The 129,122-nt window shown below is 37.7% G+C and overlaps 1 protein-coding gene across 1 annotated transcript; it reads right to left on the reverse strand.

The window, feature by feature from the left end:
* Positions 1-726: 726 nt before the first annotated feature.
* On the reverse strand, positions 727-102,998 carry LOC129733892 (calexcitin-1-like). The gene is made up of 7 exons (XM_055695473.1): positions 102,633-102,998; positions 53,342-53,505; positions 35,679-35,731; positions 35,483-35,602; positions 19,586-19,662; positions 6,284-6,419; positions 727-1,386 (listed from the first exon to the last, which is right to left on the reverse strand). Exons 2-7 carry the CDS (start codon positions 53,400-53,402, stop codon positions 1,276-1,278), a joined length of 558 nt encoding a protein of 185 aa, XP_055551448.1. The 5' UTR covers positions 53,403-53,505; positions 102,633-102,998; the 3' UTR covers positions 727-1,275.
* Positions 102,999-129,122: the final 26,124 nt, after the last annotated feature.

The following is a 129,122-nucleotide window of genomic DNA, read 5'->3' on the forward strand; positions in this document are numbered from 1 at the left end:
GAGGCAGGTAATAAAACTAAACTAGCTTGTGGATTCAAATACCAATTGCACTACGGTATGACATAGCAAAGTTTTAACGTCTGGCTCCGAAAGCAACTACCAGATATTAGCCGGACCTTACGAGAGAAAAGTTCCCCAAACCTACAAAAAAAGACAAAAAAACTACAATCAATCAGAAAAGTTCCTCTTCCACGGAGTAAACGATCCTTCGCTTATTCAACACGTTCAACCGTTCGCAAATTGGACCCTATGTAAATCATCCGAATCTGCTTGGGTTGCCAAATTTGACGCGAAAGTTTCATAAATCAAATTACTCAGAAATCAAGCGGAAATCGTACCCCGGATAATGTTGTCAACAAAGTAGCCACTCTCCTTGTTGCCACCCCCTGAACGCACGGTAGAACAGGGTAGGCGAAAATTCGCCTACTCAGCCGGTTAGAATTCAACAAGTTTTACTTTTCATCCTAGTCGAGGGCTACTGCGACCAAAAGCTGACTAATGGAAAACGATTCAAAAGTATCGTCGTACTGCCCTGGTAGTGTGCGATAGCGACGGCGAGATGCCAGATCCGGTCTGAGATTTTTGCCTAGCTGTGGGATGTTAATAAATTGAATTAATGATTTCTACTAGCAGTTCATCAAAAGTTCACCATCCTACTGGTGCTTTTATTTCAGTTTCATCCTCTTCCATTTTCGGATTTGCTTCATAAAAAAAAAACAACCACCGTACCATCACACACGATTTATTTAAGGTTTCTTTTATTTTGATTTTAGCGATGATATTCTCTATGTCTGTCGATTATGATAGTAAAATTTCATGAAAAGCCAACAAAAAACAAGCATTAGTATTAGTCGTGCGAAATTGAGTCAGCTTTGGAGTAAAAGTGTCGTTCCTCTTATTCTTACCGGTTCTCTTATGGGCTGACTCAGGATGACTGAATACTAGAAAAACTTAGACCGAAACAACTACCGACAGGCTACTACGTTATACTCTTTGATAAATCTAAAAATTTCTCTGGAAATTGGCAGGAAACGGGAAGCGGTTTCCCCATTGGATTGTTTCTATCGGATTCTGTCTACTCTACATAGAAAATTGAAGGTGCGTGTGAGAATCGCGGCCATTTGTTCGCTTGTTGCGTTGTTGTTGTTATAGTTGTTGTTCGTTGTTCTGTGATCGATCGATGATGAGCAAGCGGTGGGTGGCAGCGGCACCACCAGCACTAGCAGCATCCAACCGGCGAAGCGAGCAAACGCGCGAGGCCTCCGAACCAGCCAGTTAGAACGCAATCTTGCCGAAGATGAAATTTCCCGAAGCGGACGGTTCATCCGAAGAGAAGTACTCGCGCCACAGAATGGCAAATTGGTCCCGGTTTACCTCACCGGCGCCCTGTAATGGTGAAAGTTACAGTTTTAGTGTGATTTGAAGAGTTTTGTGCAAGATTGATATTACGGCATAGTGAGCTTGATTATAATTCAGTGAATAGGTAGACAAGAGCCGGTTGCAGACTGTTTGTTGTTATCGCAGACGGATCGGATGCTCAGTGATAAACGGTTATGTACCATGAAACTTTGTCACATTCTAAAAATGATAATCCATTTTTATTGAATTTTTATCAAATTCATCAAAATCAAAATTGCTCACTTCAAATATTTTACCTGATATATTTTCAAAAATTTCAAATTTCAATTTCTAAAATTAAACATATTCATCAACGTAACAAATTTTAAAGTGCACAAACAGTTTTATACCTTCTGCTGTAATTTGACCCAATAATCCGGCGAATGTCACGTAAAACGGTCTGATGGCGTATAGACTTTCTTGTCACCGACGTGCGCAACGGACCGCAATTGCTTGCAGTACAGTATTTTTATTTCAGGAAGGCTGCTTTTCTTAAAACAATCAACAGCATCGGTCACAACACCGTCGAACGGCAGTTTTGACTGCAGACCGTGTTTTTAGGTATAGGCTAATCGTTTTTAGGGATGGGCCAATCGACTTACGATAGTGAACCACAGTTTTTTGAGCGCCCTGAAAATGATCGTCTGCCTGAAACTAAAGTTTGCCGAAACATCACATATTCTGATTTCAATCTCTGTCAATGTATTCGTTGTACAATTCTTGCGTTATGCATTTCACACATTTTTTATGCGAAGCCAGAGCAATTGTTGTATATTTTGAAAGCACACACTGCACAATGGTCCAGAAACCGAATTTAGAGGAAAATTTGGATCTAGAGCTTAGTAGCAATATTTTAGAGAAAAACTTTCTCCTACAAAGTTGTTACACATGATAAAGCGTTCATTGAAAAATTATCGAAAATAAGAGTGACCGCTCAATGTTATAGATTCGTTAATTTTAAGTAACATTATAAAAGGAAGTTTTTTTCTATCTTTGAGAATAACCGATTTAGATTGAAACAACACATTTTTCGCTCCAACTTTTTCGTTACGATTTTCACACTGGAACTGCCTTTTTTTATTCTTGCTTATTTTCCGTCGATCTATTTTCGCCACTGTTGCTGTGCCAATCACCGACTCCCTGGGAGCCCATTTCCACCCAGGACCCTAACTTAGGACCCGTTGATTAACGGACCGGCGCCAGCGGCTTTAATTCCTCATGCGACGAAAGGCGCCCAGAGATTTTTCGCCTTAGAAATTCCCCGGTGTCGGCTTGGATTGAAACCAGACCAGTTTGGTTGATTGTGAGTGGATCACGCCACCCCACAACCATCGACACCTATGTCGGCGTTGGGATTCGAACCCAGGCCTCGAGCGTGGTTGGCGGAGACCACGCTAGGCCCCCGCCTTTGAAACTACCTTTGAATGACTTTTAGGGTTCATCAAGAGAACTAATTTGCAATGCTGGCATCTTGAATGTCTAGATTCTTCTCGAAGTTATTATGGTTTTTCATAAAAAATACGCGTTTTTCATTTGTTTGGTCTCAATTCGAACTATATATGTCAAAAAAATTTTGAAAATATGTTATTTTTTTATATAAGAGTTTTTTTTTCGAACCGATCGTTAAATACATACAAGCTATTTTACAGTGAGCAAAATTAGCAGTTTTTTTAACAAATTTTAAGAGAAAGTTTTCATCACAGTCGAACCATAAACCAAACAACAACACTTCAAGACTTTCGACAGTTGGAAAACAACCATTTTAACAAATACGACACAACTAATTTCCCTTGAAAAAGACCACCAAAACGACCGAAACGTCGGGCAAGTAACCTAGATTGTCGTGTAGTTCTTGTCAAAAAAAGACAAAATAAAAAACATCCGCATAATTACTACCAGCCGTTAAAATAACAATATAAGTAAATTTAAATAAAAAACATTACAAAAAATTTATCAACCCTCTGGTGCCCATGTTAGTGTTTAGACGGACTTCGATAAAATTACTATGAATCTTTATAAACATTTTTCAAGTGTTTATTGAAGCTTTTTAGAGTTTTAAATGAAGCCCGTCTGAAAGCGACATTGGGCACTACAGGGTAAATTTTATGTATTTTGCATGTAAAGCATCCAGATTTTTTGGTGTTTTTTTCTAAAGCTAGAAATAATTACCTATAATTTGTTCCAAAAAGATCGAAATTCGATCAACTAGTTCAAAAGTTATGAATTTTCGATATATTTTCGAATAAAATATATCGAATAAAGCCCCTCTTTTGGTCACCCTATTTCGGAACTGATCACGCAGAGTGCTTCAATTGTGCTCAAAATTGCAGAGATGAGTCTTTGTCAAAAATAATCAAACCCGTATTTCGTCATTGGGTCGTTAGGGCGACTAGCTCCGAAATAGGGTAACCATAAAAAAAGGTTTTATTCGATGTATTATATATTCAATAATTGGGTCAGAATTCGTGAAACGGATCACTCAAAATCGCGATGTCTAATTTTTTCAAAAAAGTATTAAAAACTTCAAGAGTTTCACTCGGGAAGTTGATTTTCCAATTTTTATTGAATTTGAGTAAGTTTACAAGTTGTTATTGTCATTTGAAATTTAGGTCAAAATTGTTTTTAAACAGACATAGCTTTAAAAATATTGCATCGAATTTGATGAAATTTTCACAGCAGATGCATTCTAAGTTTTAGTTTACGAAAATAATTTTTTTGGAGAAAAAAATATTTTTTCAATAGTAACTATTTAAAACAATATGTTGAAAATCTATGTTCTGGGGCACTGAAATATCTGACAAAAATCACAAGTATTTAAGACGAAATTTCGAAACTGCCCTGAAAATTTCGCGATGGTGATTATTTTAGATCAAAATATATGGGCCTTCATACTTGGTGCCAAGCGCATTTTCAAGTGAGAAGCGAGTGAGCAGTACTACTATTGACAATCCCAGTTTCAGTTATATGCAAAAATTCTGTTAGGTTTGTAAAATTAGTTTAATAGAAATGATTTTCAGTCGCAAAATAGTCAAAATATGCTTAGTCTGTTACCCAACTCAATGATGAAGACAGTATATTTTATGCCCCTTACAACTCGCAAGCCTACCTACACATTTCACTAAAAAAATAATGCAAAATTTAGTTAGGGGACAGCATCAGCGGGTTAAGATCGCCCGTGCTATTACCTTGAGCCATTATGGTGCACTTTTTGGTATGAGAACTGAAGAAAACTTGGTTTAGGAGCATTTCTCGCTTGAAAGATGCGTTGCGGCACCAACTTTGCAGGCCCATATCTTTTGATCTAAAAATATCACCACCGCGAGATTGTCAGGGCAGTTTCGACATTTTGTCAAAAATACTTGTGATTTTTTTCAGATTTCTCAGTGCCCCAGAACATAGATTTCCAACATATTGTTTTAAATAGTTACTATTGAAAAAATATTTTTTTCTCCAAAAAAAATATGTTCGTAAACTACAACTTAGGATGCATCTGCTGTGAAAATTTCATCAAATTCGATGCAATATTTTTAAAGCTATGTCTATTTAGAAACAATTTTGACCTAAATTTCAAATGACAATAACAACTTGTAAATTTACTCAAATTAAATAAAAATTGGAAAATCAACTTCCCGAGTTAAACTCTTGAAGTTTTTAATACTTATTTGAAAATATTAGACATCGCGATTTTTAGTGATCCATTTCACGAATTCTGACCCAGCAGTGAAATATGGAATTTCGTCTCATGAAACCTGAAAAAAGGTACCCGGGTACCCCGCCGAGCACATAACAGTTAAGAACAGCAGCCTTCCTGAGGTAAAAATACTGGATTGCAAGCAATTGCAGTTTGTATTGGACGTCGATGACAAAAAAGTATATGGGACATCAGACTCGTCGGATCGGCGTTGCCTTCCCCCGTCATACCTCATAGGGTTCGTCTATCTGTGTGGCTGTATTTACCCCGTGTAATAAATTTATCTTACGCTAGCATTCTGAAGGAGACCACAATCACTTCTACCATAACTTACTATGTCAATTCCGAGGCGCAATTGCACAAAAAACGGGCAACCAATTTAATCGACCATTTTTGATTTGGCTGAAACTTTGCATAAAAGTTTTTTTGGGCAAAAGATGTCATTTTGTGCTATTGGTTGAATTTTTGACAAACGAGTCGTTTTGAGAAGGTAATTAAAAAAGTTTTTTCAAAAAAATTTAACTTGTTTTTCCTGATTTCTCCATGATTGGATAGTCCTCAATGTTTAGATAATCGTTTACAGTTTTCATTAAAAATCAATTTTTGGAAAATGAGCTTTTTTAGATGAATAATTTTAAATTTTTCTTCTATTTTTTCTAAAAAAATTTTTTTAATGTATTTTTTTTTTCGGAAAGACAAAATTATTATCTACAACTTTGCCGTAGATGTCACACCGATCAAACAAATCGTTTTGACTTTAAAATATTTGGAATCATCAAGGCTCCTGGTCTTGGAAATGTAATGCAGTTTTCAGCACTTCAGAAACATCGAAAACCCCAGCTGTTCCTCGTGTACGTCCAGTTGATGAAACAAACTCTGGATTTATGAAACTTTCTGTTCTAGTTTATAAGATACTTCATGCAGTATATCACTAGATATAACTGGCTCTATTAAACATCAATTTGTATGGGGCCGTGTCAAATAAATGTTATCTGAACAAATAGAAAACATTTATTCGAGACAGTTTTGATGAGATTAAGTATGTTGATAAGTAGGATTTGATCCATATTTTTGTTTGAGGATACTTAACATACTTAACAAGCAAACAAACAGGCATCCCATGCTAAAAGCTTTGATGTAACGATTCTTTCGTCAACTACATTCCCATCGCTGCTCCATCTGTTGCTTACTTACCTTTGACATCTTCTTGAACGCCTCGAGGCACTCCTGCTTGTCGACGCCGTAGCTCGAGTAAACACTGGAAAACTCCTCCGAATCAATGGTGCCATCGTTGGAAGCATCTTCCAAGTCGAACATAAAGTTCATATATCTGAAACAGAAGAACACCAAAATGTGTGAGAGAGAGGGAAGAAACAAAAATAAATTTCCTATTAAAGTTTGTGCCTCGGAGCCACCGCAATAATGGTGCACTCTTAGATCAGATTGGAAACCCGATGGAACAACATTCTTTCCTCACACGTCCCGTCTAACCCATTCGATTGATTGAAGAAGAGAGGAGCTTCACACCTCTCTTGTGATCTTTGACCGTGCCCCCGCGGAAACTGATGAAATATTCGTGTTGCTACATTAGCGCCCTACGCTGTCACCCGGAAACTGATTAAACATTCATCGCCTAATTTCGCCACCGGCAACGCTAATAAAAACAGTCTCCGTCCGGCGCAAAGAGAGACAGGGCACCCCATTTTGAAGCTCCATCCTTTAGAGCGGGACAACATTACTCCATTTACGATACACATTGTGGTTCTGCCCGAACCGAAGGAAGACGACCACAGCTGGCCGGGTTCTCAGCGGGTCGCACGTTTGTTATTTTAATGTAGAAGAAATTTATATTCAAATATAGAAGTCTAATTCCGTTTCCAACGTCCGAGCTGGAGATCCATTCAACTAAATTTTATAGCGTAAGCTGGCGCGACGGCCGGTGAAACAGTGACAGCCGTAATTTACTGCCTAAGCAACGGCGAATGGAAGAAGTTGATTCTCCGCCGCCGTAGCTGACGTGAAAATCCGCTTCCGCTGCAAACAAATTGCTCCCTCGCACCTATCTATCCTGATCATAAATTCCCGTAAGTATATCTTCGCGAGGGATCTCGGCGGCCCGTGCGATCCAAAAGCCAGGACAAAGAATTTTCTGAACCGGTCGCGAACTTGTGTCTAATCTTAATGGGATCAGCTTGATAGCGCTTTCTTTCTTCCCCGGCTGTCGTCGGAACTGGCAAGGATAATACTTCCGCCTGCTGCTGTGTTGCTTCTCTTACTTGCTGTCCTACTAAACTGATTTACTAACCGGTTGATCGGATCGGATTAAATTTTCCATCCATTGCAAGAACGAGCGGCCGAAGCGCGAAGGATTTAATGCTCGAGCTTGGGGCGTACATCCAATATCTTGTAGCGTCCCTCCCATTGTTCGCCCCGCCTCGCCTGCCTGGTTCTAAAGCTCGTTTTATGACAGCCAGTCACGGAGACGGGATCTGCGGAAGCAATGAAGCGAGGATAATTCGACAATCCTTATCGAGGTGTAGAGTCTCCTCAGTATGCCTTCATATTCATACATTGCTGCTGCTGCGCTGCATGCAATTCAATATTCACGTGACAACGTTGTATTAACTGAAGATTACGTTTCATGAAAATTTTTGAATTCGTCTTGAATGCGGTGAGCACTTTATGGCCTATTTAAAATTGTGCTCAGCTGTTTATCTGACTTCAAAGTAGGAAATTTACTCGGACAAGTCTGTTACACTTATGAGCATGGAAGTGTGCTTGAGCTTGATATTGAAAATTGTACTAATAACACTGGTTAACACAGGTGTGGCCCTAAGGCTCAAACTTTAAGAAAAATGAAAAATTATAGGTTTTTAGCCATTCCCATGAATTTTGGTGCTCCCAGCCACCAACATTTTTTCAAGGACTTAAATGAGTTGAAACGACGAACCCGACAAGTAATTACTATGCGAACTCTTACGTAAGATGACGCGTTTGGGTAAAGGCTAGGGGCACCAAACTTCACAGGAATGATTAAAAAGTTATAACAGTGGTCGACACAGGTGCGTTCCTAAAGCTCAAACCGGAAAAAATTAAAGCTTAGAGCTATTCAATCATTCATGTGAATTTTTACGTCCCTAGCCACTAACTTCTCTTCAGAGACATAAAGAGTTTCCTCGTAAACATAACGTTAAAGCGACGAACCCGGCAAGCAATTTTTATACGACACTCTTGCGTAAGTTGACGCGTTTTGGTATTGCCTAGGGGCACCAAAATTCAACGGAATGGTTGAATAGCTACAATCGTTCATTTTTTTCACGGTTTGAGCTTAAGGAATGCACTTTTTTCATTTCGTCGACCAATGAATCGTAACCAAAATGTGTTAAAAATCATTTCAATGCTACAAACATTTTTTTTTCAGGCGAACGTGAAAACTGCATTTAAAAAGATAAGCAAAGATATCTAAAACCAAAAATCAAATGATATAAAACACTGTTTCAAGCATGTTTTATTGAAAAAAGAGTTGAAAATCAAATTCGAAAGTCTTCCGAAAGGCATTAGACAAATAAAACCACAACCTGTCTTGAAAAAAATATGCTGCCAAGGCATAAATTAGTCAAACCACAATTAGACATAAATTAGTATATTAATGGCATATTACCACACGAACAACACCGAAACACTGCATTAGGGGGGTCTTTTTATCGGGGGTTCTGAATAAAGGGGCGTTTTAAATGTAAAAAGCGATACAGTGTCAACAAAAACGGAGATATGTGGCCTTGAGCTCAAATTGAAAAACAAAACAGATTTGTAGGTTTGTAACCGTTCTTGAGAATATTGATGCCCCTAGCAAGCTCGGAAGAGCTTCAAAAGGCTGCAGAATAATTGCTCACCTTAAGGGGAAAACTTTATTTAAGCCTCTGAAGACTTTACACACTTTCGAGCTGGCTAAGGGCACTCAAATTCACAAGAATGGTTCAAAGCTACAATTTTTCTATTATTTTCTCGCATCCGAGTTTCCTTGGAGCACCAAAATTCATTTCATATATTTCCGTTTAAGCTCAAGGGGGAAAAATGTGTGTTGATCAGTGTTGTGCATTTATTTAATAGTAAATTTGGACAATGGTAAATAAATCGTGCGTTCTATATTGATGAACAAAATATCCAAAAAAAATAATTAAACAAATTAGAATAATGGTAATTAGAAAAAGAATACTTTTCTGAAACGGAGCTTTTCTAAAATTGAGTTGCTGGCTACTGAAGTTTTTTCTTTTTGAATACTCGCATGTTTATATAAATTTATTCTCAAATTTACTACAAAGTCAATCAGAAAACGTCAGAACAGTTGCCATGTTCTAAAAAATCCCAGAAGCGTTGTATGCAAAGCCACGACCGCAAGGTTGAAGTAGAATACTTTTACAAGAAAGATAACCAGGATGGTTGCGTGTCAGTCATTTTGAAATCGGATTTGTTTCGCATATACCGCTTGTTAAGCACAGTATCAACAAATCGTAATAAACATCACACTGCTGTGCATTTGCAGCAGCATCAAACCTCAGTTGCAGCTTATTAAAAACCATTCATTATGCTCTTCCAAACACATTTAGTAGTCCTGAAAAAGGCCGATTACTGCAATTGCAATTTTCATTCAGTTATTGCATAAATGCTTCTTGGTCAGATATACCCACTGCAACTGCTACGCTATCCCTAGCCATGCCACATGGGGCCGCTATACGCTGCTATTGGTATCCGCTGCCCCTGCATCAGCTGGCCCATCTTCTATCGATGCTTAGATCCGCGGCAACTGATGCGCTATCCATTGCTATTGCACAGCTGTGGCCGCTATCCGCTATCGCTGGTATCCACTGCACTGCTAGTACTGCTGCTAAGGAAGGACGACTGCTGTTGTCGCTGTCTAGAACTATTATAAGCGGCTTCGGCTGAAACAGACTCTTATATAGGCCAAATAGCATATTTTAAATTGCAAGGTATATGATTCTATCGACCGTGCTTGGGAAGCAATCATATAACGACCAATCAGAGGTCGAATTTTTCGTTTTGACAAGGCTTGACTATTTTCAATAGTACAATAGTTTGAAGAATAAAATTACAATTATCTTCATTTGAGAAGAATCTTAGAAGATTTTCCAATCTATTGCTACAAGGACGAAGGAAATCCTTCGAATACTAACCGATTTATTAGCATTTGAAATTGGACATATTTTTCACTTTTTTCGGTTTTAGATTTTCATTTCACATCCCTATGTAGCCGAACTTCCTGAGAGAAGTATTCTACTTCAAAATGTTTCAAAAGTAAAAATTCAAGTTACCAAAAAGAATTTGAAAATGGAAAATGGAAAATGAAAATTACCAAAGATAAATCGAGCAGAATTATAAGAAAATCGATGAAATGTCAACGAAAAACTGCGATGGTTCGTTAATTTTCATAACGGGTGGCAACCTGTTCAAAATGGCGTCGAAACAAAAAGCATTGCGCAAGGCTCTTACGTTCCGATGTCATTTAAGCAAGGACTTGTTAGGGGTTTTATTTAATGGCTGCTACCCGTTGCTGCTGAATTATGTCGATTGAGTGATTCGATTGAAAAGAATCAGGCTCTTATATAGCCCAAGGAGTGCTATTTCTGAGAGATATTGTAAAAACCCCACCTGTTTTGTAACTGGCTTTCCTTTTTCGTTACGTTTTGTCTTCTCCCAGTTTCGCTAGACGTAATGATTCGCATTCCATGTTAGTAACCAGCGAAATACTACAAGCTTTACAGCCCTAGGGGTTTTATGGAATGGTGACGTAGGACAAATATTTGTATATTGATTTCAATTCTTGTTTAATTCTTATTTCACTACACCTGCTATACACCGTGTATCTCCTTCTTATTTTTGTTAAGAACAAGAATGAAGTTGAATTTTCTACACGCTTTTGTATCGAGTTGAGCGTAGATTTTTGCAAGTAGGCGGAGCAACGCAGACTCGAGAATGAGAAACGAAACAAAATACCTTCGATACTACTAAGTGATTGTCACGAGCACCAAAAGAAAATTTGTGCTTTCCTGATGCGAAAATTACCCTGGTTCTAAGATTAATCAACTTGCGTTATCGATATTGGACCGATAACGGTATTCACCTGGGCACAAACGAACAATCGAACCGGAAAATCACTTAATTTTGCAGTGAAAAATTCTTAAATGAAGGTTATTCCTTGCTGCGTCAAACTGTTCATAGACAACACCGCCGTTCTCCTTTGATGCCCCAGTCGTTATTGAGAAATGATTATTGAGAAATACATGAAAATTTTACACTAGTAGTAGTTGCGAAAATTCTCACGACTCTCATCTTCAACCATTCATAGTTCTGAAAAGAACCAATTCCATAATTTTCAACTAGAAATGCGTGCTTCAGAACGCTGCTGATTGCACCAACGGTGGCAGTGAATATTTTCCTTGATCTAGTATAACATTCGCTCATACTAGAGATTTTTCAAACACCCCTACAATTTGAAGTAATGGTCAAAATAGCTTTTTTTGGACCTCAGCTCATACAACTTTCTTTAACCCGGTCATTTCTCAACCGAATTTTAATGTTCTAGCAATTTTGGAAAGGAAAAATAGAGAGTTTTTAAAATATATGCAGGTATGTACTAATTTCACTAAAACATGTTGAATTATTCGAGTTTGAATCTAAATTGTTTACACTTTTTAACGCGATTTCTGAACTTTACTTGAAGTTTGGCACTTGTTTTTCTAGAAAACGCACTGCAAATACACTAGCACTTTGAAAGTATATTCAATTATGAATCAAATAGAAGTAATTGTGTGAAAATCGGTTGAGGCGGCATCCACAGATTACGTAACGATCATAGGGGGGAATTTTTATGGAGGGTAGGTGTTGGCGTTACGTTTCGTTACATATGGGAGGTAGGGGTCGAAAAATTGGGTTTTTTGCATTACGTGATTTATGGATGTCGCCTAATAAATAGCCGAGGTGAAAATAACAATGTGAGCTGAAGTTCAAAAACGGGGTTTTGATCAAAACTTGAAAGCGCTAATAACAGGCGACTAGAGCTGCAATCTTCATTTGTAGCACCGTGAAATAATTTTGCATAATTTTGCATTCTGTTTTACTTAAAATATATATATCTCAGCCAAATATCAACCGATTTTCACTAAATCACTCTATTTGATTGGTAATTGAATATACTTTCAAAGTGCTAGTGTATTTGTAGTACTTTCCCCAGAAAAATATGTGGTGAATTTCAAGTAAAGTTGAAAAACTGCGTGAATTGCAATTAAATTAAAAACTCAAATACCTTAACATGCTTTGGTGAAATTAGTATATACCTATATAAAATTTAAAAGCTCTATCGGTTGAGAAACGACCGACTTGAAAAATTGTATGCGTTGACGCTCAAAAGCTCTGATTTGACCATAACTTAAAATTGTTGGGGAGTTTGGAAAATTTATAGTACACTTATCAAGACCTACAACTCAAACTAAGTCATTTTAGAAGTTCTAAATCGCTGTAGCACAGTGTATTTGATACATTTCATTCGAAATGAAATTCAAACTCTATCTTCATGTATGTCAGCACGAATAGAATCTTCTTGTTCTCCAGCCGCATAACTGCAATATGCAACACACAACAGCGTCATAAACTGTTGCGTAACTGAGAGCGTACTGCACTAAGTCACTTTAGAAGTTCTTTTTTTTTTCATTTGTAGCACAGTGATATTTTTTAAATTTTAAATTTTAAATTTAGTTCTAGCACAAAACCTATTGAAAAAAAAAAAAATTCTCAATCAATCTATCGTTATGTCCTCAAAAAGACAATTTGTTGTTTTATTCAAAAGGTGCTATCTCAACAGTAGGAAAAAGGCACTATGAGAACACATTGAAAAGCTATTTTTTCACACTGAAAATCAGTCGACTGGCACATTTTAGTTGCTAAAATTCAGAATGCCTGAATTATTGCAAAGCAAGGCAGAGTTTAAGCGTACAAAGTGGCCATCTATGTATCTGCTAGAATAATGACTTGAGCCGAAAGAGGACTCAAGTCTACCTTTATCGCTGGTATCCGCTGCTGTTATTGCTGCTACCGGCTACTAAGTTGGGACCGTCCTTCCTACCATCCAGTGGTGAAATGATTGGTTTACGCAATGGCGGGTTCTCATGTGGCCTAAAGTGTGCATCTCTGGTTAACTAGGTATAATACTCCGTCGGTTGTGTTAGGGAGGGCAAGCATTAGGTGACCAATCAGAAGGTGTAATCTGTGTTTCAACAAGGCTTGAAATTTTTCAGTAGTACAACACATTTCGCATAGTCAAGTTGTAGTTTTCTGCATTTGAACGTATGCGTAGATAATTTTTCAATCGCGTGCTACAAGAACGAAGGAAATCCGTTGGAAACAACCAAGCATTTGAAATCAGACATATATTTCACCTGTTCCGTTTTTGGATTTTCATTTTACATCCCTATGTAGTGGAAGTTCCGGAGTGACGTATTTCGTACGTAATGCAAAAAACAATATTTTCAAAAGGTTTTTTATTAAAAGAATAGCTGACCCGGCAAACTTCGTCCCACCCTTTTTTGTCTTTATTTAAATAATTTTAAACATTTCAAATTGATAGATTCTTTCCGATTTGTTTATAATCTGCAAATGCACGAAAAATCGGCCTTTGGATACGATCAAAGACAAATAACAAATCGTTTGAAATGATTGGTTTTAACGGAATGACAACATCCTTGCCTTTTGGCTTCTGTAATCACCTCGAAATTCGGTCATTTTAAGCTGTTTTTTGGCATCTGAGCATCATTCTGATTCCGGAAATTCTCATATTCGGTAGTATTTGGTAATTTTCTGTTGTTTTCCAGATACCGGAAGTTGCTATCTTACAATTCAAAATGGTGTCTGAGGTCGATTTGTGACTTGAATGCATCATCACGATTCCGGAAATATCGACATTTGGTCACCTTCCGCTGTCTTTCAGAAACCGGAATCTTGGATTTCAAAATGGCATTTGGAGACAATTTCTGGCCTTTGAGCGTCATTTTGGTTCCGGAATCACCCATATTCGGTGGTATTCAGTCATGTTCGGATGTTTCCCAGAAAGCGTAAGTTTCCATTTTAAAATCGAAAATGGCGTCAGGTGTTGATTTTTGGCTCCTGTGCATCATTCCGATCTTTCTGGCCTGTTTTCCGAAAAAAAAAACTTGTTGAAATATCTGTTAAATTTTTCTGGGAGACCTCTCCAACTTTCAGAGTACGGAGGAATGTCAAACCGCCTTAGAAATTGGTGTATGGTTTGTATAAGCGCTCTCCCATCCAGAAGAAGAAGGGGTGTCGAACCACCATGAAAATATGTTTTGCTTCCAAAAGCCTTAACCTTCACATGACAAAATGGGTTCCATTTACTCGATTAGTCCTTGAGTCGTGAAGAGATTTTAGTTTCATTTCTATGAGAGCCCTCTCTTCCAAAAGAGGGAGGGGTGTAGAATCATAATGGACATTTTTATTACCCTTAAAACATTATCATGCCAAATTTGGTTTCATTTACTTGATTGGTTCTTGAGTTATGCGGAGTTTGTGTTTCATTTCTATGGGATCCCTCCATCACGAAAGAGGGAGGGGTGTCGAACCATCATGAAGATATATTTGTTATGAACATTCACATACCAAATTTTGCTGTATTTGCTTGATTAGTTCTTGAGTTGTGCGAAATTTGTGTTTCATCTGTATGGGACCCATACCTTCCAGAAAAGGTAGGACATGGACATATTTGTTACTCCGAAAAACACTCACATGCCAAATTTGGATCCATTTATTTGATCAGTTCTTGAGATGTGCAGAAATTTGTGTTTTATTTGTATGGGACCCCTCCCTTCCAGAATATGTATATATATTCAGAGTAGGCTTCAGATTTGCCTAAAAAATCCTCGATGGTACGCAACTTGGAGACGATGGGCAGGTCCACCAGCTTGGGTATCACATCGATATTCAGCCGCTCCACCTCCTTTAACGATCGCTTCGAGTAATGAGCCTACGCCAGATCCTGCCATAACACCGCGTCTTCGGCCTTATAGTATTTTCTGATGAACGACACAACTTCCGGCAGGTACTTCGTACTATAAATTTTTCCGTTAACGGCCAATCTGGAGCGAAAGAAGAGTGGCTTTGACATCTCCTTCTTGGTGATTGTTAGCCACAGCCTCAACCTTCTTGGGGAAGTTGGTGTGTGAAATGAACTTAACCTCGGTGCTCACTTCCTTCGTGGGGAAGTGAAATACGAAGTGCCCTGCCAGTCGTTGCCATTCAGGGTGAGAGCGGTATCGTCGTCCATCACCACCGACATGTCGCGATTTGCCGGGAAAATAAACTTGACCATTTTATTCAAGCGCTGCCGCTGCGTCATTGCCTGCAGCTCTGAGACCAGTGGAAGGAACTGCCGCTCCCTGGCATGTATGTCCATGTTCGCCAGGTACTTTTTCACTGTTTAGCCGGTTGCACCGTCCTCCCGGCCAAGCGCACCCAGCGATATAGCCACTTTTTCCACGGTCTTCCTCTTCAGCATCCTTTGGAGCTTCTTGTCGCTTGTCAGCCGTGTAGAACCGAGCTTTCATTCGATATTGTCCAATAGTACCAAGATGTTGTAAATTCCTGAACGGGCGTATCCGGTGTCGACGAACTGTCGTACGTTGTCCATTTCTGATGCAACGGGGTTTAAACGCGCACACTTCAGAACGGAGTAGCTTCACTGTTATTGCCATCACGATTAGAGTTCGACTAATAGTGCTGTCAATTTTTTTCCGCTGACTCATGGGTTACTATGATTGATGCTGCATGGGTAGTTTCGTCAGCGCGTGTAAAGGTAAACCCCTAATAAACCTGCAATTTTTATCAATTTTTCTACCACAAACATTATAAATTATAAACTTATAGACGCCGCGGTTCACATGTTTTCATTAACTCCATGGTAAAATGATGCCATTTTTTCGAATTTCGTTTTTGGAAAAATGAACCATTAATTTTTGATGATTAATAATAACTCAACGCATTTGATTTAATTGGTTTTAAAAGACACTTTTACGACATTAAAATAAACTTTTTTTTTCAATATTATTCTTCTAACCCTAGAAATAAGTTTTTATCAATAATTGCACTGATCAACAAGTATTTCATCATACCCCTCGAAATAAAAAAAAGTAGGAGGGTGGTATTCAAGACACGACCGCATGACGTTGACTACCGTATTCTTAAAAAAAAAATATTCCATTGAAGCAAATAGTAGAGGGAATTGCAACGCTTCTTTTACAAAACTTCTGTAACAAAATTTCGAGGCTCCAAAAGGTACCAGTTTCCGGTTATTCTCGTCCAGAATTCCAGCCATTTTAGTATTTTGCAGTAGCCATTTATTACTAACAGCCACCAGCATAACGGGTGAAACCGGCACGAGATGACCGGTACTATTTTGTCTTTCCTCTTTTCAGCTGCTAACATCCCGGCGCTGTCGTGAAATTAACATCAACATAAACATGCATTTTTGCAAGGTTTTTTTCCGCTAGCAACAGCAATTGTAAAACATAAAATTCAACTAACCGCTTCTATTATAAAACTGCGAGGCACCAAAAGGTGCCAGTTGCCGATTTCTTGTTTACTGGTTTCCGTCCAGAATTCCAGCCATTTTAGTATTTTGCAGTAGCCACCAGCATCACGGGTCAAACCGGCACGAGATGACCGGTACTATTTTGTTTTTCCTTCTTCTAGCTGCTAACACCGAGCGTCCGTATGTATCCGGTACGGTTTAATAATGAAACTGATGGGTGAAATGTTCGAACGATACGTTTTATACCAAGGCTTCGTCAGATAATTAGAAAGAGGGAGGGGCTACATAGATGATGGAATGGTAGAGACAAATGTTTCTTGAAAGCTGCGCCGGCCGCTGTCATAATATCAACACCAACACAAACATGCATTTTTGCAAGGTTTTTTCCGCTAGCAGCAGCATTTGGTAAAACAGAAAATTCAATTTGCCGCTTCTGTAACAAAATTTCGAGGCACCAAAAGGTGACAGTTGCCGATTATATTGTTGTTTTCTGGTTAGTTCGTCCAGAATTCCAGCCATTTTAGTATTTTGCAGTGCCATTTATTACTAACAGCCACCAGCATAACGGGTGAAACCGGCACGAGATGACCGGTACTCTTTTGTCTTTCCTCCTTTCAGCTGCTATCACCTAGCGTCCGCATGTCACTGGTGCGGTTTTGGAATTAAAATGATGGGGCGCCGGCCGCTGTCGTAAAATTAACACCAACAAAAAGATGCATATTTGCAAGGTTTTTTCCGTTAGCAGCAGCATAAACATCGGAAACAGAAAGTGACAACAACAATAACAACAAAGTCAGATCGATTGTATCCGTTAGTGTCGACTATGCTTGGGAAGAGAGGTAGTGATTGGCTGCGCGGTATGATTTAGACAATCGATATTGATTACCAATTTTTCAATAGTGTATCTCAAAAAATAGTTTGTTTTTGTTACATAAATTTAACCGTAAAAGAATTTCTGATCGATTGATGCCAAAACCTCGAAAACCTGATAATAGATGACTGCAAAATAAGCGCTCAAAACCTGACCACTTTTCCCTGGTTTTCCCTGGTTGAATTACTAGATTTTCAAATTCAGGGGCCTAACTTCGATATAGACGTTAGTCAACGTCAAAAATGTAGGTAGTAGAAAAACATTACCACGATAGAAAGCTTAATTTTTTTTACACAGCGTCTCCGTCCATTTAACTAAAAGGTGACGCATGGTTAATATCAGTTTTAATACTCACATTATCCTCTAAAATATAAATCTTCGTATTAATTCGAGATCAAATGAAGGAAAGAAACTTTTTTAAGGTTGCCTAAAAATACTACTGAAATTTCTGCGGATCCGGATACTGAACTGACTGTGCGTTGACGAAAGCTGAGAGAATTTATATGTAAAGCACTATAATTATTAAACTTTGCCATAGTTGAATAAAGTTCTACAATACAAACAAATTTTGGCAGGACAAAACTAATCATAGACTCTTCTGCACCAACTTCATAAAACAATTCACAATTCATTTCAAACTACTTGCATAATTTAAATGCGCTAGTCAAACTCTGGCTGTAGCAGCACATCAAATTTTCCTCTGTACAATAATTCTTAACAAACCCACAGCATGGTTTCTTGAGGGGAAAAATAAATAAAGGCACGAAAGAAGAGGCCAGATAGCGTTGACAAAGAAGCGGTAGGGTTATCGTGCCCATTATCGCCACTTTTGACTTTACATAGTAGGTTAAAAATTCGCCAACATCAACCCAATGCGCAGCGCAGGGCTGGCAGTGAAATTGGAACGAAAAGGGGTGCACGGCAAGCATGCCGCTCCGATCCAATCAAATCTCGCAGCTCGTAAAATTCTCAACACTTGTCGTTATGAGGGCAGCATTAGCGAAAAACGATGAAAAAAATGCTGCGAACCATCGTACATAGTACATACTGCCATCAGCAGGCGATAAGGCAAGTGGCTCCTTACCGTCTCGGGACGAGAGAATGAGCCTTATCTTTGGTTTTTTTTTCTGCCTTTCACTCTCTCCCTTCTGCCATAGGCAGCGTGGGAAACCGAAGGAAAGAACGAGAACACGTGCATCAAATGCAATGTCGAAACGCCGCCGGCTGTAAGAAACCGAACTCGACGGAAAAATTTGCTTCCATTTGTCGGAGAAAATCATGTGGAAATGATGGCGATAGGTGCCAAGCAGGGAAGAACATGCATTATTCATGCCAGCAGCGGCAGCTTCAGCAGCATCCTTGCGCTGCGACCACGGAAAAGCGATTCTCAAGGCGGTAATTCTGGCATCCGGAGCGGGGCGATTGTTGAAGATTTTTTTTTCTCATTTCGTATAGCAAATTTGCTGGGCTAGCGTCTTGATTAAGCGATTTATGGAGCTGCCGATCTTTTCCAGTGATAGCGATAGAGAATAAAACGAATGAACTGGTGGTGGGTTTGAGGCTTGTAGTGAGTTTAGTCCAGTCGAGTGTAAAATTATTGCTAATTTAAATTGGTACCCAAAATACAATTCTACTAAGAAAACAAAAAATAATAATAAGTCAAGCAAACAAACTAAACCTCTCAGCCGGTCTCGATTCGTCCCGAGTGTTAAGACTCATCGGTACAGAACAAACATAACCTGGCTTGGGCGAACTTGCAAGTTCCCTTCTCGGTTTGCCTGCTTCCGTCACCGCGACAACACGTATCCTTCGTTAATGAATGTTAATTAAAAATTCACTTGCGAACCTTTCCTTCACAAGTCATAGCCCGGAAGAGCGCACGTGCCCGGAGTTACACTGTTTACTTAATGGCGACCTCTCATCCCATCATCCGCACCGGAAGTGAATGAGTTGAGTCGAATTGTAGCCTTTTCAGCGAAGCACGAAGCAGAAACGAGAGAGAGAAAATACTTACCTCACTTGCCAGTCAAGGACGGCATTCGGATTCTTGGCGTACGCTTCCCACATGTTGCACCATTCGTCAACCGAGACCTGCGCGCGTGAGAAGAGAAAAAACGAGAAAAAAATACAAAGTAATTAATGACGCCAGGGAAAGTTTCGAGCGTTAAAAAAAGCAAAGCATTTAGTCTACTGAAAAGAATTCCCCTTTTATTTAATGGAATACATTTTAATCACTCTATTATTTTCTTGTGCCAACGTAAGAACAATCACATACCGCGACGACGCGAGACAGGACATAACACTTATTATTCTTACAAAACATAAAAAGGAGTAAATTTACCTTTTTCGTCGACCGGTTTCGGGCTACGATCTTGCCCATCAGCTGGACGATGTCCGACTAGTTACTTGTGGTAGTTTCCGATCCTGATACGCAGAGAGTTGTACTGTATTTACAGCTTCGTTAGATGGAAGAGAGGGGACGATATTGGGGGGTCGTCCTCATTCATTAGTGGGTGGTCAGTGGTAGTGATGTACATGGATTCCCATGCATTTAAGTGTGCGGTTTTTTGTACATTTTTTATCAGTTTAACCTTTTCCCAATCAACCCATTTCCTTTCGTGTTTCCGGAGAATTTTGTCAACGAAAGTTTTATCGTATCCATTCAGTTCGGCAGCTTCATGTATTCTATTTCTTTCGGTTACAAAGTTTTCGCTCTCCATCGGTATGCTGAAGAGACGGTGTACCATCGAATGGAAGGCTGCTTGTTTTTGAACACCGTGATGACTAGTCGGACATCGTCCAGCTGATGGGCAAGATCGTAGCCCGAAACCGGTCGACGAAAAAGGTACATTTTAATCTGTCTGGAAAAACTAATTCTGACGTAAAAACCCGTATTCTTGTACAGTTCAGTTTGCAAAGATAATCCATTATCATGTAGATTTTAGTATCAAAAATTTAAATGTATTATTTTTTTACTATTTACTTTATTTTATTACTCGAATTATTTTCATGGCATTGACAAAAAGCTTAGTAAGAAAATAGAGACAAAATTTTGATGTTATTTATAGTGGTAAATTCCTGCTGGATAGTTAATGAGATCTTATTTATGAAGCAAGAAATGTGAACAATACATAAATACCGTGACACCAAAAATCGATGAAAGTAATAAAAAATTAGAATATATGTTCCGTTACGGATCCAATTATATTTTATAGATGTCATGATGCGATGTAGAAGAGAAACATCCATTGGATCGTCGTAAAATCAATAAAATTTTATCACCATAAATTCACATTCGTTACAATGGGAAAAAGAGGATCTAACAACGAAAAACCCCATAGAGTAACGTTAATCATCCTCCGGTAAATAAAGACACCATCCGTGTGATTTTAACGATGATGGCTACTGCTTGACGATTGTTGTCGTCGCTGTTCAGTAACCGCAATCCTACGCTCAACAAAGAAACGCCACCTACCGGTCATATTTGGCTCCAGGCAACAGTACTATTTCTTACTTTTACGACCACATAAAACTAGGGTTTCAAAAAACAAGCTAGACATTGTACGCCATCGAATTGCAGCGCCTTTACGGTTGTGTTATGGAAGTTCTCTCTATCTCTCTTTCCCACTCACTCTTCGCTAGCTCGGTCTAATAGTTTTGTAGTAAATATGGAACGGAGTGCCATTTGGCACGAACTGGATGAAAACTATTCGGCCCTTCATGAGCACACAGCTTCTGTCGCAGTGTTCCAATCATTCTGCGCTGCATTTCCGACGTCGTTCTAATGCATTCAATCTCCGATCCGTTAAATGATTATGGAGCCTGCTGAACAATGGCCAAGTACCTACACAATTCGCTTTGCTAGTGGAGGAGGGCAATGGGATTGTTATAGGGTGGTTTACCGGTAAAACAAAAACCGGTAAAACCGGTAAAACCGATATTTTTTTCAGTACCGAAATACCGGTATTGGAGAGGCGAAAAAACCGTGTTTTCGGTATTTTTCTTTATATTGAAAAAAAAAAAACTTATCACAATATTCATAAATCATTGTTAGGCTAATGAATGCTACTCACTTTGGTAGGTGTTACAAATCACATGATGATGTATACAGCGTGTTAGGTAGCTCATTTTTAATCAAATCCTTTAAGGGGTGATTGAGGACCCTATTTGATGATAACAATCCTTATGCGCATATGGTCAAAATTCAACTACTAAAGAGTTAAATATTTATTTCTATTTCAGTTACAAACTTGCTCATATGCCACATTTTTCGTTTCTCCATCAGAAGCTTAAGTTAATAAAATAATCATAATAATAAATAATTTGGACGAACAAAAGAGCATTGAACAGAATAAAGAAGTATTAACCTTCGATTCATTCGGATTCGTAAAAAGTAAATTCTGGTCTGATCGTGATTTCTTTATTTTTTTACTTTTTTTTGTTCACACAACATTTATTTGACACGGCACAATACTTTTTTTACTTCATTCATATACTCTTCTCAACAGTTTCAAATATTGTTTTTCTACGAATTTTAAAGTTATTCACTAATTTGAAACTAAGCTTTGCGATGTAAAAGAAAATTTAAATAAAAATCTGCATGTTTTTTTTTTGTTATTACATGAGTTTTGAAATTATGTTCTTCGTAATCATATCACTAGATTCATTAATTGAAGTTTTTCAAACACTGTTATCCAGTGTTGTATCTGGATCGTATACCACGAGTGATCGCGCACGGCCCTACGTTGTCGCTTGGGTGACAGTAATGCCCAGCTGTGGCGGGAGTTTTGGCGCGAACACAATGGTCGCAGAGGTCCTAATCTTACAAAAAAATCTGGATTGTAATGAAGCATAGATACTCAATGCGAAAGCATAATCATGCAGCGACACGTCCATACATATATGCAACCTGAGACGCTAAGCAAAAAATAAATTTCAAATCCAAATTTATTTAGGTAACGTCTTCGGCAGTGGCTTACTTCGGCAGTTTTTCACAGAGGACTGTGGCAGAAAACCGGCCGAAGAAAACCACTACCGGAGACGTTCGACACCCTTCAATTATTTTCCAGTTCTATTTTTAAATAGTACACTTGCGTTTTTTTTTTCGCAAACAATCATCATTACTTCCCCAAACTAAGATTTTAGGAATTTTGTAGTTGAAAAAATAGGTTTAAAGGCCACGAGTCGCCCCTGGTTTGTTTTAATCCGAAAAAAATAAAAATACCGGTTTTACCGGTTTTTATATTTTATGAATACCGCAATACCGGTTTTTCGAAAAGTCGGTAATACCGACCACCCTAGATTGTTACCATTAAAAGCCCTGCTAAAGGATGGGGCGTCGTTGGAAGGCGCACTGTCTGCCACTGAACGGCCACTTCCTGGACCTGGACTTTTTGCGTTTCCTTGTGCAACGTTGTTGGTGTCTCAGCGAGCAATAAATAGTGATAATGGCTATGAAAAATAGGTCTATAGGAAAATTACACATTTAGACAAAAGTTGACTTGCCGGAACAGAATTGTTTCCGTTGGGCGCTAGTATTTGCTAGTTTTCCACAATTGTAACGAAGTTTGGACAAAACATTAGTATAATAAATAATTCACAAAAATTACAATACAGTGCTCTTTCGATTTTATCACTACTCGCAAAATTTTCGCTCGATTTTCTCACGCTTTTTTTCGTTTTTGTCAGGCTTTTTCAAAACAACTTCTAAATTAGGAATAATGTACTTCCAGTTGTAGAAAGTGTATTTGAAACATCATTTTTTTTTTAATTTTCTGGGGCAACCAAGTGTCATAACCTAAATATCATAAATATTATAAATATCCAATACAAAAAATCCTTTTTTTATCATTTCGCTAAATTCACGGTTCCGACAAATTTACGGTGATTTTTTTTTACCGTAATAAAATCAAAAAAGCACTGTATTAAGAACAGACGTTGGAGTTGTTTTGCGATGAAACCAATTGAGGAAAAATCTTAACCTCACAATGTCAATCCAGGTCGTATATATATATATTGCAATATTGAGTTACATATTGTCATCAGTGTCTATAAATTAATTTGAGTCAACAATGAATACAATAAGTGACGATATATACTATTTTTGATTTAAACGATTTCAAGCTTCGAACAGTACTAGATGAAATTTGCTGATACGCATCATCGTAAAATGGTACTGAGGATCAACTCTAGGAGCATTCATCGGAACATTGAGGGCATTGTAAAATCACAACAAAACCGATAAACACGACAACCAATATGCAACCACAACCTAAAGTTTTAGCGTAGCTCTTCAACACACTCACAACAAACTGTCAAGAAATAGTAGACTACCGGAAAAGACGCAAAACCTATTGCTCTGAATAATACCGCTCGAAGTTATATACATAGTGCTAGAAAAAGCAGTGTTAGAAAATAGTGATAACTGTTATACAGTACAGTGCACACAAAAATAGAGACATATGCAGTGAGTACAGTTTGTTAAGAAACAGTCGAATTTGAATTTAAGAAAATCTATTTTCACAAATAGCCAAATTAAGACGCCATTTGCAATACACACCAGACAACCTATGTTGGACACCAACACACTTAACAACAAAACGATAATCTTTTCTGTAAGTACAAACACATACAAAAAACTCAAAACTGTAACAGAAAAAGGAAAACTACACGTATTGTATATTTTAAGACTCCTTGAAAAAGGTGAAATAAAGTCACCGAAACTGTCGGATTAAGAAACAAAAAATCGTTTTTGCTTCTATACACGGGCTGATTAAGCCGATAAATCTACAAAATTAACCGCTACAGTCGACAAACAAACAAGTATATTAAAAGAAAATGCCGCATCCAATCAATAATAATTATTATTACATTCCAAGAACTGTATTAGGTAAATAATACACGTACTTGTCATTGAAAAAAAGGATATCGTTGCTACTCAATTTAATGTTTTTAATTTATGGGAAACTTTAAGTTGTATCTAATGCAAAATTTGTTCGCCGTACATGTTACACACTACTGCGTTTTAGTTCGTGCAACATTGTGGTGGGATCATAATACGGGTGAAACATAATTGTGTTTATGCCTAAATTATGGCAATTGAAAATTGTACTAATTGGCAAACAGACTTGTTCATACATGAGATTTTATACATAAGAAAATTGTTTTAGAATTGTAAAAAATGCAATAAAAAGTTATATATCTTCAACTGCGCGAACCATTTTGGCACGTATGTCGCCTCCACTTTGTAACCTGTGCGGTTTCAATTTCAGCCTCGAGTGGAAAGTTTACCTAAATTTGAGTACTGCCGCGAGAGAGTGTATGAGTAAAAATTACCCTCATCTGGACACTCCCGCAAAAGCGTGTATCCAACATGACAACTGCACAACACTGTTTGCTGAATATCGTTCACTTGAATTTGTTTATTTTTACTCATTTTTCCGTTTGTGAACGATATAATCGCGACAGATAGGTGTAGTAATTTTTTTGTCGTAGTTGTGCATTAATGTTTAGGGTTAGATAGGCCGGACTTTCTTTCTAGCTGTGGCAAAGTGGTGTGCTGAGTGCTGACTTCGACGTCTCGGCAGGTTTGTTGCGCTCGGCAACAGAGGCAGCCATCGCGGGAATCAGATCAGTTGAACCTCGATCTCGGTACGGGATACACGTCTCGTTTTGTTTTGTTTTTTTTTTTTTGTGCGCGTTGTGTAACTGGGATTCTTTTGCAGTTGGTGTCCCGTTTTCCGTGTTGTGTACAGTAAAAGTTGTTCCACTGTAAAGGCCAGTGAGAGTTGTTCCGCTGGCCCGGGATTCGAGTGCTGTGGTTTGTATTGGCTCGCCGGTGTTAGGCAGTGTTCGCTACCCCGACCAAGTAACAAAGAGCGAAGAATGGTTTCCCCGCCGAAGTCTGCTGTAGGAGCAGTTAAGGACGCATCAGCCCCGCCGAAGCCTGCCACTGGAGCAGCACAGAAATAACTGCGATCCGGATAATTGCGGCAACCACCACAGATATATATTAGCTTTGTGCAATAAAAGCACATCTACTTATATTTCTAGAAATATTGTGAAACGGGTCTTTGTGAGATGAAACTTTATAGTATTTGGCATCGTTTGCCATCAATAACTCATAATTGCAAAATTTTGAGTTGTGCCAGTATTGAATTCAACTGACGATATCTCAACACCAATTGAAATATACAGACCAAATTCTTGACTAGGGAGTTTTAGTTTTGCGGAACATTCCACTCGCAGTGGTAGTGGCGGTGATGTGCTTCTACCCTTTGAACTCAGTTGACAGTTGTCGCGCGCCGTGCTGCCAAACAGCAGAGAGGCTGAAAATTTAATTTTTGCGGAATATGTCCAGTAGGTGTCGTACAAGTTGGTAGGAACCAGAATTTTCTTAGAATTTTGTTCGGAATGGTACGTCTGTTTGTCTGTGGTATAACTCCTACTGCAGCAAGAGGATAGTTTACTTTTACTGAAAACTGGTTTGACCCTCACCGCAGCAAACGGCTGACACCAGCACAGCAGAGATAAGCAAACAACGACTGCAAAAACATTTTGAATGTTGTTTGTACTTGTTCCCTTCATTCGATCACAGCCTTTCGCAGCAGGAAGAAATCGGTAACCGCACTGCAAAGCATTGCTAAACATGTCTGGACAGGTTATTGAAAATTATCACATCCCGCGTTACGTAATATACGAATCCCAAGTAACAATTTAAGTCGTATTGCATTCTTTTGGCGTTTTTCATGGCCAATTTCGCAAAACTGCTGTTAAAACTAAGAGTACTATAAGAATCTCCTGATAACCGCCATAAGTTTGCTTTACAGCCAGGAGGCCCGCCCTTGCCAAGCTTATTGTAGCAATCATAAGAATAGCAATAAAACTGCTTTTAAACCGCATGGAAAAAGCACCGCATACTATAAGCAGCTGGCATTACCTCTTCAAGAGCGCAATAAGTTTGGTTGCATTATGGCGCTCTTCTACTTGCCATAATGAGTCCAAATCATCTTTTCATTGCTTGACAGCAACCGTAATAAGTTAATTTGTTGTGCTGTTCCTGCACACACACCAGAACATCACGCCACTTTTTTTTTTTCAATAAATAAGCAAATCTCTCGTCGCGGGAAAAATGTTTCACTTGTGTTGGTTATCATTGTGCAGTCGATTTTATTTGATAGCGTTATTGTAAAAAGATAAGGGATAAAGAGAGATTTTTGGTAGGTTTTGTAGCTCTCAAGCATTTGCGCATGAAATTTTGTCGTGCATTTTGAAAACGTAGGCGCCTAAAATTTATGCGCCATCAAAATATTATGAGTTTACAAAAATGAAAAAAAAAATTCTTTCATTATTAGCAAAAATGAATCGGATTGCATCAGCTCAGTTTTTAAGAAAATAAATCTAACCATGTCCTTTAATACAGAGGTAGATCAAAATCAACTTTGTATGTTCGATTTATTTGTTAGTCCGAAGATGAGCAGGATTTTCGTTCCAAGGTCATAAAAAGTTTCAAAACTATCAATATGGCGCGGTTAGTAATTAGTTGGTATCAATCGTAGCCGCAATAAGTCTAGTTCAATGATATATATATGTTGTAAGGTGCGGCAAAGGTTGGATGCCTGTATTACTAGAGAAAAATAAAGTAAATGTCTAGGAGCTAGACATCTTTACTTTTATGAAAAATAGTTCGGTAATATTATTCGATATTGGTTGATGTATTTTGATATTTATCGTTTATCTGATATCACACCGACGATTAAGAGAAATCAACTAGCTTTAATATTATTAGAGAGGTGCACGAAAAATGCAACAATACATACTTAGTTATATTGAATATTCGATATATTTCGAAATATATCGATAGTGTCTTGCGCCTAGGTAAAACCTTATTTTTAAGGACGCATGCTTCAAAGGTACAAGAATAATCATCAACAGCAAAAGGTCAAAACTGGCGATAAAATCCTAAAAATAAACTAGTGAACAATACAGTATATCTGTATTGTTTGTCATGTTACTTCATCAGGTTTTGGAAGTTCTACGTCTATTACAATTTTATGAGAGATTTTTCATAGCCAACTAGCAGTTTTTTAGATTTCGAATGACCGCAATAAAACTGGTTTCTATGTTATATGACAGCAAGCTGAAGTGGTTTTATAGAGCAATAGATGGCAATAATAAAACCAATAATAAAGCAAAATCTTATTGACTTTTGCCGGTTTTATTGTAAGTTTTATTGGAGTTTTATTGACAGCCATCGGTATTCATTACGACCTGCTTTTTTGGCAACGGGTTTTACCGCCATAAAACCGTAGGTAATATTCATTGCTTAAATAAAACCGTTAGACAACCAAGGAGCTATAGAATTGTTACTTGGGATGTTCCCGTCTTACATATCGTCAGTTTCGTGCAACACTGACACATCCAAAAATTCACAGTTTAAAGAAAAACGTATCCAAAAATATGGCTTGAAAACCCATTTTTGACTTCCTATTCTCATGGAACATTTCTAGGTCTATTATGCACATATTACTTCGCGCTAGTGTATTTCGTAACAAATTTAGTTTAGCTACAGCTTTGGACCCAACGTGCTTGGGGCGGTTCGCTGTTCCAAATGCTCCGAGTCGATTTGAGGAGAAACGAGACGGAATCCAAGCAATATTTTATCATTGTTAACAGTACATGGGTAAATAATTTTCAATATTTTACTGCCATAATCACCAACACAATCATTACCGTGCTGGATCGAAACCCGTACAGTATCGAAACACCTTGACGTTTTTCTTCAATTTTAAGCATTATAAAAATAAAAATTCATATGATAGTTAAGGTATGTTTAGACTATTTGATTTTTTCATCAGATTCGAGCTGATTGCTCGAAAATGTATCGAATGCAATGTTGGTTTACGTTTACACCTATTCGATATTGTGATTCGACATGCCGTTCGATTTGTCGAAGGGAATAGGAACGTTTCTATTTTTCGTTCGACTCCAAGAACATAGCAACCTTTGAATTTTTTTTTAGTTTTTTGTTTTGGCTTTCCATAACAAACATCATTTTCGTTTTTTGTGTCCTGGTAAATATTCAAATGGAGGAAAAAATTCATTTGACATTCATTTGGCAGTTCTTTCTCTCGACTTGTGCAAGCAGTGTGAACACCGCCATACAAACGGGTTTGACAAAGTATGTCGAACGGTAAATCGAGCAGACTACCGATTTCTGCCGTAGTCAAAATCAGACCGACATGTCTAATAGTCTAAACGTACCTTTACATGTACATGTTCTTTGAGCTGTTGGCCTTCCGTTTAATTAAACTATGCGTCAGTAGGCCATGAATTAAAAATAATAAAAATAAAAAATCAATCGTGTATCGGTTTCAGTTGTCATTTCGTTGTATCGTTAGAGAATTTACTAAGAAAACGTTCTTCAGATGAAAACGTTTTTCAAGTGGGATATACGTGTTTTACTCTGTGAATCTTCTTTAAATTGATGGAAAAGGTAAGTCTTCGTCATTTTCGAGCTGTATATTGTCTGGTGAATAGTGTAAATTGTATTTATTCAACAAAAACTGTGCCGTACGGATTTTGATTCTTGTTAATTGCTTGAATCGAAATCCGTACAGCGTGTGTATCATGCATATATTGTTGAACTTTCTTCTTGTTTGCAGCTTTTAATGGAAGAAAACAAGTATAAATATACGGCAAACAATTCCGAAGGAGCTGTGACTGAGGTGCGCTAGGGAAAGTCGTATCGGGAAGCTTCGAAAGGTTCCGGCGTTCCGGTTGCTACAATAAGGGGTGCCGCAACGAAACGCTACGAAAAATTGCACCATTTCAGCTGATATAAAAAATTAAGAAAACCGTGTGAAACTTTAGGAACAAATTGATCCTCAAAATATTTATTATCCGTAAATTTAAAGATAAATTATAAATAAAAGATGTTCATTTATGTACTTCTATATCTATACGGATTTTGATTTATTTCTGTATGGACTCTAATCCAGTCTATATCGCGTGTGTGCGGATTTCGATTCAAAAGTGTACGGGTTTTGATTCAGAAAAAAAACTGTGTACGGATTTCGATTCAAAACATGTTCTATTGAAACATGATTTTTTCGAGTTTCAGAGTGATTTTAATCATTTTGCTTGAAAATAGTGATAAAATATAAGTAGACTTATAAGTGAATGTCTGTTAAAAGCAATATGTGATTTCTTGATTTTATATTGAGCTTCGAAGATTATCATGAGCTTAGGTGTACGGATTTCGGTCCAGCACGGTACCTGCAATTTGAACATTTCTATATGCTAGCGCAGCCTGCTACTCGAAGTGCTGACAACACGGGCGCTAAATTTGACACATGCAGTTCAAATCAACTAATGTAGAGAAATAATTATCGCTAACACATGATACAATCGTAAAAGGAAGACCTTCGCAATAATAGCATCATTAAGGTGAAACGGGACAGTATCCAAGCATTATTTTATCATATTTAACAGTACATGGTTACAAAATTTTTAATTTTTTTGATGCCACAAAATTCAACAGAGTCATAACAATTTGAAAATTTCTGTATGCTAGCGCAGCCTGCTGCTGGCAGTGCTGACAACACGGACGCAGTTGACTTGAAACTAGAAAAAAGCAAAACCCGGAATTTTGCGAGGCGCTACACTTTAGAGGCAAGTTTTAGCCCATTTCAGCCGAATTTTCACGAAAGTTAGATACAATCGCGCTATTTATTAGTGTAAAGAGAAAAGTATACTTAGTTTGAGTGGTTACGCGACCCTAAAGTGTCGGTATTTGTGAAAAATGAGAACACCGAGAGAGAAAAAATAGTGGTGTGAGAAATAGCATGACTGAAACGTTTTAAAGGTTTTACGGTGAAACCAAATGTGCAAACTGATTAAATTAGGTGCTCTGATACTGGTTTTGCAGTTTTGAAATAAATAATTGTAGGTTAGATGAAAAATTAATGATATTATATGAGGCATTCCCGGAATGCGGTAGTACGCAGGAGGAAGCCATCGGTCATTCCATGCTTGGATTTTGTTTCACGTAAATTCACGCTATTGTTTCCGATTGCTATACGGCGTATCGCCAGCAAAATCGTTTACGGTAGAGAAAAGTGCCACAACGTCGATCGCATTTTATTTAACCCTCGCGTGGTTTAATCGAAACTTTATTAAGAACAAAGGGTGGAAGAAAAGTTAATAAAAAATTAGACAGTTTCGTACTACCGGTGAAAGTGACGCCAATGTTAAAATCCGTGGAAGCAATGGCCAATTTAGATTAACACCTAATAATCATACCCAGTAACGGAGTGACTAATGAAGATGAAGAGTAACAGTGATTATGATGATTTGTTCGAGCTTGTGAATATTATAGCAAAAAAAAAAACAAAGTTTAGTGCAATCGTTTTTGTTTCTCTGATCTGTGATGGATCCTGAATGCAGCCATTTTTTCGATGGCGGAGAGCGCTCTTTGCAAGCGTTTACCATAACCTGTGTTAGTGAGCGCAAAGAAGGAAGTAGTTAGCCATGGTAGACGCGAAAAGCGGCGCGAACCGATTCTCCCGGCCGTAGTTTAATGTTCAGCTCCTACGGCCGGGCGAATCTCTACGATTTTTCTTTGATTTTTAAATTGAAAAGTTACATTTTTAAATTTTCTTTAGCAGGTAAGTAGAACACAAAGAGATATTTTTGCTTCTAGCCTGTGAAAAATATAACCCTGATAGAGCATAAAGTGACATTTCTGCTATTGGCCTGCGGGAAATATAACCATGGTTCACGTGTTAAGACAGGGATGCCATATGTGAAAATATGTCTTAATTTCGAAGAAGTGGAAGCCTAATAGCCTGGGATTTTTCCTAACTTTTACTGTGGACCGTGTTCACACATTTCTTATGTGTGAAGAAATTTTTTCAAGGAGTGTGAATACAGTTGAACAAGATGAATGGAACATTGTCTCTCCCTTTACTCCTTTGCCACGACATTGTAACTTGTAAATTCGATTGAACGGCTTAGCGATGTGAGATGAAAAAAGTCGTGTGACTGTCCTAAATATCTAAAACTACGCGGTACGATGTAGGCGGCAGAATGAAGGAATTTGAAAGCAGGATGCACTGCACTGAACAAGATGACACCCCGTTAAGCATACATACGCGAGGTATACGGACGCGAGGCATAGTACGCTATGCATAATGGACGCGAGACCGAATGGACGCGAGGCCGAATGGACGCGAGGCCGAATGGATGCGAGGCCGAATGGACACAAGGCCGAATGGATGCGAGCCGGAATACGGTATATCGTCATCATCATCACAGCCCTCTTTTAATAACATGTAATTCGCTTCAGAGTGACATTTGAAAACCCGATCAGTCAAAAATATCAAGATTATAACAAATCTTAATATTTTGTTACGAACTTTTTGTATCAACTTGTGTTCTAAACTTGGTCTCGTTAATAGTTAAAATTGCACAATTTCTATCAAAATTTCTTACTCATTATTACAAATTATAGCAACCTTTGTAAGGCTTTTGGCAGAAAAAGATCAGAATTAGTTGGAATATACAATATATTGTTAATTGAACAACAAATTTTGTTATAAATATACTTTAAAAATACACACTTTTAAACATTCAACTGTATGATAACAGATTTTGATATAATCCTGTACCTTTCATCATTCTGGTATATCAAGAATATTACCGGCTTTGTTACTTCTATCCAGCTGAGTTATATTTGTGTTATCCGTTTGTTATAATCATTTGATCGGGTATTTTGTCAATTGAATAACACATTTTGTTATATATATGCTTTAGAAAAACACACTTTTGAACATTCATGTGTATGATAACACAATTTGATATAATTCTGTACTTTTTATTATTCTGGTATATCAAGAATATTGCAGGCTTTGTTATTTCTATCAATTTCAGATATATTTGTGATACCCGTTTGTTATAATAGTTTGATCGGGAAGCAATACACTCGCGGCCTTCGGTCAACTCGCTGTCCGGGCGAATGCTGTCCTTACTCGCTACCACTCGTTTGTACTAAACTAAGGGAAAGTAACTCTGTTCGAGTAGACATAGCAAACCAGTAGATCAGTCGTTTGTGTGCGAGAAGCCGCCGCTTCCGACGGCGGGTCGGCGGCCGGCTCGGACTGCGGAAACCACGGCAGCTTAGTGCCCCCTCGTTTCCTTGCCCTCGATTATGCGTCTTCGCCGCATGATTTGAAAAATAATACTATGCACAACCTAAACTCTTTAAAAATATAGTTACACTTGAACTACATAAGTAGAGTAAAACATATCTGAGTTTAATATACAATTGGTTGGATGACGCTCTTTGTCAATCATCAAACGTGCAACATATTTTTCAATAGACATTCTGATGGATATTTTTCAATTCTGACATTATGATATGGATGTTGCAAATCCGGGACACGTAGTCACGATAATTGGATCTCATGCGATCGTGCAACATCGTAGTCGGCCTCGCGTCCATTCGGCCTTGCGTCCATTCGGCCTTGCGTCCATTCGGCCTTGCGTCCATTCGGCCTCGCGTCTGTTATGCCTTGTTGCAGTATGCCTCGTATCCATTATGCCTCACATCCATTATGCCTCGCGTCTGTATGCCTAGCATATTATGCCTAACATCCATATGCCTAGCGTCCATATGCCTCGTGTCCCGCCCCCCTGAACACTGTTTTTAGGTATACAGACAAATTTTGTGCACGAAGTACATTAGTTTTTCATCAACTGTATAACCGTCAACAAGCGTATCGTTAAGATGATACCGGAAAAAAGCTGCACAGGAACCAAGTCTTGGCTTCCGTGATTGATCTGAACTAGTGAAGTTGCACAAGGAACCACGTATGTTGTTGTGTACAGTGTACAACAGATTAGTAGCTACCGCTTTGTATGGATCGATAACTGCGCCACGTTCTCACGATCGTTTGGATAGGGAAGGATGTTGTAAGGGAGGAGTTGTAACAGACCGGATACCGAGTTTACCTCTGCATCTCCATGACTGCAACGGAAAGGAAGGGTTGTGTCACCGTGGTATGTGACTGACTCAGGCAGTGTTGCGCGCCAAGTGAACTCATTGCGAAGACGAACGATGAGTATCTTTCTTGTCAAAACCCGGTGGCTCTGCACGGACAGCGCGCGCAAATACAATTCATCACCAGAAACATCAGAGTGTCTAAATATTTTTCTATCAATATTTCCGAGTACTTTTGAAAAAGCAAATGTACATCGGACCGAGTTTATCTCTGCATCGCCGCGACCGCGGTGGAAAGGAAGGTTTGAATTTTATGTCAAACAGTGTTGACCCCAAAGCTCGCTTATTACGAGAACAAAAACGAACGATAAGTATCATATTTGCCAAACATCGCGACCCTTTGCCTAAGACGCGCGCGAAAAAGTATGTTTTCGATTATCATTTTGCTGAAATCAACATCAGTTGTGTTAAAATGGTTAGTTTTTGTTTTGAACATGTTTAATGAAGTAAACATAAGGGTTTTTTTTTTGCAATTCAGTTTAATATATTTCCTATCAGTGGAATAAAACGGACCACAAACTCCTGAATTTTCATCAATATCGACAACTTCAATGACGATAACGAAAACCCGAATATATAAAATACCGTTCATCCCAGAGAAATCTTCTTATAAGCGGCGCTATTTGGGTGCTAAGGAGAACAGATGCAGATTTTTTTTGCAGTTTTAATCTCAAATCTCAAAATAAAATATACTAAAAATGGGTAATATTCATTTGGCACAATCAACGATAGGCGGAAAGATGCAAGCCATAATGAACATTAAGCGTAATGGACGCTAGATACATTAGAAACAAGAATGTGTCCGAATCCAATTTTCCCACCAGAAAATATTTCTCAGGAAAATTATGTCGCCATCTTTATCAGCTGTTGAAAATGCCTGCAGCTACTGTAGGCGGTCAGGAGCAGTGCTTCAACGATTGCCTTTATCACCATTCTCGACTGACTGGATTTTGGCAGCTCGAAGACACACAAAAATATTTAAACGAGCCATTTTTCACCCAACCCAATTAACACTGTTCACTAATTAAGCCGGCAATAGATAAAACCTTCATCTCCAGTTACGATTGTGATTCAAAATAATTGCGGAAATGAAACTGGGTGGTTAATAATAAACCAACACTTTGCGGTGCAAGATGAAACCACCGGCTCTTTCTCGTTAAAGTCTTCATTATCTGCAGCGATTCACTGACACAGTACAGACCCTCCTCACCCAAGCAACAGGAGGCATGACAGTAATGACGGTTGTTTAACTTTAGCGGGTGCGGTCTGTCTGTCGAAACTCGTTCCAATGACGAACGATGTTTCCAGAGTGGGCCCGGGAAAATGACTAACGAATGCTCCGGTGTGTTGAAATTCAACCCTCCGAGGCAACATGGTTTGGTAGCAAACAACGTTGCTTGTCGGGACAAAGTTTATGAAGTTACAGTTCGCCAGCAGCAGGACAAACACAACTTCTTGACTTGTGTTTCGGTTCAAGCAGAACGAAACAGACGTGTACCCTTATTGAGGATTGTTGTTCGGTTCAAGTGGCACCGTTGGAAACCATTTCAAGTCGCTCGCAAATATCGAGATCAACCGAAACACTTGACCCTTTCACGGAGAAAGTGAACTCACTCAATCCATCATTGGAGAATAGAATATTGTTCGCCGTGTGCCCTTGTTGGCTGGTCAACCGCACTCAAGTGGCAGACGTGTTCGTTATTAGAATTGTTTTCCACAGACCATTTGGAACCTTAACAACGCAGGACGCGGCTCGGTCAAGTTGTGGGTACATATTTTTACAATTTAGCGGAACGACTTTTCAATTTTATTTGCTAGACCGATACAAATTGATAGAACCGTTCGACTTACCTGACCGTCATTATCCTCGTCGGCTTTTGTCCGCAGACCGTCCCATATTTTGAACATCGCGTCATGGGTTTCCTTGTTCTTGGCGTGGCCCGCCGGCCAACCGCGAAGGTTGCAAATTTTCTGCAAGACAAAAGGAATACGATTCATAAAATGTTTCGAATCTTTCCTGCAACAGTAAAAACAAAAATGTCCGTACATTGATTGCCAGCTCAAAATCCTTGCGGTCGATTTCACCACTCTGGTTTATATCTGCAAAAAGGAGAAGAAGAAAATTTCTATTAAAACAAGCTCATGCACAATGTAAATTGTAATATCAAGCAGACTCCGTCCGCAGGAAATTGGCTTCCGGGCTCACCCTTCGGATACCACTCTGTACCGTACTACCAAGACAAATGCAATTGTCCTAATGACTCGATCACTTTTGTATAAACTAGAAACCCATTTAGTGGCTCTCTCGGTAAAACGAGCGCCCCCTTTTGTTCAATCAGGATATGCGACAGCTTTCTTCTCCCCCCCCTCCCCGGGCTGCCACCAACCTGCCAACCGAGCAGAGAAAGAACGAGGCATCGGGCTGCATCTCCGCACACCGGAAGAGTGATGAAACAACATTATTTCAGAGGCAGTAGAGCAGCACTGCAGGCAGGAAGCTGAGAGACGATAATTCAACTTGTTCAACAGTTGCTGTTGCTCGTCCTCCACGTTTTACAAGCGTGTAAACGGCGAGACGTATTGTGGAGAGCTTGCAAATTGATGGTTGATTTTTTTCCCCTCTAAGCTAGGCTAATGTTGTACGTGTAGCATCGTTGTAGCGTTGTGGCCTTACTTATTCGAGCAGCTTGATTCGAGTTGGCCGGTTCCGGGCAGGACAAACGCTCGAGTGATAAGAAAAGACAACTCAACTTAGAGTGATTTGAATAATGGACGATGAGAAAACGGGAAAATACCTTATCGGTGATAGATTGTTTGTGGGGCCAGGGCTTTGTCTGTGATCGCTGCGATTTGTTCAATGTCGATTGTTGTAATCGATTTGTTTACTAGCACAAACTAAATTGGAAGACTCTGATTTATGTGCGCTTGGTGTGAGCTAGAAATTGGAGCTGTAAGGGGCCATCCACATACCACGTGGACAGCTTTGGGGGGGGGGTCTGTGTGATGTCTACGGTCCATACAAAATTTTTAGAATTTATATGGGCAGTTGTCCACGGAAGAGGGGGGTTTAAAATCGTTAAGCTGTCCACGTGGTATGTGGATGGCCCCTAAGTAACGTTTATTTTGTTGTCTTTTGTTGTTCAACTTTTATTTATCTTTTTGCTTCTTAGTCAGTTGTTCTGTTTGACGTTGGTTGTTTTTTTACTGTTTGCTTTTCGTCAAGTTATTCTGTACTTTTTTGACTTTGTTCCATTCACTCAAGTTTGGCACTCCTATTTTCAGCCTGCTGGCTCCAATTCACCCCTGTTATCTTGTTCATTTCCGTCTTTCGGTTTAGCGTTTTTATTTTTACGCTTGATGTTTCTGATTTTGTATTTCTAGTTAAGGTTTTCGACCAATTCTTTTAACAACCAACATTTGGCTCTTTTGTTTTTTCTACCCTCAGTTTTCTGATTTTAACTCGCAACTTTAAATTTTCTGCTGTAAACTTTAAATTTTTCTTCTTATCTTCTACTTTCTGATTCATACTTTCTCAATTTTTTTTAAGTTTTATATTTTTGGTATTCTACTACTGTTTTTTCTGCATTCTACGATTTTGTTCGAATTATTACTTTTTATGGTTGGCGAATGGTTGGACACGTGTCACTTGAGATCCTATTGTGGTCATTCACCTCTGTCCAGCAACTCCTATCCCAACCTCCACGTGGTGCCGACCGGGATACGAGTAACCTTAGCGGAGATCGGGTAACCAACCCCGGTGGAAACTTAGGTCGTATGTTGACTGGGAAGGGGGAACGTACGCGGCTGTTTCCCCATGTTAGGGGCGGCGTACAACAGCGTCTGATCCGGAGCGGGCGGCTGAATCATGTAACGCGGTGTCTCGCCAGCTATATCAAAGACGGCAGCCCCGTCGCGAGACTAGGTATCGCAGCCCTAGTAAGGCAGCATACTGAATATTGAATACTACGAACAATCCAGATATAAATACGGAACGGAATAATCGGCATGGACCTAGGCGAACGAAAATGGACAACGATTATTGGAAACTCGGTACTTGGAATGTAAGGACTCTACTCGAACCGGCACGCGCAAGTATCCTGGCTAGAGAGCTGCGGAAGGTGAATGTGGAGGTTGCAGCTATCCAAGAGGTGCGGTGGCCGAAATCGGAAGAACGCGAATTCCGAGCAATAGATCCTATTGCGGACACTTCATTTAAGTACCACATCTACTATAGTGGCGGCGTGAAAGCAAAAAGAGAAGTCGGTTTCGTCCTAATTGGAAAACAGATGAAGCGTGTCATTAGATGGAGGCCGATCAGTGACCGTATACGCGTGTTGAGAATTAAGGGCAAGTTCTTCAATTACAGCCTAATAAATGTGTACGCACCGACCAACGAGAAACCCGATGACGAAAAGGAGGAGTTCTATGAGCTCCTGGAAAAGACATACAATGAGTGCCCAGGACACGATATAAAGATTGTCATCTGAGATGCAAATGCATAGGTCGGGCAGGAAGACTTCTTCTGCCCCGTAACTGGTAGGGAAAGCTTCCACTCTACGACGAACGACAATGGCCTGAGGCTTGTTAATTTCGCTGCAGTTAGGGGGATGGCTATCTGTAGCACTTATATTGCACGCCGGAACATACGTAAGCACACCTGGATGCACCCGAATGGAGAGCTTTGCTCTCAATTCGACCACGTTCTGATTGATGGACGGCACTTTTCAGACGTTACAGATGTGAGGTCGTTCAGAGGACCGAACGTTGACTCGGATCACTATCTCGTAGTAGCCAAAATCCGCGCCAGGCTGTCCAACGTGCTGAAATCCAAGGCAACGAGGAGGATGCAGTTGAACATCCAGCGGCTATCAACTGAAGGAGTAGCTACAGAGTACTCGCAGAAAGTTGATGAACGGATTGAGGAAAGAGCTGAAGGGAACCTGAATGACCAGTGGAGGCACATCCACAGTTCGATCAGCACTACAGCGCGAGAAGTGTTGGGTACAACTGCGGCAGCTGTACCCAATGAGTGGTTTGACGCTGAGTGCCAGCGAGTGACGGAAGAGAAGAACCGCGCCAGGGGTCACATGTTGGCCACGGCTGTGACTCGTCAGAGCATGGGTAGATATCGAGATGCAAGAGCCGCTGAAAAGAGACTCCACCGCCGGAAGAAACGACAGCATTGGGAGCGTATTCTTGCGGAGGCGGAAGGTTGCTTCTCCAGGCACGATGCGAGGAGCTTCTACAAGAAGGTCAACGGAATCGGGAATCGAAACGTGTCAGCCCCTGTCATGTGCAACGATAGGGAGGGGAACCTGATAACCAATAAAACAGAGGTGGCCAGGCGTTGGAAGGAACACTTCAGTGTGCTGTTGAACGGTGAGGGAAACAGTGGATCCGAAAGGAGCAGGATGACTATTGAGAATGATGGTCAAGCTGTGGATCCACCATCCATGGACGAGGTGAAGAAAGCAGTGAAAGAGCTGAGAAACTGCAAGGCAGCTGAGAAGGACGGCATTCCCGCCGAACTCTTCAAAGACGGGAGCGAACAGCTGTATCGTGCCTTCCATCGGATAATGCTGAGAGTGTGGTCTGATGAAGAATTGCCCTAGGACTGGTTAGAGGGTCTCATATGCCCGATCTACAAAAAAGGTCATCGCCTGCTGTAGCAATTATCGGGGCATAATACTTCTCAATACCGTGTACAAAATTCTCTCCCACATCCTGTTCCACAGACTGAGGCCGTTGCAGGAGACCTTCGTTGGCGAGTACCAATGCGGTTTTCGAGGGGGACGCTCCACGACTGACCAAATGTTTACCTTGCGACAAATCCTCGATAAATTTCGAGGATACAACTTGCAGACGCACCATCTGTTCATAGACTTCAGGGCAGCGTACGATTCAGTCAAGAGGAATAAGTTATGGCAGATTATGATGGAACATGGCTTCCCAACAAAGCTGATTAGGCTGATGCCACCCCTGAAGGTTCTACATCAAGCGTCAGGATAGCCGATGAGATATCGGACTCGTTCGTGACGTTAGATGGTTTGAAGCAGGGTGACGGGCTGTCGAACTTATTGTTCAACATCGCATTGGAAGGTGCTATACGGAGGGCTGGTGTGCAGAGAAGCGGCACCATCATTACGAAGTCGCACATGCTTCTCGGTTTTGCGGACGATATCGACATCATTGGTATCAACCGTAGAGCTGTGGAAGAGGCCTTCGGACCTCTCAGGAGAGAAGCTGCGAGATTAGGGCTTGTCATAAACTCTGCCAAAACGAAATACATGGTGGCTGGCAGAGTGCGTGGTAGTCCGTCGGAGGTTGGTGCTACGGTGGTGCTAGATGGGGAAACATTTGAAGTAGTCGACAAATTTATTTACCTGGGAACATTAGTGACATGTGACAAAGAGGTTAGCCGTGAGATAAAGAGGCGGATAGCAGCCGCAAACAGGGCCTTTTACGGATTACGTAACCAGCTAAGGTCCCGCAGTCTGCAAATCCGTACTAAACTTGCACTCTATAAAACACTGATTCCTCCGGTGGCTCTCTACGGCCATGAATCATGGACGCTGAAAGAGGCTGATCGGCGAGCTCTTGGTGTTTTTGAGCGTAGGATTTTGCGTTCTATCCTTGGCGGCAAACTAGAAAATGGTGTTTGGCGCAGACGCATGAACCATGAAGTGTACCAGGCATACAAATCGGTGGATATAGTCAAGCGGATAAATCACGATAGGCTTCAGTGGGCTGGGCATGTAGCGAGAATGCCGGATGAGCGTCAAGCGAAGGCTATATTTAGCAGGAATCCCGATAGAGGTCGACGACTTCGAGGTAGACCCCGCACTCGTTGGATGTGTGCTGTCAACGAGGATGCACGCGAAATAGGTGTTAGGGGTGATTGGAGGATAGCAGCCCAAGACCGAGGGACATGGCGACGTATTCTGGATTCGGCATTGGATCGATAATCGGTCTGTCGCCTTTAAAGTAAAGTAAGTATTCCTTTTTATGCGTCTGTTCTTATTACCTGTTTCTTGTTTTCTGTTTTCCTGGTTTTCTATTTTTCTGTTTACCAATATTCTGTTTTTCTACTTTCATTTCTTCTGTTGTTTTGTTTTCCTTTTTTTCTGTTTCCGGTTTTTCTTTTTTTTCTGTTTTTCTATTTTGCTATTTTTCTGTTGCTCTGTTTTTCCGCTTTTCTGCCTTTCTGCTTCTCTGTTTTTTTTTTTTAATTTTCCGTTTCTTATATTTTGCTGTTTTCTGTTCTTCTCTTTTTCTGGTTTAATATTTTTCTATTTTTCTGTTCTTATGTTTTAATTTTCTTCTGTTTTTGTTTTGTTTTTCTGTTTTCCTATTTTTGTGTTTTTCTGTTTTTTTATGTTTCAATTTTTTTTTTATTCTGATTTTCTGTTTTCGGTTCTTCGTATTTTCATTTTTTTCTGTTATTCTGTTTTTCGTTTTTTTATTGTTCTGCTTTTCTGTTTTTCTGATTTTCCGTTTCTTCTGTTTGCCTGTTTTTCTATTTTTCTGTTTTATGTCGCTTTTTTGTTTTTCTTTTCTTCTGTTTTTCTCTCAGTATTTTTCTGTTTTTCTATTTTTCTGCTTTTATTTTTGTCCGATTTTCTACTTTTCTGTTTTTTTGTTTATTCTGTTGTTTTTTCTGGTTTTTCTATTTTTCGGTTTTTCTGTTTTTCTGTTTTCCTGTTCTTCTGTTTTTATGGTTTTTCTGTTTTTCTGTTTTCCCGTTTCTTCTGTTTTTCTGTTTTCTGTTCTTCTCTTTTTCTGGTTTAATATTTTTCTGTTCTTTTTTTTCTGTCTTTATTTTCTTCTGTTTTTCAGTTCTATTTTGTTTTTCTGTTTTCCAATTTTTATGTTTTTCGGTATTTCTATGTTTCTATTTTGTTTTTTCTGTTTTTCTGCTATTCCGGTTTCTCTTTTTTTCTGCTTTTCTGTTTTTCTGTTATTTTGTTTTTCCTTCTCTTCTGTTTTTCTATTTTTCTGTTTTTTGTCGCTTTTCTGTTTTTCTTTTCTTCTGTTTTTTTTTCAATTTTTTCTGTTTTTCTGTTTGTCCGATTTTCTACTTTTCTGTTTTCCGTTTCTTCTGTTTTTCTGATTTTTATATTTTTCCTTTTTCCGTTTTTTTTCAGTAGTGTTTTTTAGTTTTCTGTTTTTCTATGTTTCTATTTTCCTTTCTTCTGTTGTTTTGTTTTGCTGTTTTCGTTTTTCCATTTTCTGCTTTTCTGTTTTTCTGTGTTTCCGTTTCTTCTGTGTTTTCGTTTCTCAGGTTTTCCTGTTTTCTGTTTTTCTGTTTCTCGTTGCATTCCTGTTTTTCTTCTCTTTGGTTTTTTGTTTTTCAGTTTTTCTAATATCTGTTTTCTGTTTTCTGTTTGCTGTTTTCTGTTTTCTGTTTTCTGTTTTCTGTTTTCTGTTTTCTGTTTTCTGTTTTCTGTTTTCTGTTTTCTGTTTTCTGTTTTCTGTTTTCTGTTTTCTGTTTTCTGTTTTCTGTTTTCTGTTTTCTGTTTTCTGTTTTCTGTTTTCTGTTTTCTGTTTTCTTTTTTCTGTTTTCTGTTTTCTGTTTTCTGTTTTCTGTTTTCTGTTTTCTGTTTTCTGTTTTCTGTTTTCTGTTTTCTGTTTTCTGTTTTCTGTTTTCTGTTTTCTGTTTTCTGTTTTCTGTTTTCTGTTTTCTGTTTTCTGTTTTCTGTTTTCTGTTTTCTGTTTTCTGTTTTCTGTTTTCTGTTTTCTGTTTTCTGTTTTCTGTTTTCTGTTTTCTGTTTTCTGTTTTCTGTTTTCTGTTTTCTGTTTTCTGTTTTCTAATTTCTGTTCTTAGCTTTTTTATTTTTTGTTGAGTTATCATCACTCTAATTTTTCAAATTAATATTTTTCTATTTTTGTTGATGAACTACGAGTATCAAACTATCTCGATTATCTTATTCTATTTTTTCTTGTATCACATTCTCCGAATACCTTCGAATTCAGAATTGCAAATTTGAAATCGCTCTTTTTGTACATAAAATTTTCAGCTTCTTTCTTTCTAATTTTGTTTTCAACACTCGCTTTCGAACTTCTAGCATGTTTGGCAAAACTACCTAGGATGGACCACTTCCTTCAGTTGACCACTTTGAGAAAAACTTTTCAGTCTTTTTATAGGGTAAAACTTTCTGGATAGACCTTCAGTGGACCACCGGTTCAATTTTTGCGAAAATTCGAGGGATTTACATGAAACTTTCTTCGAGAAACATTTTATCCAGCCAATCTGCATCACAAAAATTTATATAATCGGATGTATGTTAAGAAAAATTGAAGTAATTTGACAGGTGGTCCAGTATAAATTAATAATGAAAGTTTTCTGGAAATACCTGGTGAATTCACATAAATTGAGTTAATCTGACAGGAAGTCCACTAAAAGAACGTGGTAGTTTTACCCTATCAACAGAATAAACAGTTTTTCGTTAGAGTGGACCACTGAAGAAAGTGGTCCATCCAAGGCAATTTTATCCTATCAAGAGAAAAACAGTTTTTCGTCTGATGTTTCCGATAAATGTTTCCCGATGGAAGTTTTTTGGAACTCCCTCGAATTTTCGCATTAATTGAGTTGACCTTGCCGGTGGTAAATTAGAGAACGTGGTTCATCTAAGGTATTTTTAACCTATATCATGAGAATTAACAGTTTTTCGTCATGGTGGTCCATAGAAGGGATTGGTCCATCCAACGCAATTCTACCCTATCTCTAAATTTAAATTTACAAATATTTCTCAAAATTCTGATTTAGATTAGGATAAATCGACCTATAGTAGATTCCCTTTCCAATAGTGGCCCGCCTAGATTAACTCAATTTATGCAAAAACTCGACGGATTTCCAGAAAACTCCCATCGGGAAACATCTTGTCCAGCCAGTCTGCATCATAAACATTTATGAATTCCGAATCATGTTAAGAGAGATTGAGTTATTCTGACGAGTGGTCCACCATACTGCCGTTCCAAGCATAGTTGTCCAAGCGTGCATAAGGTTTGAGTAGAACATAGCAGTACTATCATTGGAACGGCAGCATAGACTAACAGAACAAACAGGTCCACTAAGGTTTAATTGACCCTACGTTGGATGGACCACTTCCTTCAGTGGACCATTCTGATAGAAAACTGTTTATTCTCCTAAAAGGGTAAAACTACACGGGATATATCACGTCTTCAGTGGACCACCGATCAGTTAAACTCAGTTTGTGCGAAAACACGAGGGATTACCAGAAAATTTCCATCAGGAAACGTCTCATCCAGCTAATCTTCATCAAAAATCACGAGAAGCATATATAAATCGTACTTGATTTCAAGAGTATAGGGCTTCAATGGACCACCCTAAAGAGAAACTGTATACTCTCATGATATAGTGAACCTTCCCTATAGTGGACCACCCAAAAAAACTTCCATTAGAAAATATTTAAACTAACCTATGATGGACCTCTTTCCTTAAGTGGACCACCCGCCAGATTAACTCAATTTATGCAAAAACTCGAGGGTGTTTCAGAAAACTCCCATCAGGGAACATTTTGTCCAGCCAGTCTACATTACAAACATTTATAAATTCTGATTTAAGTTAAAAGAAATCTAGTTAATCGACGGGTGATCCATCATAGAATGAGCACCATAGGAATTTTCGCATTAATCGAGTTAATCTGGCGAGTGGTCCACTATAAGAAAAAGGTCCACTATCGGTCACTTTACCCTTAATTAACAACAGAGCGAAGTTAAGAAAAAAAGAAAAAATCCTACCTTATTCGTCTACTTTCAGTAACGTTGATTGCACGGTATGATTGAAGATAATTGACAAGCGAAAATCAATGAACAATCAGCCGAGACGCCCCAATCAAGCGGCGGCGTTCTATTTCGTTTAAGTCGTTCTTTACATAGAACAAGTAAAAACCCGCACTACTCGTCTCGTCTCAAGGGTGTTTCTATTTCAGGGCAGCTGCGCCAACCATGAATGTGCTTCAGCTCCCAGATTCGCAGAGAATTGAAGTAAATTGCAGTTTGTTACGGCTAATTGGACAAATATTGTTTTTCGATTTCGACAGTTGATGAAAAAGTACTTCAACGGGATTCGTGTTTTACGACTGGTTGGAGATCTTGCTAGTAGACTGGTAGTCAGTGCAGGTACTTCCATTGGCAATTACTATCGTAGTAACAACATGTCCGACCTACATTCAGGATCAATCATGCGTAGATCAGAAAGTTTCATTACAATTTTCAATCGAATTTCACCATCATAGATGAATCTGGTTTTGTAAAAAAAACATGTTTATTTTGATGTTTTTTCTTCTTTTCGCGGTGAATCGTTTTTTCTGCCTGTAGCTTCCCTAATTAGAATTCAACAGACTAGCTCTTAAGTGGATTATCACAGCAGCCAGCTGCTGGACAAAAACCGCCGAAACAGCAAAACCAGAACCAGGTGGAAACGGCACCGAAAAAAAAAATACAATCTCACACTTTTACAGAATGAAAGAACGAACGAGAGCAGGAAAAAATTGCTGCACAAGCTGTCACTCGTAATTTTCGCCGCCTCGCCCATATCCAACCGCCAGGCAGACAGCCTTATTAATAATAATTCTGAGCCTTCTTTCAACCGCACCCGGGTGAACCTCACATCGTAACTGAGTTATCAGCTCAAAATGCCCTATGGTGGAAGTAATAAAATCGCAATAAAACGATATGAACAGGGGTACTTGCTCTTTACTAATAGGTTTTCCCCTCCTCTTTTGCTGTTCGGCGGAAATTGCGACTTTAAAAGTGTTCAAAATTACACAGGCGGATAAAATAGAACAAAGTGGATGAGTTCTACTACAACTGCATTGGGTTTTGGTTAGAATTTGTGCTCAGTTTTTTGGTATACCGCAAGGAATTGCACAAAGTGCGAGGGATTGTCATTTCAAGCACTCAATATCATGATAACTAACCCACTCACGGATACATTTTTTAGCTTACTAGAATAAAAACCAACTGCAATCTGATATGTTTACTGTTGGCACATCCTGAGTGCCCGAAACAATGCGACATTCATTGACATTTGTTTCTATCTCTTCCGGTAGATTACCGTTTCATATATATGCTAATTTTCAAAATCCGTGTATAATCAGAAAACCGCGTTCTATATGGCAAATTTGGTTGTGATACTTTTCTGATTGCATAGAGAATCAGATTATCTATAAATGAGTTTTGGATCATTGGAGCATAGTGTATGCGTCAAGGCGGTTTATGTAATCGAGTATAATGGGATAAATAATTGTTTGCTAATGAGGGCTTATTATTCTGACAAAACCTGAGAAAAATGGTCGTCATAACAGGAAAAACACCGGTGGACCGCCTAATTTTATTTGAAATAGGTTTCGACATTTCGGTGAAATGTACAACACTTTTTTCATGAAAAGTACAGTGTTTCAAACTGAAAAGGAACCAATACAGACTACTGCCAAATTAACCTCAAAATCGCTGAACGACCCATCTAAAGAACAAAAAATCCTAAATAGAAAATGATTCTAAATTGAGCTCAGAATCGCCAGAAAGTGCTTCTTAAGGCCAAAAAGCCAAAATATCGAATCGATAAAAAGTGCACCTAAAGGCCCGAAAAGGCCAAAATAAAAAATGCTATCAAATTAAGCTTAGAATCGCTGAGAAGGGCTTTTAAATGGCAAAAAAAAACAAAAAAAGGAGGTCCCGAAATCAGCCTAGAATAAATGAAAAGTGCTTCTAAAGGCCAGGGAGATCAAATAAGAAATTTTTGATAAATAACCTCAAAATCACTGAGAGGTGCTTAAAAGGCAATAACAAACCAAAATAGAAAGTAATCACGAATTATGATGAAACACAATTTGATTAAATGTTCCAATCTTTTCTTGCCCTTGAAGCAAAGGATTTTTCAATAATTTCATTTTATCACTGCCTCTTAGCTTGGATTTGAAGCTTTAGTTTTTTTTTAGATTTATTTTCATTCTTTTTCATTTTCTGGCCTTGGAAGAGCCTTGTTTAATTAAATAATGCTTTGCTGGTTGTTGAGTGTAAAAATTTGTCCCTAGCTCAAACCTACAAGCACAGAAAGCGGTCAATGCTTGACAAAGTTTTTTGAAAAATTTCTTTGATGAAATATGTACTTCTGTAACTCAACTGTTACCTTTATCTTTAAAGAAACATTTTTGACCTTTCTTGGAGTTAGTAGCTACTTTCTAGTAATTGCTGTACAAAAACATCGTTATTTAAAATGGTGGAACACATTTTGTTCGTAGGGATGCAAAAACTTGACGCGTACTTTTGCCGAACAATGAGTTTTCCAACTGGTATGATCTGTATGAAAATTGCCACAAACCACAATCAAACAAGAGTTTTTTAAATTTCTTATTTTCGATTTCCTGAAGTTTTCGAACAGATAAATTGTGATTCCCAGCGCTAAGAAAATTAGATCAACACACAACTAACTTCACAGTTTCGCACCACTCAAACGGCTTTTTTTGTGTTTACATGTGTGATCTGCTGATGTCATAATATTGCAGATTCATACAATGTTGCCAGTTCTCGTATGTTTCGAAAAGGCACGCATTGCCCCTCACTAATCTACCACTGTAAGGTGATTGCTATAATTCGTGCAATAATAAGGAAAAAACGACCAGAATTACGCAAGAAAAAGTCATGGGTTCTACACCAAGACAACGCATCGGCTCCAACTGCATTTCACCTGAGCTAACTCCATGTTACTTTATTCTGCTTCTCAAGGTCAAATTTGCATTCAAAGGAAAAAAAATTGAGTCCGTGGAAGCTGTGGAAGAAACAACGTCATGCAGCAGCTCAAACAACAATGGAAAAATCGCTTGGAGCGAAATAAGCGTTAGGAGGGGTTTTACAGTAACAGTCTCATTTTTTAATACCCGCACCTCGCAAAAGAGAGCTTTTTTCTCATACAAGTCACTCTACTAGCGGATGGCACAACGGACGGTCACATCTTAACTGCAGCAATGTCGGCGAACATATGAGAGCTATACTGCCGTGAAACGCATATCAGTACCATCTGCGTAATCATCGGACGGAGAAAACTGCGATAAAAGATCTTTCGAACATAAATAGTCAATTTATAACAATTACAACGGAATAAATTATTGTGGGACTGATATGCGATTATTTTGCATTACAGCGTGTGAAATAATCGCCTTACAATCCCAGTCTTTATGACCACTGAGAATGAATCAGTTTGTTGCTGTTTATAGTTATTAAAGTTGTCAATTCTGCTTGAAGAGAATCATTTTTGAACTGTGAAAACATTGTTTAATCTCGTGCAAAATAACCTCGTCAGATCTGATCCGTGCTTGTTACGCATATGAAGATAGCTTTGTTGAAGATTGTCTCAGCTTGGATCTGGCTCTTTTTGGTGACCTTTTTTTTATTTTTCCGTGTAGTTTCACTCAACATGAACAAGTAAGAATAGAATGGTGTGGAAAAAAACATTTGAAATTTAAATTTAAGCGTTATTTTTTATAATATTCATTGTGGGGCTGGTATGCGATTTCATTTAAGATGGGACAAACTGACCTGATACTTTTTGAAAATTTTTCAGAACAAACTATATTATTTTTCACATTTATTTTGTAAAGCATTGCCGATTCTAACCTCTGGTGGTCATAACTCAAAATCGTAGAAAATTTAGATGGGACTAATATGCGTTTCACGGCAGTATATAAGAGCCTAATTTTAGCTTAAACAAATCATTCCACTAGCTGGTGGTGCGATGAACGGTCACATCTAAGCACTAAGTACAAGTCTCTTCTTGGCTCAAACAATATTTTACTTGTAGACGGTGTGACCACAACCTCAAAATAAACAAAAAAGCTAGACACAGAAAAGATGTATATTTAGGCATTATCTTTAGGCAACCTGGTAGACATTTGTGTGATGTGGTAATCCTTAGAGATCCTAATTCAGGTTCTACGAAGACAAGATCCAATCCAACAAAGTTGGTTTTACCTTAGGGCAACTAAATTTTTCTGGAGACTTTCGAGAATATTAAAACGAAGTTAAATACATTTTTATTGTGGAGAACTAAAGAAAGATATGGTATTTTATACGTAATTCAGAAATACAATCAACAATAAAACTTTGTTTTCCGGCTAAAATGGCCTGATCTCACTTTTCGACAGGTTAACAGGCTACGATAAATTTTTATTAGTATCTTTGACTTTGAATTTATTCGTCGAAAAGTGCTTCTAAAGGCCAGAGAAGTGCAAAATAGAAAAAGATCCCAAATTTAGCTCAGAATCTTCGAACTTGCCTTAGAAAGCCAGGAAGTCAGAAAAGGCCAAAATAGAAAATGATACCAAAATGAGCTCAGAATCATAGAAAAATGCTTCTAAAGGCCAGAAAAGGCCAAAATAAAAAAACAATCATATATTGAGCTCAAAATCGGCGAAAAGTGCTCCTTAAGGCCAGAAAAGGCCATATTAGAAAATGGTCCCAAATTCAGCTCAGAAAAACGCGAAAAGTGCTTCTAAAGGCCCGAAAAGGCAAAAATAGAAAATGATCCCAAATTGAACTCAGAATGGCCAAAAAGTGCTTCTGTAGGCCAGAAAAGACCACAATAGAATATGATCCCAAATTAAGCTCAGAATCGCCGAAAAGTGCTTCCTAAGGCCAGAAAAAGCCATAATCGAAAACGATTCCAAATTAAGCTTAGAATCAACGAAAAGTAATTCCTAAGGCCAGAAAAGGTCAAAATAGGAAATGATCCCAAAATGGACCCCTAATCGCCGAAAAGTGCTCCCTAAGGCCAGAGAAGGTCAAAATTGGAAATGATCCCAAATTGAGCTCAGATTCATCGAAAAGCGCTTCTAAAGGCCAAAAAGGCCGAAATAGAGAATAATCCCAAATTAAGCTCAGAATCACCGAGAAATGTCAAAATAGAAAATGATCCAATATTGAGCTCAGAATCGCCGAAAAGTGCCACAAAAGGAAATGATCCCAAAATGAGCTCAGAATTGCCGAAAAGTGCTTCCCAAGGCAAGAAAAGCCCAAAATAAAAAAATAGTAGAAGGGTGGTATCCAAGACACGACCGCATAGTTGACGTAGGACTACAATAATTTATATATGTTTTATTTATATTTATATTTTTACTTGGAAGCTATGTTTGATTTGAGCTCGTTTTACTTTTGTAGTTTGCTTGACTTATTTTAACCAATTTAAGCTCAACATCTTCCAAAAGGAAGGTATTTTGTTTCGGGTGGTAATATCAAGTATCTAGGTCGTCAGCCCAAATTCATCAAGCGACACCTCAAACGACTTGGAACTAAAACTAGGTCATTGGTGGCCATTTCTACTGTTAAGGTCGTCTTTTCTATCTACAAAATAAAAAAGTTAGATACTTGATAGCATCGAAAATTTTGGTCACTCTAATTTATGATACTTTTTCAATAAGCGCTTTATCATATGTAACAACTTTGTAGAAGGAAGTTTTTCTCTAAAATATTGCTATAGAGCTCTAGCCCCAAATTTTCCCCGTAATTTGGTTTCTGGACCATTGATAAATATCTTTCATTCTAATACAGCGAATTTTCTTCAATACGCGAAAAGGTAACCTTCTATAAAATATTTAATTGAATACGATTTATTAGAAAATAAATTTTCTTTTATATCTATTTGTCTTGTTGGAGTTGGCTCACTCACCGATCACAAAGCGGCAAAGATGTCACATAATTTTTTTCCTGCAAATACAAGCTCGTGGAAAAAATATCGATAACGAATTACAGTTTTAGTAGGAAATGTATTTTCACAGAAAATTTGAAATTGACATAGAGTTTTATGAACATGTTAACATTCAATTCAGGTCAATTTAAACATTTTATCAGTATACAGAATCAATCAGAAAAAAATTGATCAGTTTCAAAGTATAAAGAAGATACCATATTTGAAAGTTATATGTCTGTTATCTTCGAAAATAAACTGGGCTAGAGTGATGCACAACATTAGCCTCAGCAATTAATGTTTGCATAGCGTTGTTCAGTTACAAGTAAGGTTATGGAAAGTAATATTTTCTTGCAAATGCTAATTAAAAATAATTGAAAAATACAAATACTAAAATCGAACCTCTAATATCAAGATGAAATGAATTTGGTTTTTCTCTATACCGCCACCGCGGGATGCAACTAGTATTGTCATATTGGACTTAATTCATCTAGCTAGTAAAATATAATCATCAGTGCAGCTCGTTTAACTACCTATTCAAGGATCTATACGGAGCATTTTGGTTTTCTATTGTCTTTTAAATACCCTATATTCAGTTGTGTAAATAAGTCTGGAAAAAGCAGAGTGTAGAATTCAAAAATAAACAACGTATTTTCTTGTTATCGGCGGCGCAGCGTATTTTGCGGCACCCGAAAAATCCAATTGAATTCTGATATTTGCTGCTATACGAAACAAGAAGAAGAAGAAGACAACTCAAACAGCAACTTGATTGTGTTCCACGCCCCACTATGCGTCCACAGCGGCAATGTTGTTTTCACTTGGCTTGCACAAAGATGAATGTCGAGTTTTTCTGCACTGATAGACGACGAAAAACCAGCGCTCTGTTCATACATTGCTCGGTGCAGTACTGTTGCCTGTACCATCATGTTTTCCTTCAAGACATTAGTTTTATTAACATTAACATATTTATTAACAGCAGAACGTAATACTGTCTGATAGTGGAAGTGGTTACGAACTTTCCGTAAAAGCTTTACCTTCAAGACATCAAAATAGTCTAGGCTCATGGAAGCTAACATTAGTTGACCTATTGGGACGGGGAGATTCTGTCAATTTTTTTTTTTGCCACTGCTATACAGGATATCACAGCAGGCAGTTGGTGTCTATTCATGAAGTCTGTGCCAGGCGCGCTCGCATATGATTGGTACATTGTTGGTGGAAATTCGACCTTGAAACTTTTGTTCAATTTTCACTGTTTAACAATGAAGTGATAATGAAAATTGAAGAATCACAAAATTGTCCATCATTTTATCAATCCAACGACATATTGATTATTGTGATCCATCTTGTGGTTACATCAGTATAACCGTTTGAAATCTTTCATTCCGACGTTACATCTTGGTTTTTGTTTTCGCGGAATGTATCTTAGAATGCTAGACGTAGTCCTACGTCAAAAATAATCCCAAATTGAGCTTAGAATGGTCGAAAAGTGTTTCTAAAGGCTAGAAAAAGCCATAATAGAAAATGATCTCAAATTGAGCTTAGTATCGCCGGAAAGTGCTTACTATGGCCAGAAAATGTAAAAATAGAAAATGATCCCAAATTGAGCTCAGAAACGCCGGAAAGGCCAGAAAAGGCCAAAATAGAAAATGATTCAAAATTGAACTCAGAATGGCCGGAAAGTGCTTCTGAAGGCCAGAGTAGGCCGAAATAGAAAATGATTCCAAATCAAGGTGCGAAAGTGTTTCTAAACATCGTATGGTTAGCAACAAAAGATAAATGCATCATTTTTGAGAAAAATTGACAACCTTTAATAAAGTCTATTCTTTCTCTTCTAAATGGAATAAAGTTGTTTCCTGCTATTTCCTATTTAATGTATTATGAACTGTTAATAACGTCATTGCAATTCAACAATACATTTGTAACAAACGGTTTACTTAATTCATTAAAACTGATATGTCTAAAAAAATAACAATCTTGAAGCTAGACAAGCAGTTCAATTCTTAACCCTCTCCCGCTCACGAGGTTTTTCATGATTTCAAAATACTTAACGGGTTAATTTGGGCAAAATACTTCGTAGACTTATTTAAATTACTGGGAAATGTTATATTTTGAAGTAAAAAGTTAAATTTGAAATGGTGCTCCAGAGCACCTATGAGCATAGAAGGGACTTATTTTTAATACACGAGAATTTTTTTTGTAAAATTTAATTATTGAAAGTAGTTATTTAAAAATTAATAAAAATAAAAGAGAAACAATGTAGTTTTCGAAAAAAAAGACTACGTTTACGACCATTTGATTGATTTTTTATGATGGAAAATGAAGAAAAAAAATCTCGCTTTCATTATGCAAAGACGAACATTACACTTCGAACACCAAAAGAGTGTAAAGTGATCACGATGATTGCGTTAGAAACATCTCTGCGCATCTCTAAATGCTGGCCAATATGATATTCCATTTAAATTTTTGTCTTCTGTATGCCCAGTGGTGCTCTGAGGCACCATATTCAAATTTATGGGACAAGCGAAATAGAATGAAAAATGCTAATTTGGTGTATTGTTACACTCAATAGACAATAGATCTACGTAAAATTTATTTTTATTATGAAATCGATTGATTATTGTTATATAAAAACGGTTGTCAAAAACACACCTTATTTTTTTATCGAAAAATCCAGACTTTCTTCTACAGTTTTCTTGATAACAATCCAAACATTGAATTAAGCTGTCATTCGATATGCCAAGTTAAAAGTGTATTAAAAATGCAACATTTTGTAGAAAAAAAGGCAAAACTAACTATTTTCTGCCAAAATATGGTCAATACAATTCATGGTGCTCTAGAGTCATTATGAGCGGGAAAGGGTTAACTGTTTTCCATCGACAATTCAAATCTAGTTTCAATTTCCACCAACTTTGAATCATAACAATTTTATGTTTATTACTTGAATTACCTCGCGTGAGAGCGAGTGCAAATATTGCCAGCCAAATAGTGAAGCAATTTAGAAAACTCACCGAAAAACACATGGAACACATACAGCAGCTTCTTCTTGCGGAACTCCGAAATGGCGGCCATCGTTCACGGGCTTTTGCTGCTAGTGTGCTCCGAATCCGAATCTAAACAAACTTGGTGGTGGTGGGGGTGGTTGTCTTCTGTTCGCCGCTGTTTCCGAGCTGAGCTGTAACCGAACAGAACGAAGGAAACGATGTTTTAGTCAATGAAAGTAGATAAGTTCTAGGGAACTGGAAGGAAACGGCACCATGAAGTGCAATCCAAACAGAGTCAACGAAAAATACCTATAGATGAATAATATGAAACCGATAAGGAACAAATAGAGACTCACTCTGACTGGTCCTTCCGAACCATCTCATCCACATAAGTTGGAACGATTTTTCACAATCAACCGATAATTTACTTGCAAGGATTTAGACTTATTTTATCGAATACACATTTCAAGCAAAACCAATCACGAAGAAGAGCAGTAAGACGAGCATCCCGGTTCCCACAATGTTTTCCTAGTTGAGTATTGTTTATCAATTTTATTTCAAAACTATTCAAATCTGTTCACTTCGGAGCTGATCTCCGTCATTGAATAAGCAAAAGGTGGTAGTTCTCTACTCTTACTGGTACACACGATAGAATATCAAAGCTTTCTGCATTGGTTGGTTCCTCAAAACAACGGAATGCAGCAGTATTGGCAAGGCGGATGCGACCATTCGAGTGAATAAAGCTGACAAAATCTGATTGAAAAGTAGCAAAGATGACTGCATTTTCGTGCTCCTTTTGCTAGGGAATGCGACAATGCAGTTCATCAGCTGGCAAGACATAAATTGGAATTGTCAAATATGCTGTTCACACAGGTGGTGATGGTTTTTCCCATTTGCCGTCTACGTTTTGACAGGAAGAAAATAAGATTATAGCACCTGATTATCCCGCTGTCGGGAAACTGTGCAAGGCGGCAGTGATTGGGAATTTGTAAGACGTTATTCTCGTTTCCAGCAGATCAAATTTCCGCCTGTAGCTGTTTCGTTGCACGGTTAATTTTTGAAAAGAATAGGTTAAACATGATTTCAAGTTAAAAATAAATCAATCAAATTAAAGTTTTTGAAATACTGATTTTTTCAATAGTAAAAGGGAAAATCGATCAAAGAAAATAATTATTTGGATCCGATCGAAACCTAACAGATAAGAGATGAAAAATGACAGATTATGAGATGAGAAATGGGAGATGAGAGATGAGAGATAAGAGATGAGAGATGAAAAATGAAAGATTATGAGATGAGAAATGGCAGATGAGAGATAAGAGATGAGAGATGAGATATGAGAGATTAGAGATGAGAGATGAGCGATTAGAGATGAGAAATGAGAGATGAGATATGAGAGATGAGAGATCAGAGATGATAGATGAGAGATGAGAGATGAAAGATGAGAGATGATAGATGATAGATGATAGATGAGAGCTTAGAGATGAGAGATGAGAGATGCGAGATGAGAGATGAGAGATGAGAGATGAGAGATGAGAGATGAGAGATGAGAGATGAGAGATGAGAGATGAGAGATGAGAGATGAGAGATGAGAGATGAGAGATGAGAGATGAGAGATGAGAGGTGAGAGATGAGAGATGAGAGATGAGAGATGAAAGATGAGAGATGAGAGATGAGAGATGAGAGATGAGAGATGAGAGATGAGAGATGAGAGATGAGAGATGAGAGATGAGAGATGAAAAATGAAAAATGAGAGATGAGAGATGACAGATGAGAGATGACAGATGAGAGATGAGAGATGAGAGATGAGAGATGAGAGATGAGAGATGAGAGATGCGAGATGAGAGATGAGAGGTGAGAGATGAGAGATGAGAGATGAGAGATGAGAGATGAGAGATGAGAGGAGAGATGAGAGATGAAAGATGAAACGAACAATAGCATCGGAAATAAACTTTTTTGTTCGTATAGTAATATAACTAGTGCTAATAATAATCTCAACACTTCGCAAAATTTACAGTGAACAATTGAAAACTAAAAACAATCGTCGCAAATAAAACGATTTGCCTACAAGATATTTTTCTTCCGGACCAAATAAACAAATATTAACCTACAACACTCAAAGGTCAAAACAATCACAACATAGAATCTGCAAAAGTAAATTTAAATACAATCCTTTTTTCCGTCGAAGAAAACGATGGAACAACACTATACCGGGGATACTAAAATTTTGCCCTTACCACAAACTCCACAGAACCCACAACTGGAAACCACCGACAGAGGGTTGTATCTAATCGGCCATCGGCTGCTTCAGATTGCAGATAGAAGAAGTTTTCTACTCACTAGTATGAATAGAGTGTGGAAATGAGTTTTTCAACTTTCCTGATTTTTATTCTCCGCTTAATCCACACCTTACAGAAAGACACAAAGCTCAACCCATAGAGAATTTACACGTCAACCGCTGTCAAAAAAAAACATGACTCAGCTGTCAAACGGGCTGCCGCCGTTACAAATGTTTACATGGGAAATCTTTGGCATCTGTCCTAAACAACCACGGTGAGTTTCGGGTAAGTTCCTGGCTTTAAAAAAATAGCTCCCATTTGTTTGCCGCTTTTTAACCCTTCTGGGAAGAAAAATGTTGCATTTGTTCTCTTTCGATCATTTTCCAAATAACCTGAATAAAAAGAGGGTAATTTGGGTCAACGATGGTGGCTCACATTTTGCCAGCCGGTAAACAGGCACGTGTTGAACCTAACCCCGTGCGGATTGGGTCTTTCAAAGAAGGATCCAGCGCTTCAAAGTTTGCGACGCGGAGCTTTTTTTTCCTCATTCCGGTACGATAACTGTGATTTATTGCGAGGGGTTTTTTAACATTCGGTAACGCAAAATAAACATAAAATAATGATACAAAAATGTTGTGCCATCCGACTTTAATGGTCTACTTCTATATCATTGGAGCTGGAGCGTGAATTATTATGGTCGAAAATTATCCTCGAGCATTGAGAAAAAATTTCGAATCGGAAAAAGAGAAAATCTAAACTAACTTTGACAACAATTTGATTAGATTCACCGAGATCTTTACCACAATTGCTGTACAATCTATCGTATATAATGCGTGCTGAGGCGGAAACCGAGCAAAACAATCATCTACAACAAGCTGTTAATTAAATGTAACTGTTACGGAAAACATTCATGACCATACTATCAAGCATCTCATTGCCACGCTTTGAATGAGAGCTCCGGGTCCGGTCCAGCTGCTGTATGTCGTACGGTTATGTCCTAGCTCAGCCCGTTCCTGCTAATTTATTCCATACGGGTCATCCGGCCGGCACAACACCAACTAAACAAGCGTTGATTATTATTCAGTGCCTTTCAGCCAACAGTAAACAGTTTACATTTATCATCGTCCTTTACCCTTCTTGCACTCGATCTTCCGCTCTCTCATCATCATCATCACCCGCCGGTTCCTTAATCAATTCAGGAGGCAAGGACAGTGTTATCTGCTAATTGAAACTGTATATGAATTTATTGCTCATGTTTGGTGTCCAGATTGGGGACGGGAACGGATAGGAAGAAGGGATAAAGGGATGACCCTAAACGGTGACTGTTGATCTCTTGACTTTGACCATGTACAATGTACAGTTCTTCATTTTTGTTAAACTTTTGCTTACCATTCATAATATTAGGAGCATCCTTCTTCCTCTTCCGACACGATGAATATGTATAATAGTTTCCCTATTCTAAAAGCAACTTCTCATGAAATTGTTCCTATGCAAATGGTTGCACTAATTACTGTCAAAAAGTGTTTCGGCTGTAAGACTAGCATAAACATTGCAATTACAGTCTCCATCAGCAATCACAGGAACTTGTGTTCTTTTTATGCTCACAAAAAAAAAACATAGTATAGTGCAACTTATCGAACGAAGAAACAATCTTCGGCCGGCGGTACAACCCAAACTTAATTGCACCCATTATGCTGAAAGCTTACCCCCAGCCAATGCCGGGCTGAGTGAAAATGAAGAAATATGAAACCCAGAATTATAACGACAAAAACCGCCCGCCGGTAATTTCGGGAGGGCTCGTAAAATGCTTCGCCGGGGTTATAAGGAAATTAAGTCAACCAAGCCGCATTCAGCTGTGCCTCCAAGCGGGCCTCCTTCTCTCCGCCAGGGACTGTGGCACAGTTTGTCAGTCTGATTACTTCGACAGCAAGCGAATGAAAAGAAGCCTTTATTGTACCGCGATTTCCTGAAGCCAACCCCCCGCAGCACCGTTAACGTTATTAATTAACGATGGCGGGCTCTGTGACAGAACGGTGTGACTTTCTGCAACGAAGAAACGCCGAATGACGACGCGGATTTACTTTATAATATCGCTGAGCTGCGGCAAACATTGAACGTCAATCTTTATCATTGCGGTACTAAACGGTGATACGGGAATGATTATTGAGGTACAAAATGCTATCGACGTCAGCTGAGACATAACTGGACTCATAGATAGGGAAACCATTTTCAGCTTGTTTAATAGGCTAATATACTGATTATTTGATTTACCTGATTTTATAATTATCATGTTTAATTTACATCATTGTCATAGGATGTTGAAATGAAAACGATCTCTTAGTACTGGAAACCTTGGTGAGAAAATAAATTCCTAGAAAGCTAAAGCGCTAAAGATTGCATATCACTTATTCAGGTTTTAAGAACTCTTAAATCTAGTTTCAATCGCTCATTTCTCATTTTTCATGCATCATTTGTCTTTTCTCGTTTCTTATTTCTCATTTCTCATTTCTCATTTCTAATTTATAATTTCTCGTTTCTCATTTCTCATTTCTCATTTCTCATTTCTCATTTCTCATCTCTCATTCCTCTTTTCTATTTTCTCTTTTTTTTTTGTTTTCTCATTTCTCATTTCTCATTTCTCATTTTTCATTTCTCATTTCTCATTTCTCATTTCTCATTTCTCATTTCTCATTTCTCATTTCTCATTTCTCATTTCTCATTTCTCATTTCTCATTTCTCATTTCTCATTTCTCATTTCTCATTTCTCATTTCTCATTTCTCATTTCTCATTTCTCATTTCTCATTTCCCATCTCTAATTTCTCGTTTCTCATAACTAAATTATCATTTCTCATTTGTCATTTCTCATCTCTCATCTCTCATCTCTCATCACTTATCTTAAAATCTCTCATCTCTCATCTCTCATCTCTTATCTCAAAATCTCTCATCTTCCATCCTTTCTTGAGACTGGGCTGGGTGGTGGACAAATAAAAAAAGGCCTACTTTTTTGGCTGGTGGACCAATCTCTGCAATTTAGAGCGAAAATGAAGCACTTAAAAATATTGTTTGTCTTGGAACCGCTGTATGTATAATTGTATGTACACGCAAAAGTTGGAGTGTGCGTAACCAGATCGTTTATGAGCGAAATTAGCGCATTTACTGATTAAAATTGGAACCAGTACAACGCATGTGCGTTGGGCATAACGCATTTGATGCTCTAGCGTATTTTGAATGTATTGCGCAGCTCCAAACTACTACACTTATAAAGCATCAGCCGATGTTCAGAAGGTTGGCATCGTTAAAACAGTGCAACCAGCAGTCAATATTGACAAGTTGGGTACTGACTCTATTGAAGAAATTATTGCCTGATTGATCCACTTTCATGAATCAGGTCATTTGAAAACATCATTCAATCATTAACAATAAACAAAAACATGAGATTAGTCCAAAACATTTTGCATTTCATTATGACTCTGGTTTCATTCACATGCATTCGGTTCTGCGTTACTGGCACCAGCGTCAATAACTTTCGCGGCAACAAGGCTCGCTATTGGCTGTTTCGGTTACTGACGATTTTTAGGGATGCACGAGCCGTTGATACGCACCGGCTCGCGAAAGTAAAGAACGGTTTTTTGAGCGCCTCGAAACTGATCGATTGCCCGAAGCCGAAGTTTACCGAGACATTACGATTTTCGTGTATATGATACATATTCTGATTTTGATCTCGGTCAATGTATTCCTTGTACAACTTTTGCGTTATGCGTATCACGCATTGGTTGTGCGAAGTCAGAGCAAATTCTGTGCGAATTGAAAGGACACATTGGATGATTAAAGCTTGAACTTTTGCGTGTATACTTCAATATATTCCACCATATCTCTGTTACGCTTTGACCGATGTTCATCAAACTTGACAGACAGTCTTGATCATACTAAGTTGAATAAATACCAGAAGAATTGAAAAAGTTATGAAAATATGTTTTGTTTGCTTGCTTGCATGGCAATCTCCTATGGTACGATGTGGGCTAAATAAAGCTCTTGCTTTCTATCTAACATGCACTCAGTGCTTGATTCTCGTCTTCGAATAGGCACGCAACGAATGAAAAACAACACCACACATTCTTTTCATCGGTTGCATGGAGCGGCTCTGAGACATTATTTGTTTGCCTTTCTTTGCTTTGTGCCGTCTTCTGTATTCTAATTTTTGTTTGCTATTTTACATACTGTTGATAGTGTCGTAGTCATTTCACGGACGTCGTATGCAGGTGCCTATATCTTTAGTTGATTTCAATATTAGCACTGGCGATAATCTCATAACCGATCTACTCTAGTTTTACCTTTGTTATACTAAACAAAGGTTATAAAATCGGTCCAAAAACGCAAAATAGATCCAAGATCCGGAGGGCCAAATCGTATATACCATTCGACTCAGCTCGACGAACTGAGCAATGTCTGTTCGTGTTTATGTGTGTATGTGTGTGTGTGTGTGTGTGTGTGTGTGTGTGTGTATGTATGTTGTCTGTATGTATCCGATTTTGATGATCTTATACGCAAACGAAAGCTATTGTTCTTCCCCAGAATGCTACCGAGTGGATTTTCGATTAGTGGCTTAGATTTCGAATCATTGATCAAAGAATATTTTTTATTTTAGACATTTGACTTTAAAGGCAAAATGAATGGCACGGAGGGCCATGTGTTGTATACCAATCGACTCAGATCGACGAACTGAACAATTAATGTATGTATGTGAATGTGTGCCTGTATGTATAGATGTGTAAATATGTTGTTTATATGTGTAGTATATCAAAATCGAACAAAAAAATAACAAAAAAAACACCTTTTTTACAGTACGCATATTCCGATTTTGATGTTCGCATGCTCAAATGAAAGCTCCAGAGCTCTTTGAAAATCATACTGAATGCGATTTTTTATTGGTTGCTTGAACTGTAGAGTTTTGGCCAAAGTATATTTTAGACATGGGATCTTTTACTTTCTGGATAACTTATCTCTCTCTCCATGCTTTTCCTTCTTCTCTATCCCTCTTTTTTCGTATCACTATTTTTTTCTCAAAGGAAAGCAACAATCATCGACAACTTTGCATAATTTTTACACTTTTCGTAGTGCGTCTTAACTGGTGTAAATGAATTAAATTGCAATGCCTACATAGCTTCTTTTCTTGCTTGGGAAGCTTCCGTCCACACTTTCTTTAAAATATAAAATCAATTGTACGTTGAACCCAGATTCGCGAAAAATAAAAGCTTCTACAGCTTTCGGGGAGCATTGAAGCAAAACCTGATCCCACAGTGTGCAAATGTAACATAATTAGCGATGCAGATATTGCAGATGCAGCAAACATAAAAAAATCGCTGTTTTGTTTGCAATGCTACGTTTTGAACAGCTGGAAAATTTTTCAGTTGAACTTTTATTTGATGTTTAAAATTAGGTTCTAAATATACTTTTAACTCGTGACCAAGAATTCGAAAAATTGTGAACATCGAGATGCGATCATTCGTAGTTTGGATGAAACTGAAGCAACTTTACATGGCTATACACGTTTACTAGTGTGCTTAGGTGGAAAGTCACTTATTCCTATGATATGATACACTACGCTCATATAAGATATAAATATTGATTTCTAATTCAAGACAAAGTGCAAATATGTTATTCTATTTCTCGTTATCGCAGGAAGTTTTATAAAGTCTTTATTTCGGATTTAATCGTACAGCCTAGGCCTTCGAAAAGAATAATGTTCTCGTCTACACTCCAAAAATCCAATTCTCTCAAATGTCGCGAAAACTTCATTTTCAGATTATGCATTTGAGATAGAATTGAATTGACAACTTTCGTCAATGGTTATATTTTTTTCTTTGTAATGCTGATCTGAGGTTAGTAGAAGTTTGATTCAATTCGTAAAAAAGACTTGATGCTGATTCATAATTCTAGGTCCTGCGATTTCTGAAATAATGCGAATGTGGTATTCAAACCTGGATTATGGGGAATTAAAAAATTAGAATTGCCTCGAACTAACATACATATTTGCTGTTCTAGTATGAAATCAGCATCTTTGTTATCTATTACTATTTACTGTTTACTGTTTCTGTTTATTTAAAAAAAAATGTTGCTTCTATCCAGCATTTAAAAATTGGTTCTCGATTGAAAAAATAAGACTCATATACTCCAGTTATAACATCCATAATATTTGCGAAAACCACGTCAAGCTATAGTTCAAAGATCGTCTTTGGTTCAACTTCTGAAAATTATCTTTTGGATTCATTTTATTTATAATTGAAATTGGATTTACGTTGCTATATGATTTGTGATTTACTGGCCTACTGCCAATAATCGCATACCAGTCCCACGTGCATTCTTGTCGTTTTTATAGAGAAGTTATGGTAAATGTCTATCTTATTATATCATGTCGAAAATATGGGAATAAACCACGCTCAACAGTTGAAATAACTAAAGCACGAAAAAGACCTTTACGTGCTGTTCTCTCAACTTGATGAAAATGAAGATGGGACTGATATGCGATTATAGGCAGCCTAAAAAGTATACAATTATAGTTAGTTTGATCGGGGTTTGATTCAGTGATGTTATTTGGTTCACCCTCTGGAAAACTATCTCTTGAATATAATTTTAAACGATTTATGGTTTACTGGCATTACAAATTTATATGTAGTAATAGTTAGTATAAATTTATATGTAGTAATAGTTAGTATAACGAAGGTTTCTGCACTGCTAGGTGGATTAATGTAGGTTTTTTTTGTAAATTTAGCAACTTATCTAGGATGAAACTGAACAGTATCATAAAATTATTGCAGTAGGATTTCGTGACAACTCGACTGAGGGGCTAGCAACACCCTCTCGGAATCCAATGAAAATTTGTAGGGGTGCAGGCCTTACTACCTATAGCAACTTCGCATGAAACAAATATACTATTGAAAAATGACCTTTAACTTTCTAACCCATAAAGCACCATTTTGAGAAATTTTCTGTCTATCAAAAAAAAATTATAATCTATCTGGCAACACTTCCGGTCAAAAATTATATTTTTTCTGGATTCCTTGGTTTATTTTCTTGAAAAATCATTTATCAGTATTTTTTAGACATTATACGTTTATTAATTTGTAAGAAAACACAAAAAGATATTTTGAACAAAAAAAAAGTGTTATTTTGCTACACAGAAGGGGGTCTCACAGAGCGGAGAGGAATGAATAATTCTCTTAACTTTGAGCAAAATCCTTGATGAGTCCAAGTGGTATGGACACCTTTATTTTAATAAAAAAAATCAGCCCTTTTCACATGTTAGTACAAATAAATTTTCGAAGAAAAAATGCAAAGAAGTTTAGGGTAGTGAGGCTTATACTCCCACAAATTTTCATAAATTTGAAAAGAATGCTGCCACAATTTATTCGAGTTGGAGCGAAATTCTTCTACAATTAAAGCGATTTAACATTTAAAAAGCAGTTTTTGCGTCGACAAGTGAAAGTAATCGCGGATATTTGAATAGGTTAACACATTCGATGAAAATTAAACAACTCAAAAATTTAAAATTTCGAGTTGTGCCAGTGCTAAACGAAACCAACGATATCAATGTTTATAAGTTTTATCCAACACTAATATAATAGCTCTTTGTAAAAAATGGCAATTGAGGTCGATATCACGGCCTATGGATATCATTGGGAAGATCCGGTAATACTCAAACCGGTATTTGGACATTTTCCAGGAACCGGAAGGCTTTTACTGCTTCTTAGTTAGGATCATCCTAGTCGCCATTTACTAGTAAAATAATTAGTTTGTGCAGAAGCAGGCTTTTATATAGCTCAAATAATACATTCTCGGTTAACTAGGTATATAATGCTGCCGACTGTGTTAGAGAAAGCGAGCATTGAATGACCAATCAGAGATCGAAATCTACGTTTCAACAAGGCTTGACAATTTACAAAATTACAATAGCTTGAATTCTCCAATCGATTGCTGCTAGCTCGAAGGGAATCCATCGAAAACTAGCCGACTTTACTCGCATTTACAGCAAAATTACAAATGTAAGCGAAATTCTAAATTGACGGAAAAAATATGGCTCCGGATAATCGAGCCATTTTATCCGTATAATCGAGCCACGAATAATCGAGCCTTCGTATCATCGTGCCTCCGGATAATCGAGTCTAACGTGTACTAAAATCTTTAAATTCAATGATTTTTTAATCTTAAATCCTAAAATAATCAAATTCCTAAATCCTCGAATCATCAATAAATCCCTGAATTCCTAAATTCCTAAATTCCTAAATCCCCAAATTCTTAAATCTTCAAATCCCAAAATCCAATTCTTAAATTCTTAAATACCTACACAAATTCTAGAATCCTTAAATCCAGAAATCCTAAAATCCATCACTTTAGATCTGTAAACCCTTCTGTAAATCCTTATGTCCTTACATTTATAAATCATTGAATCGTTAAATTCTTTAATAGCTCAATTCTTAAATCCATATGAGCTCAATTTGGGATCATATTCTATTTTGGCCTTTTCTGGTCTTACGAAACGCTTTTCGGCGAATTTGAGCTCAATTTGGGATCATTTTCTATTTTGGCCTTTTCTGGTCTTACGAAAAGCTTTTCGGCGAATTTGAGCTGAATTTGGGATCATTTTTAGTTTTGGCCTTTTCTGGCCTTAGGAAGAGCTCAATTTAAGGTCATTTTCTACTTTAAGCTTTCCTGGCCTAAGGAAGCATTTCGGCGATTCTGAGCTCAATTTGGGATCACTTTTCTTTTAGAAGCACTTTGCGGCGATTTTGAGCTCAACTTAGGATCGTTTTCTTTTTGGCATTAATTTGCCTTAGAAAGCACTTTTTGCCGATTCTGAGCTCAATTTGGGATAATTTTCTATTTTGCCCTTTTCTGGCCTGGGGCTCAATTTGGACACATCCAGATTCTTTGTTGGTGTATTTGATTACAAAAGGTAGTATCCCGAAGCGCACTTTGCGCCTGGGAAAACGAGGTTCACAATCATTTCTAAAAATAAGCCCCATCATATTCTACATACAGACCAAACAATTTGATATTCAATATGCTGCTTTCCGTATGCTGCTCGTTTCATATATAGAGATTTATCGTTTTCATGTAAATCTCGCCCGTAAATGGTTCTACCCGGCTTCTAACCACACCTTTGCGGCGTTGGGCAAGGCCACAATCGACCCCGGCATCGATTGGACTTCTGCTAAGAAAAAGGGGTCTATAACACAGAGCCGGCCATTCCGAATTGCTCTGTCACTTTCCGGTTATTAAACTATCGTGGGAAATGGATGTGCTTCCGCCGGCCAGGAGCCGGTAACTTCGTTCTCGTCTTACTTTGGTCTTTCAGTTGGTATGCAGAGAGACAGAGTAAAAAGAAAAACAAAACAGCAATTTCATCGTTTCTCAGCAACTTACAAGTTCGGTAATTTTCGTTTAAACAAGCAACAACTTTTTCTGTTGTTTTTTTCTCTGTATGGCCATAGTACGGCACTGACTGGCACCATCCAGCGGGCGCCTGCTGGAACAGCAATGCTTGCTGCTCATGCATTACCATAAACATTATTATAATCTCACCGGCGGCGGCGAACGATGGGTTTGGGTGTGAGGGAATGGCGGTCCAATTTCCCAGCCAGCACCCCTCTCCCCCCAAGGGTATACTCGACTGTGTTTCGCTCTCGGGGGTATCAGGCTCACAGGGTGGGGAGAGTTAGAAAAAAATACGTTGTTTGCTTGTTAGAGTTTTAGACTTTAAAATGAAAAGCAACAATTTGGCTGGCTGGCGGATTGAACTTTTGAGCCTTCCACCCCGTACTTGACGCTCTACTTAACATCGGGCATACGTTATAGCCAGCTAATGGTGTTTGACTTTGCTGGCGAAATAGTGGCTCGTTTGACCGTAACCAGTTTGGTGCTGATCCAGAGTTTTAACATGTTCGTTCAAGATGGCTGGGGTGAGGATGAAGAGTGGGGCTAAAAAGGTTTACAGCGTTAAATTGAGTTATTCGATTTTACATTCAATCTCCATCAGTAATACTCTGCTGGGGATCTAAGGATAAAAGAATGTGAGCGTCGTGTGCCGTCTGTATGGCGCAAGCAGGGTCCTGTTTATTCAAATCTCAAGCTTCTCGTGTGTTTTTGTTTCTTCGATTTCGCCTCCAAAGATGGATCATCTGTCAATCAACTGTAAGCTGCTGTCGGAGACTCGCATGACGGATTTCATCTAACATCGACAGATACGCGCTGTTGGGTTTTGTTGGTGCGAGTTGCAAAGGAAAGGTTGAATATATTGTATTATATACACATCCAGCATCTAATCTGTGTGCCACTACTGGGAGCTTGGGTTAAGTTTTTGGCACTCGTCCGTCGTTTTGTTTCTGCTTATTTTTATTGTTCTTTATGTGGGCGGGAAACGTGCCGATACTGGCTTATTGGATTTTTCTACTACTACGCAAAGGTAAGCCCAGAAGGCGGTCCCGTTCTGTGTTCTGCCTTCGAAATTCATCGGATTGGAAATTTTACACCTCTCGAGGTGCAGAGAGTTTTATTGCCACGCTCGAAAGTGGCTCGGTAAGGATGCCGATCGAATTTTGAATTCCGATTGAAAATTTACGACCCTGCCAATTTATCTCTCCAGAGGCAATCCATAATCGGCTGGATGGATGAAGATTTACAACTGATGAGTCCTCGGTTGCGTTTCAGTTTACGATCTGCAGCAGTGTGCCATTCGTCAACCACGTGCGGGCAATGCAGATGGGTTGTGAAGCATCGCTTACCAGACCAGACACCGCACGGTGTGTCCGAAGTGACGGATTATCGTACTTTATTGTACCTCGGATTTTCTTTCACCAAAAGTTGGTTTGGGTCCTTACCTTGCATAATCAACCGGTTTTAAAAAAATCCATCGGGGGAAATTTGAAAAAAATTGATTTGAAATTTTTGTGTTTTTTCAACCTAAATTTTTCGATTTGATTGGTGATCTATACAAATCGTGTAATATCAACATGTAGAAAATTGAGTGCCGATTCAACTACCTGCGTTTCTTTAATGAAAAATTTTTACTTTCAACCGAATTGCTTGCAATAATTTATAATTATTACAGTCCCCCCACAATTATGGATCACTTAAAAAGATGTATGAATTCAAAAAAATCATTTCTGGCAAATTTTATTGTATAAAAGTAATCTATAAATGTTTTCAGTTACATAAATATGTAATCTTTCACTTGATTGAGTATTTGTTTCCATGTTTTATAAATATTTCTCAGAAAATATATTTATTTTATTACAACTCATCAAATACAAAATTATGGATCACTTTTCAGAACGGTCTAAATTATAAAACAATTTGCATCATATTAAACAGTTTTCGGCAATGAATTTGTTTAATGAACCTTATTCAAATTATGAAATATAAAGAATTGCCATGTTTCATATCGTTTTAAAGATCTCACATGGACTGGTCACATTTTATGTGACTTTCGAGGTTGCGGTAAGAATGAGAGTCCAGGTATGTCGCTCCCGAATGTAGCGATGAACCGGTCCATATGGTACATCATAACTTTTTGCCGCTTCACGTAGCTTTCCCGTCCCACGTGCTTTGAGAACAGTATTTTTCAAAGACTCAACACTGTTTAGCTCCCGTTTAGAGCCCAATAGAAGTTGATAGGGTGTTTTAATACTAACAAATCCCCCCCATTAAAAAAAAAAATAAAAATAAAAAAAAAAAGTTGTTTCACTTTTTTGAAACACAAAAGACATATTTCAGGCCGATTTTGTTCATGTGTTTTCTTCATTTTGTACAAACTACCGAAAACAACTAGACGTGCCGTCGTTTGTTTTAACATTGTCGAAATGGTTTGTTAATATCACTGTTTCACATGTGTTGTGAATCATAGCAATCACTGATTTTTTCACATGCACCATAGCAACCAAGGTTACTTTGCAGTGAGTGAATAAAAAATGCATATCAACCACTGGTATATAAATGTGTTCGGGTTTTTTCGTAATGTTTTTTTCAATACCTGTGTATATATCTCATTTTTTCTTCAACATGTAAACTAAGAATCTACTAGGAAAGCTATTGAATGCTATTGATGAAGTTATTTATTTTGAACGTTATCAGTGTATTTAACATTAAAAATTAGTATAATTAAAAAAAAATACATAAAAAATTTTAATCAATTTTATTCAATTTTCCCCCAATGGATTTTTTTAAAACCGGTTGATTTTGAAAGGTATGGACCCAAACTAACTTTTGGTGAAAGAAAATCCGAGGTACATTAAAGTATGATAATCCGGCATTTCGGACACACCGTGCACCGCAGAGACAAAGTTGGAAGAAATTTCATTCGCGAGGATGGAGCTGTAAACTGAAAAGTAAATGGCACTTGCGATGAAGAACTGAAAAATATGAGAATTTATTGGCTTGTTAGAGAAAGTTCGATGGGGAGAATACAACAGCGAAGCTTTTACGAGTTGTGCCCTCGGGTGGGGTGATAATTTCACTGAGGGAATGGTATCTTTTACTGCTCTTTTCTGTTTTTTCCAGCCATGGGAAAATCATTATAGCCTCATCCACCGCGCAAGGTTTATAAAGCATCCAAATGGATGTAATTGCGGCTAGAAGGTGCAATATACGATGGTTGGGAGGTTCGGAAGTTCGAAACGAGTATTACAGCACTCTTTGGCGACAATTTTGTTGTTTATTGTGAACACGTGCTGGGTAAGTATCGCCGGCAAAAACAAGAGAATGTTAAACATACTCTCTTGTTGGATTACCGCCTTTAACGAGGCAACTTTCGGATGGCTTTTATCCGTACAGCCGCCTCTAACCATTATCGAAGAATACGTCTGTTAACCTGGGATAACGTGAAAATACAATCTGAACCATTCCAAAAAAAAATTCGAACAATTTTATGCAATCGAAATTGTGTTTAAATTTATTTCGACTCCAAGATTATAATACCGCACAGCCCTACTTGTTACCGACTTCCACCACACGACATTTTAATTATCACGAAAATACCCTTAACTTTGAGTAAAAACAAACCCTTTTGAAATTCCGAAAAGTTACTGATTGCCTATTTCACCCTGCGGATTCCCAACTCAAGACTAGATGAAGCCGAAAGAATGCTGGGCATAGAAGTGAAGACGATTTAAAGGAAAAGTTTCTGCGCGCGTCAAACTCGCGATCATACAACTAATCACAAAGGTAACCCTTGTTACTTTAGTCAAACTACACTACTTTTCTCCTAGAACTTTTGATAAGAGCGAATGTTATTTGGAGTCGGTTCATTCTCACTGCCATTTACTAACTCCAGTTGCTGGAGGAAAAGTAACATTTTTTCTTTCGTTTAATTACAAGGCGAGTGAAATAGTAAAGTTTGTAGGAGCTGCAGGCGAAAAAATTATTCAACATGACAAAAACTCTTGCATGTGCAGTGATGAATGAAAGAAATCTCCAGCATGTTATAAAGCTGAGTTAATCTCAGCCTTTGCCAAAACTACCCCTAAACCTCGCAGGAGAAATTCCATCCATCATGCCATTCAGCGAAGTCTATATTCTTACGGCGTTCACAAAGTGGCAATTTCTTCGGTTTTAATTTTCTCGTCCCAATTTGTCACCCCACTTAACATTTGTCACTCTGATTAATCCCCGTTACACAGTTAATTAGCCCCTGCTGCTAAGCTCAAGTCATTCCGTCGCCTTTCTACTCATAAATCATACAATTTCCGGCTGACAGGGCTGGAATTCGTTCCCGGTACTTCTGCTGGATGAAGGAGGTATAATTAAAAATCACAACCGAGAACGCATGCCGTCTAGGCAGATACCAGTCACGGTCACGCCTTCTACTTAGATTTTCAAACTTCACCTACAACCAGCAGCACAATGACGGCCCACAATTTTACGACGGACCATTTCGGAAGTCCGCTGCTCAACTTTCGGCATGTCATTTCGCTTGCGAATGCCGTATGTTGTTGAATCAGCCGCACGGAAAAATGTCTTGCCGGTTTCGGGTTGGAAAAAGAGGCAACCGGGGAGTTGCTGGCCATCGTATGCAGAAGCTTTTGTTTCTTTATCATATCATACGGAAGGGAGGTGGCTTGGGCTTCAGCCGGAAACTTCTGGCGCTGTGGTTTGCCCAGTATGAACCATCTGCAACTCCTGGTTTCAGCAGCGAGTTCGGCGAGAAATATTTGCATAAATTTTCATCAAGAATTTGCCGGAATGTGACTGAAATATATGCGTACTTTCTCGCTGCACCTGGGAATCGGCAAGCTTGGGGAGCTAGTATTTGCGTTTGGCAATCTCAGAGCTCTTGGACGAAGCCATTTGAATCCGGAATTTGGGAGCAGCGATTTTTTTTTTTGAATACTTGGCCTGTTGACTTTGAGTTGCCCTTTCAAACCAGCGAAACAGTCAACAGGCAAGAAGACGTACTTCTGATTTCCATTCTAACTGTTGAGTTTGAAAGTACATTTCAATTTCACATTTGTGTAAACATTTATACTTCTGCCGAACAAATGCGCCAGAATTCGTCGTGCAAGCGCAGGTTACATGTCTCAAATCACATCACATTAAATTTCGCCTAACTCAGCCTGTCGACACGGTGCAACAGTTGCATTCGAGCACGAAGAACCGTACTTGGCTATAATTAAAGCTTGGAACGATCGTGTTGAACAACTTATCACTCGGCCCGCCCGGTGCTGACACTCACAGTTTCTGTGCTGAAAGGTGGCGTGATGATGGCCAGTTCCAGAACTCTCAAACTTTCCTATGGGCATACATTCGTAGGTACAAATAATTATACCCTGATGAAATAGCAGCACGGCACCAGTGAGCTTCTGCTATGTTTCCAGTGCTTTGGGCTGGGAAAGCCAATGAAGTCCCTGCCCATCAGGGCGACGGGACTACTTTTGACGGAAAAAGTTGCACTTTCTTCCCATTAACCGGCCAGGGAAAATTACTGCCGGCGGAGGCGCTTTGTAATCGTGACTTCGTTCTATTTTTATTATGCCATTCTTAAGTTACAACAGATGTAGTGTAAGCTGAGGTTCATGGATTTTTTCGAATTTGTTTACTTCTCGATTAATAAATTAAAAAAATAGTCAAAAAGCTCAGGGTTAGCGAATCATTCTGCATTTTCTGATGATCTCACTTTTAATTATCAAAAACGTAGTTTGTCACGCCCAGAGCAGATAAATTATGAAATGGATTTAAGCAGTGTTAAAGAAGCGTTGTTCAATTGAATTGAGGTCATTCGAAAACAATGTTGGAAGTAGCTGTAACACAGTTGTAAGTAGAGTACCACTTTACCGTCAGAACAAAAAAGCGTGGCTGAAACTCATTTTCGCTGCCTCAACTGAAAACATGTGGTCGTCTTTAAAGGATGATTGGCTTCACTTTGTACAATTCGAATTAATCGAGTTACGCTTTCTTTCCCGTTTTCGTTGGATATTAGGCAGACATCTCCCTGATGTCGAGTAAAAGCTTGTTTAATTCCTTGTCATTTTAGGGTAACAAGGATATTTCGGCCAGCTTTAGGGAGTAGATGCACAATTTGTTTAATTAAAAACACGATTTTCAACGTAACTTGCTATATCATACTATTTTCAGAGCTAAGTGTCTATACTAACCCATTCCCGGTGGAGAAAAATCAGATTTTACCTCAAAAAATGTTCTTCAAACTCGTATTACTCAGCAACTACATGCACAACTGGCACAAACTTTATTGCATATTGTAGCTCGATCTGATCTCTAACCGTGTTAAAAAGTTTCGTCGTTCAAATCTACAAGTATAATTGTTGAGCTTCAATTGAAGTTTAGATGTCAGGTGATGCCGTACGGCATCACCCGTCGGGAATGGGTTAACATACATCGTTCAGTGGTGCAATTCATCATGTCATAATTTCTACGAAGTACTAAAACATATTTTGGACCACCTCTATATATAGAACCGTGTGTGGAAATATTTTGGACTCATTATATTTTGGATCATCATCGATCTTTTTGGAGCAAAAATAGTGGATTTTAACAGGACATCATTTTGCCTTGAATTTTTCGCAATTTTGGGCTTGTAGCGGCAACATCAGTCAATTTCATATCGTTACTACAACTTGAATTATTTATGTAACTACAACAATTAATTGATGCTACCACAACAATGAATTGTTTCTAAGGCAATCATATTTAGGTATCCCAAAAATCAATGTTCAAAAAGTCAAGATACTTAACTCTAAATTGGAATATAATGTTATTTATAGTATTTTTTGTAGAACATTTCGACATTCTAAAAAATCGGTTTTTGGCTGCCCAAACGTGATTTATGGAAAAATGACTTTTTTAAGCTACAAAATCACTCTATTGCATTTTTTGAAATTCTGTTCGATTCGCACATTTTTCCATATGTTTTTCTTTATTTTTTTATTTTTGTAGAGTTACTTTTGAATACTTTACATGGTTTAGTTCTGCATTGCATTAAGTTATCTAATTCACCTTTTAACATCGCAAAAAAGGGAATTATTCCTTTAATTTCCAGATAAAACCCTTCAAAACACAAACAAAACAAAATTTAGCCAGGAACTATGATTTTTGCTGCGAAGCGAGATTCATTACTAAAATTTACATGACAAAAGATGCTAGATATTTCATCAGAGGGCTGAGATATTGGCATTTTTATATGTGATGGAAAACTAAGGTATTTTACAAATATGTCAAATAACTTTTTTATTTTGGGAGATAAAAAACAATGTTCAGAAAACAAATGCATTTTTGGATGGCTGATAGCCAAGCAGAAGGTTAAAAAATTCGAAAAAATCTGGGGAAACAATTAGAACAAAAATTGTGATTTATAGTGCCTCCTCATAAAAAACTTCGTGTCGCTCGTAACCTACAACTTTGTCGAAGACACCTTGCGTCTAACTCAATCTTGAGCTTGAGCTTAACGATTACACATTTTGTAGTAAAAATTGCACAAAAAACACATATGTTACCACTTGGTATTAGTTTATCATCTTCAGTACGACTTCAGTAGCTTTCGCTTTGTATAGATCGATAAAGGCGCCGGCCACGTCCTTATGGTCGTTAGGGTGAGGAAAGATGTTGTAAGGAATGAGATGTAACAATCGTTGTTGTTGAAAACCGAGTTTACCCTGCATCTCCACGATTGCGACGGAAAGGAAAGATATGTGTCACCGTGGTAATCGACCAAATCGAACAATGTTGCGCGCGAAGATAACTTATCAAAAAGACAAACGATGAGTATCTTTCGTTGTTAAACACCGCGAACCTATGCGAGCAATTCGCGCGGAGACGAGCACAAGAAGCATGCAAGCGAAGTGTTCAAATGTTTGTCTATTACCAATCACGATTTCTCTCGAGTAAGCAAAAGCACTTTGACAGACGTGGTTCTTATATACATTGTAAAGTTATTGTGAAACCTACTCCGATTTTCCGTGTGCTTATATAAAGGCAACGCGCGAGTAATCTTCGGTTGAACAATCAGACTGAGTTTATCTATGCATTTTCACGACTGCGTCGAAATTAAAGGTTTTTGTTATTTTGTCACCGTGGTAAGTTACAGAATCTAACATTGTCAATCCTATGATTAGTTACATAACATTTGTGACAATGACGAGCTGGACTCCAGTGACTGGGGTAGCATTAACTTTTAAGGATGTAAAACCAAGAACTTCCTTTTATTTCTTTAAAAACTACCTCCTTCAGTAACTACCTTTTTATCTCTCAATTAAAAGAAGACCAGAACAGAGCTAACTTATGATTTCATTCGTCACTTAATCAATAACAAACCTCTGAGGGAACTCGCCAACAATCTGTACAAAATCCTAAAAATGCAAACATTTTCCCCCTCCTCACAAAAAGGGGAGGATCATGTGCAGGCAAATTCCTTATGAAGTCAATATGCAACTACCGAAACGTAATTCTCATTGATTTATCTTAGCCAACTACACAATGTTACGAAAGCTAGGGAAGTTGTATTCACGTTAACGTTCCTCCACTCCTATCACTTCCTCGTGAAGTAAACCTCAAAGTCTCTAGATAATCGCTTACCCGGATATCCTTAGCTTTATGTTTAACAGTTCGACTAACGAGATTCGTCCATTCTTAAAAAGTGATTTCTCGACTTGAGACCGATTAAAAGCAGAAAGACAATGCAGAAGGCTATTGGGGCCGCGTTTAAACCATCAGTAAAGATACTGATACTGATACTGAACTAACAGTAAAGATACTAATGGGGCTACACACAAGTGAGTGTGCTTTGTATCATAAAATATACAATTTATATATATCACTTGAACGAGCCTGTTAGAATGATGAGTAACCTAAGCCACCCGTTGAGTATAAAAACTGGCAGTGTTCCATGCCTCAGTTCTGAATAATAAAACCTCTCTTTCGCTACCACTGTGACAGCTGTTGCACAACAATAATTGTCACTATAGCAGCTAGGAACAATTTCATTTGGTGGAACCATTCCTCCAAAAATTTCCCAAAAACCATAAATTGTGCAGCGATAACTAGTCGAAAATGTGATACTGAAAGCGCCGACCGACACTTGATACTAGGCTCCGACAAATTATTCTATTTCTAGAGAAACATTTCAAAAGGTCCTATCTGCTTTGATCGATTTTTTGATCGATCACTTTCATTCAATCACCACAACTTATTTAACACCTCTCATGCCACGACATTTGCACGAGTTGATAGTGGAGGGGTCATTCTAGCCTTTTGAACGAAAACCACGCTTGCGAAAGTTACTAATGCCTTGTTCAGACTACTCCGGATATCACCTGATATCGCCAAATGATATCGGATATCACCTCGAGCGTTCACATTAGAGTGAGCTGATATGATTTGACATTTGCTTTTGTAATTGAAAAGAGAAGAAAACAAAAATAGGTCAAAGCTAAAACAAGACAACATCAGCAATGGGATTAGGATAGAGATGTCAGCGAGTTAGCTCGCACCAACGCGAACTCTCATATGCAATTGTCAACATGTGCGGGATTTTTTTTTCTTCATCTATGAACATGTGCGGGATGAAAATAGCAAAAATATTGCCTTCCTTTTTTATCGCATGCAACGCGAAGTGCAAAATTTGTAGGGTTGCGTCAAATGTCTGTTGGCCGTGTTGCTTACTGCTTGAAATGTGGTTATTATTGGTTGTTCGAAAACCATAATATCCGCGATAGCATGTAGCCGAGGTGATATCCGTTGACAGCTCGACTGTATGGGATATCAGGTAATAATCAGGTAATAATGGTGATATGGCCTCGATAGCACGAATCGCCTGATAGCAGATGATATGCGGTGTAGTGTGAACGGGGTATAAAGCTAAACCATTACCAAAATAATAAGGCGCTCCGGAAAAACGATGGAAGCAGATAGGACCTTTTGAAATGTTTATGTAGATTTATTAATGCGTTAGAAATTAGTCCTAGGTTTTTGTTTTCAGTAAGACACAGAACACAAACCTTTTTCCTATTGTTTTCGTGATTATCCATAATTTTTCAATAAACCGAAGCTAGTGTTACAACGAAACTATATCGACAATTTTCTTTCACGTGTTCTGGAAAACTCAAAGTCTACTATGATATTGGCATTCTTGTCAAATGTTTGCGACTGCTGCGATTAAGAGTTTTACTGAAGTACCCGCAACATAATTTGAAATAAACTTTTGCCGCTAGATTATATCAGTTTTATTAAAATAAAGAACCTCGGCCCTTTATAAAGCTTGGGTTTGTTTCATTGTTATACAAATTGCTTATCGGGAGGCAAAACATCTATTCCTATTAAGTTTCATTGAAATCTGACAGGCTAAGACTTATTACTTATGAAGTTTGCCGACATAGGTGTCGATGGTTGTGAGGTGGCGTGATCCACTCACAACCAACCCAACTGGTCTAGATATTCAATCCTAGCCGACACCGGGAGATTTTCTGAGGCGAAAAATCTCTGGGATCACGCCTTCCATCGCATGAGGAAGTAAAGCCGTTGGCGCCGGTCCGTTAATAAACGGGTCGTGAGTTAGGGACCTGGGTGTGGAGTCGCCTCCCTGGGCGTCGGTAATTGGCCACAACAGTGGCGGAAATAGACCGACGGAAAATAAGCGAGAATAAAAAAAAAAAAAAAGTTTGTTTGAATTTTCTAAGGACATCGGACATTTTAACATAAAATGGACGTAACTCAAAAATGCCACCAACGATTATTTTTTCAATTTTACAGAGAGATGTAGCACATCTTAACGAACAAAATGACGTTTACCGTATTCATGGTACTTTTTTTTACAACAACGGTCTCAGGAAAACCGTGATTTTACCATTTAGGGATTTAAAGATTTAATGATTTAAAGATTGAAGGGTTTGAAGACTCTGGGATTTAGAGATTCAAGTATTCCAGGATTTGTGGATTTGAAGATTAAATAACGTAAGGATTTTAGGATTCAATGATTTAAGTATTTATGATTTAAAGATTTAAGGACTTACAGATTTAAGGATTTAAGGTTTTTAGGATTCGAAAATTAAATTATTTAGGTATTTTAGTACTGTAGTATTTCATGTTTTTGCCATTATTAGATCATAAGTTTTGACTTTTACGAATCTTCAACATTTGAAAAATAAACTCCCGAATTTATCTGTGAACATTAAAATATCGTCGATTTCCATGTTGAATTAGAAAACAGGTTTTGAATTTTTTTTGTTTTCAAAGTTTACTATTACTTTGTTCCATTGTTTTGTATTTTTAAATGCCTCCAAAAATACCTTTGCTTGATGCTTTTACAAGTCAGCTTCGATTTGAAAATGTCTAAAGTGTATAAACTATTTAACCTATATTTTAAATTCCATTTTTTTCACAAAAATATCGATATTATTGTACGACATTTATTCCAAACGACGATGAAGATCAATTTCTGTTTATGCACTTCCTCAATTATACTACCAATCAGTTTCGTGAAACAGAATTTTCAAAATTTGTTTCTTTTAAATTTACAATTATCCAAACTTTATGACCGATTTGATTCCAGTTGTGGCCGGAAATTGGAGATAAAATTTCTCTTAATTAGATCATTTTCCACTTTCACCACATCACGCTAAGTCGTGTCGTATACAAGTAGACAAAAACTTTCTATGTCACGTCCTGAAGCTTACCCTTATGGCAGATTAAGTTTCCCGGTTTCGACCTCGTTAGCAGCCTAATCCTAACCAACCACGTGGTAAAACTTCTAACGAATCCAGTTGTACAGCTCTGCTAACGGAGTACATACGGTACAAATCCGGTTTCGGGACGAAAATTTTATTCGATTATCATTACGTAACACGGAACTTTCATATCGATAAAAAATCGAAGAGAACGTGTTCACTGTCATGGAAAAAAAGTACAATTGAATCGAGAGAAAGCTTTCTTCCATTTTACGTTGCTCGCTACTATTCGGTCAGTCAAAACATGACTCCAGTGGTTCCGATTGGAAAATATCCATCCTTATGATGCTATTTTGCCACAACACTAGCACAAACTAACTACTTATCAGTCGAAAGAAATCTCGGCAGCGGTGAACGAAAGAACGATCTCTTCTGCAGCAATTTTCGCTTTCATCGGTTCGCACGAACAAGCACGGAAGAACGCGGTGACACTAACATGATAACACAAAATGGAGGAAGGAAAATAAATTAAAGTGCAATTTTGTAGATAACGAGTGCCGGTGTGTAAACCTTTTGCTGATACACTTTTTTTCAAACGTCCTGAACGTATTGCAAACACGAAACCGAACTCCGGCTGAATTGCTTTCACCCAGGGCGAAAATGGATTTTCAACGACAGCAAAAGGGAAAAACCGAAATGCCACATTTACACAATGCACGATGGAAGAACGTGCAGCCAATTTGGCTCCATACGGCTCTGAAGATATCTCGTGGACTGCTCTGGCGGAAGTTTGTCACTTGATACATTGTTGATGATGTCGGTGATTCGCGTGATTTGCTGGTTCAAACGACGACGACGACGACGACGGCTTGATGTGTCTGTTATTGTCATAAAAGTATTATATCATTTAGCATTTTAAGCTTTTTGGTATTATCTCATCAATCCAAACTGAAAATCTCAATCAATGATGGCAGCATTCATCAAATCAGCTAATTAATACAAACAATTTCATCAACAATAGTTCGTCGAACGAACAGACAGTCTAATCTGTATGTAAGCTCTAACCACAAACCTGCTGTTAAACACGTCCCATTAAATTTTCGCGTAAAGCGTAGAGGCAGCCAGCGAGGATGTTCGCCTTTGATTCTGTGCCATTTTCAATTTACACACAACGGCTTTGCAGTCGTTAAACGGATTGTCATGGTTTCTACGCATTTCACTGAACTGCGGTCAGATTGACGGAGTGTCCAGCGTGTATCCTATTGGTTGTCAAACGGCTGAATTGGATTCACTCGAATGTTCCATCTATTTGTTCATTCAACAAACACGAATTCTGTCAGATCGGCCAAAGCACTGACAGCGGGACGGAACAGTACGGTACGTACGACAGTTCATTCAGGAACAAATTATGACCACCGCCATCAAGCTCTCTTTTCCTCTAAAACAGTACCTTGCAAGTGAAATTTGTGCATTGCATTGCGGTTTTGTTCCGGCCTGTTGCTTCCGCCGGATGGATGTATATATGGTGACAATTTCGAGCACAGGAATGACACTGGTCAGCGTGCCATCACGTACACGTCAACTTGATGTCGTTGGAAAACCGAAATGGATCGATTTTCACCGTTTTGTCCGGAGTAACCCTGCTCCAAACAGTAAATGCACGAAAGCAGACTTGTGGCATTATGCTGACGCTGTGAAGTGAAGCATCGAACTTTATTTTTTGGGTATTAATGTCGCTCACATTTAGGAACCGGGTGCGAGGTGTTCTGTTTTTAAGCTTACAGGTTGGGAAATAGGATTCGTTGATCGAAATCGTTGATGTTTTCGTTTCTATTTTATGATGAACTCACCGAATAAAGTTTCCCAGTTAACTTTACTAGCTGAGCAAATAACACTCCAGTACGTGCTAACACTTCTAATATTTATATGTAGTTGATGGCAGACTGGTTAAATCCTGTAGATAACGTATCACAAACAACACACGCATTGGCCTGGCAATGATTTGACATCGAATAGGATTGAAGCTCACTTCTTAAAATTAAACGTAATTTTCCAAACTAGTTTTATTACCAACAACCATTCGTCTACATGTCTTCATAACTGATGGAGGCGCTTTGTATCGCAAGTTTTATGAAGGAAACAAGCATCCGGATTGTTTTTTTATTTGGCTGTACTGCTAGCCATCGGTATAACAATCAACAAAGGTTAGCAGCATTTTGGTGCAAGATTTATTCAATTAACAATATTTTGCTATTTAGTACAAAGTCTATTCACAGTCAATGCCTATAATTCAAGCACATTTTTATGTCAATTCAAATTTTCTGCTGTTGATAAAATATGAAAATGCATTGGGTCCCCGTACTCTAGAAGGTCGAAAAATCATGAATTTTCATATTTTTTTTTTTTTTTTGCTGTCTAGAGTAAAGTGAAGTGTTTGGCTATTTTGGCTATTGATTAAGGTATATTTGAAGATGTTTTTTCCATGTCGTGAATGTAAATATAGTGAGTATTACACTGTTGGCAGCTGGGAACGTGGATGCTCTCTCTAAATCAGTACCTAACTGGTGGTAAGTTTTTCTAAGCTTCTAGTAGACCGATCGGGCTGAAATTTTTTTTTCAGTATATAGAAACATATTATTTTTGAAAATTCCAAAAATTGCCAAAATGGCGGCCATTTTAGTAAAAAAATTGTTTTTTTTTTCATGAAAAATCTCTTTTTAAAAAATCATAAAACATTGGAAAACTCAGATATCAAAAAACGGCTACGTAACAAGTTAGATAATCCATTTTTACATGTTAAAAAAAATTCAGCAAAATCGGTTCAGTAGATGCTGAGAAAAATTTACCACCAGTTGAAAAAACATGGTTTCGAGAGAAACGCTGCTTACAGCGTAATCCTCACTATATTTGTATCCAGAACGTGCAAAATATATCTTAAAATATACCTTAATCAATAGCCATAATATCCGAACACATCACTCTACTCTAAGCATCCGAAAAAAAAATACGAAAATTTATTATTTTTCGACTTTCCTGAGTAGGGTCCCCCCTTAAGGACAATCTGTTCGTGTAAATGGTTTGATGGGAAATTAGTGAAATTCGAGAGATGAAAGTTGAAAACTAAGAACTGATAAACGACAGCCGAGAGATGAATACGGAGAGATGAGAACTGAAAAATTGCGAGAGTTGAAAATGAGATGAGAAATTAAATACGGAAAATTCGAAATGCGAAATGAGAATTGAGAAATAAGACATTCGAAATTAAAAATTGAAAATGAGAAATGATAATTTAGTAATGAGAAACGAGAAATGAGAAATGAAAAATTTGAAATTAGAAATAAGAAACAAAAGATGAGAAATGAAAAATGAGAAATGAGAAATGAGAAATGAGAAATGAGAAATGAGAAATGAGAAATGAGAAATGAGAAATGAGAAATGAGAAATGAGAAATGAGAAATGAGAAATGAGAAATGAGAAATGAGAAATGAGAAATGAGAAATGAGAAATGAGAAATGAGAAATGAGAGATGAGAAATGAAAAATGAGAAATGAGAAATGAGAAATGAGAAATGAGAAATGAGAAATGAAAAATGAAAAATGAAAAATGAAAAATGAAAAATGAAACATGAAACATGAAACATGAAACATGAAAAATGAGAAATGAGAAATGAGAAATGAGAAATGAAAAATGAGAAATGGGAAATGAGAAATGAGAAATGGGAAATTAGAAATGAGAAATGAGAAATGAGAAATGAGAAATGAGAAATGAGAAATGAGAAATGAAAAAAGAGAAATGAGAAATGAGAAATGAGAAATGAGAAATGAGAAATGAGAAATGAGAAATGAGAAATGAGAAATGAGAAATGAGTAATGTGAAATAAAAAATGAGAAAAGAGCAATGCGAAATATAAAGCTAAACATAAGGTTTAAATAATCAAAATGAGGAATTAGAAATAGGAAATTAGCAATAAGAAATTAGAAATAACAAAATAAGAAATAGAGATATAAAATTCTAGAAAAAGTGACAGAATTTACAGAAAAAAAAAGTTCTATCTGAGACATTGAACTTACTAACTGCCAATATGGTTTTGTCATACAACAAAACGTCAAGTTTTGACTACCGAATGTAGCATCTAGACTTTGCTTTGCTTTAACCAAAAAAAAATCAAACTTGATTCTTTTCAATTTGAATTTCTACCCTCACTGAACTGATGATCGGACAGTGTCAGATGCTTAATCCATCGGATATGGCTTAATTATTTTTAATTAAATTTTATTCCATAAATAATGAGTTTCTCTACCACAATGGGGTTTAATTATAAAGGTTTTCATATTTTTTTTACTGTTGTTTATTTTTGCAAATGAATATCCGCCAGGCACAAAGGCAAGGCCATACGAACTGAAATGACGAGCAGTCAATAAAACCGCACTTCGCTGATAATCAATCAACTACTCGGACACAACAATGACCACCGATATTGCCGCAGGGGAGAGTCGTCTTAGGGTTTTTTTTTTTCAGTACGAGCCACGCCTCTCAGACTAAATTTAATCCTAAGAGAACATGACAAGATTTCTTTTGTAGCATAAAATAGAAGACATATCCATGCGAAGGCTTCATTCTTTTCGCCTTTCTTTGTTTTTCATTTTTCAATAGCAACGTTCCGATCCTTGCAAAGGACAAACAAGTTCACCGGTGCCAAGCGTTCCCAACGATGAAAGAAGAAAAAATGATAATCAAAGAACGAGGCCAGCTTGGAACCATTTATTAGAATCATTCCGTGAAAAGCAGCACCGTAGAAGGGATGCAGGAGGAAGCGGAATTCGTGTTTTCCTTTTCCGCTATTTTCGTTCTTACCAATTCCACTCCAAAACAAGAGACTTTTCTTTTAAGGTCTTAGGCTACCACCGGGATCGAGAACGCGGGAATAGAACACTTTGCCGCTAGCACGTGTTTCGCACAATGGGCAAACTCTACCGTCGGAATTAATGGCTGAGCAATTACGGTGACGCGGTTGTTATTGCCAGTGTGTACATCAGCGACTTTTTTTCTGACTAGATTAAAGCCAAGGCCATAAGAAAATAAGACAGCTCCGACACTTGACTGCTTTTTCGACAGAATGAACATGCAGACACAGATAATGGCATTTCGCTTCGTTGTACTAATTCGCTGTTTACCTGCATTCACCAGTGTAGAACTGGCTCAAATGACCATCAATGTTCCACCAAACGGTACAGCAAACTCGCTGTTTCCGCACTGTAACACAGTCAGGCCTCCCGCAAGCTATTCTAATTATTCTGCTTTGTCAAGTCGAGCAATGGAAATTGTCAAGTGTGACATTCTAACACTTGTTCATTGCAGCCGCCGCTGTGGTCGTTCCTCGTTGATCTTTGGCTTGAACCAACGGCAGCCAGCACCTGAGCCGTAGTGGTCGGTTTGTTGAACGAATGAATGAATGAATGAAAGACGCAGAAGGTTAAACAAAACTAAGTACTGCTCTATTATCCTTCAGGCTGTCCTCCGGTACCAAACATTCCCTCTTTCCTTTGAATGTTTTTTTTTTTTTTTTCATTTTTTTAGATCCGTCCTTCCATGGGTCACTTTTCAGCTTTATGCCTTAGGAAAGCTTATCGAGAAGGCTCCATTCTTGGACTCTCGAGCTCTGAAGCCATGGTCGGTTTGTGTAGTACGCGTGTGATAAATTATTCAATTTGCATTTAGAAAGGTTCCGCAAACTGGTCCATCAAGCCGAACCCAGGCCCAGTTAGCATGCAACTAACTGCCAGATAGTGGAAGCAAATTCACCAGTAGCCAGGAGCCACTGTCAATTAAAAACTTTATCTGGGTAGGGCGTTTTCAGGCCGAATTGAGTAACATTCGGATCCCTTGGATTTTGCGAGTTTTGAAATTCGTTCTACCCGTTTAATTTTTTTCTTTTTTCGTTGTCTGAGATGTATGTTACGTAAAACGGTTGCTATCGAAGAGTTACTTTCTAGTGCCCAAAACAATTGAAGCGATATAGATTTGGTGGTTTCATTCTCTGTTAGACTTTTAGACAGTATATTGTTGTCAAACTTTCAATTTGCTCGGTATTTGAAACGATCGAGGATGACCACGGATCCACAGTTGTTGAAATGAATTGTATGGAATGCAATTGAAACTGAATGAAACAATGTGAAGTAATAGCATAAACCCTTTACCCTTTTCTTAACATCAATAAAATATTGAAATGATCAAAAGAGTATTGCGATGGTATTTAAAATATACAAAAAGCTATCAAGACCATCGTTCAAAATTTTCACATTCCAGTTTTACCCCACCAATCTTCACATCCTAAAACAATATCTTAAAAACCAGTGAAAATGCGAGAGCAAGAGCAATAATTTTTACTGCATTTACTCTCATTTAAAACCGGCGCACAACAGGCAGACTAGTTTTTATTTAAAGTAATTGATTCCAACTCCAATACCAAGGAACTTCCATAATCTGTATATAAGCTATTAGTGGAAAAAAAATGAATGAATGGATGGTACATATATGGAAAATATTCCTTTTATTTATTTACATTTGGTCGGCCACCAGCACAACTAGTGCTATTTGGGCCGTGAGGTTATGCAATTTAATACAGGAAAGAAAGAAATAACATTACAAATACATTAATTAAAGGCTAACTTGTGATACTAATATTTACAAGTTTTTTTTAAAAGACATTTATTTGTTCTTCAAATTTTGTTCGTAGATATTTTTGGTTACAATTATAGAAATAGGAGAATTTTAAATTAGATCATATAAATCTGTTTGTTTCATATAGCTTATAACATTTTTGAACCCTTCAAGTTATCTTTAAGGGCATCAATACCATTAATGGAAAAGCTTTTTCGTATCGCAGTATATTTAAAGCAATGTTCAAATATGTGTTGAACAGAAATCTTTTGTTTGCAAGAATCAAAGATTGGGGGATTATATTTGGACCTTTTGAAATGTTTATGTAGATTTATTAATGCGTTAGAAATTAGTCCTACGTTTTCGTTTTCAGTAAGACACAGAACACAAACCTTTTTCCTATTGTTTTCGTGATTATCCATAATTTTTCAATAAACCGAAGCTAGTGTTCCAACGAAACTATATCAACAATTTTCTTTCACGTACATTAAATAATAAAGAGTATAGTTGGTATGTCATAATCGCAGTCTTGTTAGAACTACCGCGTTTCTTTACGAAAATGAATTCACACAAAGCAAGAGTTATGAATAAGGCGATATTTGTTTTCTGTAATATTAGTCCATTTATTTTTCGAGTGAAAATCTATTACAGTTTTTGAAAAGTTTATAAAATCTTTTGCTAACAATTTACTTCTCGAGTTAGGCTCATACAAAGCTTCTTTTACCGCTTTATCTGCAATTTCATTGCCATAGATTCCCATGTGGCTTGGTACAAAACAAAGTTTGATTGTTTTAGACTTTTGTTGGCAAGAGAAAATATTGTTAAAAATTGAATGTAGGGGAAGGGGTGATAAAATGGACACCTTGAGCCATTTTCCCATTTCCTCCACAGTTTAACACTACAACTATGAGTCGATAGTGCACGTCAACTGAGCCACTAATGGTAGATACAAAAAATAAGAAGAAGTACTCAAATATAGTATTTTTCGTAGTTTTCATGAGCATTTTTGACAGCAGTTTTTTTGGGAGTAAAATGGACACGTGTGGGTAAAATGAACATAGAGAGGTAGTACTATGAATACCTTGGGCGTGAACATTAATTATCCCTTTACAGATAGTAAAATGTTGTTCCATAGCACGTGGCACATTTATTAATTCACCAACAGTTCAATTTTCACCGTTTGTCGTAGAATTAATAACAATATATGACCTTATCCGCAAGAAACTGAGAAATGGCGGAAGCTTTTCTTATGGACACTCCGCATTCAACGGTACGATCAGCCGCGGTCATTTGTTCATCGGTCCGAGTTTACCTTTGCGTTTTTCTGATATAAACACGAAGCATTTAGATTTTTTAATGGCAATTAACACAATTTTTTCACCATCACCATCACCGCACATACATATTATTGAAAATACCTAAATACATCGAGAAAATCATTTAAACAATTGCTAACCTTTGATGATTTCTGCTGGTTATTTGCAGAAAAATCGTTATAAAATACTGTTTTACACTAGAGAAAACCTTATTTTTTGTAGACCAAAAATAACATCACCACCACGAATGTACACGAGTTTTTTGTTTCTGTTTATTATTTTTACTGTTTGACTGTTTCATGTCGCATACTTTGTCTCAAATAGCTTCTAGTGCCTCTTAGATAAGGTGCCAAAGAAGTTTGTTTTATTTTTCAACGTAATAGTCGAGATTTGAACGGGTGTCCATTTTACCACCCCTGTTCATTTTACCCACAATTCCCCTATCATTGGACGATTTGTAGAATGATCGGAAAGCGCTGACAAGGCACTCAATGAATCGGTTATTATAATAACTCCAACTTTAAGTGCTTAGAAATCTTCTTTTAATTTTATTTCAAATCTTATTTTAATTATGTGATATGATTTAAACGGTAATTTTACGTCCAAAAGCTTTTGATAATTTACTTTCTAGACGTATCTGTTCCCGAAACATTTTAAATTAAGGTTTGAAAAAATAAATTTTCGAATGAAAATACACTCGTTTTATAAGTTATTTGTGATTCTCCAGCAACAACCTAAAAAACACTGATCGACATAAGCAAAAAAAAGCGTTCTTCGTGGATTTGAAGATCGGGGACCAAATGTGACGGCAGAACCACAGCCAGCACAGTCAGCTAACCTAAGTAAGTCGAAGTGGCATTCATCTTCGGATAGCAGTAAAAACCGAGAACTACCCAAGACACCTTACTGGCTCTGCGGAGCATGTACTTCAATGAGGATTGCCGGCTTAAAGACCATGGGTACAACGAATGTGGGATGCACGGACATCGCGAGGGATATAGTACCTAATTCTCGTCGTCAAGCAACTCGGCCAGCCACTCGGACAAAAAGAAGAAGACGAACAAGCGACAGCCCTTTTCAAAAATAGTATCTATCTGTAGCATCGACCAGCACCGGAAATTCGTCGATAATTTCACAACGGTCCTGGGCCAGGATCGGTCGGCCATAAGTGAAATCAACCGTATGCAGTGCCAAAATTGCGTCAGGGGAACCGCTCGAGCTTGTTGTGGAATTGGAGTGCCGTTTCTCTCTCAACGGCATCACGCGACATAGACTGGATGGATTTGTTTGGATTGTGGAATCATCCGATCGTGTAACCAGGTCGCTACGCAATCAGATCAACGTGTGGCGACCCTTCAAGGACAGTTTCCCAAAGTTTTTACAAATGAGACGGGACTATATAACAAAACTCCCGTCAAACTAGCTCTCAAGGGCAGTCCCAGACCGGTCTTCAGACCAAAGCAGCCGGTAGCTTATGCTACGGAGCTGTTTCGCCTGCAAAACCTTCGCATCCTGTGGAAGGTGGATTCCAGCGTCTGAGTGGCACCGATCGTCGCAGTACGGAAGCCAAATGAAACCGTCCGTATATGTGTCGAATTTTCGATTGGTTCAACATCGAGGATATTTGGATGTCAGGTTTTTAGTCACATTAACTTATCCGATGCGTATCTACAGGTAGTGGTGGATCCGGTCAGCCAGCCGTTACTCACCATAAACATCCATAAAAGCCTCTTCCAATTCTCGCGTCTGTCACCCGGCATCAAGTCAACCCCGGGCGCGTTCCAACAATTGATGGGTACAATATTGGCTGGGCTCAATTGTACTGTTGGTTACCTCGACGACATTTTGGTTGGAGGTCGCAACTAAGAAGAACATCTACACAATCTGCAGCTAACCCTCGCACGGCTCAAAGAGTACGAGCTCATTGTGCGAATTGAAAAATGTAGTTTTGGCATACAAAAATGTAGTAAGTCAAATATCCACAACGAATCATGGATGGTAACGGAATCGTCAGTACGCCCCCACCACATGATGTTTCTATGCTTCGCTGCAACTTGGAGGTCGTGAACTATTACGACAAATATGTCAACGAAATGCGTACGCTACGACATCCGATGGACCAACTGCTGAAGGCTGGGACAAAATTTGAATGGACGCCATCTTACCAAGCCTCGTTCGATCGATTCCGAGAAATACTCCAATCGCAGTTATTGCTTACCCACTACAACCCAAAGCTGGGTATCATCGTTTCTGCGGACGCATCTGCGTTTGGGCTGGTAGATCAAATCGCACGTCAACTTCCTGACGGGGCAGTCAAAGGCAATTGGTAACGTGTCTCGAAGTCTGACGTCAGCCGAAGCAGTCATATCGAAAAGGAACTCTAGTGTTCGCCGTTACCCGCTTTCATCGAGTGATGTTCGGTCGAAAGTTCATCCTCGAAACGGACCACAAACCGCTGCTCACTATTTTTAGGTCTAAAACAGTTTTACTTGCGACGCGATTCACTCAACGTCGTAACCGATTGTTTAATGTATGAAGAGCGCTCAGTTATTCCACCCAAGTTTCAGAAATGGGTGCTTCAGCTACTGCATAAAGGACATCCAGTACGTATATTGGCCTCACATCGACGAAGACATTGCCAAGATCGTTCGGACCTGCATCGAATGCGTAGCTAAAACCGACCGACGTATATATCTGGAGTCCTGGCCCAGTTCTCGAGAAGCCGTGGCAGCGAGTCTATATGGACCACGCCGGTCCAATAATAGGATGGTTCTATCTCATTTTGGTGGACTCATTTAGTAAGTGGACGGAAGTCATTCGAACCAGAAAAATCACCAGACTGGCGGAATTCTCCGGGGAATCTTTGCAAGGTTTGGAGCTCTTAAAACGTTGGTGACTGATAACGGGACACAATTTACTAGTAATCCTTTTAAACACTACTGTGATCAAGTGGGTATAATCTACTTGAAAACAGCTTCCTTTCATCCGCAATCAAACGATCTCGCTGAGAGGTTTGTTGATATTTCCAAGAAATCACTCAAGAAGATCACAAAAGGGGTAGAAGCTTTGTATGAAGCCATCGACACTTTTCTCCAATGCTACCGGTCTACGCCATGCCGCACCGCACCTAATGTCAAATCACCTGCTGAGCTACTGCTTGGTAGGCCAGTTTGAACATCGTTGAACCTGCTCCGTCCACAAACACAATTACACAAGAGCGAAAATTTAAAACAAGAAGCACAATCCAACCGAATACATAGAACGAAGCTGAGATTCTGCGGTCATCATGATATTGTCTGGGCCAAAGTGTGCCGGAACAACCAGCGGACCTAGGAAGCATGACCCGTACCAGTAGACTTTCCAGTCCCTCTAAGCATCCTGTTGGATAGTAGCGACCTAGCTTCTACATCGACTGCAGACACAAAATATCCTCCGAGTTTACCGGAACAATCTAAACGTGGAAACCAACATCGCAAACCAAGCCACAGAGTAATTGCTCGCCGGGTTCGTCGCTTCTACGTTTACTTGAAGAAAAAATTATTCAAGCCTCTGGAAAGGTTATCTTTGCTAGAAGCACCAAAATTTATAAAAAAGGTTTATAATCTTTAATTTTACTTCAGTTTGACTAGTTAATATAAAATTATCAGCGATATTACATATCACTTTTTGATCTGACAAAGATTAGATCAATAATTTGAAAGTTCACATTCACGGGGATAACTTTCGAGTTATTCATCCAATCAATTTGCTGCTTCGAAAGTGAATTGTGTGTCTTGTATTTTAATGGATCGTATCGTATTTTCAGGGAAAAATGGTGGGACGGTGGTATCCAAGGCATGACCACATGATGTAGGACTACGTTATTTTTCCATATTTCGAAGCTTCGGAGAAATCGTCTTTTGCCGATCCTTCGCACACTTCTAGGATATTCATATAATGAGACACTGCGTGGATTGAGATGTTCGTACCAATTCTCATTATATTCGTATATTCACTACACGAAACTGCTTTGCAAACTGCTATCGCTGTAAAATTATAATTGGAATGAAAGTGGTGGTAAAATGTTTCAATTGTACCTTTTACATCAAGTTTCGTCAGTTACTTGGAAAGAGGGTGGAGTGCAGCAGAATAGGAAATAGCAAGGAAAGAAAAGCATTTTCGAAAACTGCACCGGCTGCGGTCGAAATATTAACTCTAAGAAAAATCGAGATTTCGATTATACGCTTATTTGCATGGCTCTTACCGCTATTAGCAACTTTTTGTAAGAAAAAAAATTCAGATGCCTACATCAAATACATAATTTTGGGACACCAAGAGGTGTTTTTGTTTTCTGGTAATTTCGGGAAAAATGTCCAGCCATTTTTAGCATTTTTGCAACTACCAAGTTCTCCTCAACCCTTTATAAAGCAGTGGCAACTATAGGACTTCCAAGGGTATCTTGCAACACTCCCTGTATTGTAAAATATATAGATAGAAGTGTGCAAAGTTTATTTGGAGATATTTTTTACATTTTATATATGGGTCATTCCATAGGAAGTGTACATGGCACTTCCCAAGCAGCACGCATTGTTGCAATGAAGCAAATGCAACTCTCAATGCAGCATTCAAAGATTGTAATAAATCGCATCCGTTACTTTTATTCAACTTGTAAATAACCGAAAAAGCACAGGAGGTGGAGCCTATATGCAACTAACAGTGCTATGTGAACCATCATCTGCATCGATAGCCGCTGCAGTATAGGAAGAAAAGAGAGGAGAAATAAAGTTAAGTTTGTTTACCTTTACTGTCATTACTCTTCGGCGATGGTGTCGCGAAGTTCAATATAACTACATACATTATAAAAAACCTCAAATATATCGAACTTTTTCTCTACTTACGCTTCTGATAGGTATGTTATTCTACCTGCGATTCAAAATTTACCGTGCAAAAAATGTTTTTACTTCGTAATTATTCACGCGCCTTTTATAAAGTGTTGTAAAAGAAATTTTATGATTCAAACTCGCCAAATTATAAACAATGTTTTGGGAAACGATAGTTCAGAAAACCTTGCTCAGTGGATTTGCAGTGTTAATCATGCGGAATATGGAATAACAAAACCATATTTCCAACAATAATCATTTATCATTCGTTTATATTAGAGATGGCTGTTTACTGTGTGGTAATTTTAGCAAATATATGGTTCAACAAGATGTTGCTATACATTTTCATCACTAGTTTGCTTTCCTTAAAAGAAAACGTTTGTGAAACAACAATATGCAACATTATGTGACATTATCGTTATTTAAAAGCATCATGAAATATGCAGTTGGAAATAGATTGCAGAAAACTATTGAGCAATTTCTAGTTTTCAGTTACGAGAATGATACACGTAAATAGCAAAATGTTGCTCAATTCTTTTATATTTCTTCAGAGTAACCGAAAAAGTTTCTTGCACCGTTCAAAAAGTTTTAAAACAACAAATATTGAGTAGTCTCATTTGAAAACATGTTGCAAGTGCTGCTTGGGTTGGACACGACCATCACAGATTTTGTTCAAAGTTGGGGGAATTATTCATCTACTGTATCTTTGGAAAAATCCCAATTTTGGTGTCAATTGGAATACCCCCCGCTCTCCAAGACCCCCCTCTTTATTGCAAAGTCACGCATTTTTTGCTCAAAATCTCTTTTTTCTTTTTCTCACAATTCATAGACGTAAGATGTCCGAAAAATACTGATAGATGATTTTTGAAGAAAATAAACAAAGAAATCCAGAAAAAATATAAGTTTTGACTGGAAGTGTCGCCAGATAAACTATTTTTGTATTTGAAAACTAAATTTACATTTTTCGGCAAATGCAGCCATTTTTATTTTAAATTTGATAGTTGCATCGTGTTCCTTGGAAAAATTTCACATAAGAAACAACTATCATCCCGAGGTAATATGAGCCAATCTCGAGATATAACATTTTTACGAAAAAAAGTTGTAAATTTTGTAATTATTTTATTTCATAATTTATAGACGTAAGACACCCGAAAAATAGTGATAGGTTAATTTTGTGGAAAATAAACCAAGGAATCCAAAAAAAAATATTGTTTTTGCCCGGAAGTGTTGCCAGATGGATTGTTCTTGTTTTTAAAATTGAATTTGCATTTTTCGGCCAACGCAGCTAATTTTATTTTAAATTTGATGGTTCATCGTGTTTCTCAGAAAATTTTACGTAAGAAACACTTACCACTCCGTGGTAAAATGAGCCAATCTTGAGATATAACATTTTTACGAAAAATTAATTACGAAATTCAGAACTATTTTCGTAAAAATGCTATATCTCGAGATTGGCTCAAATTACCACGGGGTGATAAGTGTTTCTTACGTAAAACTTTCCGAGAAATACGATGAAACCATCAAATTTAAAATAAAATTAGCTGCATTGGCCAAAAAATGCAAATTTAATTTTAAAATACAAAAATAATCTATCTGGCAACACTTCCGGTCAAAAACAATATTGTTTCTGGATTTCTTGGTTCATTTCCTTCAAAATTCAACTATCACTATTTTTCGGGTGTCTTACGTCTATAAATGATAAAATAAAATAATTACGAAGTTTACAACTTTTTTCGTAAAGATGTTGTTTCTCGAGATTGGCACATTTTACCTCGGGGTGATAGTTGTTTCTTATGGGAAATTTTCCAAGAGACACGATGAAACTATCAAATTTAAAATGAAAATGGCTGCATTTGTCGAAAAATGTAAATTTAGTTTTCGAATACAAAAATAATTTATCTGGCAGCACTTCCGGTCGAAACTTATATTTTTTCTGGATTCCTTGGTTTATTTTCTTCAAAAATCATCTATCAGTATTTTTCTGACATCTTACTTCTATGAATTGTGAGAAAAAGAAAAAAGAGATTTTGAGCAAAAAATGCGTGACTTTGCAATTAACAGGGGGGTCCCACAGAGCGGGGGGTATTCCAATCGACACCAAATTTGGGATTTTTCCAAAGTGACAGTAGATGAATAATTCTCCCAACTTTGAGCAAAATCTGTGATGGTCGTGTCCAAGTTTGTGCTTTTTCCTGGTCACTTCGTATGGAATGACCCATATTTCATATTTTACTGAACTTGTGTCGGTACCTAGTGCAGTTTCCACAGCTCTATAAAGGGTTAACGGCCGCCAGACATATGAGTGAAACCCGGCACGAGATGACAGGTATAATTTTCTCATTTTTCCTTTTCACGATCAGCATCTAGCGTCCGTATGATACCGGTACGGTTTTGGGATGAAAATGATGGTGAAATGTTCGAATGGTACGTTTTATACCAAGGTTTGGTCAGTTACTTGGGAAAAGGGCGGAGCGCAGCAGATTTAAAAATGATAAGGAAAGAAAAACATTTTTGAAAACTGCACCGGCCACGGTCACAAATTAACACTAAGAAAAAAACCGAGAAATCGATTGTACGCTTATTTGCATGGCTTTACCGCTAACAGCAACGTTTTGTAAGAGAGAAAAAATCAACTTTTTACTCCAATCACACATCTTTGAGGCACCAAAAGGTGCCAGTTGCCGAAGATTCTTGTTCTATACGAGTGAAAGCCGGCACGAGATGACTGGTACAATTCTTCCTTTTTTCTTTTCATGATCAGCACCTAACATCCGTAAGATATCGTTACGGTTTTAGAATGAAAATGATGGTAAAATGTTTGAATGGTACAGCATTTAACATTATTGGAGCAAGAAAAACAACTTATATACTTTAGTGTCGGCTGTGCTTAGGAAGTAAGGTAGTGATTTGTTGCTCGGTATAATTCAGACAATCCATGTTATTTACTATTTTTTTCAATAGTGTCTCTGTTGTTTTTATTACAACAACTCAATCGCAAAACAACGGATCGATTTTTGCCAAAATCTCGATAATCTGATAAAAATGACTAGAATATGAACGCTCAAACCCTGACCATTTTTTCCATGGTTAATTTTTTTGATTCTCAAATTCAGGCACCAAACTTCCAGATAGACGTAGCCCTACGTCAAGAATCGAATTCGCTGAAAATATCTTGAAATATCTGACAAACAGAGAAATACATCTGATACTTCTCAAGATCTTTCTGGTTGAAAATAATTACTAGAATTATTTAAAATTGTTCGAATACAATTATATATTCTTAAAAATGTGGAAGTTTTGAAGAATAATTCAAAACTTAGATTTAAAAAATATTGTCTAACATCTAAGTTTTATTAAAAGTTAAATTTTCCACAAAAATAAGGCTTTTTTTCAATAAAACCATTTTTAGTGTTTATATCTTTGCCAGCATTTTTAGTTCCCTACAACTTGTTCTTGGATAGTTTTTCTATACAATCAATGTTTCAGGAGTTAACAAATGAAAATAAAGTGTATGTTCAAACACATACACCCTTTCCGAATACTACTCTCGAGTCTCAACAAATTTTCCGCTTGCCCAAAATACTTAATTCACCATGCAAATGAATCAAAGTTACATACACAATTACACTAAACATCTAAAAATGGTTATCGTCTACAAGAGAGTCGTCGTTCGGAGGCGAAGCATTCATAGACAGCATTGAATTGTGCTGCCATGAATCGGACTCGATTAAACAGCTTGTAATTCCCTCTGCTCGGCTCAAGGTACAGGAAGCCCCCTCTCTCAGGTGCGTAGAGGTTCATCTGCTGTAGTATTGCAGGGTAATCAATTTGCCCGGATAAAATTCTAGCAACGACAACGGCTTGAGCTGTAGTTCGTCACTGCTCAAGCATTTCAAGTCCCAGTAGCTAACACCGAGCTTCATATGAGTGCAAGTCTGAGGGATTCTTCCTGAGAAGCATGCGAAGAGCATACCGAAGAACTTTTTTCTGGACAGATACGATTCTAGTGATCCAATTTACTTGAGATGGGCACCAGACTACCGAACAAGATTCGAGGATGCACTTCTGAACACTTTTTGTCAACTCGCTGATTAAACGTTGTACTTCCCTACAGTCGGATAAGGCTTAGATTACCGCGAATATTTTCACATCATCTGCGTAGAGTCAGCGACACCCAGGTGGCAGTAAAGTGGAGACTTCGTTGATGAAAAGTGTGAAACACAGGGGGCCTAAATTACTTCCTTGTGGGACGGTGGAGAGAAAATGTCATGAATATTAAAAATGTTATAAATGTCATGAATGTCATGAATGTAAAAATGTCCTGAATGTCAAAATGTAGAAATGCCATAATATCATAATTACCAGAAATGACAAAAAATTCAGAACATAAATATCGGAAATGTCGAAAATTTGTCTTTTGGAATCAAAGTTAATTCGAATGAAAAGTTTGTCTGTTACCTTTTTTTGTTCGTTTCTGTAATTTTCGTATTATCCTACATCATTTTATACAATTTCGAACATTGTTTGTTTAACTGTTGTTAGTCTGAGTCGAACATCCGGCATTGAGAAGATACAAAAAAATCATAAACGGAAAAGGAAAGCACTTAACTTGTGTTATTACTAAACTTGAGCATCGGCCGAAACAAAAAAACAGAGACAACACTAACTTTTTCATAGTCTGCATGCACAGCATAACCTAACAGCCTCACAATGTAAGCAAACAGAAAGCAGAAAATTCCCGGCACGAACACATTCCGGGATACATTCTCCACGTATGAAATTCCAAATTATCTGAACTATGGTAATTGCCCTACCCCTAGGCATGGATGATTTTATTTCCGTAACATTTCATCCGACTGTGTGTCCTCTTCACCATTTTAGTTCTGCTCTCTTGCTTCCCACGTGCCTACCAATGCTAGTGGGGACAATGGGCAATCTGATTTGCATAATTTGACTGTAACTGAACAATTCCGGCACTGTGTTATATGCGATGCCAGTGAAGTACTAGAGCAATAACTGTGCCAACTCACATAAACACGCACATACACATCTGTGTGCAGAAGGTACTCGAGGTGTGACGATAACCTTTTCAACCGGATGCTATGCGGCAATCGTTTGTTTGTTGTTATTAAGTGCAAGTTTCAACCTCTACGAACTTCAAAATTGGTAGGTACTCAAATATAGCAGAAAAAATCGATGATATAAGCTTTTTTTCATAAAGGGCTTTAAGTCATGAATATGCATTTAATTAAGTTCGAAGTAAAAGTTCAAAATTAATTAAACTTCTCTAATTGTCTATTCAAATCCTGGAAACAATTGTAGCAAAAACTAACTCAGCACATGAGCAGCGGAATAAGACTCCTGTAGATAGCTGCTAACAAAAAGGCACAACTGAAGCCAAACGAATTAAAACTAGCAATTTCGATACAGTCAACGTCGTCAATTGTTTCCTCCCAGCTCCGAAACAATTTACGAACTTTCTGCACCAGTCAATAAAACTGTAGACATAAAGTTCCCATTCCCCGAACAAAAACTCGTCCCGGCTGGAATTCCGCACTGGAGAAAGCTTCTCTTAATACCTTACATAAACTACAAATCCTGCAACGAATGACGGGCAAAGCACTGAAGCATCGAATAAAAAACAGCTCTCCGAATCGATTACCGGCCGATTGAAAACGCAATGCTCAGCACTATCTTCTGCTACACCACGGTGATGTGCTGCTGGAAAGTAGGATAAGAAGTCTACACTCCTGCGATCCTTCATCCAGGCCCGGTTACCACCGAGCGTCGGAGTCCATCGTTCGCTGTAATATGCATGGGATGAGGCAGAGAGAGAGAGAGAGAGCGAGTCTTGGTCGGATTTGAGCTTTAATGGCGAAACTTTATTAATGAGCACTTTGTCAAATTTTGTATAAAGCTGACAGGAGGGACTTGAGTTGATTTAAACGGATGCAGTTTAATAATCCGCTAGCAGGTGATCGGCAGGTGAATCGCACTGGAATCGATTTTAACGTTTGAATATCTTGATTAAGCAACATTCAGTAGTAGACTAGCACTTGCTAAAATGAACGGTTTATTCTTACATTAAAGTATTTTGTTGAGCCCAAAATATTAGCCTGGCGCAGTCAAAAACAGCACATTGAGAAATCTTCACCGCATAAATTCGGGGATAAAATTGCTTGTTAGAACCGTTTCATTCCTCGCAACTGAATGTTGCTGGCAAGCAGAAAAAGCGGATTTCGCCTCGCGATAGAATTAAGATCATTAAACGAGCATTCGGTTTTCTCTCCAGGGTAATGGCCAAACCCGAGAGCAGTTGTGTGCGGTTCGCTGTTGCTGTATTTTTACCAGCGCTAATTTTCGGCCATCCTCACCAAATTGCTGTCTATGCCGAAACTAGCCAGCGAATGCGAAAAACGGTGAAAATGGCCGTTAATTATAATTTTCTGCAATTGTAGGAAAACTAAAAACAAAACTGTCGTTGAAGAAGCGTCCGTTCGGTGGTCCCGGCTGAGTGGGGGATCATTACCGAAATTAGAGAAAAATCGGTAAATAAAGTGGAAAATCCGCTTTTAAAGAGGTCATTATTTGGGGAAGTGAACCGTTCAATGACAGAATTACTTTAGAGATTCGTCGGAAGTCATTTTCATGGTTCATTTAGAACCCGTTCTGTGCCCCAAAATGAAACGACTTCAGGGAGTTGTAAAATCGATATTAGCTGAACCGTTTGCGGTGAATTCTAGCGCCCTTCAATCAAATCCCATTTCTAAGGAGAATCATGGTTATCGACACCGGAGATAAACAAAGAGCAATTCCGTAAAAAAGGTCCCAATTTTATTATTTTTGTCATTTTTGGTTTAACCGAACTTTTCACAGATGTTCTTATGAGTTAGGAGGTCTTTCTGTGCTATTGGTAATTTTTTTCTAATCAAGCCTAGCTAAGGAAATAAATCGTTGACAATTGTAGATGATATTTTTCTTTCTGAAAATAATAACTATACTATACATTGTGATAAAACCTGTTTTGAAACAAAAAATATCAAAAAAATAATATATAAAAATTAGTTATCTTTCAAGACTCATTTTTAAAAATCTTTACAAAGTTGTAATTTTGTCCTTCCAGAAAAAGGACAAAAACCATTTTTTTCGAAAAAAAAACACCAAAATATAATTATAAATTGAATATCTTAGAAAACTCACTTTTTACTAATCTATTATTTTTTTCCATGAAAAATACACACTGTAAGCTTACTATCCATAGTTATCTGAACTTGGAGAAAATAAAAATAAAAAAAAATTAAATTTATCAAAAGAAACAAAATTTTACAGTGTGTATTGTTTTTGGAAGAACAAAATTATCATCTACAACTTTTCAGAAGATACTAAACCGAGCAAACAAACCGTTTCGACTCTAAAAATAGTAGAAAGAACATATGCATCTAATCGACTGAACCAAGTGCCTATTAATGATAAAAATATTTTCAGAACCAAAACGGTTCGTTTGGTCGGTATGCGTATCTTTGACGAATTCAAGTTAATAGTTGGGTCCTTTTGGAAAAAAAATACAGTGTGCGTCATAATTATTGCAACAGAAATGCAAAGTCAGTTTGCGGGTCGATATTTGTTGGACCCAGAAAACGGATCACAATCAAAACAGAACCTTCATATAAGACGCTGCCCCGGCTCACACGAAGAAGACCGTTCAAGACTGGTGCAAGTAAAACTTTCCCTCTGTTATCACCAAGGATGAGTGGCCTCCAAACTCACCAGATCTCAACGTTATGGACTTCAGGATTGGGGGGATGTTAGTAGCAAAGACCTGCTCACGAAAACACACAAGTTTGAAGAAGTTGGAGAAGTCTTTGCAAAATTTGTTGGAAGGAAATTTCTCAGAATGACATTCGATCCGCCGCACTGTGGGGCAGAACCAAGAAAAGTCGCGACAAAACTAAAAAAAATGAAATTAAGTTTTCAGGCCTCATTTTGTTTTCTTCTTGCAGTAGACATGTTATCGACTGGAAATTATGATAATTCACTTTGAAAAATAATTTAGAAAATGTGCTATAATATTGTAAAAGTGAGGGTTTACAAGGCTTGTAAAATGGAAGAGAAAATTTTCTCAGATATTTTCCAGTAGGGCATGCAAAAACTTAGGAAATAATTAGCTAACTTATATGATCCTCATAAAATAGAGTATTAACTAATAGGTAATGTGATATTAAGACAGTTTTGTTGAAAATAGGTTCGTAGGAGGCATAATGTGTAAAACAAGTTTTTTTTGTAATTTTTCCTCATTTTCGGCAATATGAAAAACATAAAGTTCTACGTTGTTCTGCTATGACACTATTATTGTACTAAAATACAAGGTATTGGCTAGTACTAAACCAAAAATCAGCTGCTACTAGTTGCGACTTACCGAGTAGTTCGAGTTTTCACAACGATTGTTTTCATGTCAATTCATATAAAAAATCGTCAATCAGCAGTGTCCGTAACGATGTTTTTCCTACAATAGGCTGAATGCCGGTGTATGCAACACGACCATGATTGTGTTCGGGGGTCTTTCGAAACTGACGTCCAGTAGTATTTAGACCCCTCGGAAATAATTATTAGTACTAGGAAACAGTTTGTTATTGGGTGAACAGTGTTTTAAACAAAAGTAAGCGTTTAGTATTCATGCTAAATGGTATAAAATTAAACAAGAGGTGCTCTTAAAAAGGGAACATGATCAACTAATCTTTAATTGAACAATGTTCCTATTTGAAACATTTTATCACAAACAATAACATTAAAACTATATTTTATATTCTTTCTCAAATATGATGACACATCATAGGTTGACAAAGAACTATACAAAGGCAACTACAAACCTTCAATAATTCATTTCATGATGACTCGAAAATTCGAATATATCTGAAATTGAAACATATGCAATTTAGTCCCAGTTATAATTCATTACTGAAATTTTGGGTTTATGAATAATTAAAATAATTTTATCTCGTTAACGGTCAGTCCTACAGTTATAATATGTTCGACAACTTTATGTCAATTGATGATATAAACAACTTTCCCGAAGAAACAAAATGGCTAGCACCATTTATTCAAAAGATAGATGTCAGCGCCATTTGTAGAAATAAAATTAAAGCTGCCTGAATACATTTTTCAAGAAGATGTTTTTATGGTGAACAACATTGCCGAAAATATGAACACTGTGGAAACAACTGTTAAGGAGTTATGAGGTTTTGTCGCGCCAACAGACCAATCTGCCCCACTGTGCGCCGTTGAGTCTTATCCTAAATGTCTCCGAGCTGTCATCAGAGCTAAAGGAGGACACAATAATTTATTTTTTTTATTATTATTATTTGTCCAGTAGTGTAAAGGTTTTTATTCCAAAAGTTTTCCTTTACTTGTCAAAAACATGGTTAACGATCCTCTGTTTCTTGTTGCAATAATTATGCCGCACCCTGTATACACTCTAAAAGAAATTTAAAAAAACAATTTTGTTTATTTTTTTTTCGATAATTTTTTGTATTTCTCAAAGTTTAGTCTACTATCATTGACTGTGTGTTGTTTTTTAGAAAAAAATAAGATTTTGAAAATGTTTTTTTCTTTCATTGAGGTATTAAAGTCATAATTTTGTGCTTTATTCTTAATTTTTTTTTACCTTATGGTATATATTTTTTTCTATAAGGACAACTCTACCGGAGATATTATACCATCCACCCAAACCGTTTTGTCATTAATTTTTTTTCTTTTCTTTTTAAATTTAATTTTTTTTTTTTGTTTTATATTTTTCTATCATTAGACAACCATCATTGTTTAGCTAAGCTTTTGCAGTTTTCGAAACACATTTTTTTTCAATTTTAGAGATATTTTTTTTAATTTTTTAATCTTTTTTTTATTTTTATTTTATTTTTATATTTTTTATTTTTTTGTCATTTTTTTTTTAAATACTTTTTATTTTGTTTCTATTTTCTTGTATTGTATATTTTTAGCAGAGAGAAAATTAGTATCATTAGTAATAGTAATTTTGACGAAGATGTCACGCCAATTAAGCAAATCGTTTTGACTCTAAAAATATTTGTAATCAACAATTCCCTTTCTAAATAAACTTTTTTCATGAACTTGACATGAATAAAAAAAATATCAATAGCACAAAATGTCATCTTTAGCACATATGTGCAATGTTTCAGTCAGATCAAAAATGGTCGATCAAAAGTGGTTGCCCATTCTTGTGGAACCTGTAATATTGATAATTCGATCTCGTGTTTTTTGAAATTGTCATTGAGAAAATGATTTGATAAAGTTGATTCCCATGGTCAAAAGGTTTTAAATTTAGGCAGAATACACAATCCAAAAAGATTTAAAAAATGGAAGCTCTCTAAAACGCTAAGTTTTATAAACAAGAATTTTGATATTTTTAGTTCTACCCAGAACCCAGAAAAAATATACGACACACAAAATAAGCATTTTCCACAGGAAACACTCCAATTCGATTCAAGGATTTAAAAAATACTTATTCTTAGAGTACAACACTTTGAGAACATGTGCCCAAAATTTCATATAGATTTGAACAATATCCAGAGAAAGTTACAACGTTTCAAAACGCGCCTTGTTACGGCTCCGATTTTTTCGATTTATAATTTCAGTTGACCCGCTAAATTTCAATCCGCCACCAATTGATTTTTTTTTTTTTCATAAACAAAAGCTCACAATTTCTATCAAAAAGTTTTAACTTTAATGTAAATAAAAACGCTACAAACCATTAAGAAATGCAAACTTTACTCATTTGTTCATGAAATTGTCATTGTTATTAAGTTTTTTTTTACTTGCCGAAAACATGGTTAATTATGGCGTACCCTGTATACACTCTAAAAGAAATTTGAAAAATAATCTTGTTTATTTTTTTTATGAAATTTTGTTATTCTCAAAGTTCTGTCTACTATCATTTATTGTGTGTTGTTTTCGTAGAAATAAATAGGATTTTAACAAGTGTTTTTTTTAAGTAATAAATTTTGTGCTTTATTCTTAATATTTTTTAGAAGGACAACTTTACCGAAGGTATTATACCAATCACACAAACCGTTTTGGCATTTTTTTTCTCTCTTAGCAATTATTTTTTGTTTTCTATTGCTCAGTTATCAGACAACCATCATTGTTTAGCTAATCTGTTGTAGTTTTTAGAAAACTTTTTTTTCAATAAGATTTTACAGATGAATGTTATTTATTTTATTTTTTTTTCTCATTTTTTTTATTTTTTTATTTTTTTTTTCTTTATATAGGTGTATTATTTTTTTAATTTTTTTTATGCCTTTTTATTTTTTTTTATTTTTTTATTTTGTTTCTAATTGTTTGTATTGCATATTTTTTAGCGATAGAAAAAATAGTATCTAGTAATAGTGTCAAGTAATAGTAATAGTAACTTTGTCGAAGACGTCACACCGAGCAAATAAATCGTTTTGACACTGAATAATTTGTAATCATACCCTTTCTAAATAAACTCTTTTCATGAATTTGTCGGGAATAAAAAAATATCAATGTTCCAGCCAGATCAAAAATGGTCGATTAAAGTGGTTGCCCGTTTTTGTGGAAATGTACATAATCTATCAAATAAAAATTTAAGCCCGAGTTTTTATCATTGTCATTTCTATTTGAGACAATGATTTGATAGAGTTGATTCCCATAATCATAAAAAAGGGTTTCAAATTTAAGTGGAATACACTGTCCTAAAAGATGAAAAAAGTTGGAAACTCTCTACAACGCTAAGTTTTGTTCAAAACAAGAGTTTGCTAGTTTTGATTCTACATGTAGGAAATTTACTTCAGAAACTAAGAAAAAATATAAAACAAACAAAATGAACATTCTCCACAGGAAACACTCCTATTTCATTCAAGAACTTGAAAAAAATTAATTAGAGTGCAACACTTAAAAAAATACTAGAGTCCAACACATTGAGAACATGTGCCCAAAATTTCTTAGAAATTTGAGCAATACAGAGAAAATTACAACATTTTAAAGCGCGTCTTGTTTCGGCTTCGATTTTTTCGATTCATAATTTCAGTTGGCCCGCTAGTTTTCCATCCGCCAACAATTGATGTTTTTTCTTAAACAAAAGCTTAAAATTTCTATTTAAAATTATAACTTGATTGTAATAAAAACAACGCTGCAAACTTTTAAGAAATTCCAACTTTACTCATTTGTTCATGCAAGAAAAAGTTACACCTTAATTGCATAAATAAAATTAAACTCCACGAGATACTCACGAAATCTCCTCATCAGTGACTTCAAAAAAGGTGTTTATCCGAGGTGAAAAATCGACACCTTCAAAACACCTTTTCTTAAACCTAATGCTATTTACAGATTTGCAAAGGACTAATTGTTTTACATTCCAACTTCTTCAATACCCTTATAAAAATAAAGTTCTATTTCCAATTTCTAATATTCATATTACGTTCCTTTTGCGTCGTCTCTACCTCAGGACAAAACAGAAACATAAATATCGATGCCACGGCAGGATCAAATTCTAAGAAAAACTTTCTGTGTCATTTGAAAAGAAAACACATATGAACATAATTGCGGGCAGATTGCCACCCTACTGTACCCCAAATTGTTCATCAGACCGTGCAGATTGTGGAAGCTTGATTGCGCTTTTTATTTCTTTTTGTTCTCTTTAATTACTCATTATTAGTTGCGATTATTAAAAGAACTTATAAAAAATAAATTAATAAAAGCATTAACAAATTTCTGGTAGTTATTTTATGTTGACGAGTCATTGAAAGTATTAAATTTGTTTCTCAAGTTCGTTATAACTTTCTGTTTTATCCTAAAATGCTCGCCACGTGCTGTCAAAATATTCAGGAATAAAATCATCAGACCATCAGTAAAATTGTGTAAGTTTAAACTATTATACTGAAAAAAGAAACATTTAACGCTCTCGTTGAAGTATGCTGGCCACCCTGCCTTGACTCGAAAAAAATGGACTATCGATAATTCACCAATGGAAAACCCCCTTCCAAATTGTGCACTAACTAAAAACATCTCCACTTACCTTACGAAACAAATACCGCGCTCTCAGCCACCAACTTGGAAGCACTCCGACTAATCCGACAGAAAAACGTGGCTAACTTTCTGACTGTTAACCGTCACACAGTAGCGGAGCACAAAGCGTGTATATGTAAAATCCGATTGCACAACTGCCGGACACAATGGCACCTCACACACTGGGTCTGGGATAGTTTCTTCTTCAGAAACGAACGACAACGGCGACGACGAAGACGACGACGATGACGGTTGAACGGCAATATCGAACTACGGTAGCAAACGAAGACGATCCAGACGACAACCTGGGCAACGGCAACCGGAAACAGTACAGCGCGACACGGAACAACGAAATGCAGGAGCTTTCCCAACGGTGGAACGCTTTTATATGTAGGGCAGTAATGCAACTTTTCCTTCCCAGCTGTTACGAACGGCCGTATCAGCCGGAAGCCGACCACCCTCACAACCAACCAGCAGCCTGTGGAACAGGCGGTGGGTGCGCGTGTATTCGTGGGTAATGATAGGTGTATAGAGTAACCCAATTGCTTCCAGTGGGCGCAATTGGTCGGTGACTTGAGTTACCGGGAGAGTTTTATTGCGCACTCACCACAAGGAAGAACAGGAAGCTGAACGAATATTGAGAGAAAAGATTGCTTAGGTAGAATGCGTTCATAGCTGAGAATTTGAAAAAACGCGCCAATATAATTTACGAATGACGAAACACGTGTCGACAGCCTAGCAACTGGCAACCAGTTATCTCTCGCCGTTGTACCGTTCATAAAAAAAGATACAATGTAATTGAATTTCCCCTGCAGTGACAGTTTGTAAACATGTAAACAAACTGCGCACTAGCGGTACTTGCCCTGTATTTATCAAACATTTGGCGCAAAGTGTTATCAGTCATTAACCAAGTGCTGAAGATTTTAGCGGCGCACCAATTCGCGTGATGCATTTCGATAGAGTGACATTCATTGCGCTGTAAAGTGATGACATAATGAACCGCATATTAGAAGATAAGAAGACTGCAGTGGATGTGCTGCTGTCGAATATGTAAATACACTGGGGTCTTTTTTTACGCGGTTGATTGTACCGCGTTTAAATGATTAGATTAGAATTACTTATATTGAACTCATTTAGTACCGCGTACAAATAATCTTCCAAATCGCATATAAATAATCTGCGTTATTGTAAAAAAAATCGCATTTACAAAAATGCATAAAAATAACCCGCGTAAAAAAAGACCCCAGTGTACATGATTTTCAGCCTTTTATAAGGGTGCAGCTCGCTTACAAGTCCATTGTAAAAGGGCAAAGTTTTGCATAACCGGAGAATCTATAGCAGCTACTTAATATGTTGAAAAAGGAAATATTAGGATTCTCAAATTCTAATAAATACACAATTTTGTTGAAAACTAGCTAATTTTGTAACTTAGTTGGATTTTGTAAAAACAACGTCCAAATAATAAAACAAAACTGATCGAATTTCATAACTTTTATCGATATTTTAACACTTGTTACATTTTTTTTTTGTTTTTTGACGTTCTTAACATTTTGAGGTTTTTCGATATTGCAGGCATTTTTGACATTTTTACCTTTTTTAAAATTTTTGCATTTTTACACTTCCAACATTTCTTACATTTTCCAAGTTTTTGACATATATGTATTACATTTTTGCATATTTTTACATTTTTCACATATTTTGCATTTTTAATATTTTACATATTATTTATATTAAAACATTATATTCCTTTTATTCATATTTTTGAATGTATATATTCAACTTATTTTGAATTTTGTACGTTTTTTCCATGATTGACTCTCCAGATTTTTTGCATTTTCTTCATTTTTGACATGCTGCATATATATTTAATTTTTACCATTTACTACAATTATGTATTACATTTTCCAATTTTTTTCTCTTTTACATTTTTTACACTATTACATTTTTTATATTTTATATACATATTTATCTTATATATAATTACATTTTATATCCTTTTTAAGTTCTATACATTTTTATATAGTGGACATTTTGTACATTTTTTTACTTTTTCATAGAGTTTCTACAATTTTTATATAGAATATCGAACGTCTTCGACAATGGTTTTCTTCGGCGGGTTTTTGCATAAGATTGCTGCAGAAAACCTACCGCAGAAAACCACTTACGAAGACGTTCGATACCCTATTTTACATTTTTCATATTTTTTCATGTTTTATTTTTTTTTTGATTGCATACATTTTTGAAAAGTTACTCTTTCGAAAATTTTGAATTTTATACAAATAGAAAATGATCACAAATTGAGCTCAGAATCGCCAAAATGTGCTTCAAAAGGCCAGAAAAGGTCAAAATAGAAAATGATCCCAAATTGAGCTCAGAATCGCCGAGAAGGGCCAAATAAGAAAATGTTCCCAAAATGAACTCAGAATCGCCAAAAAGTGCTTCAAAAGGCCAGAAAAGGCCAAGAGAAAAAATGATCCCTAATTAAGCTCAGAATCGCCAAAAAGTGCTTCTAAAGGCCAAAATAGAAAATGATCCCAAATTGAGCTCAGAATCGCCGAAAAGTGCCAAAAAAGAAAACGATCCCAAAATGAACTCAGAATCGCCAAAAAGTGCTTCTAAAGGCCAGAAAAGGCCAAAAAAGAAAATTATCCCAAATCAGGCTTAGAATCGCCGAAAAGTGCTTCTGAAGGCCAGAAAAGGCCAAAATAGGAAATGATCCAATATCAAGCTCAGAATCGCCAAAAAGCGCTTCTAAGGCCAGAAAAGGCTGAAATAGAAAATGATCCCAAATTTAGCTAAGAAACGCCGGAAAGTGAGTCCCAAGGCCAGAAAAGGTCAAAATAGAAAATGATCCCAAATTAAGCTTAGAATCGCCAAAAAGTGCTTCTAACGCCAGAAAAGGCCAAAATAGAAAATGATCCCGAATTGAGCTCAGAATCGCCAAAAAGTGCTTCTGAAGGCCAGAAAAGGCCAAAAAAGAAAATGATCCCAAATTGAGCTCAGAATCCCCAAAAAGTGTTTCTAAAGGTCAGAAAAGCCAGAAGAGAAAAAGAAAATTATCCCAAATTGAGCTCAGAATCGCCAAAAAGTGCTTCTTAAGGCCAGAAAAGGCTGAAATAGAAAATGATCCCAAATTAAGCTCAGAATCGCCGGAAAGGGCTTCCTAAGGCCAGAAAAGGCCAAAATAGAAAATGATTCCAAATTGAGCTCAGAATCGCCAAAAAGTGCTTTTAGAGGCCAAAAAAGGTCAAAATAGAAAATGATCCCAAATTGAGCTCAGAATCGCCAAAAAGTGATTCTGAAGCCCAAAAAAGGCCACAATAGAAAATGATCCCAAATTCAGCTCAGAATCGCCAAAAAGTGCTTCTAAAGGCCAAAACAGGCCAAAATAGAAAATGATCCCAAATTAGGCTTAGAATCGCCAAAAAGTGCTTCGCCAAAAAGTGCTTCTGAAGGCCAGGAAAGGCCAAATTAGAAAATGATCGCAAATTGAGCTCAGAATCGCCAAAAAGTACTTCTTAAGGCCAGAAAAGGCCAGAAGTAAAAATGATCCCTAATAGAGCTCAGAAACGCTGAAAAGTGCTCCTAACGCCAGAAAAGGCCAAAATAGAAAATTATCCCAAATTGAGCTCAGAATCGCCAAAAAGTGCTTCTAAAGGCCAGAAAAGGCTGAAATAGAAAATGATCCCAAATTAAGCTCAGAATCGCCGGAAAGGGCTTCCTAAGGCCAGAAAAGGCCAAAATAGAAAATGATCCCAAATTGAGCTCAGAATCGCCTAGAAGTGCTTCTGAAGGCCAAGAAAGGCCAAAATAGAAAATGATCCCAAATTGAGCTCAGAATCGCCAAAAAGTGCTTCTAGAGGCCAAAAAAGGTCAAAATAGAAAATGATCCCAAATTGAGCTCAGAATTGCCAAAAAGTGCTTCTGAAGGCCAAGAAAGGCCAAAATAGAAAATGATCCCAAATTGAGCTCAGAATTGCCAAAAAGTGCTTCTGAAGGCCAAAAAAGGCCAAAAAAGAAAATGATCCCAAATTGAGCTCAGAATCCCCAAAAAGTGTTTCTAAAGGTCAGAAAAGCCAGAAGAGAAAAAGAAAATTATCCCAAATTGAGCTCAGAATCGCCAAAAAGTGCTTCTTAAGGCCAGAAAAGGCTGAAATAGAAAATGATCCCAAATTAAGCTCAGAATCGCCGGAAAGGGCTTCCTAAGGCCAGAAAAGGCCAAAATAGAAAATGATCCCAAATTGAGCTCAGAATCGCCTAGAAGTGCTTCTGAAGGCCAAGAAAGGCCAAAATAGAAAATGATCCCAAATTGAGCTCAGAATCGCCAAAAAGTGCTTCTAGAGGCCAAAAAAGGTCAAAATAGAAAATGATCCCAAATTGAGCTCAGAATTGCCAAAAAGTGCTTCTGAAGGCCAAGAAAGGCCAAAATAGAAAATGATCCCAAATTGAGCTCAGAATTGCCAAAAAGTGCTTCTGAAGGCCAAAAAAGGCCAAAATAGAAAATGATCGCAAATTGAGCTCAGAATCGCCAAAAAATGCTTCTAAAGGCCAAAACAGGCCAAAAAAGATAATGATCCCAAAATAAGCTCAGAATCGCCAAAAAGTGCTTCGCCAAGAAGTGCTTCTGAAGGCCAGGAAAGGCCAAATTAGAAAATTATCGCAAATTGAGCTCAGAATCGCCAAAAAGTACTTCTTAGAGCCAAAACAGGGCAAAATATAAAATGATTCCAGAATGAGCTCAGAATCGCCAAAAAGTGCTTCTAAAGGCCAAAATAGAAAATGATCCCAAATTAGGCTTAGAATCGCCGAAAAGTGCTCCCTAAGGCCAGAAGTAAAAATTATCCCTAATTAAGCTCAGAAACGCTGAAAAGTTCTCCTAACGCCAGAAAAGGCCAAAATAGAAAATGATCCCAAAATGAGCTCAGAATCGCCAAAAAGTGCTTCTAAAGGCCAGAAAAGGCCAAAATAGAAAATGATCCCAAAATGAGCTCAGAATCGCCAAAAAGTACTTCTTAAGGCCAAAAAGGCCAAAATAGAAAATGGTCCCAAATTGAGCTCAGAATCGTCAAAAAGTGCTTCTAAAGGCCAAAACAGGCCAAAATAGAAAATTATCCCAAATTGAGCACAGAATCGCCAAAAAGTGCTTCTAAAGGCCAGAAAAGGTCGAAATAGAAAATTATCCCAAAATGAGCTCAGAATCGCCAAAAAGTACTTCTTAAGGCCAAAACAGGCCAAAATAAAAATGATCCCAAATTAAGCTCAGAATCGCCAAAAAGTGCTTCGCCAAAAAGTGCTTCTTAAGGTCAGGAAAGGCCAAATTAGAAAATTATCGCAAATTGAGCTCAGAATCGCCAAAAAGTACTTCTTAAGGCCAAAACAGGGCAAAATAGAAAAAGATTCCAGAATGAGCTCAGAATCGCCAAAAAGTGCTTCTAAAGGCCAAAATAGAAAATGATCCCAAATTAAGCTCAGAATCGCCGGAAAGGGCTTCCTAAGGCCAGAAAAGGCCACAATAGAAAATGATCCCAAATTGAGCTCAGAATCGCCGAAAAGTGTTTCTAGAGGCCAAAAAAGGTCAAAATAGAAAATGATCCCAAATTGAGCTCAGAATCGTCAAAAAGTGCTTCTAAAGACCAGGAAAGGCCAAATTAGAAAATGTTCGCAAATTGAGCTCAGAATCGCCAAAAATTGCTTCTGAAGGCCAAAACAGGCCAATATAGAAAATGATCCCAAAATGAGCTCAGAATCGCCAAAAAGTGCTTCTGAAGGCCAGGAAAGGCCAAATTAGAAAATGATCGCAAATTGAGCTCAGAATCGCCACGAAGTACTTCTTAAGGCCAAAATAGAAAATGATCCCAAATTCAGCTCAGAATCGCCAAAAAGTGCTTCTAAAGGCCAAAACAGGCCACAACAGAAAATGATCCCAAAATGAGCACAGAATCGCCAAAAAGTAATTCTTAAGGCCAAAATAGAAATTGATCCCAAATTAAGCTCTAAATCGCCAAAAAGTGCTTCGCAAAAAAGTGCTTCTGAAGGCCAGGAAAGGCCAAATTAGAAAATGATCGCAAATTGAGCTCAGAATCGCCAAAAAGTGCTTCTAAAGGCCAAAATAGAAAGTGATCCCAAATTAGGCTGAGAATCGCCGAAAAGTGCTTCCTAAGGCCAGAAAAGGCCAGAAGTAAAAATTATCCCTAATTGAGCTCAGAAACGCTGAAAAGTGCTCCTAACGCCAGAAAAGGCCAAAATAGAAAATGATCCCAAAATGAGCTCAGAATCGCCAAAATGTGCTTCTGAAGGCCAGAAAAGGCCAAATTAGAAAATGATTCCAAATTGAGCTTAGAATCGCCAAAAAGTGCTTCTTAAGGCCAAAAAAGGCCAAAATAGAAAATGATCCCAAATTAAGCTCAGAATCGCCGGAAAGGGCTTCCTAAGGCCAGAAAAGGCCAAAATAGAAAATGATCTCAAATTGAGCTCAGAATCGCCGAAAAATGCTTTCTATGGCCAGTAAAGGCCAACATAGGAAATGGTCCCAAATTGAGCTTCAAATCGTGGAAAAGTACTTCCTAAGGCCAGAAAAGATTCAAGTAAAAAATGATCCCAAATTGAGCTCAGAATCGCCAAAAAGTGCTTCTAAAGGCCAAGAAAGAAAATGATCCCAAATTAGACTTAGAATCGCCGAAAAGTGCTTCCTAAGGCCAGAAAAGACCGAAGTAAAAAATGATCCCAAATTGAGCTCAGAGTTCCGAAAAATGATTCCAAAGGTCAGGAAAGGCAAAAAAATTATCCCAAATTAAGCTCAGAATCACCGAAAAGTGCTTCTTAAGGCACTTATTTCACCTTTTTATATTGTTTTCATATTTTGGCTACACTACAGCTTAATTTTTTTCTGAACTTATTGACTGGTTTGCTTCAAAATGGAATTTTTTGATTGTCGACTTATTTAACATGTCCGGCGATACAAATAAAAACCTAAAAAGAAGATTGCTTAAAACCAGAGAAACTTTGACTTGCTCATGTAGTTCAAGTTTTACTCCTAATATCTTGGGGTAACAAACATGTTTCGGAGAAAATTTTTTCAGAAACACAATGAAATTATCAAATTTAGGTTCAAAGTATACACATTTGCCGAAAAATGCTGTCGCTTGCCATTGAATCTTATTGTTTGAAAATAATGTATCAGTTTATTTCCAGATATTATGTATTTGTAGATATAATGAAAAGAAAATAAGGAGTTTCGACAAAAAATGCCACTTATTTCAAAAAAAGGAAAGAGTCCTACGGAGCGAGGGGTGGTTCAATCGGCACAAAAATTAAGATTTTTGCAACCTTATTCGGACAATTACCCAAATCGAGACAAATTTGAAAAGGTCATTATCATGTTCAGTTTTTTACACGTTTGAGATGTTACATATTTACATGTTTTACACTTTTTACATTTTAACCATTCATACATTTTTTACATTTTATGCTCTTTTAATTTATTTTTGAAAAAAATATATTTTTCACACAGATTTACATTTTTTACATTGTCTACTTATTTTACGTGTTCTACATTTTAACATTATTACATGTTGTATCATATTTTATCTCCCAGACGGTCTCGGAAACGACGCTGGCCTAACAAGCCAGTCGTCGTGAGTTCGAGTCTCGGCTCGGGAAAAACTGTTAGTGTCAGAAGGATCGTAGCGCTAACCCCGCAATTGTCCTGTACACTAAAACAGTTGGCTGCGAAGTCTGTGTCTAAAAAAACAAAAGGCCGAGTTCCGAATCGGAATGTAGCACCAAGGCTTTGCTTTGCTTACATGTTGTACATTTCTATACATTTTTGTTTACATTTTATACATATTTTACATTTGTTATACTTTTTATGGTTTTAACATTTTTTACATATTTTACATTTCTACATTATTCGAATTTGTAACCAACTTCCCGTGCAGAGAAAAATCGCATGTTTTAGGAAGTGTTCCTACGAGGGTCCCTTTATCTTGGTGTTAGAAGCGGGATAGTCCACAGTTTGTTTTTGGAAACCAAAAATGAAATAAAAAACTAACTGTGGGTAAGGTGCATTTTGGCGTCGTCCCGGGGAGACCGAGGGCTTTAGCTGTCCAGCTTAAGGTTGCTCAGCATGGGTAAAAGCAGGGGGAGTATAAATTGAGACTGTTATGTATCTGTGATATATTTTCAAAACTGAAAATTTCGGTAAGTTGTGAGGTATTACGAAATTTTAAGAAGGAGAGGGGTCTGAAATCCAGATCTCCAGCGTTACGTGATTCGTGTACTACGCCTTTGTGACGTGTTTTTTTTTTCTCGTACAAATGTTCCAGGCTGCCCGAGGTGCAATATTCTTGCTTAGAACAGGTCGGACTCGATTATCCGTAGCCTCGATTATCCGGAGACTCGATTATCCGGAATTTTATTTTTTTGGTGCTCATTTTTAATTTTTATTCCGAAACCATACCTTTACCATCCCTTCTGGCATATTTGTTACCATTTATGTCATTTCCAGCATGTTCGAATTAAGTGAAAATAATCAATGTCCAGTTTTTTTTGCTTCGAAAAATTTTACCCCTTTTCGCCTCAGAAATAATTTCTGGTTACGCCACTGAATCATACAAGTAAAATAAAAAAAGTAAATATTCATTTTGAGTTCGTTAATCGCAAATTCGAATATTCTTTCTGTGATTCGATTAAAAAAACTTTTGGTTTTCAGGTAAATCGAGTCCGACCTGTATATAGAATTTGGTACAGGAAACATTCTGAAAACATAACCATGAAATACTGCATCACATTGAACGTGTGTTTCGAACCTTAACGTTGAAAATATCCCGAGAAACCTTTGCATATAACAAATATTGTTTCTACTAGCCTTCAGCGGCAAATATTACATCACTCAATCATTCATTTTAACCGCTGTCCCAATCCAACCGAGAATAACCATTGCTAAGTACTTTTTCATTACACGTTCACCCCCTTTTTCAAATGATCGCTTCACATATGTTACAAAGCTAGAATCATTAACATGTTAGAATGGTCAGTATTTTTCATGAAATCAAATATATCTCTATCATTGAATTTTATTTACATGGGTGAACTTGAACTGGAGTTTTACTCTTTGAATCATTCTCATAATGATCATCATACGGGCAAAAAAATATGTTCCGATTTGGGCGAATCAGGAAACGTAATCCGTCTATCAATAGTAATTTGCAACTTCGACAAGGTGCACCTGTCCTGTTCGACAATCGACCCCATCTGTTGGTGTCGGGGTAATTAGAGCGAAGTGACAAATGCGCTACTGTTTCCGTGCCGCAGTCGTACAGGTCAGTATACAGCTGATTTCACTAATCGAACACGGGTGCCAAAATGGCCCGGAGATTCCATGGTGACCTGCTACGAGTTTTTCCCTTTTCTAATGATTGATCTACGAGCTGCGGCCGAAAATTTTATCCATCAATCATCAAACAATGCAGATGCAATTCATTTCGTTCCAATGCACACGAATTTTACACGTGCCAGGCCGGGCGACGAGGGACAAATCGAATTCGAATGTGACACGGGAGCGATGCATTTGAAATACGTGTGTGTGTGTCTAGGAATCGAGGTGCGCCCACCGCACAGTTGGTGGCCAATCGGAAGTCGAAATAAAAAAGTTTATGTGACTGCCAGTAGCGTGAGAATTGCGATATAATAACTGCTCTGCTGTTCGAAAGAATCGTTCGGTGTTCGGTGTTCGGTGTGAGAATGACAACGGATGAAAGAATTGAAACTGAACTAGACAGTAGGACGAAGGGAAAGCACTAGAATCAACCAATTGTGGTGAAAATGAAATTCGGGTTAACTGTGCAACTTTTTATTTTTGACGCAGGAATACGCCTAACCTTGAGGATGCACCTCATGAAACGCGTTCTATAAAACTACAATCATCTAAAGTTGAGCCAAAATAGACCATTTTCAGGGTTTGTCAAACTAATCCATTAAAATGTTGTAAAAGATTTTTTGCTGACATCAGACATAAAATAATATCTATTCTGATAGTTATTATATTAGTAAACCCGAATCTTGCTGGTTTCCAGCTCCAAGCAGATCATATTCAACATCTACTGAGAATGAGAAATTATACCTAGTACGCTTTTCCTGCGGCAGCTGTGTGGAACATTTAAAGACCAGACGACCAAAATTACCCCACAACCAAAACGGGCTATTCGAAAAGATGAACAACTTAACAAAGTCCTACCTGATGACACCATCACCAAGGAAACAAAACATTCAAGCTGTTACATTGACACAGAAGGCCGAAAAATTTGTCTTGTTATGCATTCTTTTAATGTAGATGTTGCTATCCTATGTCCACTGAAACTTAATGTTAAATCAATGGTTTGTTTAAATGCAAATGCATGTAAATGTAAATGCAAATCGGAAGAACAAATTAAATTAATCAGGCTCAAACATTTGCGTGCATTTTCAATTTATTTTCTTCGTCCCCTCCACAATATATATAGCAAATGTCTGTCTAAAATTAAGAAAAACCCCATCTTCTTTATCACCAAAAGTCAACCTGCACGTACCCCTACTCGTCCCATGTTTCATCTTCCCTCTACCAACCGGAGGCGAAATCGGGCTCAGCAGTCGCTCGGTCGGACAAAACTCGGAAGAAATTTAAATTCCTCAAGACGAATGGGTTTGCTGCCACATTTGTTTCAAGTTCGTGCTCAAGACGGGCGGGGGATAAACTGAGAAGATTTCGTTGGTGGCCAATCGCACATGTGGCCTCTGCGGCAAAAACCTGCCAGAGAACGCTGCTGCTGCTACTGAGCTTCTGTACCAATGTTGATTCTGAAAGAATGCACCGAACCAAAAACAAACTTTTGGCAAGCACGAATTGCTCCGGTGAAATATTCAGCGGTGATAAATAGCTTTTTCTTCGCCCTGTATCCACTTGCTGAATGTAGGACAGAGGAAGAAAAATCTTTTCATAGTACAAGTTAAGACTGCTGAAAATGTTTCTATCGCAAAAGACCTATGAGAAATATAATCGTTACCATCACTTAGACTCAGTTTTGACGACGGAACTGCCATGTAGCTACTGTATGTAAGCAGACTCTCGTGATAAGCAACGCAACATTTACTGATCACACTTTTATGAAAGACCACAGAATTTGTTTCTCCGTAACTGCAGTACAACACATCCGCAATTAAAACCTTTCTTTGATACAAATTCAAGGCTGTGTTCTTGGAATATATCCTCAGAATCACTGCTGCTCGATAAAATCTGTGTTATTCATGTGTTGAGAAAGAAACCACACCATGCGTGCCGTGCGCCATTACTGTCTCTCGTCAGATTGTTCCGACCCGATCCGACCCAACTGCACTGTTGTACATTTTCAACCCAAAAGTAGCCGCCAGCAGGTCAGACACAATCACATCATTTTTCCGCAGTGGACACAACAGCATCGAACTTTCGACTATGTCGTCATTGCCATAAACCAAGCAGAAGCAGACGCCACTGTGCACGCCGTGGTGTGTCCACGTTTGCCTGCCGTATGAACGGCATTTGTAGGCCAGGAAGAAAAATCTTCTACGATGGGAAAAACGAGACCACTTGAACCGCTGCCAGGACGCTGTGTTCGAAGGGCAATTGATTTATGCAAGGGCGGCCGTACGGCTGTTGCCATCCACAGAAAATAAAACAGGTCGAAGATGGTTGGAACGTATTAATCACTTTTTATTTTGTTTCATTATTTGTTTCATTATTTAATTTCGGTGTTGCAGAAAGTTCTTACTTGAGTTAAGTAGATATGTATCTAAGTAATTACAGTGCTTTTTCGATTTTATCACGGTTAAAAAAAATTTACTGTGAATTTAGCGAAATGATGAAAATTGAATTCTTCGTGTTGAATTTAATTGAAATTCATGATATTTTGAGTAAAATTATGCACTTGCATTGTTGAATGGAACAGAAGTTCAAGATACAAATAAATAAACAAGAAAAAGTTAGTTCATGATATTTTTCTCCATTGAATTTTCGTGGATTTTCTCACGGTTATTATACATGCAATATCAATATGATTAGAACTGCCCATTCCATTCCCAGCATAGCTATAGCAGAGTCTAATGCTTTTTTATGTGAAATTTTGGAACCGCTAGATTATATAATTTTTAATTCCATCCTCTACGATGACCAAATTGTAGGGCTATTTGAGTTGTTAGCAGATCTTTTTTCTCAACTGCTCGAATAATACTTGATTTTTGCTTCAAAGTCAACGAAATACGTATTTCACGTTTCATTTTTCTCAAAATAATAACACAAATCATTGGTAACAACTATGACACTTGGTTGCCTCGGAAAATTGATCAAATAAATTGAGTTTATAAAACTATACACATGCAAGGACACAAGGCACAAGTGAAAATGATGTTTCGAGCACATTTTCTACAACTGGAAGTACATTATTCTTGATTTAAAGTATTTTTTTAAAAAGCGTGATAAAACGAAAAAAAAAAACCGCGAAAGATTCGAGCGTGAATTTGGCGAGTAGTGATGAAAACGACTGTTGATAAAAGCGAAAAAGCACTGTATTCCTAAAAACAGTTTTAATTTCTCGAGTGTCATATAATTTCATTATTTTATACTCTATTGCCATTCCTGATCATTGTGTTATTTAGATTTACAAAAAAAAAAAAAACTACAAGGTATACAGCCCTAGGGTTGTATGAAATGGTGACGTGGGACTAAACACTGTTATTAGAGGATTTTTTGTTACAAAATATACAGAGTCTGCAGACAGATTCAATGTGTTTATTTTCAGCCTCCCCTGGAAATCAATTTTTGGAATATAGTCAACAACACTCGAAGAAAGATTATTTATATTTGGCGATATTATGCCTTTAGTATTTTTTTTTTTTTTGTGCAAAAAAATATGTATTTAACAAGGCACAAGCATATCGTGCTTGTTGAAGAAGCACCAAGAATTTCTCATAATGCGTCAAAGTCAGAATTATCTCTATATCCTCAAAAACCAAATCCAATAATGCTTACGTTATCATAATGAATGGTTTTGTCTTATTTAACTCTAACTAAATCAAATCTATAGTATGGATCTTACTTTCAAAATAATATGGAAGCCCTAACAAAGGTTCATCAATTGGAAAACATAAGAAAATATTTTGAACAAAATTCCTAACAAGTTCCAGCAAAAAAACGTAGAAATCCACAATTACATTTTTATTTTTTGCTTGACAATTGCCTGCAACTACATTCGCTGTATTACGAAGACAGGAAATATACGTTTATTATGGTTACGCTTAGAATAATAATATATCATCTAACAATTTTGAAATGTAAAAAGAGATTCTGTACGAATCTTACTAAATCAACTAAAAAATCACAAGCATTCGCAGGTTCTTACTCTTCTATAAATGTATATATTTAGGAATTTACTCTTTCGATACTATCCGGTCACGATTATTTAGTGAATATCGAAGATAAAATTAAATAAATATCCGTTGCAAAAATTTACAATTCTTGCTGAGTAATTTATGGCAATCATATTTATGAAATAAACTTTCAATCACCATCAACAGCAGCATTGTAGTTTTTCCTCAATTGCATACGAATAGAAATGTACGAACAAAAGTGTACCACTGCAATACGAATAGTACTGCTGCAGTACGAATAGAAGAGTACCACTGCAATCATAGACGACGAGAGACCTGCGGTTCTATACTCCACTGGTACTGTTGCTTTTACTGGCATGTTTTCTTTCAAGACATCAGTTTTTATTAGGTTCTACAGTACCTAACACGCAGGTTTAGAGATTGTTCAAGGATGGGTATTGTTTCAAACTTTTAGGAAAACTTTTACCTTCGAGACATCATATTAGTCTTAGCTCATGGAAGCAAAAATAAATTGACCTATTGGGACGGGGAGACTCTGTCAATTTTTATTTCGAAATTGATACAGGGAATATCACAGGGAACAGATGGTGTCCATTCACGTCGTCTGTGCTAGGAATGCTCGCATGTAATTGGTTCATTATTCGCGTAAATTTGTTATTGAAATTATTATCAATTTTACCGCTTAGCAATGAAATTAGAGTGATAATTAACACATTACAAAATTGTTATACATTTTATCCATCCAACAACATATTGGTTATTGTTATCCATCATGTGATTATGCTGTTATTAGCGTTTGAAATCTGACGCAACATTTGCCCGTTTCATTTCCAATTTTACAGAATGCATCCCAGTATAGTAAACAAAGACGTGTCCCACGTCAAAACTCTGCATAGTGGCACGAGAGCTCAAAATCGTGAATTTTTTTGTATTTACTCGCCACGGTCGGGTTTTATTGACATACTATATTCTGAAGAAAAAAATTCGCTTAAAAAACCTCAGAGAATAGCAATAAGTTTCAGTTCTGAATTCCGTCGATGGAATTTTTTTTATGACTCCTGTGGTTTCGGAGATAAGGCCTGTACTCGAAAAAATGCACCATTTTTATCCGTGTGTAACTCTTTTGTCCGTGGATAAAAATTGATGAAAAGCTGGATATAACTAGTTTGAAGTGTATTATTTACATGTGCAGAATTTCGTCACAATTGGTTCACTGGTTTTTGAGATGTCCGCTAGAGAGTTTTGCGCGGAAAATCCCACTGTGACCATCAGTGTTGCAAAACTTCGACACAGAAAAAAGAACATGATAGAACAGCAGTTTCACACTCACTTTCTTCGAGGCGTGTCGGTGGTCAACCTGTCGCCTGCTTTGCACCTCTAGGAATATTCTAGTGGCGGCTGCACAAACCGCCCTCCAGATGTTCGGGTCTTCATACATCCTACGAACTTGTCCGGAGTAGTACACTTCACGCACGCACAAAACAAGGACATACGAAGAAGATATATTCAACAGTCGCTTCCGCATCCACGCACTCGGGGCACCTGGAGGAACCCGCATGCCCGAGCCTATGTAAATACTTCCTGAAGCAGCCATGACCTGACAGGATCTGTGTCAGGTGGAAGTCAACTTCTCCATGGCGCCTCCCGCCCCATCCTAATACCCAGTGGTGGGCACCATTCCGCTAATTCGCTAATCGCTAATTAGCGACGCTAATATTCAGTTGGCGGTTTAGCGATTTCGCTAATTTTTGAGCTGGTTAGCGAAACTGTTAGCGTCGCTAAAAATTTGACCTTCGAAACGCTAATCGCTAATTCGCTAAACTTTGTAGAGAAGCGGCGATAGAACTGTTAGAAAAACTAAATTGCTGATGGCGTACGTTATTTGCTTCGAAAGATGAACGTTTCATTCAAACAACGTTCAATTGTCTTAATTGTCTAAAGTTTTTTTTTCCTTTATAATTGTCTAAAGTTCCTCTCTTTACGACACAAGTGCAAGTCAGTCTTTTTACCCTAGAATGGAGTTCCAGATATCGTACAAGCACACTTAATTTATCTCGGCAAACTTCCCAACAGCTGATTGAGCTCGGCGAAGTTTTTAACAAATGCCAGCAATATATTTCGACGAACACTCAGCAAATATATCGATTTACCGTAAATCAGCAAGTATTGACATTTCATTTGCCGATGTTCTTGAAAATTCCACCGAAAACATGGAGAACATTTCGCTGAATTCATCAGCTGTTGAGTTCTCGGCAATAAAATCTAAGTGTGAACCACAGGAGCATTTTGAAGAACAAGCTCAAGGCCTAGCATGAATTTTCGGGACACCATGAACTTTTGTAAATTACAATGCGCTTGAAATTATAACAACTTTGGTTCTACTTTTTCGATTTAGATAACAATTGAATTTTCATAAAAACATTCCTAGCAGTATTTATTTTTAATGCAAGGAGAATAACTTTTGTTATTCATCGTTTTTACAAAATCAAGTATGAACATCGTTTTGTGAACCTCTCATTGTGAATAGCTCTAAAAAGTAATTGTTTTCGTTTGTTTTACCACAAAAGATAAAAGTGGTCCAAAACATACAAAACACGAGCAATAAATATAACGATGTGACTATTTACATATTGATAAGTTAGCGATTAGCGATTAGCGAAAGTTCCGCTAATGTGGGATTAGCGTTTAGCGTTTAGCGATTATCGAGCTAAATTTTCCGATTAGCGGCTTAGCGATTAGCGTCGCTAAGTTTTCGGTTAGCGGTGCCCACCACTGCTAATACCACCGAAATAAGTCTATCTACCCTTCACGGATTCGACCATTCCTGCTGCCATCTGATCATCGAGAATGGTCTTCTTGTACCTCGTATGCCCCTTGTGTCACGTTGGTCGAAGCCTTCTACGTCCTTCCTAATGGCTATACTGATAGGCACCATGCCGGACAGAATGCAGATTGCGTCATGTGACACTGAACAAAACGCATTCGCAACCCTCAGGCACATGAGCCTGTATGTACTTTCCAGTTTACCACGATATCTATTAGTACGTAGCGCTGGGCCCCCATACCTAAGTATGAACGAAACTACCCTGGCAAGAAGTTTACGCGGTGAATGGCAGCCGGTGAGCTGTTCGACATCATTCAAGATAGTGCTGCAACAGCCGCCGAAACCCCCCTTGCAAGCATAGTTGACGTGGTTCTTAAATGTGAGTTTATCGTCAACCATAACTTCCAAGAGCTTAAAAGATCGCTTTAAGGTAATGGTGCAGTCTCCGATTCTGACCACCGCCTATTGCTGTAATTTACGGTTATTCACAACCGTGAACCCCTATGGTGCGCTGACTCCAGTTTCCTGGAGCGCATCCAGTCCTCTATTTTGCGTATACAGTGCGCCGCCGTCAACTCGATCATCTCGATCGACTCACCGTAGACATCTAGCGTTATGTTGTATGCAAAGCCGACGATCACAACTCTTACAGGGAACTTCAGTTTCAACACCCCGTCATACATGACATTCCACAACACCGGTCCCAGGATAGAATCTTGCGAAACTTCTGCGGTAATTGAGACGCACTTCTGACCTTCCTCCGTTTGCGAACAAGTACTCGATTCTGGAAGTATTTTTCCAGAATCTTGTACAGCGACACCGGTACATGGATGCTCCTGAGCGCAAGCGCTATGAAGTCCCTACTGGCGCTATTGAACGCATTCTTCACTCCAAGCGTGACGATTGCGCAATAGCGTATGCACCTTCTCTTGCGCTGGAGGGATACCACTTCCCCAATCAACAGCCCAAGCGTTGAAGTCGCCCATCATCACCAACGGCGTTAGGCCTGTTAGCCCCATGGATACCAGGTCGACCATCTAGGGGAACCTTTCGGTAGAGGTGGAGCATAGCAACTGCAGTAGACCACTCCGTTCACCTTGGCAACCACGCACCCTTCTTCTGAGAAAACAACCTCTTGAACCGGAAACTGACTCGTCGTCCATATGGCCGCCATTCTGAACTTATCCGCAAACCAGTTACCGTTTCCAGGAGGGCTGCTTGGTGTAGCAGCAGCTGGGCCGTGAAGCAATGATTCAGGTTCAGTTGCGACACCCTTACTACCGTGGTTTCGCAGTCGGCTCACCGGCTCGACACCTGGGACCTGGTTGGTGTCCCGTTTTCCCGAAAATACAATGCACTTGGGAGACTCCCCGCAGTCCTTCTCTTTGTGACCTGCACTACCTCATCGCCTGCATAACCGGCTCCTATTGGGCCCATTGCAAGTCCAGGACTTATGTCCTCCCTCGAAGCATCAGGGGACATAGAGACCAGCAGACCTTCAGTTTACCTTTCTTCAGTACCAGGTTAGCATTCACCAACGCTAGTCGGAAGGAAGCTACCTGGGTCCCCGCCGGACCTTTTCGAAGGCGGATTGACACAGTAGCCACCTCAACCCCGCAATTCGTTTTGAGAGCTTGTGCAACGTCGAACCCCTCGGTGATTTCGTCCAGGTTTTTATGCCAGAGAGTCACCTCTGAGGTGAGTGCCCGAACCTGCACATCCTTCCCCAGAACCTTCTCGGCTACCGTTTTGTAGGTAGCTCCCTTATTCTTGGCGTCCTTCCGGAGCTCAACTATCATCTCGCCAGTGCGAGATCGGCGGATACTCCGCACGTCCGCTCCTAGCAAGGGACCGAACACCGATATGTCCGGTGTGGACGTGGTCGTATTCGCCGTTTTTTACTCGCAATTTAAGCCGTTATAACACGACTTTACTAAGGAAGCTCGGTGCAGGTGACAGCCCGAGGACGTGGTACCATTACGAAATCCAACTCATATCCATTTACTACGCTACCAGTTGCCATAATTGGGAACTTACTGGGATCAGTCTCAATGGACGGGTTAGTTCATTTGCAAAGAGTCAACTGTCCTATGTTCGACCTTCATCATCCCTAGGCGACCTCCCGCTGCTGATCCGGGACTGTTAGGTGCTGTCAATGGTGGAACGCTGGTCTTCATCTTCCAAGGTGTTTAAGAACGAGTTGGAATTGGAGAAAGAATGGATGAAAGTGACCGAAAAGGACGGCTTCACCATTGCACAAAATGAAATGAGGGGTCTTAGGCGTCGTACACAAATTACGTAACGCTAAAAACTTAGATTTCAGACCCCCCCCCCTATGTAACGATAAGTAACGTTCGATATGACTCCCCCCACTAAAATTACGTAACGCTGGACAACCTGCCCCTCCATCCAAATTTGCAATTTTGAGCAAACATCACAGTTACGTAACGGTCTCAACTACCCCCCGTCCCCCTATGTAACAATAAGTAACGCAGACTTGACCCCCCCCCCTTCATGAGTTACGTAATTTGTGTACGACGCCTTATAGGGAAAGATGCGGGCTTTCAGTGATGGATAGGAAATTGAATTAAGTAAGCAAGTTTATTCCCTGAAAGTTTCAAAAAATTCCGACTTAAAATTAATTTTTGGCGAAAACTTTTGTCTTGTGCTTATTGTTCGAGTACAGGCCTTAGTTACGATATGATAGCTGGTCATGTAGACGTCAGTGATCATACATTCTAGATCACTTGTAGCAATTTTCAGTTCAACGCAACGTGGCCAGTATGCCAGATAAATCTGGATTTTGCCAGATTTCTATTTGCGCGCCAGACAAACAGATAAACCTCAGAATATGTCAGATATTTGAAAATGAGATGATCTTCTCGCAAAAAGGTCATCATTGCGAGATGGGCCGTGGTGGCCTTTACCTACCTACAGCCGGCGAGCAAAAGAAAAGGTCTTCACTTTCAATTTTGTCGGGAATTTGCTTCGAAAACGAGTGCCAGATTTTTGCCAGGCTTTTGATTTTCGTTTTGCCAGATTTTATTCAAAACTTAGTGGCAATGCTGGTTCGACAGGAGAGCGTATGTCGATTGAGCAGGGTGACCGAGACTTGATTAAGTATTCCTTAAACGAGGACCAGTTTGTCTTCTTCAGGTTACTGAATTTTTCGGTTTTCAAAGAATTAACGAAACTAACTCAAAAGCAATGTGATCTGACAAGCTTGGTTCGTCAGAAACATGCCGTTTTTGATTTTCGCGGTAATTCGCGGCGCTGCTTTTATGGCGTATGTAAAAGTAAAGCTGTGCCGTACATTGCATTTACTGACCTCGTTGAAAGTAAGATACTCACGAGGGCATACCCCGGTTGTTTGTATTTGAGCTGCTCTAAATCGTATGATGAACGGTTTGTTGACTGCTTTCCAGTGCCGTACGAGTGCGCAGACCTCGGAAGGCGGAAAATCGTCTAGACCACTGGGGAAGTAAGCGGATGCGAAGACCATTTCTTGTTTCCTATTGGACGTCGGGACTTCCACTATTACAGTGACGTCGCGACGTCACGTTACATAAATACTGTAATTGAAATGTATTTGATTACTTTACTCAACAGAATTGCAATCCTAGGTTTGTGTTGAGTGTTAAAGTAGTTTAACCTAGCTTTTGATTCCGTAAGGGTGAGAACCCTTGTGTTGATTTCTCATGATTAGATGCTCTCTAATAAATTTGCTGCTACCCGAGCAAGAAAAAAAATACTATTATAATATCACAACCAGATATTAGAAATACACCTCATTTTGATCTTAATATGGTTTACATAGTTGGTAAAATAACCTCCCAGTTGGTCTCGAGATACGATGCTGGTCTAATAAGCCAGTCGTCGTAAGTTCGACTCTCGGCTTGGGAAACACTGTTAGTGTCAGTAGGATCGTGTCCTGTACACTAAACAGTTGGCTGCGAAGTCTGTGTATAATAAACAGAAGGTCGAGTTCCGAATCGGAATGTAGTACCAAGGCTTTGCTTTTTGTAGTAAAATAACAAAAAATAATACCAAAATATTGTTCCTCCAAGTTTATACGAATAGTAAAGCTTGATATTTCAATAACAAACCAATAATTTGCATAAAAAATCACAAAAATGACCGATTCAGATATTTTGAAGTTATTGAACACTAAATGCATAACGAAATATAATATCAATAATCAATAACGGACAATTTTCACTTAAAAACTCACTTTTAATGAGATATTTTTAAGGAAACTCATATATCTTATTAAAGGGGAATATGATATCAAAATTTTATAATATTTTCATATCCATGTATAAAACATGAATATCTTTCGAATAACACGATAAATTCTCATAGCTAAATATGTTATTGATGAGTTATGACTTTGTTATGTTCTCCTGCCCGGGTAAGGCCGCTAGAGTCCCCATAAGCGTGATAAAGATTAACCTCGATGCAGCGGGAACTGCTCATTGCGTGTTGGATCCGCCTGTGGTTGGATCATCATCAAACATTAAACATATGAAAAATGCCTAAAATGTTAAAACGTCAAAAAAGATAAAAAGAAACAAGAATGACAAAAATATTAAAAATTTCAGAAATGACAAAATTGATCAAAAAATAAAAATATGTAAAAATGCCATAACTATAATTTTAAACATTGCCACATATTTTTATAGAGTTTATAGCTAGAATCCTCCGAACAGTTCAATTCTAGTTTATTTCTTTCAAAATGCAAAAGGTTGACTTTCGATTATCAGTGCAGAGCTTTCGTGAGAGACCTCTGTAGTACACTAGCAAACACGGTCTAGTACGTTAAACAGGTATCGCTACTTTCGAGCGCGATGTTATAATATGGTGTGACATCACATGGCCACACTGAACTGCGGTATATATTCTAACGATATCATTTCTATGCATGTTAAGTCTTACTTTCGGATGAAAGATGTTTCATTGTTTAACTCGGTGTCGCGTTCCTATGTTGTCGGGAGCTTCGCACCATTAGCATAAGCTGTCATCTAGATTTTTGGGACTGGATCGCATAATGCTAATAGAGTATTGTAATATTTTTTTTTTTTGCTTCAATTGTAGCTGATATACCATAATCGTTTATTTTGAGGGACCTCTCAGTTTTGGTTTTCAATTGTTGATTAGACTATATGAGCAGAAAAAAAACCTCAATTACTAAAAAGCGCATTCGTATCAATGAATGGTGGAACATGTGCAGTCTCGTGCTACCCAACACATTTTACAGCATGCCGTTGAGTTTGAAGCAGTATGAGAAGAAGAACTATGTAGTAAAACACCTACTACCCTAGTCCCACTTACTCATACGAGCCAAAGTGCAAGGCACTGCATAGGCTAGATTGGATTTATGATGCACCTCGACGGTAGTCTATCTTATATTCTAACCTGCTGGCCGCGTTACGTTTGAGTTCACCTTTGTGCAGCGAGTAGTACAAACTTCGATCTCTACTGGTCCCGTAAAAAATCCCACGCGGCAGAAAGGGTGACATATTTATGACTCACACCATCGAACACCGTCTGCCGGTTGCTTTCGTAGGGGTGGTAAGAAAGGAAAGTTCCCGCCAGATCAACCACCCACACTCAGATGTGCTCAAGTGACGCAATAATTTTTCTGTCGTTTCCTGTATATTACATTCCTGGTTTAATTGATATGGCTCTTCCCCAAATGTATGAAAGCTCGACTCAAGTCTGTGGGCACACATCATAAAAGTCACATTTCCCAAGTCTCTAAACGCACGGTTCGAGATTTTATGGTGGTTTGATTGAATTTCCACCAGATCCATCGGTTGGTAAGTCAGGCACACGCGAACGGACCAACCGACAGACCGGACGGAGCGATAATGTATGACAAACGGCGTTTAGAGAAATTGGCAAATATTTGCCAATGCTCGGTTGTACAGCACTGCTTCAGTGACTATAAATTCGGCCGTTCGGTTTAGCTCCCAGGTTACGAGCGTAATGTGGGTGATAATTGTTCAACAGTGTCACCTTTCCTCTGACGCGACGGGGGCACCGTTTCGAGGTTGGAAATTTCATTAACTCTGCCGAACAGGACACTTGTTTGCAAGTGAACCGGATCATCATCATGTGACGGATTGATTCCGTGCCGTGGTATGGTTCCAGGGTTGACGGCTTAATGCTGAACTGATTGATACTTGAATGGCTATTGTAATTTTCATCGTAGCTGCCTGTTTACTGTTATGTAAAACGATTTCAAATTGACTTGCACATATTTTTTAAGTTCCACATTTTATTTCTACAAGCAGGTGTAGATCGCGTGTTTGATTTGCTTTTTTGTCAGCTACTAGAAAATGAGAAACATTCCAAACCATATAACGAAATTTTTAATTATTTTTCAAAGCTTCCTTTTGTGTCTTTTTAATCCAACCTTTTCAACTCTGCGTTTTATTTGCTTCCATCTTCTTAATTTTTCTTTCGGTTTGTATCTCTCCCCGTGTTTATCCCTTTCAACTGTTTTTCTTTATAATTATTCCTAGGTGTACCACTAATTGTGTAAAGCTAAAAGCTTAGAATTCAAACTTCCTCCTCAATGCGTAATCTAAACTCAACCCCGCATACCTACTTCCTTATATATTTTCATTTATCTCTCTATTTATCTTTTTTCGAAACGCTTACCGTTTTCGTTTTTTTTTCTATCTATCTGTGTCATTCTTCCTACAACTTGTCAACTTTTTTTATTATTCTCGCTCTTTCTCTTTATCACTGCTTTAATGTTTAATGTTGTCCCTTTTTACTGTTTATTCTGATTTTTTATTTATATTTACTTTTCCCTTTCCTCTAATTATATCGTTATATTACTTCGTTTTCTTCTTCTTCTGTCTTTATTTCTTGTTACACTTTTCATCTTTCTCGCTTTTCATTTTTCTTTTTTTCTTTTCGATAGTGTGAAAAAAATCTTTGCGAAATGCCTTCTTAGTAAATATCACTACCACTTTCTCCATCTTCAATTTTTACTCTATCGCTTTCTACCTTCTTATGTCATTTTTCCTACCAATTTGGATACCTTTTTCATCGTTCTCTCAGAGTTTACTTTTGTAGCGCTCTTCATGGTTTCTGTATATCTCTCTTTATTTTTTGTTGGTACCTCTCACTCTTTCCGTTTTTGAGTCTCTCTTTAACGTGAAATAGATAACGATACAATCTATTTTCATTACTCTTCGCTTATTTCTGCTATCTATCTCTCCTTTATTTCTTATATTTACATCTCTTCTTTTTTCTATCTATATCGCGCTCAATCTCGATCTTTGTATCTCTTGTCTTTCCTCAAGTTTTTTTTGCGTCTATTTTTGTTATTTAATATATTTCCTTTCCTTCTCTCTCATTTTATTTTGAATCATTTATTTTTGTATATATTACTATACTTATTTATATTACTATTTCTTATTTTACTTTATGAATCTTTTTGATAAGGCTGATCAAATTTCGAATTCTTTTGGGGCCCTGGAGCTCAAACTAAAAATAAATGAGAATTATAAGTTTTTAGCCATTCCTGTGAATTTGAAGCCTCCAGCCACTAACATTTTTTCAAAGACTTAAATGAGTTTTCTCGTGAACATAACGTTGAAGCTAAGAAATCGGCGAGTAACTACTATCTGAACTCTCACGTAAGTTTGACGCGTTTTGGAAATGGCTGGGGGCATTAAAATTCACAGGAATGGTTTAAAAGCTATAATCTTACAGGGATAGCTATTTCGAGCCTTAGAGTAGCACTTTTTTTCGCTTTTGTTGACCAGTGTAATCAAAGTCAGACAAGGGGTGAGTGGCAAAAAATAAATAACACGGAGAAGAAAAAAAAGGAATATTTTTAATGAAAATTTGTATCCAAGTTACGATGTTTGGAGGTGACACAAAATGTAAAAAAATTGTATCGGCCCAAGTAACGTAAGGGTCTTTTCATTCATTCAAGTGATCACGAAAAAGCACAAACTTGAACACGACCCATACTGCCGGTACCCGAATAACTGTCCCATAATGAAAAACAACATTTCCAGCTATTTTATGCAATTATCAATCACCAGAACAGTTTCATGGCACCACAAGTTTAACGTTAAGAACAAAAAACCATTGGTGGAATTGGTTTTGCGTTACATAATTTGAAAAAAAACAATATGGGACAAAATATGCGGGTACATTTCAAAAGCACTCGCATATTTTGTCCCATGACATATAAATTCATCCAGCAACCGGCAGTATCACTGGCAACGTAGAGTGTACTACTGAAAAACAATATTAGTCTAGCTTATTGAATGAAATACTTCTATATGCTAAAATTATTCGATATACACTAATCTGGAGCAAAATTATATGTTCGAAGTTTGTACCACTATGCAGTGGGACTGTAATACGGGTACTTTCAATATGGGACAAGCACAACGTGGTATTTTTTCCATGGTTTTCCATACAAAAGTATTAATTTTAGATTTTGTTTTCAGAAAATATGATAACAACTAGGTTGATTCCCGATGATAACTCAAAATGACAAAAATCAGTATGCGACAGTTTTGCGGGTACCGGCAGATTACAGCTTTTGCTCAAAGTTGGGGGAATTATTCATCTAGTGTCACTTTGGAATACCCCCGCTTTGTTGCAAGATAACGCTATTTTTGTCGAAACCACTTTTTTCTATCTCCTACAATTTATAGACGTAAGACGTCCGAAAAATACTGATAGGTGGTTTTTGAAGAAAAATAGCAAGGAATCCAGAAAAGTGTTGCCGATAGATTATTATTGTATTTATGAGGCGAACCAGCCGCAGATTGAAAACCTCAAAAATACAAACAAACAAAATTATTGTATTTAAAAATTAATTTTGCATTTTTCGGCAAATGTAGCCAATTTTATTTTAAATTTGATATTTTCGTCGTATTTCTCAGAAAACTTTACGTAAGAAACACTTATCACCCCAAGGTGATATAAGCCAATCTCGAGGTATAACATTTTTACGGAAACAGTTGTAAATTTCCTAAATAATTTTTCTTACAATCTATAGACGTAAGACACTCGAAAAATACGTATAGGTGAATTTTAAAGGAAATAAACTTAAAAATCCAGTTTTTTATCATTCTCTGCCTCTCTTTCTCTCTCTCTGTCTCTTTCTCTCTCTCTCTCTCTCTATCTCTTTCTCTCTTTCTGTATCTCTTTCTCTCTTTCTCACTCTCTCACTCTCTCACTCTCTCTCTGTCTCTCTATCCCTTTCTCTCCCTCTCTACCTATCTTTCTCTCTCTATCTCTCTCTTTTCCCCTCTCTCTCTTTTCCTCTCTCTCTCTCTCTCTCTCTCTCTCTCTTTTCTTCTCTCTCTCTGTCTCTCTTTCCCTCTCTCTCTTTTCTTGTTTCTCTTTTCCTCTCTTCTTACCCTCTTTCTCTTTCTTCTCTCTCTGTGTCACTGCTCTAATGTTTTTCTTCGTATGATTCATTCGTAATTTTTATCTCTATTTATCTTTCTTTTTTCTCTGATTATCCTATTATAGTCCTTCGTTCTATCTTTCTTCTTTCACTATTTCTCTCTTTTCACACTTTTGTTTTCCATCGCTTCATTTTACTTTATGTAGGTATCTCTCGTATGTGCCTTTCTTATTTTTCTCTATTTTTCCATAATATTATCTGTTTATATCGCTTTTTTTATTTACATTTATTTCTTCCTGCTTATTTCCCCATCACATTGCTATTTTTTCTCTCGTTGTTGTTTATCGGTATCTTTTTACTATACACACCTCTCTTTTTTCATATTACTTACATCTCCAGATCCTTGTTTTCGTGTTATCTCAATCCCTTTTTTTTGCACAAGAATAAATAAGTTTACTCGCTCTTTGCGATGTGCGCTCTTTTCATGTTTCATTCTGATTTTTTGTCTCTATTCATCTTTCGATATTCTCGGTTTATTCTATTATATTCTCCCGTTTCCTTTTTCTTCATTTCTCCCTTTTCACAATTTTCTTTTTTGTCGCTTTTCATTCTCCTTTATGTAGGGTAAAAGAGGGTATTTTCGATAGTAATTAAAATAGAATCTCTGAGGTTAGAAACAACCTACGAAACTATTTTTTGCAGTTTGGAACATTGAGATGAAAAGAAGCACTGTGCTTCGTAGGTTGTTCGTAATTCCTGACATTCTATTTTATTCACTACCGAGAGTACCCTCCCTTACCCTTTCTCTCTTTTATGTACCTCTCTTATTTCTCTATGATTTCCATAATATTATCCTTTTATATCGCTTTTTTATTTACAGTTATTTC

Source organism: Wyeomyia smithii, chromosome 1 (assembly GCF_029784165.1).
Source record: "Wyeomyia smithii strain HCP4-BCI-WySm-NY-G18 chromosome 1, ASM2978416v1, whole genome shotgun sequence".
In the NCBI taxonomy this organism is placed as follows: Eukaryota; Metazoa; Arthropoda; class Insecta; order Diptera; family Culicidae; genus Wyeomyia; species Wyeomyia smithii.

Excerpts from the sequence above, each read along its gene's own strand:
- LOC129733892 (XM_055695473.1), bottom strand. The coding sequence starts at position 53,402 with ATGGCCGCCATTTCGGAGTTCCGCAAGAAGAAGCTGCTGTATGTGTTC. Across the intron at positions 35,603-35,678 it reads ATTTTGAGCTGGCAATCAAT|AAAATTTGCAACCTTCGCGG; the intron begins GTACGGACATTT and ends TTTGTCTTGCAG. Across the intron at positions 19,663-35,482 it reads ACGAGGATAATGACGGTCAG|GTCTCGGTTGACGAATGGTG; the intron begins GTAAGTCGAACG and ends TCACGCGCGCAG.